Here is a 123,079-nt window from a genome sequence, read left to right on the forward strand (position 1 = left end):
ACTGATAGTATCAACATTAGATAATTAAGAGACAAATCCATGATGAGTTTTAAAGAAATGTGTGTGTGTTGTGAGGTTGTTTAGCTCATGAAATAGGTCACTGCTGTGCTTCCACAAGCACTTGTGGGACCACTCTCTGATGGTAGAACCCGGGGTGGGATGAGTCACGTCTGAGCCTGCGCGGCCAACACACAACAATGTCATTCTCCTGTGGATTCTCTGGAAATTTTAATTTGTTCTGGCAATGAAACTAATACAGCATAAGGACTTAAGCCCTCAGGTTAGGCAAGACATTACGGCCCCTGGAGGAAGCACCGAGGAAGCTGGCAGGAGGCAGTCACATGGACTCTTGGTGGGAAAGGAATGAGCAACACAGATGAATCAAGGGAAGGATTTAGGTGTCAGGGCCCAAGCGAAAGGGGGATAAGGAGGGACTTCCCCAGCCTTAACCTAGTGCTTAAAAAGAAAAAATACCCTTCTCTTCAGTTATTAGGGCGAGGTCTGAGGGGAAGGGGTCTTATTGCTTGCCCCTCCGTGAACCTATAGGATCCGAGAGCAGAGGAAAAGAATGGAATCAGGCTGGTAGGAGAGCCAGGGTGGGCAGAAGAAGTCACACAGTTCCCTGGGGCACTGAGTCAAACTCTGGGCTTGGACTTCAGCCCTCAGGGCCAGAACAGCATCTCTTCCTTCCGAAGAGGTCAGGGTGCCTGAGCTCACAGGACTGTGAATGTCAGCTTTCCAGCCCCTCCCAATCCCTGGTTGTTGGGATTCCCTTGTGTCTTAAAAGCCTCGGAGCAATAAAGGATAGCTTCTCTCGAGGAATTTCTTTCCCAGTCAGTAAGCAGCCAACTCTCCTGGCAGAAATGTCCTTTCTGCCCAACCTGCACCCAGGAGGGTAGGAATGTGGCCAGCCCTCAGGAAGGGTCCTTGCAGGCTCACACGTCCTGGGACAGAGAATGTGCGTTCTTCAGAGGCTCAGAACTCCCAGTCATCCACTTCCAGCTCTTCCAGGTTTGTTACCAGGCCAAAGATTCCACTTTGATCCTGAGACTGGCTGCCTTCAAAATTGGTGATGGGGGTGACAGGGCGAAGTAACTCAGGTAAAGCCTCTGAGGCACGTCGCTTGATCTGGGGGAGGAAAGAGAGTTGGGGGTGGATCCTGTTGCTTTGAGTCCCAGGACACCATGGGGTGAGGGACCATGGCCCAGTGACAGATGGACTGTTGGAGCCAAGAGTCTCTACGAGAGGGAGGAGCACTGCCATCAAAGGGCTTCAGAAACACAGTCATTTCTCTGCTTCAAAGGAAGAATATACCCAAAGACCTCAAAGCTGAGGGGACTGAAGGTAGCTGGAACCATAGGCCAGGAAAAAAAAACCCAGGGGGCCTTGGGAGAGTGCTACTGTACCTGCTTGAAGAAAGAATGGTTCAGGAGGGTGCTGGCACTTGGTCTGTAGAGAAAGGGGAGGAGAGACCAGCATCACCTCTGTGCCTGGTTTCCAGAATCCTGCTGCTCTGCCTTATCCTCAAGTGCCCCTCTAGCCTTCCCTCAGCTCAACAAGAAACAACAGCCATGCTGGCTTCTCAGCAAAGCCTCGTGCTGATCCCTCGTGCTGCGGGAGCTCCGGACTCCTCCGGGGAACCCAGACCCTCACAGGGCAGATGCGTCCCCTCAAACCCTGCCTTAAACTCCAGAGCTGCCTCGGCGCCCCCAGAAGCCCCTCCCAGCCCAGCAGGCGTACCTTACATCCGGGTTGCGCTGAAGGCACTGCTCCACAAAGTGGTGGAAGTGGGGAGAGAAGGTGCGGTGATAGGGGTGGGACGGCGAGTCGCCGTTGGAGGTCCTGGGGGTGCTGGTGGCCAGGCTTTCACTCAGGCCGGAGTTGGCCACTGAGCGCGAAGTGCTCATGGTCAGCTCCTCAGCGGGGATGGTGCTGGTGTCCAGCAGGCAGGGCACCGTGCCGTTCAGTTTCTCCAGCAGCATCTGGGGAGGACAGAGCCAGGGTTTCTTCACAAATACACTTTTCCCAATATACAAGTGATTCAGGGGGAGTGAAGGCAGCAGTGGACTAAGTCTGACTTTTCCAAAGGCGTGCTGGCCACAGGCTCGGCAGCCACACCCTAGCTAGCCCAAACTGAAGAGGAGGACTGCAAAGAAGTACCCGCCCTCACCATGGATGGAAGGAAGGGGTGCACAGTCTCTGCCCCTTTATAAGGTATTATATCTTTTTAACTAGAGCCCTCGCCTTAGGGTCAAGGCAGCAGCCAGGTCTTTTCTTTGAAGCCTGGCCCTAGTTTGCCACTCCCAGGTGGGTCCGATGGGGTCCATTCCGCAGCGCCCACAGCGCCGTATCCTGGGGTGTCGCTGCAGCTGCCGCAGGGGACCAGTGCACCCAGGGGCAGGCTAGGCCTGGGCAGCTGTTCCAAAGTCCTCAGACTCCTTCCATGTCCCAGCAGCCCACCGCAGGAACTGCTGTCCTCATGGATGTCCTCGTCACCTTCACGAGGGACCCAATACAGAAACCTGGAACTCCCTCTAGAGCTGTGCTGTCCAATATGGCAGCCACCAGTCACACAGAGAGCTGTTTATGTTTAGATTAACTTAAATTCAGTTCCTCAGTCTCACTGGCCACATTTTAAGTGCTCAGCAGGCACAGGCGGCTAGTGGCTACCGTGTTGGACAGTGCGGATACAGAACAGTTCCATCATCACCGGGAGTTCTACTGGAGACTCTGTTTCTGGAACTGTATCTATTGTTTATCTTAAACAGCCTTTTCACTCTTTCCTGAACATCTGTTACCATCTTACTTAGATTTTCTAGATCCTTACCTAGGATAGATTTCCATATCCTCCTAAACAGCCTCCCAGAGCGAATCCATCTGTGAGTCATGTTTCTAAAATGTGTATCTGATGCTATCACTCTTGTGCTTAAAAGCCTTTGGTGGGGGTGAGGGTGTAGCTCTAGTGGTAGAGCGCTTGCTTAGTAAGCACAAGGTCCTGGGTTCAATCCCCAGCACCCCCTCTAAAAATAAATAAATAAACCTAATTACCTTCCCTGTCAAAAAAAAAAAAAAAAAAAAAAAGGCCTTTGGCAATTCTCCGTGTGCTTTGGGATTGGAACCAAATGCCCTGGCATGGCCCACATGGTCCTCCATGATCTGCCCCCGCTTCCCTCTCCAGCCATGTCCCCCAGCAGACCCCCAGAAGCACCTGTACTGCAGCCATTTACAACTACTAGCTATTCCCAGATCCTATTCTTTCTTGCCTCTGGGTCTTTGCACATGCTTTTCCTGCTGCCTAAAAGAGTCTCCTTCCAGTTTCCATTCTTCACACCGTTAATTCCTGTTTGTCTTCAAGACTCAAGTGTCAGCTCTGCCCAGAAGCCTCCCTGGGTCCTCTCCTCTAGAGCAGCCCTTTGGCTGTTCTCTAGCTGCTCGCCTCCCACAGGACAAGCAGTCTGTGGGTTCAGAGAGAGGCTCACTCAGAGCCTACACCCCTGCCCCAACCCCCTCCCAGTTCTAGGTCATTCTCCAGGTACTTGGGACCCAGGTATCCTTGCCCAAATGACCCAGGTCCACTTCCTGGACTTGATTAAGACCTAGACAAGCCTCTTCCCTGGGTCTGTCTCCAATGCCACTGGCTGTGTGTATGCCTAGAGTGGCCAAAGGGCAGTCGTTAAAAGGGGCATGAACAGAAGGTGAACTTGCAGGCTGGAGGCTCCAGTGGTATTGGCTGCAACATGGTAGCGCAGAACCTGAGAAGTCTAAGAATCCTAAGTTAGAAACTGGCCTTCCAGGTATACTGATCAAGGTATGAAGATAGACATATTTTACAAATTTATAAAAATTTGTTAGCTTGATGTATATGTTTTAGATAGACACCTGGTATGTAGGCTCCAGGCCATGCGATTGTGAGCAGAGAGCCTGCTCCTGCCCTGCCCTAGCTGGGCTCCATTACCACCGCAGATATCACAGACAGAGGTCAACAGTCACACAGCTATCTCCCCTACTGGGAGGGCTCTTGAAGGAAGAGACTGGGTCTTTCATCTTAGTAGCCCTGGCGGTGTCCTGAGTGTGGCAGGTCCTCAACAAGTATTTGTAGAAGGCAGTGAGGCCAGAAGGAAACCTCTGGGCTGAAGGCTTACCTGGGTGGCAGGCATGTCCTTAAAGGGGACATGGCCATTGGCCAGTTCACAGGCTGTGATTCCCACACTGTAGATGTCAGACTTGGCATCATAACCCTGAAGATTCTAAATCAGGAGAAAAGAGCCACAGGTCACTCCACTGGAGCCTTGGTCACTGTTCGTAGAAAAAGAAGTGACTGGAGCAAAAACTGGGGAGAAGAAAAGAATGCTTGTACCCAAATTGGGACCCGTGGTTAAGACTTTCCTCGCCTGCACCACTGAAGAGTTGCTATTTTAGGAGGAATGAATGTCTTGGTGATGCTGTGGAACCGCAGGAGGAAGCGCTCCTGCTTAGTACAGGGGTGGAGAGAGAACCAAACATTTCCCAAATGCTTGCTCTTCCCCTCAGATGGGAGCCTCTCGGAAGGGAGCATGAGGTCCAGTTTGGGACCCCACAGAGGGGAACGACATCACTGCAATGGGCCCGGAACGCCTGGGCAGAGAGGCCTCCCAGGTCTACCTGCCAACAGGGAAGTCCTCCCTCCAAGAAGCCCTTGCTCCACTCAGAAGCAGAGGGCAACCCCATCGCCGGGAAAGTCCTGAAGGTCTCCTTGGGGAATCATGAGTTGGTGGGGCATGGGGGCTCCTAGGGACCCCGTGAACAGACCTGCTGGAGGACCTCCGGGCTGAGCCAAGGCAGGACCTTGATACTGTACTTGGGAAAGTCGTGCACCACACGCTGCCGCTGCCCGTGGCTGATCATGCTGAGGTTGCTGCGCAAACCCGACAGGTAGACCTTCCCGTCCGAGGAGATCAGCACGTGGCTGGCTTTGACACTCCTGGGGGCAGAGAGGGGGGTCACCGGGCAGCAGGAGTCCCTCACCAAGCTTTGTGAATCTCTGTCTTCAAACACCAGATCCAGTCAGTGCTCTACCCTGGTGTGTGTGTGAGTGTTATACGTGTATATGTATGTATTATATACACATAAACACGTATTCTTATGAAAAATCAAACATATACGAAAAAGAAGAAACAGAATGACCCTATTTACATATTACCAGCTTTTTTCTTCAAATCACCAGATTTTAAAACCTATTTATGTTTTGTTAAAGTTCTTGTTTATGCTCCCAGAACACTGCTTCCTCTACTGTCCACTGCCTTTAATCTGTGCGTGTTGCTTGCTAGCATTCTCATAAAGTGCATCACTGTTCTGCATGCCATTTTCAATTCACCTAGTGGTACCGTGTTATGCATCCCATTCTTCAGTACTCTATCTTCAAGCTCTCCAACCACCATCTGTATACATCTAATTGTTGCTTCTGATTGCCACCTGCTCTCTGGGGTGGGGTCTAACACTTACTAATCCATTCTTCCAGGAAGGGACACTCGTGCTGCCCCTAATCACCACAAATATGAACAAAGGCGGCCACATACACACCCCCGATGGGCCTGTGGGCAGGCTTCTTTGGGGGTGTGCACCCAGAGGCAGCACTGATGGTCCCAGTTCCAAGTGACCCTGATAGGCTGTACTGGGCCACCACCCACCATCCAGACAGGAGACCTACCTCCTCGCCACACCAGTCCTTACTCAGCCTCCGAATTACTGCCAGTCCTAGGTATATGAGGTGACATCCTCCTGCTTTAATTTGATTATCTGATTCTTGCTAGGTTTGAGTGTCTGTTCATATGACCTTTAGTCTTCTGGGCTTTCTTTCCTTTATTCATTGTTCTACTGCTTTGCTATCCATTTCTTATTGAGTCACAAGATTTCCTTGTTAGTAATCTCCTGTGTGTTTTAGACAAAACTAACATCTTCCACACTGTAACTCCTTTCTTAACTTTGTTCATGGTGTCCTTTATTGGAGGGAAAGCTTTAATCTTGATATAATCAAATCAATCAATTTCCTGCCTTATGTTTTGTGCTTGTAAAACATTTAGAAGTTATGGTATGCCTCAGGTCACAAAAATATTTCCTCACATTTCCTCTTATCTAAGTGTCTAGTTTCCATTTAGGCCTGTAATCCATCTGAAGTGCTCCTCTGTATGTGGACTTAGGTAGGGGTCCTAGTTTTATTATCTTTCCTACCAGGAGCCGCTTTTCCTGACACTGTCTTCCAAGCAATCTGTCTTCTCCTGAGCCTCTCGGCACAAGGCTGACTCTGGGGCACACTCACCAGTCTGGGTGCTCCAAGGAAGGAGGGGGCAGGCGTGCAGAGGCAACAACATGTCAGATGTCCCCCTCACACAGCACTCAGGACCAGGCTTCAGCACTGACGGGGAAATGCTCTGTCCCCCCAGCAGAAGCAAGGGCAAGAGTCCGAGCCTTTAAACACTGGCCTCACTCACTTCAGTCAACCTTCAACTGTTTACTGGAGGGCACATGCACCCAGACACCCCTCTTGTAAAGGGTGAGGAGGCCCAAGAAAGCACCTGTGCACATATCCCATGTGGTGGATGTAGTCCAGGGCCTTGAGCACCCCCTGCAGGATGTAAGCGATCGCCAGCTCATTCATGCCGTCCATGAAGTGTGTACAGATGAGGTCCTTTGCAGAACCTGAAGTAGGAATCATGGGGACAGAGGGAAGGGAAACAGAGAAGGAAAACACACACATCAGCAAGCTGACAGCAGAGTTCACAGAACCCCTCTCTGCCAGGACCCCTTTCCCACTCACCATACGCCATGAATGACGTGACAACCCACAGCTCATTGTCTGCAATAAAGGTGGCTCGGTACGGCAGGATATTGGGGTGGTTGAAGAGTTTAGAGACATGGAGCTCCCCCTGAAAGCAATGGTAAGCTGCAGTCAGAACCCAGGGGCACCGAGGAGTGACGCGCAACATGAAGGTGGCAGCATGACTTGTACGGGGACCTAGGCCTTTCTGGGTCCTCTTCTTAGAATCCTGGGGGCTGCCTAGGCAGATCCCGCCAGTATGAGAGAGACTAGGCTCTGCCGTCTCAGCGGGGAAGCCAGCCCGGCTCTGCCCGCGAGTTGTAGACAGCATCCAGAAATGACTCCCCGCCGACAGGGGGACAGCCAGCAACACAGCCGAGGGTCACCGTTCACCTCGGAGACGATAAAAACAAGCTGCTGACTGAAGACTGAGGAACTTACAAGCTTAGCTCGACTTCGAGGGCCAAGACACAGAACTCCTCTCCAAGATAAGAAAACAAAAAATGTTTTCCTGTTGTAAAGGAAAATGTCGTTATCAAGAGAAACAAGGAAAGAAAGCATTAAAGAACAAACAATAACTACTAAGTATGAGGAGAGATTTCTCCAGTGACCTCAGGCTCAGGGCACCTTCCTCAGGAGCAGCTATAGAAATTGTAAGATACACGAATTTTAAAATAAATTTGGACAGAGATGTAAAAAAAAAAAAAAATTGGACAAAAGAACAGCAGAAACTCCAGGGTCCTAGGCTCTGGGAAATGAGCCAAGACTAAATAGGCAGCACCTGCTATCTGTCCACGGGTCTCCAGAATAAAGAATCACAAAGCCCAGAATGCTCTAGAACAAACTCAGATATGTTTTTCCCCAAATAGCTGAGCTGGGACTGACTTTCTGCTCTATCCTCAGACCCACAAAACTACACTGAACCCAGGAGCTGGTATTAGAGCAGCATCAGATGAGCGTGAATTCAGAAAAACACTGTAGTTAAAGAAGGGGGAGAGGCTGCAACCAACTGTACTCAAATACACTGACCCAGGCCCTAACTTGGAAGAATTCTCAGCACGTGCCTTCATCTGTGAAGGAGAATCCAGTCTCCAGGCAGTTACTAGACCTGCAGCCTCTCCTAGTTTAATATGAGGGCAGCTACTTGCTTCTCCAATAGAAAGGCCCATCAGGCTAACAGGACAGTAAGAGCTGGAAGATGGTCCACTGTGGTGGGGCAGGCTGCCCTCTACCTGGAACGAGACTGTCAGGGTGTGCATCCTACCTCTGCCACTGACTAGTGTGTATGACCAGGCACAAGTTGCTTAGCCTCTCTGAATAATAAATAAATGAGCCCAAAGGAATCTTTGGAGAAGAGGGGAATATAAACTGGGCCGAGCAGTGTTACAGAATCCTTAATGCCAAATGCCCAAGATTTTTCACCGAGAGCTTCTGTAACTTCTTGGTTTGATCTCACTTCATTTCCTGGAAGCTACTTCAGAAGACAGACGTAAGGGATGCCTTGTAATTACTACTGGAACTAAGTGCCCACCCTCCAGTGTCACATTCACATTTTATTACCTGCAAGAATGTCACCATCTCATTGGAACAAGCTTCTAGGTTAATCCTTCGTACCGTCACATACTCGCCCGTTGGTTTGTACCTTGCTAGATTCACTGTCATCAGGTCCTCAAATCCTTTGCCTAAAAGGACAGAGGAATGCCATAAACAGGGACAATAACAAAGGTTTTCAGCTTCCTTACAGAGACTGATTTTAAAAGAAAACTCAAGGTAAAACTTTTCACTTCTGTTATTTCTTGATTTTCCTTCCATCAGTTCCTTCTCAGCCAACTGTTCTGACTATGGCCTGGGACTCCAGAAGTATACAGCCCGAAAGAGAAAATTGCCAAAAAGCTTCTCTCCTGGAAACGTGATCTCTTTTTCATACTTGGAAGAAGAAAACCAAAGAAGACCCACAAAAGCCAGTTTTGTCACCATGAATCCTGCTAACTGGCTGACAGCTTCTGGCACACATCCATCTAAGGATGCCGAGAAAGCTGCAGCGGCCCCTGGAGCATGAAAGCAATGACAGCCCTGGACATTACCTATAGTGGTGAGTAGCTCATAACACCCTCCCTCTGGCAGAAAGCTACTCATGATCTCCTGTTTGGAGAAGGATGCTATCGACTCTGAGCTCGCCTCATTGGTCTAAACAAAAAGAAAAATAGGTTAGTAAGGGAAACTTGGGAGTGAGGAGATGGTAACTCAGACCCACGAGGAGACTGGCTTCTAAACAAACACATAAACTCTGACTCTGGAGCAAGGAAGTAGTTCCAGCACTATCTGATGAGAAATAGAGTAAAATCTCAGCTGTTCAGTGCAGTAATCGGCACTAATACCAGAGTAAGTGTGAGTGCTATCTACAAATGGGGGACAAGGGCCAGTTCCAGTCAACAACTGATCTGCTTGTCCTTGTCCTCATTGGCTAAAAACCATGAAAGTCTTACTTGGGGAAGGATGTCTGGAGAAAGGCACATTTAGAAAAGAGAAGGCAGACGGGTAGGCAGGGGGAGGTTCTCTTGAACTTCCTGCTGCTTTAGGGTCCCATTTTTAAGGTCCTGACTACCGTATCCCAAATGTTGAATCTTGCTATAGGCAAAATGTGGCTATAAGAGGCCTCCTCTTTAGCAAACCAAGAGCCCAGACTATTTATAACCTGACATTTCCAAGTGAAGCAAGAAAACAGGTAACACACTGGGCCAGGTCTCAGCCATCATCCCAGACAGAAGTGACCTGCTCCCTCGGTCCTGCCCACTCAGGCTGCAAATGAAGGTGGACGCAAGCCATCTAGGATGCAGGCATCATATCTGAAGTCCTGATGGAAAGTGCCCAGCAGAATTCATAGCAGGCCAACAGCTCTTCCTTTAGCTTAACAGGCTGTTTCCTTCTTCCAGACCAAATTTATTTGTATGATTTAGGGACTATGAGTGTTTTTCTTTCTTTTGGATCCTTTTTCTTCAGGTACGTGTAAAACTGAAACAGAGAGCCTTAGGCCAGCTCATATTTCACATGCTGCATTTCATAAACCTGACCTCTGATCAGGAAAAGGTCTTTGAACGCATGAAATGCTTTTGGCTCAGCACGAGCCAGAAGTGTTTCAGTTGAGAATGTTCCCACGTGGCGGCATCACCTTCTGGGGGTTGGGGGGTGTCCTGACATTTCAAGCACATCTGGTTTCAAAACAGTTGACACAACCAATAGAAGGAAATCAAATGGGGTTCTGCCTCTGGTACCATTTACACTGACATTGAGAGGAACCCAGTCAAACAAAATTGACCCCTGCTGGCAAGCCACAGTTCTAATTTAATCAGCTTTATATTTCTAAGATTCACCCATATATTATTATATATATTACATATAGAAATATAAAGCCAAGTTGTACACCCATGTTGTGCAATATTCATTTTGTGAATGTACTTCACTTTATCCTTCCAATGCTGATGGGCTTCTGGGTTGTTTTTCAGTTCTGCTATTATGAACTGTACTACTAAAAACACTTTTGAACATCTCTCCTGATGCATATATGCTAAAGCTTATACCTAAGAGTAGAATTGGAGGTCAGAGTATATGAACACTCACCTTGAGGAGATAATGCCAAATTGTTTTCCAAAATGGTTATGTCAGTTTACACCCTCACCAGCAATTCAAGTATGTTCTCACTGATCCATCTTTTCCCTAACACTTGATATATTCAGATTTAATTTTTGCCAATATCACTGTGGGTTTGATTTGCATTTCTGATTGCTAATGAAGTTGAGCATCTTTTCATATATTTATTCGCCATGCGGGACTCCTCCAAAGTGAAAATGCCTCTTTCTGTCTCTTGTCCGTTTTTCTACCTAGTTGTTTTCTGTAGGATTTCCCCAAAGCAGACCCCATGGAACATTGATCCTGGCAGTTAACACATGAAAGAAGTTTACATGGCCAAGTAAGTTACAAAATGCAGCACTCTCTCTCATGGACTGTTACAACGGGTACTATGTATTGTGTTAAAGGCTTTGAGAAGTTCTGTAGTTTGACAAAGTTTAACTTTGTTTAACCTAACACTTCCCAGAGGTACCTGTACAGAGAAGTCTTTTGTGCCTAACATCTGCCCAATTTGGGAAAGGCTATTTTGAGTAAAACATATGGTGCGATGTGAAGACTCTAGGCTTAGGGTCCAGGGAGAGGCAGAACTTGAACTCAGTCTATCACCTACTCTGTGACCCTGGGCAAGCCCCTCTAACCCTTGGGATCTTCGGCATCTCATCACTAGAATAATTCCCACTTCACAGGTTTGTCGTGACAATGAAATGAGATAAAATATGTAAAGAACTTATGCTACTTGGTATCATGGGTGTTCAATAACTATAAATTCTATTCTTCTCCTCCTCCTTTTGCTGCCTACTTTTGGTCACTCTCGTGTTCAACAAAGAAGACAGAACAGAGAGAATGCAGAAAACAGAATCCTAAGTAGAGCCTGATAAGTTAAGGTTGGTTTGATTTTGGTTTTTACACATATCTGTGCTTTCAAATGCTCTGAAAACAAATTCTCAGATCATTTAATAGCCACTGTAGCTTCTTGAAACTATCTTGTTTTCAAAACAACCTTAAGGTTCTTGTTACTACAAGCCAGGGGCCTCACACAGGTGAGAGAGGTACAGACAACCCAGGGACAAAACGGAGTAGCGATGTGAACAAAAAGCTGAAGCCGCGAGCTTGGAAACGGCGACTCCCCGCTGCTGAGAATTTAAGCTGCATGCAAAGTTCGTCTGGAAGAGTCCATCTCCACCTTGTACCTCTAACCCGCTGCACACGTGCTGCTCTGCAGATGCTGTTTTCTCAGGTATCAATCTACTCCTCGATAAAATCAGGGTCACCTACCCCTCTACCCTGGCCTGTGAGTCTCCACATGACTCAGCTGCCACCTGCTCCCATGACTCCATCCCACACCACACTCCCTGGACCTGCTGCACCGGACCCCTCTGGACAAGCACAGCCTTAGCAAATTCGCACCTGCCATCCTTTTGCTTGGAGCACCCCTGCCCTACTCCTTCCCTGCCCCCACCACCTTTCTTGTTCTGTCACTGAGGTCTCAACTTAAATGTCATCTATTCACTGAAGACAGTTCAGCCAAAGTCAGGGAGGCTCCCAGTCACTTTATTGCATCATCTTGCTTTCTTTTCTTCACAGTGATCACTGCAGTTTAGTTTATCTATTGCCCGTCTCCTCCTCTAGATTGAGAGCTCCATGAGGTCAGGGCCTTGTCTTCTTCACTGATGTATTTCCCAACGCCTACAACAATGCTGGCACATCCTTACAAAAGAATCATTCAAGCAACATTTGAACTCAGGAGGTTTTCTGCCCATGACCTTGTCATTCCAATGGGCTGAAGAGGAGAGCAACCGAACCAGCCAGTTCCACTGGAGATGGTTCAACATGCTGACCTCGACTGGAAATGCCAGCCCTCCTATAACATATTCACTAGCTCCCCTGTTACTAGGGGAACTGTGTAGATCAGAACCTGACACCTGCACATGAGAAAGTACTGCATTTTTCAGCAGGTAACAATATGGCCCAATGAGAACAAATCTACAACTACTTTGTATTTGAAGGTCTCTCCTCTGATCTCCAGGCAAACTCCTTAATGCTTCTCTAACTTCAAAAAAAAAAAAAAAAAAGACTATAAAGGATAGCTGAGTCCTGAGATTAAAAAAAATAATAATACGCTTTAAATAACTCCCTTTGGAAGAACTACAGACAGGACGCTTTTTTTTTTTTTTTTTAAATTGCCTATCCCCCCTTTCCTTGCTAGGAGTGCATGTAAGTCATGCCACCTCCCAGGCTACACACTGAAGACACACTTTCGCTGAGCCTAGAAAGGGAATGATTCATAAATCTACTGATGTGATTATTTTGTAACCTGACAAATATTTCCCCCGTCTTTGCTGACTATAGAAAACTACTTAAAAATGTTAAGTTTTAGAAAATAAAATTCTTTAGGGAATTGGGACTGTGAGTTCATTGGGCAATCTGGAATGAACTAGTCTGGTGGTTGCTGTGGTTCCTCCACCATTCTGTCCCCAGCTCACTGGAAATGATCCTAAAATGGAGGCTTCCTACTCTGTGCATGTTCTAGTCTGAATGCAGAGAGAAGCCAACCTGTGTTTAGGAAAACAAACAAACAAAGGCAATATGTTGAGTGGAGGAGGTTTGGTCTGACTTTACCACAAGAAAGGCATGTTAGTCCATTATACTGTTTCAGATTTAGAAAAGGTCAAAATTCAGATGAAAAGGATGAGCTATTAAGTCCATTCTCTTTAAACACAGCATGGCATAGCTGTATTAGTGTAATGCACAACCTCCAATTGCCTAGAGCGAGAAACTAATTCCGTCAAAATCTTTTTTTAGTTTATCCCATCATGAAAAGCACTTTGTTCATTCTGGAGCATTTGAAAATACATAAGTTACTGATATTCAGAAATGACCATAAAATAACTTTGTTTAAAGAGTTTAAAACAAAGTACAAAAAAGCACATAAAGACAATATTTATGAAATGCCCAACGAATAAACACATTCAACCTCCCACAGGTTTCACACAGGATAGCTTTTGGTATAACATGGGCAGCTGTGAAAATATAAAAACTGTATATAATTGGTACTGTACTCTGGAAAAATACCTAACTGACCCTGTGGGGCATGTTTTTGGTCTCCTGACTGGAAAATATCTGAATCTGATAGAAAGGTGCTCTTTGCTAGTAAAGCCCAGCCAAGCTTTACTCAAAGAGAAACCCCTAGTCAGCAGCATTATCCTGCATTCACCTTGGGGCTGTCCTGCAAAAGGCACAAAGGTCTGTCATCTGAGAAGAGGAAGAAGTCTGTGGAGAAAAGGACTCTTATCCTTTTTTTGTGAGACAATGATTCACAGCATCAAAAACAGCTCGGTACGCTGCTTCATTTCCACTGGTAAAACAAACTAGAACAGTAAGAGGCAGGGCAGGAGTCTTGTAACTTCTGCCAATAAAATAATACATTTTTTTTGTTTTGTACTTTAAGATTTGGGGTTTTGTTTTAAAAGTTGGAGATTTGAGGTCCTGCCATATAATATAGACAGGAATCTATATTATCTCTGTGGACTGGAATCTATCATTAACAGACTAAGGTTGGAAAATTTAGTACCACTAAAAGATAACCACATGTTAGACTGTTGACATTTTCTCTTGTTTTTGGAGAGGGTGGTGGGTGATTGGTAGGGCTGGGAAGGACAGGAGACCTTAATCCCCAAGAGAGACAGAAAAGGCCTGAGACTTTTTCAGTTTTCACAGTACATATCATAATCTCTCCAGGGTGAAACCTGAGTCTTCACAAGTAGAAGAATTACACTACAAATAAAGCTCAATGACAGATGAGCAGAAACATAAAATGATAAGCCAATCACAAAAAACAAAAGAACTCACAGAATTCCACAACAAATCATCTCCATGCAACAGCCATGGTGCTAGAGCCTAGAAAGTCACTTACTTTTCTCCGAGTGTCACCCGGAGGCTGCTCTGGAGTAGAGAAATGGATTGTTGGCATTTTGTTTTTAGCAGAAGACACACCCACATTCAGAACAGCAACTATTGCACTTAGGACTACGTTTATTCATAGAAACTACTTAAGAGTCATTATAGCAAAAAGTGCCTGCAGTGCTACATGTAAACACACGCACACAGACACAGAGATCCACAGTAAAAATGCTGCAGCTAGATGGGGTTTTAAACATAAATCTATGGCTCTTCAAAACTGGACAAGGCTCCTGTTCTACAGAGAGCATTCTTTACTGAGTATAACCCAACTCCTGCAGTTCTTGTCATACAGTGACTTTCCATCAGCACACAATTCTACTTTCAATAGGCTGGTTTCAGAGTCTTATGCTGTGAACAAAAAATTCTGTATAAAGTTATAGACCTGGCTGTCTATTTCCCAGGAAGTGCAGGGACTAGAAAACAGGTTTACCAAAAAAAAAAAACAAAACCCAAAAAAGTTTTATACAGCAACATGTGGGATCATTTCGTGGGATCATTACCCAATATGATTCTCCAGCCAGATACAAGCTATTCTGAATGAAAATAAAGCAAGGGCTTTTTGACCCTCTGCTACTTCTGGTGAAAACAAATAAAGCAAAGGACAACTGAAACGACTTTCTGCTCCAAAATCAGACAAATTTCATATCTGTGCTTTTGATTTTCTCCATCCTGTAAAAGTGATAAAAATGATCAAATTTTTAACTGTGAAGTACTGGAATGATTACACATTACCAAATATTTTATGTTATGCTGTTAGAGATTGGCTGCAGAATAAATTAGCCTCAATTTATCAAAATAAGATTTTGTGTGTGTGTGTGCCTTGGACATCAGTTTCCCGGTACACAGATAGCAGAAGCAGTTGCTTAAGACAGTCTGTCAAAAGTAAGAAGCCAGATGAATAGATGAGAGGAAATCAAACTCAGTACTCCAGAGCAGAAGGCAAATTTCAAGCTGTACAAACTTGGTAATATACACTTCATCAAGATGTAAACAATATATAGAACAATCTCTTTATCCTCCTCAGACCAGAGACTAGGGAATTATCAAAAGATAGGGAGAGATCTTACACTCAAGACACTGAAGCTAAAATCCATTAATCCAATTCATATAACCAGAATATTTTTAACTAATTAATTGTAAACTGGCCTCCCAACTCAATTTCCATTAATGCTAATGTTTACTTTTAAACCTTTGTATTCTCATTAATGATGGGAAAAAATGAGAATAGGACCAGAATATAGTATTTGTGTTCCATTAGCCTTTCCTTCATTGTGCAGCTTATTTTTATTCTTTATAACTGAATCAAAAATAACTCATCATTCTTCTAAACTCTTATTTGTCTAAAACACAACCCTTTGACAAAGTTCATGAATAATACAATGCCAAAAGTTCTTTGAGTAGCATTCGGAAAATGAATTAATAGGTACCACCTAGTAACTAATAAGTTTGAGTTTTCAATTACTCAAGCCTCTAGAGGGTATTCTGGACCAGTCAATCAATGTGCACAATCTGATAACCCATTTCTTTAGCTATAGGAGTCAAAGAGAGTACCCTGGTGTTCAGACACAAAGAACGGGGCTTTACTACAATTCTTTTTATAGAAAAAGAACGTTCAAGTGGGAGGGTATAGCTTAGTGGTAGATCGCATGCTTAGCATGCACAAAGTCCTGGGTTCAATCCCCAGTACCTCCAATTAAATAGAAAACAAAAAAAGAAAAAGAATTTTCTTTGCTTTAAATTAAGATCACAGTTCCCCAAAAAGCTCAATTTGAAAACAGCTGAAGGGGAATGTCTGGGTCTGTTAAACCTCAAAATTGCAAATCTACCTTGCTTCTGAGTCAACATTTGGGTGTTACAATAGAAGTTAATATTTTTGCCTTACAGATTTTTTCCTTAGTTCTCTTAAGTCTCATAATTTCTACCATGAAAAGATCAGCCAACTAGATTGGTCTGTAAAACTATAACTTTTATATCACTGCTGCCTTTGTCCTGACTATAATTTTATTTTTTAAATCTTCAAGGATAGAGACTTTTAAATATCTAGCTTTTTCCTCTAAAAATGTGAATTTCAACTTGACAAATACTTAGAAGAAATGTGTGTTTTTAAGTAAATATTGGCGTTCTAACAATCAAGACAGGCAGGGGCCAACTGCCAGATTAGTCCTCAAATTTTAGGGAAACCATGGATTCAAAAAGGAGCCAAATATATAGTATGACTTGTCCTTCAAATCACTAACGTCTATAACAATGATGTAATCAATAAAGGGTAGTGGTATTTATCCTGAAGTGATAGCTAAATGCCATACTGTACTTACCTCCAAATAGTTCCAAATCTCTTAAGCCCTCAACAATGAACTTTTCCGAGACCCACCGCTAAAGAGGAAAACCCCAAAGAGAATTAGTATTTCTTCCAAGCCACAACAAATTAGCTATCAGCCATTAGATAGACAAACAAATTCATAACTACAAAAACAGAATCATGTAGTACAATTAAGATACAATTCTATGGAAAAGTTTTGAGAACAATCTTGGATTTAAACCAATTGAAAACAATAGATTAATTTTTTTCTCTATTCTTCTTTGCCTAATTTGATGAACAATTGTTAAATCTGACAGAAGAGGAACAAGTAGTACTGGTCCTAAAAATGAAGAATGTTTTCATCCTTCCTACATATAAAACTGCCTTTGCTTCCATCTTAGTCATTCCATGGCTGTCTGTTACAGATGCTTTGCATAATTAATGCCAATTTGAACAATACTGCTGGAAACAGAAAACAGGGCTGAAACAGTTTTTCACAAGTCTCTATTAATTTGTAAAAGGAAACAGCACAGTGCATATTCTTTCATCCACTAAGATTTCTGAAGATATTAACCAACATTTACATTTTCTGCCAGGTTTACAAGGACCAAACTAGCCTGACCAAACCGTGGTTCACTTTACTGGCCTATTTCAAGCGAGTATTAGATTTCCAGCATACTGGTCAGTGGTCTGGTTTCACCTGAATCAGGCTAGGTTGAAATAGAAAGGAAGCTCATATTTAAAAGCAATGGAATCAAGATTGCATTTCACTTAAGGACTGGTATTAAAGTTTGGCTCAGGGGCATCCTTTCCACTGGGTAGAGTTCAGGCTAAGGAGAGATTTGGGGTTTTTTTCTCTTAATTAACAGTGAAAGTTACTCTTTCCAATATAAACTGTTCTTATACACATAAACAGAAGAAAAAGGAAGCTTAAGTAACATTCAGAAATAATTCGCATAATATGGATTATGAAGTGAAACTATAACATCATTCTCTGCCATTCTCTATACCAATTTTTTTCCAAATTAAAAGAAGAATACCCTAAATTAAAAAAACTTGATATAAAAAGTTCATATGCACTGTACCACAAAATATAACTTGACCTTAATATTTACAGAAAGTGGTATATTCATAATGTCTCACAGCACATATGTACTGTTACAGAATTTTAAAATAATTTCTACTGCACTTAGAAATTAAGTACTTGATAATAAATAAAATAAGACAGTCTTTTACGAAATTATAGAAGCTTGTAAAGAAGCTAAACCCAGTATTTGTTCTTGAGATCATTTTAGCTGGTGAAATCCTCAGGTATAATACCTATGAATATACTTAGAAAAAAAGTGTTTCAATGATTACAATTTGATGCTGATCTTTTTTTGATGCTGATTTTTAAAACACACACACTCACTGAAAATACATAGGAAATGGAACGATCACTAGCCGGTACATATCTACACTGAAAAGGGCTAGCAACTAACTTAATGTGGCATGACTGATATTCGTAACATAGGCCACCTTGTTTCTTCTCTATCAGACAAGCTGATGGCCATATTGTGTCTCTGGTCAGTCTCTGCCTGCAAACTCTTTTCTCAGGAGTGGAGGCCTTAATACCTGCTTCATTATATATATCCCTCACTTGTGTATGATTCTGAGCACCATATAAAAAAACCACCTACAATGTCTGCCAAAACACATTGCTTTTCAGAAAATAAAAATAGTAAAGCAAGAAGAATAGAAACACTCACCCTAATTCGCTCTGGTTTACTTACAAGAAAAGACATGAGTTCCTAATGTGTAGACCTATTTCAATTTCAAAAATTTAAACCTAAAAGGAAGATAGACACAAATTGAGTTAGTCAAATCTCCTTTTATAAAAATACCTGTTGATGAATAAAAACTTACCATGAGTCTACATTCAAAGCACTGTACTAGACCTACAAATTGCTAGATTCTAAGGATTTGTTTAGAGAAACTTTCAATGACAATAAACCTGGGTGTACTTTGGCCAAGTACGTTCGGAAATACTGCAGTCTCTATAAGAAAAGAGAAGTTTGTTATATGGTTTTTTTTCTTTAAATTAATTTTTAAATTTCTCTTGACCCAGTCCTCCACTGACCGCTATGAAGAAGCAATTACCTTCAATTCTTGTGGCTGTTTATCCTGCTTCTTATCAGCATTCTTAAATACTGTTTATGTCCATGACTTACCCACTTTAAACATTTATCTACTAACTTCCTACCATGGAAGATGAAGACTCAGCTCTCCTATATCACCTTCCTGCACCCTACTTCCCTGCCTTCATTCTCCCAACATAGTTCTAACATAGTTTTTAATTAAAACAATAGTCCACATTTATGTTACTATGACTATGCAAACACGGTTCTTAGTTGAGGCAGTTAGAGATGATCACGTCTTCTTTTTTGTACACCCATTTTTTTCCTCTAGAGTTAATAACTGCCTCATTTTTTCGCTTGCTTATTTTTCCATGTAGCTATTAACTTTTCCCAAATACCCCAACGTCTCTGCTATTAGTCTTATCAATGTATTTTTCCATACACTCAAACTCATGCATTCCAAAGTTTCCCTGGAGATTGCCTTCCCGAGGCCCTCCATCTCCCTCTTGCAGTCTGGACTGGTTGCTTTCTAGGCCAGTTGCACTTAGTCAGTCTTTTTAGTGTGGAGATTTAGATCTTCCAATTCTGGGGAATATTAGTTCTTTGAAAAGAGATAGGAACAGAAGTTCTAACAGTTAAAGGTGTAATTCTAGAGTTATCCCCTAGCATTATACTTAGTTCACTCCTACTTTACAACTCTCCACTTTCTAGGAGATTTCTTCAAATTCTATTTTCCAGCCTTTCTACTAAGTTTTAAATTTGAGTTACCCATTTCCAAGAGCTTTTGCCATTTCTCAAATGTATCTTATCTTTTTTCAGATCACCCTGATCTTGTTTTATCTTTGATATTTATAGTTACGAACTTATAGAATGGCTAAAAGCATAACACATCATGACCAAATGGGGTTTACCATAGGAATAAAAGATTGATTTAACATTAAAAAAATGGATCAATATATACAAAACTGTCTTTCTTTGAAGTTGTTTGCAAATAAAGAACCAAGTTTAAGGGATTTTTAAAAATAATACAATTTTTATATTATGTATAAGTTTACCTTATTAGCTGAGTAAATAAGAAAAAATACAATCATTTCAATAGATGGAGAAAAAGCAAAATTCAACACCAATTCATGATTTAAAAAAAAACTCTCAGTAACTAGAAATAGTCAAATAGGAATAAAATAGAAATAGAATTTACTAAGTCAACTTGGTAAAAGATATGTATAAGAAATTTATAGCTAACAACTTACTTAGCAATAAAAAGAACGAATGAGTTTACTCTGAGAATAGAAGCAAAGCAAGAATGTTCTTATCACTTCTGTTCATCACTGTACTAGTGGTTTTGGCCAATGCCGAAAGGCAAGAAGAAATACAAGGTGTACAGATTGGAAAAGAAGGTGTAAAATTCTTTATTGATAGACAACATGATTGTACACATAGAAAATTCTAAGTATTCTATACTTAAGAAAAGGAATTTAGAAAGAAAGTCAATTATAAAACCCAGCTGAATTTCTATATCCTAGCAACGACCAATTAGAAAGTGAAATTGAAAAAACAATACCATTTACAATACCTATAAAAACATAAAATAATTAGGAATAATTTTAATAAATTATGGATAAGACCTGTACATTTACAATTATAAAACACTGCGGGATTAAAGATGATCTAAATAAGAGATATGCCATGTTCATAAAATGGGAGACTCAATAATGCTAAGATATCAATTCTTTCCAAACTGATCTACAGATTCAGCTCAATCCTAATTAAAATCCCAGCAGACTTTTTAAAAGACATTGATAAACTGACCCTGAAATTTACATGGAAATACAAGGGACCTAAAATAGCCAAAATAATTTTGAAAAAGAACAAAGTTAAAAGACTTACATTACCTGATTTCCAGATTTACTTTAATGTTACAGTAATCAAGAGAGTGTATTTTGGTCTAAGGATAGACAAATGGATCAATGGAATAGAACACAGAATCTAGAAATAGACTCATGCATATACAGTTAATTAATTTTCAAGAGAATGGCCAAAGTAATTTCATGGGGAAAAATAGTCCAGATACAACTTGGTATCTATTTAGAGAGAATGAACCTCAACCCTTACCTTATGGTGTACACAAAAATTAATCTGAAATGGATCATAGAACTAAAGGAAAAGTTTAAACTAGTAAAGAAAACAGAGGAGAAAATCATGATCTTGGGATAGGTAAAGATTCAAAAAAAAAAAACATCAAGAGCATGAAATATAAAAGAAAAACATGATAAACTGATCTTTATCAAAATTAAAAATTTCTGCCAAAATGAAAAGACTGGTTGCCTCTCTTGCCTTTTGAGATGGCCTACACTCTGTCTATGGAGTGTGTATCTTCTTCAATAAATCTACTTTCACTTAAAAAAAAAAGAAAATGAAAAGATTGTGAGAAAATATATTGTGTGTGTATGTCTACAAAGGACTTTAAACACAGAATATATAAAGAATTTCTATACTCCGTAAGACAACTTAGTTTAAATAATGGGCAAAATCTGAACAGAAGATACGCGAGTGGTCACTAAGCACACGATGATGTTCAACGTCACTTGTCATCAGGGAAATGTACACAAAGCCACAATGAGATATCACTAAACACCCACCAAAATAGCTAAAAGTAAATACCAAGTGTTAGAAAGTTTATCAACCAACTGGAACTTTCATACACTGCTGGCAGGAATGCAAACAAGTATGGCCTTTCTGGAAAATAGTTTAATAGCTTCTTATGACCCCAAAATTCTGCTCCTTAGGTAGCCTACTCAAGAGAAATGAAAACATATTCTCATAGAATTGTACATGAATGTACATAAAAGCATTATTCACAACAGCCCCAAACTGGAAATAATCCAAATGTCTACCAACTGAAAAGGATTTTTAAAATGTGGTATATACACCAATGTAATACTACTCAGCAATAAAAAGGAACAAACTACTGATATATGCAACAATATCATGTTCTTAAAAAATTTTTAACAATATCATGTTAAGTGAAAGAAGTCAGACAAATCTATGTATTGTTTCCATTTACATGAAATTCTAGAAAAAGTAAAAGTAAGACAAAAAGCAGATCTTGGTTGCCTGGGACCAATAGTGAGATGAGGGGCCAACTCCGAAGAGACATATGATAACTTTACAGGGTGATGGAAAAGTTCTACATCTTTACTGCGTGGTGGTGATGTGAGTGCATCTGTCAAAACTCAACAATCTGTACACTTAAATAAGGGTATTTTGTTATAGGTAAATTGTATCTCAATAAAGTTGATGTAAAAAGTGATGACTTAAGATAAATAATTAGAAATGCTTTTGAAGAATCTAGGAAAACACCTCCCACATTTTCCTTCTTTTTTGAGGTGGGCTGGGGTTGTGAGGGGTTGTGGTAGTGGTATAACAATGGAGGGTGGGAGGGACTTAGTCTGGTACATAGAATTCTAGAAATCCTTAGAACTGCTTCAAAGAAGGCAGAGCAATGTTTTTTTTAATCTAGGGGAATGAGGAGGCCTTTCAAAATCATCTATTGATTTTTATCAAATTGCATTTATTCTCACCTAACTTTTTCTTATAGAAGCCCCCCCACCATGTTTAGACTCATTTATCTTGCCATGAAATAGTAAAAATACAGATTGAATTTGAAAAACAAGATTATTCAAATGCACTTTGTCTAATAACATTAGACAAAAAGCATCATGTAAAAGAAATTTAATAGTAGTCTACAACAGAAAGAAAAAATATTAATGTAGATAAACATGGTTTTTATCCTCAAGAGTAATTATCTATGCTCTGGAAAAAATAATGGAAACAGAAAATAAAGTCAACTCCAAAACACTGTATCAGAGGGAGGGCATAGCTCAGTGGTAGAGTACACGCCTAGCATGCACAAGGTCCTGGGTTCAATCCCCAGTACCTCCATTAAAAATAAATAAATAAACCTAATTACCCCTCCCACAAAAAACAAACAAAAAATCAAAACACTGTATCAACAAATATAACCGCCCATTTGGAGAGACCCAAGAACTGGTTCTAGCTGCCATTTCAACAGCTTCGTTAATGATCTGAACCACTGGTCCCCAAACCAGGACATGTTTCAAATCAGTTTGTGTAGTTAGAAAAACCTATGGATGCCCGACCTTTCACCTCCAAAAATTTTAATTCAGCAGGTCTGGGGAATGCACAAGTAGAAATGGGCAACTACTTATGGAGTTCAGCAAAGGGAAAGATTACCATGTGTTGGGGTGGACCTGGATAGTTTCATTGAATGGGTAGGGTTTAAATGTCACATAGGACTTAAAGAAAATGGGAATTTCAAGCAGGAAATAGTATTAACTACTGATTATTTAGTGCTTACTTGTCCATAGGTGTATCTCTTGGTTTCTAGAATAGTGCCCAGCACACAGTAGGCACTCAGTAATACTGAATGAGTGACCAAATGTGCTGAGAGGTGTGTCAGCACTTTGCATATTCTCTCCAGGTAACGTGAGGGCAGTCACAGAGGCAGAACTCCACATGTATGAGAACAACGAAAAGGCCCGAAGTGCATGCTAGAGTATGGGTTTTATTCAGCAGGCAGTAGAAGCCACTGTAGGTTTTGAACAGAAAGCTGACAAACACAAAACAGTGGTCTAAGGTAGTGTCTCTCAAACTTTATTGTGCATGCAAATCACTTAAGGATCTTGTTAAAGTGCAGATTTTCATTAGGGAGTCATTCTAACAAGCTCCCATATGATGGTAATGCTGCCATATTGACTAACATTTGAGAAACCTCGTTCTACCGAACATTCTAAGGAATATTATTAACCTGCAAAGGGGTGGGAGAAGGGGAGTTGAAAATAACCCAGAGAAAAGAATGCCAGTTAGAATACAATTACAAAGGACCAATTTTGTGATGATAAGAGCCTGCAGCAGAGGGAATGCTGAGAAACAGATGGAGAGTGGAGAAGGAAAAATAAAGAAATTTAATTAGTAAAGACACCATAAGTCATCTAGCCCATCCTCCACTCTTTGGAGGAATAGCTTTCAAAAACTCCTGGATATAAGGTTATCTAGTCTCTGCTTCAAAACTTCCCGTGCCAGAGACTCACTACTCATAAGGGAATCCATTCTACCTATGAACAACTCTGACGACTCCGATTTTTTTGTGCTGAGTAACTGGGGAAGAGTAGTGTGTCAAAGACAAAATAGGAAAGCTCAGAGGTGGATGTGGTTTTGGTGTAAAGATGAGTTTGAGCTCTTAAGTCATACTGAGGTTGAGAAAACAGTTATATATCCTAAGGGGAAATATATAGCATTCAGTTAGAAAAGTTAAGACTGATGCTTAAAAGAGTCTGTGTGGTCTTGGGAGTTAGCTAAAGTTATACGAGTGACAGAAATTCACCAAAGAAGAAAATGGTGAGAGAAAAGCAGAAGGCTGGGAAGCAAGCCTTGGGATAGGTCCATATTTAGGACATGGAGCTTGAAAGGCAGGTAGGAAATGGAGACCAAAGGAAGAAACTTTAAAGATATTGCTTCCCTTTCTGGACCATTTTCACTCTCCCAATCTGGTTAACTTTTAAAATAAATTTACTTGATTTATTATTGCACTATTTATTTATTTTATTTTGGTGGGGGTGGGCGAATAATTAGGTTTGTTTATTTTTAGAGGAAGTGCTGGGGATTGAACCTAGGACCTCATGAATGCTAAGCATGTGCATTACCACTTGAGCTACACCCTCCCTGCAACCTGGTTAACTTTTACCTGTCCCTCACTACTCATCTCAGGTGTTCTCTGCTACAGGAAGGTCTCCCATATTGGAATATGGTTCTACTTCAACAGATACTACAATAAGAAAAGGACCAATTCAAAAGGCTTTTCCTCTTTTAGAAGAAGTCGAATTAGAATATGCCAGGATATCTTAGCAGAAGGCTGGGCAGAGAAGTTAGTTCCCTATTTCCTGAAACCGTGAACAGTTTTATTTAACCACTCGCCTTCCCTCGCACTTACTCCCCTACCCGCACCCCATCTCCACCCGAAATCTACTGTGGGCATTTAAACATTTTGGAAAACAAGATAATTAGAAGCTCTGTTTAGTTTGATTTTGGGAGTCACCTGGATCTCTGTCGTTAAGAGGGCTTGACTCACTGCCTATCCAGCCTGGGATGAGATGGGGATGCGGTGGGGGGTAGGGTGCGGGGAGAAGGCAGCAATAGGATATGGCTCCTCTTTGAAAGATCAGACAAACTACCATCTGGGCCCCAAGTTTCCCACCTGAAAATGAGAGAGGAAAGGGAGAGGGAAAGCAGGCGCTCGCCTATCCCGCGGGGTAACTCCGCTCCAGTGTCTCCGGGTCAGGCCCAAGCCTATTCTACTCTCGGGCTGCAGCCCCTCATCTTGGGAATCGAGAAGGATTCGGGTGAAAAGGGGCCCGTGGAAGGTGAGGGGGGTACCTAGGATGGCCGCTCTGCTGAAGCCGCCCCTGGGGAGATGGAATCGGCGTCGGGGCGAGGAAGGACTGATCCCTGGAGCGCACCAGGCGGCCCCTCCAGCCCGGTACCTGGTCCTGAAGTTAGCAGGCAGTTCCGACCCCGTCTCAGCTCCGCCTCCCTAGTTTAAGGCCGCGCCGCCGCCAGGCCGGTTGCTGGGAGAGAGGTACGCAACGTGCCATGCGCAGTAGAGGGATCTAGGGTGGGCGGGTAGAGGAGAGCTCCGCCCCGCCCTACCCCGGCTCCGCCCCGCGAGGATGAGGAAGCCCCGCCCCATCCCCGGCCCCACCCCGGGGCGAGTGGAGAAGCTCCTCCCCGCCCGCCCCACCTCGCAAGGGTGAGAAAGCTCCGCCCCACCCTAGAGCGGCTGGGGAAGCTTCACTCCGCCTCGCCCCGCCCCGCGCGGGTGAGGAAGCCCCGCCCAGCCCCTAGCGGGTGATGAAGCCCCGCCTCGGCCCGGTTCCCGCGTTGCTTTGGGTGCGACCCGCCTTCAGCAGCGACTTCAAGAAGGGAGCGGTTCTCCAGTTCTGAGTTATCTCCTTAAGCGCTGCGCGTACCTAAGGGCGTTACGTCTCCAACAGAAGGAACTCGTTTTCCCAAGCGTGGAAGCCAACGACCTAGTTGTCGGTGTGGCCTTCGGCGTCCGAAAAGGGTTCCCCGGAGCCTCCGCCCCCGCAGCAGGAAGGAAGTAGGAAGGTTTCAGCAATGAAGAGTCAAGGGGACTAGACTAAGGCAAAATCAACACTGGCTGCTGACTTGGCTACTTAGTATTTTTTTGTTCTTTTTCCTTTCGTGTGGCAGGACTTCAAAAGACCTGCCTCGCACTTTTCTTTGAAAGTATCTCAAATGCTTCTCACTTTGGCCTCTCGGGTACCAGACTGCCAAGCTTCAAAGCGTAAACCCACCCTTTCTCTGTGCCTCAAGTTCTTTATCTGTAAAAGGAGGAAAATAGCTCAACTAATGGGAACTATCTCCCCCTCCCCAGATCTTTTTGTTCTGGAATCTTACTTACCCACAACTCTGCGACATGTACTGTTTGCAGAAACCTGTCAGATTTGCCTTGATGGGGAAGCTAGTCTAAGCTGAGGCATGCAGGCTTGAGAAATGATGAAGCAATAAGTGGTGGAGCAAGAGACTCCCTTCGGTGAAACTGCGTTTTTCAGTGACTGACTCCGTCCACGGGGGTGGAGTGGATCGAAAGTTGAATAACACACCCACCATCAAGTAATGAACATTAGCCCTTCCCAGCTAATTCTTGACATAGATTTATACCGATCTAACTTCCAAGATGGGGGAGTTCAGCTACATTCAAACACGGACTGATGGAAATTTGACGCCGAAACTGAATGTGAGCTTTGCCAGTCCATCTCAGTATCTCGTTCAATTTTACATACATCACTTTGATCTTACAGAGTGCTTTAACATCCCTAAGCAATATCCTCACTGTTCTCTCATTATCAAGTAAGATACTTCTTCTCTCAGCAGCAAACTTGGTAAATCGACAAAGCAAGATAGTAACAAATTGAGACAAAATTCCTGCAGTGTTTTTCTGAAAAGACCATCTTCACATGTGGTCTTTGGAATCGAGGATACTAGAGAAGTCAGGCCTGAAAAGATGCCAAACTTGATGCAGCCATCACAATGGGGAATTTAAACACGGGAATACTTCTCATCTGTTCTAATACCTAGCCCAGTAGCTGTGTCATTTTCTAAATGCGGGGGGGGGGGGGGGGAGGAGTGGCTAAAAGATCTCACCATCTATATGACTGCCTACAAAAGCTGGATTAAGAACATTTTGGCCTATACTCTGTAGTAACTGTTTCAAGGAGCAAATTTCAATTAGCTTTAGTTTTCTTCGCAAAAGGGCCTCCTAAATTCAGATGTTAGAAAACTGATGTAATGGAAGATCAACTTTCAGAGTTTACAGTCTCCTCTTGCTTTGCTTTTGACTTATGAGTCCTGGAATACACAAGCTCCCTAATGCTTTCCACTTAGATATAATAAGGGCTGGAACTCTCCAAGATTTCTAAAGCATTCTGAAACTGGCTTGAAATCTAGAGGAATGGAGATGGACTGAAGATCCTGGCTCTTTTGTTTTTAATTCTGCGTATCATTTTAACTAAGCACACTGCCCTCTTCAAGATATCTCATAAATTAACTGTGAGAAAGGTAAAACTAATTGCTTAGAATACTCATGTAAGAGCTAGAAATGCTTATGATGTGTAATTAACAAGTTGAGCAAGGTTATTTAATTTATAGAGCATTTCATATGTCAAAGCATTTTATACATGTTATCTAGTATGATCCTCTGAATAGGCATTTTAGAAAGGGGAAAGTAGATAATGCCCACTTATAGATAAGGAAAGAGGCTTGTTAAAGCACTAGAATAGTACCTGGGTCTCTACCCACAAATCCAGAGCTCTTTCCTGAAGCAGGAAACTGTCTTCAATTCTAGCTTTGCTATAACCTTGCTAAGTGATAGTTACATGCAAGAAATAGAGGCAAAAGAAAGCTATTTAAGCATTTAAGTTGAAAACATGGTAAGAAAATAGTTAAAGAGTTCTCCCTCAAGCAAAGTTGATATAACAAATAACCTAGGCAGATGCAATATCTGATTTCCAGGTAACTCCCATAGAACTAAATACTTTAAAAAGCCTGGATATCTTTTACATAAGTAAAAGTTATATTTGGATAAAAGCAAATAGGTGAAATTAAGGACAGTTAATTTAAAAAATGAAAATAAAAAGATAATATCCATTAAAAGTGGCACAGTAGTAGATACAAGTTTCTCCCTTTTAGAAAAAAAGTTTTTCTGAAGTTGGTATTACTTCTCAGCTCAGAGAGCTAAGATGGCATTCAACTTGTACAAAGATAAAGACACTACACTTTTTTCCAAATGCAACTAAATCTTTTGCCCATTAGCAAACTCCAGAAACTGAAAAAATAATTTTCACCATTGTTTTAGCAGTCTGTAATAGAAGCCACTCCTATGCATATAACTGTGTCCTCCCTCTTAATCCTTTCAAATCATTTAAAATAAATGGAGGCAGGAACAGCGAGGAAAGAATCTGGGATGATAAAACACAGTATTTCACCCCTCGCACTAAAACCCATACATCTTGGATGGTGGAATGAGAATGCTAATTAATGTTTTTGTTTGGTCTAAGTCTCACCTAAAGAAAGAGTTTCACATCTGGTGCCTGACAAGGAAAGATTCTATTACTAAGGAAACAGAATTGTAAAGTACCTCCCCCTCCACATCCCCCAGTACACCTGTCAAGTTTTGCAGGTGAAGTTAGAGAACTCTGAAAGGGTCTACTTGGTTTCCACTGGGGTAAAGAAAAGCAAAACAGAATAAAGCAAAAATACACCACTTGGAAAATAGGCCTAGATGATACCTTACATTTTTAAAGTGCTATCATTGGGGGCGGGGCGGGTAATTAGGTTTATCTATTTTTAGAGGAGGTAGTGGGGATTGAACCCAAGACCTTGTGTGTCAAGCATGCGCTCTACCACTGAGCTATACCTTCCCCGGCTAAAGTGCTATCATTTACAGGAGAATTTTACATATATTACCTCTTGGTGTTTACCTCCATGTGAGGTAGGTAAAGAAAATAATTACTATCCTCACTTTGTAGAAGGGTTAGACAGAGACTCAAAAGGTTAGTGACTTGACCCAAATCAAAGGATTAGTAACGGGTTTTGCAGGAACTAAAAGCCAGGTCTTTATCCTCCAGTCCAGTGCTTGTTTTGGCATTGCTAAGTGCCCAGGCAATGTAGGCAAGATTGGTAGGCTTAGTGGCTTTCCAATGTGTGACAGTCAACAACATTCTCCTCTCTTTGTCCTCTTAGTCACAGGAGAGACAACGGTGTCTTAACTCTAGTTGGGGTCTTTGGGGAGGAGCCCCTTAAAAACATATGGGGCTCTAAAAATATAAAACATTCTAAAACTAACTGGTAACAACTAAAGGATTATTGTCAATGCCAACTCTTTTGAAGGAAAAGCATTTCAGTGCTGACTTTTATTGAACAAGAACCTTCCTATGGGCTTATACTCTTGTAGGGCAATCCCAGAAAAGTAAAGGCGGCACTCTGATATTTTTGTCAATTAGTTTAATATATGTCCGTAGGTAGTTCATATGAATGCTTAAATTACAAAATTAGCTGCCATGGTCCAAATGTGTGGGATTTTAAGAAAGCTTTTATTAGTCAAAAGATAGCTAAGCAAATCAACTTTGATTTCTAAAATGCATTTTAAAGGTTTGTAAAACAAGACTAATTCTAGAGTTATATAGCATTAAGGTAATTAAATTTTATGTTATTTTTCTTATTTTAATAACTTAATTTCATGAACTGTTAAAAAATATTACATTTGCATCTCAGTTTACACATTTCTGCATTAACTTTTGCAGGTTATTAATTAAGAGAAAAATTAAGAGAAAAACCCATGTGAAAAATTTCCATGCAGTTACAAAGGCAGCAGCACATGCTGTTTTCACAGCAACTTGTCATTGCCTCAGAACACACCTGCACATAAAGCATCAAAAACAAACAAACAAAAACCCACCCACCCCTCTCCCACCAAAAACCCAACCCTTTCCCATCCCCAGCAAAAATTACCGGGTACAAGCAGTGACTTAAAAAATGCTTTCTTAGTAGGAAGCATTTATAAAATGCAGATATCTGAACAAGCTAAAAGCTCGTGCAGATAGATGGGCCTCTCCCCCAAGAGTTCCCTCCTCCAGAGGCAGAGAGAACTCTCAATAGTTTAGGAAAGCTCATTTTTAAAAGTACATTTATGCATATTCATGGCTATTTCTTTATAAGAATATACCCAGCCTCAATTGTGGAAGAGATAAAAGCAGAAGGAGAAGCAAAGGGACGCAGCCATAACACAGAGAACAGAGCTTCTCCGTGAACATCCAATAGGTTGCAGCAACCAAGAAGGAAAACATTTGTGACTTCACATAGACCACTGAGCTCATCTAGATGAAGCAATTAACTTTTCATGCATGTGTTACTTAAAACATACAACCACTTAAAATACAGCATTCACATTGTCATTGGCTCGTGGTAGCAGGTAGGAGAAAACCGTGCTCCTGTACTACCTATCCCTAGAATTTTCCACGTATGCATAAGTATCCTAAAGCCTACAGGTAGCCTACAATACTGGCATCAGCACCTCCCACCTACAAAACATATACTGAACTAGACTGTTTTGAGTCCCTGAAATTTCAATACCACGTATGTATAGTGTTCTAAATTTTACTTTTTTACAAGTTTAATGTAGACACAGAAGAAAACACCAAGCAATGTTTATTGTGCAATTCCAATAGTTATTTGTGGAATCTCAGTTTAGAGTCAGTCTTCATAGCCATTTCAACTGCCTAGTTTGAACAAAAGCAACAATCTAACTATGTACCTATAAATTTCCATGGTATTTCTTCAAACATCAAAGCACTAAAAGCACTGATGACTCATGTTCTAATTTTTTAAATGTTTTAAAACTACAGATTTCATATAGCATTCCTTCTATAAAATAATCAAAACTGGATTACCTGGAAGAAAATTACTGAAACAGAGTCCTTCCAATGTATCTATAACCTTTGTAAAACTCCATACCCAAAACAGAACAGATGACGACATAAGGATTTCTCAGTCTCTGGGAAACTTTCAGATGAAAAATGAACTGGTGTTTTTTGTTTCCTGGGATTTCAAAATTTACAGGTGGCATCAGGACTCAGATCTCTGGGATGACTTTACATAGCTTTCACTTTGATTTGTTTCATTTTCATTTGCTTCTTCTCCAATTTCTTTTGCTCACGCCTCAAGGCAGCTTCCTAGAGTAAAAGAGGGAATCCAAAATTAGATCTGAGCACTTGTTTTAAAAAAAAAAAGAATCAAAATTAGAATACTGCCTATACTATTTATGCCTGCACCACAAATAACGTTCCAGAAGATAGTTATAAAAATTGCTAATTATGTATGTTGGTCACTGAAAAGTAACTTGAAACAAAGTAAAGGTAACTAAAACCTCAACTTAGGGAGAAACTAAACACTACATTTAAGCAGACTTTGTTATTCTGGTCTGATTTTTCCTATACACAGGAAACACTAGCCCAACTTTCATTGTTAACATATGTATCTGCCAAGGATTTGTATTTCAGTTCTAAAACCTTAAGATCTTGTTTGATCAGGTTATTAATTGTAAATCCCTTCTTATTAGCATAGATGTTACATTCAAGCACAACACTTTTCAATTTATAATGTTCAATTGGGAACTTTTATCATATTTTTATTTAGGAATTAGGAGGCTGTGCAGAAGGAGAAAGAAGCTTCAGACACATAATTCTGGTACCAAAAGTTACTGGTTATTATTATCTATACTGAGTGAAGTCACAGAGGCCAAAGTATGACTCCACAGTTAGTTATTAGTGGTCATATCTGATTAAAGCTTATTTCAGCTGCAATCTCAAACTTAATTTTTTTTTAGGGGTTTAAGATAGAAAAGTCCTGAACAAAATACACCTCCACTGGTACAAGATTGAGAAAATATAGGGGAGGAAAAATAAAAGAACATAGTATATATAAAGTTCTTGACAGTATAATAAATGTAGTTTCAAAGGATGATCTGTAAATTGTTGGTTTGGGAACTACTGATTGTGTCAGGTTCCCACACTAGATAACAGAAAACTATCCATCTATACAGCAGTATAAGCCTGAATGTTTATATATCCACAGCTGTGCTATTATGTAAGTATTTCGAAGAACTGAACTTCTTTGGAAAAATGCATTCTGAGTTTGGGTTCACAAAGGCAGGAACGAACCCACCTCCCTTGGCAGCTGCTGCCTCCTGTGAGGGCTCAGGAGCAAGCAAACAGCAATAGCGTATATGTCAAAAGCTATATACTCTTCTGGGACAGCTATATAGAATGGTCAAAATACTGTCGCAAAGTCCCTTTCCCACTGTCCCAAGCCCTACCTCCATCATACTCATTCTTTCCCCAACACTCTCCATCCTTACCATATTACATACTATATGCATGTGTAAAATTACCAATGCACAGAATACAGCATAGTGGTTAAGAGAAGAAATCTGTTTACCTTAACATATTTAAGAAACATATTTCTGTTAATGTCAATAAATTACATGAAAAATGTTCCTTTTCAATAATAATTCAAAAAATGCAAAACAAATGAGATACCACTTCTACACTATCAGAATCATACATTTAAAAGCTTGTTAAATAGTTTTCATAAAGATATGAGTAAAGAGGAACTCATACCATATCCTGGTAAAAGTATAAATTGGTACAACTTCTTACTGACAGCCAATCTCTCTCTTTCTCTCCTAGGATCATTTTCCTCAGGAAATAAAAAAAAAGCACAAATATGGAAAGATTCTTGATAGACTACTGTATTTTTAATATAAAAAGTTTATAAGATGATCTACATTAAGAAAAAGGATACGTACACTAAACATATATGTAGTTGATGAACTAAATAAACTATACAGGGTTAACAGTGGTTACTTTAAGGATAGCAGTTGTCTGAAGAATTATATTTTTATAGGATAGAATTAAGGTTAATTTTAACATCTGTGTATATGTTTCTTTATATTTTTCAAATTAAATATGTAACAAAACAAAACAAACAAAGCTATACCAGTAGTGGCAGGAAGGTCCAAATCGTTTGTATAAATGAGCCATTCAAGCCAGAAATTCACTAAAGTTTTTTTTTTTTTGGTTCCTTTCTCATTTAACTTACTGGATCTTTTCACAAGGTACCTAGGCCTAGATACTATACAGTGGTAGTTCTAAAAAACACATGGTTTATAGCCACAAGCAGTTTACAATCTGACTCAAGTTCTGGGCCCCCTTTTTCTTAAACCTATTGTAGTTTCAAACCCTAGAAATAACTAGAGAACTTCTTTTCTCATAGAAAAATGAAAGGGACTGTCTATTAATGAGTCCATGTAGATTCTTCCAGCATATCCATTAGAAAGCCATTTATGTTTATAAAGAACATTGCATAAACACAGAGCTCTATTTTCAGAGGGAAAATACCCGTCAACTAAACCAAACCAAACCAAACATGATGAGGAAGGATAGGATGAGAGGAGTCCTGCTGTATTCTGGGCACTTCACCCAACAGCATTAATAACTCTACCGGCAACTGAAGTGCCACACAGGGCTCACTTTTTCTTGGCAGCCTACTCCCTCCACTTGCAAGAATTTTCTTCAATCCCTGAGGTTATTCTCATTAAAATTCACATTTCTTAGCTTTGTTCCCTTCCTCTTTTTTTGACCAGCATTTACAAGGATTAAAATTTTCGAGCTGGACTACAGCATTTCACCTCACAAAATGTGAGAACATGCTGATGTTTGAAACACAGCACACTACAGCCCCCAAAGCTCCTAAGTTTGACATTCTAGTTATGTACAAAATATAAAACAAAATACAAACAAAAAATATTAGAATTCTCTAATTCTATGATCAAAATAAAAATTTCATAGAACAGGGTTATTTGGACCACAGGGCACATGTGCTGGCTTCTATTAAAATTCTTAATTTCTTTCCACTTCAGTAACTGCTTAGCTTGAAAGGTGACAGTGGAACTTTCAAAAAGGGATTGGGCTGGAGGAATGGAATAATTCACATCATTCTCTAGGATCACAGACTCTAACACAATTTAAACAGGAAGGATTCTTTATTCTTTTTTATAGGACCACCAACTAACTGTTCCAAGTGCTGAGACATGCTAAGCTTTTACTCTGTGCACATTCCCACACAGAATGACCTTAGGAGCCAATATGGCACAAATAGGCATCCTTAGAAGTCTTAGTTTTACCCCAGCAACAAGAAAGTTTGTCTCACCTCCAACCTGCGCTGTTTCTCAGGATCTTCCTCATTCATGATCCGCTCCTTCTCTGCTCTTTTCTTCTCCTCACGCCGAGACTGTGCGGCTTCCTGTCTCTGCACGTGCGTCAGCTTCAAGAAGTTCTCCTCCACGCGAGCTCTGTTCTTGTCTGCTTTCTGTTTGCCCTTTCCCCAAGAAACAAAGCGTTTCATAAGAAATTTAATTCAATCCGACAGAAGCAAAATCCCATTTAGTATTCCTTCATAAAATCAGTCTCATTTAGCACTTTCAAGTCAACTAGCAAAGACACAATTGCTGAAATCACTGATAGCAGACACCCCCTCGCCCCCCCACGGGGAAAACACAATAAAAGGCGCCAACGTATACAATAAAGGCTGCAGGTCTTACTTCTCTGTTGAGTCGGAACTTTTTGGCTTTATCAATAGAATAAATCACCATGTTCATTAGGGGTAGTAAAGCCTCCATATCCTTTGGGTAAGTGTTACCTGAGCCAGGCACTGGAAAACAAAGCCATTTTCCTATTGAGTTAATGGCAGCATTCATACTTCTGGTATTAATTAACTTTGTTTTCTTTCTATATTAACCTTTCTCCAAGTTTCTTAGGCAGCTAAAATGCAAAGAAAATAGAAATTAAAATATCTCTTATTGAAGAAACCCAAAAACCAATAAGCTGGCATGGGGTTAGTTTTAACGGAGTTTTTAATAGCTACCATTTAGGAAGAAACAATACTCTCCTTAAGATCATCTCACAGAAAACAAAGAATCCACAGGACACAGAACACTTACCATTAAATGTAAACAATAGTGTCCTCTTAGTTTCAGGCAGCTTTAAAGGCTGACCTTCCCTGTCATAAAAGAAAAGGCTATTTAGAAAGAACACGAGAGAGAGATTTTCCAAGTACATAAGTCACCCAATTCACTTAGATGAACAGATACCTGCAAATAATCAGCACAGTATTTGGCTTGGCGTCCCCAAGTCCAATACAATCTCAGAGCCCAGAGGAGCTTTACAAGTCATCTGGTCTACTCATTTATCTGACGGATGTATTTCCAAGTGATCTTTATCCTATCCTTGAACAACCCCAGTGATGTCCCCTCCAGGGAGGATATATTTCATCTCACCAGGGGAGCCAGAAATGAGCCTATATTTAAGTATGAGGCCCATATTTTAAATAACCTTTTTATTTTGATGGAGTTTTATGTTTTATTTCCAACTCTTAATCTATCTTCCTATAATATAGGATCTTATTTTGATTCAGCCTCAGAATAAACTTAGAAGTAACCTACTATAGCATATATACTTTAGTTCTGACTCACCAAAGATTCCTCTTGCAATCTTTGACTTTCAACCCCCCCTCACTTTCCCCAACACGCAAAATGCTACACGAATGCCACAACATGATACTTTGCCCACAGTGCTGTTACTGAGTTGAGCAAGGCAAGGATGATGCAACACTATCTAGAGGCACAAATAATTTTGATTACTCGAGTCATTCTGACACAGAACTAAAATCCAAACTGGCTTTTAACTGTACTCAACTCCGCAGCTTATGAAAGAGTAGCCCTTAGCCAAAAATTTAGGTCAGAACCAATTCTACACCAAGGATAAGCTTAAATATGCTCTGAGACAGGCTGTGAATTCAAACAACAAACTCAAGCCTTTAATATGTACATTTGAACATTATTACTATAAAGCCAGAAACTTTATGGGCATTAAGGGTGTCTGATAATATGCCAGAAAGAATATAATCACCCAACCATTTAAAGAAGGAAGCCAGAAAAGGCCATGAATTACAAAACTCACAGATTTGCAATCAAACGTTACAGATTCATATCATAAATTAAAAAAAAAACACTTAAGACTACAAAGGATAGAGATTACCAATGCACTTTCTTCTATTAGCCATTCTATAAGATTCTCAGCTGCCTCACTGAGTGGGTGGTGTTTACACACACGGTGACACATGCAAATGGGGGAGGCTTATTTGTCTCCCATGGGTTTCCAGTTACCTTCACAATGCATGTAGTCAAAGTAAAGGAAAACCTGGATGCCTGTCACCAACGTCCCTCACTTATTTGGGAAGAGAAATTGCAGGAGCACCTTTCAAGTATTTCAACACAGAGAGCTAGTGAAGATAATAATTTCAGTATTTTTATTCCATACATACTCTTGCATAATTTTTGGACCAGAGAACTGGTCTGAGAAATGAACAGATTCAATCTTGTCAGCATAGTGTGTAAGAAAATGCACCATCTGAAATAAAGAAAAGAAAATTATTTTTTTAAAGTAGGTTTGATGCATTTCCTTTTTTTCATAAAGATATTCACTATTTAATCCTTCTTACTTTTATACAATGTCGTTAAGGCTAAAGTTTAAAAAAATTAAATTTAAATAAGGACTCGCTCTACAAACAAACTAGTACCTTTCTTTAGTCATACCAACGATTAAAATTCTTCCTACTTAGCTGCTGAAAGTATCTTTCAAAATAATGTCCTAAATACGAATGAGAGCATGAACATAAAATCTAAAATAATTTCAGGGGATTCTTCACAACCACATCTCCCAGAACTTACATTTAGAACTGTCTTTGAGGTATCCTGTATTTTTATGATACTAAGATGTGTTGTTACGATACACAACTAGTAAGAAAAAGATAGCTCTCTATGCACCCATCTGCTATACTACCTGAAACCTTAAAAAAATGGCACTAAATGACATGGTGATAAGGATTAAAGTTGTAGTCCTTTTTCAAAAAACTTGAAAGCCGTTAGCAACCCTAGGGACAATTTCCTCTTGATTTAGAGAGAACGTCTTAACTAATCACACTGCCTCTTTGACAAGTTAATCTATTGTTTAAAGAAGGTGTTTTAATGGTTGTGTGGGAAAGAAACATAAAAAAGAACTTGTACAGTGCGGCTTTCAGGGAGACTGCCCTGTAAATGGCCAAGGTATGCAAACACATGTCAGTGTTACATTTACCTTTGTATCCATCATTCCGTCAGTGACTTCTCCCATCTCTGACAGGATGGCCAAGGAGTCTGGCAGTCCATACTTCGCTCCAGACTTAGGTTTGTCACTACAAAACTCACTCTAGAGGAAGAAGTAATTGAAAGTAAGACATGACATTTTATTATGCACGAGGACTTTTTTTTCTCAAGAGAATATGTACTGACCTATTTCAAACTGGTGTTTAACAATGTTCAAGTGATATAATTATCCTATGCTCTGAAGTGGAATGTTTATGTAATGAAAAGGCACAGTTTCTGCATATTATTTGAGTTGGAAGAACTTGACATACCAGATCCTGCATCTCTTTCTGTAGTCGCACCAAGGCTTTCCGAGTGCCAACAGCAAACACATAGGTATCCATGTCTTCATCATTCATGGTTACTTTTATTTGCTTAAAAAAGACAAAAACAAAAACAACAAAGCTAACCTGTTAGGTTCTAAAGTCCCTAATGAGCTGATTTGAGTTAATCAAAAGGTGCACTGTGATCAGTGGACTAACCTAATCAAGTGAGTCCTCAAAAGGGACTGGGTCGTTCCTGAAGAATGAGTCAAAATGTGAAAGAGCTGTGGGGGTTGGGGTGCACCACACAGCAAGGACCTGAGAATGGCCTCTAAGAGCTAAGAGTGGTTCCCAGTGACAACTAGCAAGAAAATGGGAACCTACAACTACGGGAAACTGAATTGTGCCAACAGCCCAAATGACCTCAAGAAGGCCCCAAGCTCCGGAGCTTCAAGTCACTGAACACATCAACTTACTGGCGGACGGGAGGGGGCAGTGTACCCAGAGAGGGGATGAAGTTCTGTGCATCACCTGCAACCCCATGCCTCACTTCTATTTGGCCTTTCCTGAACTGTATCCTTTACAATAAACTGGTAAATACAAGTAGTATTTTCCTGAGTTCTGTGAGTCATTCTAGCAAATTATTAAAGCTGAGGGGAGGGCTGTGGGAACTTCTGATTTAGAGCTGGGCAGTCAAAAGTATGGTGGCCTGGGAGTTGCAACTTGCATCTTAAGTGTCAACAATCTTGTGGGACTGAGACCTTTAACCTGTGGGATCTGGCACTAACTCCAGGTAGATAATATGAGAACCAAATTAAATTGAATAGTTGGATACCCAGCTGGTATCTGGTGAATGAGAAAACTGGTTGTTGGTGTTAGAAAACACCCCAGGGGTGGGGTTATAGCTCAAGTGGTAGAGCACATGCTTAGCATGCATGAGGTTCTGGGTTCAATCCCCAGTACCTCTTCCAAAAATAAATAAACAAACCTAATTACCTCCCCTCCCCACCCTAAAAAAGAAAAAAACAAAACAAAACAAAAAAAAACCCCGGGGCAGGTTAAACAGTTTTTAATACTCTAAATTGGGTGAGAGATACAGTTATAAGCCTGAAGAGTCTGGTATGATAAAACATGACTACTATTAGATAAAAAATGACCAGTGTATACATGTAAGAAGGACAATGCTAATGTAGGGAAATACAGAAGACATCTGGCAAGATGGTGGCTGCTTAAGGTTTCCTGCCCTTCCATCACTGAGGGAAAATTACACAAAGTAACACTTTAGACAGAACCCAGGAAAGAGGGCTAAAAAATATAAAGAACCATATTTTTTTTTGAGGCTGTCATTGCAGGGAGGGAAAAAAAAAAGGTAAAAGGATGGCTGGCTCAGAGGCATAAAGAAGATTAAGTCTATCTCAGGAAAGAACGGAAAATGATTAACAATACTCCGAAGAATAATTTCTACAAAAGGAAGGCAAAAAATGCAGCACAACTTCCTCCTTTGAATTTTAACTGACGAAGCTCTAAAAATTAGTAGATCAAATAATCAGTGGCCATGTTATAAAAATTGAAATAAATAAAAGATACAGGTTCGCAACTAAAAATGAGACCTTTAAAACAGCAACGAGTTTCAATCCAGTAAAAATTATATCAATGTAGCACTTATTAACCAAGTACACCTTTATATTTTGATATGTATGCATACACTTCTTGTTCTACTAGTTTATAAAAAAGAAAGCTGCCTTGTGTATTTTTGCTTCTTGTAACAGTGGGAGTCAGCACAACTATTTATTGGAAGAATAAAGGGAGCGGGAATGTGGCATTTCTGATGAAGGACACAATTTGCAGATTAACATGTTAATTCAATAAAGGGAAGAAGGTATACCAAACAATAAGGTCCCCAGATCATGTGATGAGCTCATTTGGCCCAAGATCCATTACCTGAAGCAAAAAATTTTTGAGAAAAAAACCCAGCTTACTGCCAAAGATAAAAGCAGACACAAGGAGAAGAATTAGCTATGAGGGTAAACTGTCTGCAACCATCGATTTTCCCTCCATCATCCAGGTTGATACAGCTGATCTACCTGGTGGTAGAGTATTACCTCCTTCCCTACAAAAAGCATGTGTGTCTCCCCAACCCCTATCCCCCGCCCCCGACACACACACAACTGCACACTGAATGGAAGATGATTTGTCTACATAGAAAAGGTTACATTTTTTGGCAAGGGACACACTGTCAGGAAAGTCCAAAGAGAATCCAGGCAAGAAATAGAATAAGCTCTAAGAAGTTACAAATTCACTCTGTACAGAGAAAACCAGCAGGAAGAATACATACCACTTGATCACTCACTGGCCTCATCATCCGGGCCAGGACATTCAGTAAGTCCTGTCTCTTGAGGAACTGAAAAACAAAACAAAAACAAAGATCAAGAGAACAGTTGCAACTCCTACTTACTATAAAGAAAAGACTTTGGAGGGGGAATCAAATGCTTTATCAAATATATTCTACATTTGCCAGTCAGCAAAAAGATGATTTTCAGATCTCATTTTAAGTCAAACATGAAAGAAATAAGACTCTGAACCTACATGATTTGGGATCACACTGGAGAAAACGAAACAAAGATATTCACTGTACCAGAAATTCCCTACTTACCCTCAGCTGGATAAGCATCCCCTCACAGCACACTCGACCCGAACACCACAGGTTGTAAATGTGCTCATTCTCCTGGTTCAGCTTTCCTGTGCTGGTGGCTTCTTTGTTAGTTCCATCATCCCCTAGAGGTAATACCACTTAATGTGATTCACTGGAAATGTTGGGGCCTTAACACCACACCCTCTTCTACTCAGACCCCAGAATGATGATAACTTCAGGTCAGCATACTTTGCTATCTTATAGAACTCTCCTTTGGAACAGATTACAATAGATGGGCATTATTATTCCTTTCACTTTTAAAATGCTTTACTGTCTCCATTAAAAAATCATGGACTCCAGCTTTACTTTCTGTGTCCTTGTTACTTAAAATGATGATCAGCATGGAGTACAAATTTCTCAAGAGCAGGTACAAAATGGAGCAAAGTCAGTTTAAATGTCTCTGCCAGAAATTTAAAAAACAAACAAACAAAAAATCTTCCTATATAGTGAATAAAAAATATCATTAATACAAACTGTTCAACACCCCCTTACTGTGTCACCTTCCAGTTAACTTTATCCAAGTTTGCTTTTCCTACAGCAAAATGATAATAGTGGTATTAAGAGTTGTATTTTAGATCTAGAAAAAGCTCAAATTTCAATCATTTCCTCTCTTCACTTTATTCATTAAGTGAACCAAAAAGTGCTCAGCCTTACAAGGTAAAGCAGACTGACCCACATGAAAACGCACGAACAGAAGTAGAGGGCATTAAAGGCTGCTTATTTTTTTCCTCTTTGGACTTTGGAAGCAGGTAGACTAGGTTCCAACATCATGGTTGCAATTTAATAGCTCAGACAACCTTTAACATTTCTGGACTTCAGCTCCTTCCTTAGGAAAATAGAAACTATACCCAACTGACAGTATTGTTACAAAGATTAAATAAGACTCAATGAATACAAAGTATGAATCAATGTATACAAAGTACGTAGCACAACATAATAAACAGTCCTGCTAAAGAGCAGAGGAAATGGATACTTGCTTGTTATTAGAAGGAAGCAGAGTGTTGAAAGCCAAACAGGTGAAGGTGGGTGAGTCCACCTTACCCCACATACTACACAATGACAGGGCTTCCTCTAAGACACTTTAGTGTACACCTCTGCAGTGGATCTCAGACCAACGTGCCTAAAACCTGAAGGACTTCTGAGGGATTTCTGATTTCTAAAAGATGAACTGAAAGCTTTTATCAATCTACCTAAAATGTCAGGATTCTTTGCTTTTGGCCAGACTTTTTATCAACTTTCGATAACACCAATCATCTCATAGTCTGAAGCTGTATAGCAAATGTTAATTAATAAAGATGAGAAAATTATGTCATAAATGCAATTTATTCAGTGTGTAATACCTAACAAAAATGGGATCTTTGAGGAAGGAAAAAAGCATCCTCTTCAGCAGTCCATGAAAGCAGTGAGACGCTTACACTGAGGGAAATAAGCAGTTCTTACCAGGTGGTTTTCAGCAGGCAGCTAGACTTGTTAGCCTAACTTACCTACTAAGGTAAAGTTGCTCTCCAAAAGCTCCCTATGAGTGTTAAACCAGGCCTGAGCAAGGCGACTGTTTTTATTCTTCCCAATGATATAATTCATGATGTAGGCGAGCAGACCAGTCACCATCAAAATTTCTAGGTAATAACTCTCCCAACTGTTCTGGAGATGTGCAGGGACCTAAAGAAGAACAATCATTCCATTAATTGTTGGCTGAGGCTGAAGTCTAACTCACAGGATGAAGGAGACTGAGAAAGTCCATGAACAGAAGTAGACACTTTACATAACTGTCACTGAGTACAGCTATACTTTGACAAATACGTCCATTTTGGTGTTCTAGGTCAGCTTTGTAAAAGAGTCTTTAAGGAACTATGAGGATAATCAAATGGGATGAAAAGCTGGAAAGCCCTCTATATTCATCTTGATTCTGAGTTTTGCCCCAAATAAATCCAGTGTCTATCCTCTTCATTCCTTGATAAATAAAACTAGGACGGCTGGAATAAAACACAGGGTTGTTTCACTGGGTGTAGAGCACTATTAGGAGAACTGATGCCAGACTCTTTCATGGCTCCCACTGTTACACCAACACCAGCTATGTGTCACTAATTATATTTCTGAGATGAATGACAGCAAGATATTGTTTGTTACTTTGAAGTTCAAAATCCTGTATACCTACATCAACAATTGTTATTGGGTCTCTATTTTTGCTAGAAGAAGTATCTGGTTTGTCTTCATAACCTTCAAATTCTTCATCATCATATGGCTCACTCTCGGTGTCTCCCTCCTACAGAAATGAGGCACAATCTGTTTTTCCCCACAAATGTCACCAGCAATTTTATCTCATTTTCATAGGCAACATTTGCAGAGGAAAACAGAACATGAAAGCAGCAAGCATAGAACACAGAGATATTACATGTTTTTAACAAATGATGACTCTCCATGCTTTTGAACTCTAATTCTAAATGACATAATTTCCACCCACCAACACCCACCCACCCAACTCCTTCCCCAGCCAGGCTTTCCACACAGGAGAAAAATAAAATTCACTGTTTGATGACTGTAAAAGGTGGGAACATACTGCAAACATTTAGAAGAGCTCCACCTACTGAATAAAAATGAACATACCAGAGAGTAAAGGTCTCCCTCGGACCTGGGCATTACTATTAATTAACATCTGGGGAAAGTGCTAGTTACGCATTTTCCCATCCTTCCAATTTCCCAAGAACTCAATAAAAAAGAGCCTTTACCTGCGTATCTGCATCTTCAAAATCCCCTTCTTGGTTTTCATCCTGTCCTTCCAACTCCACCGTAGTCTCATCTTCATCATCTTCAGTGGTTATCACCCGTTGAGGAGATTCAGTAACAGACTCTTCTGTGACATCCTCAAATTCAGCAAAGTCATTATCATCATACTCTACTATGTCTTCTTCATCCTCGAAATCATCAAACTTGGCTTCAGAGACACTCCCAAATACCAAAAGGACAACACAGAAAGCGTGGAAGGCTTTCATTGCACTTTAAAAATGAGCTTAAAAAACAAAAACAAAAAACCTAAAAGGACTGCCATTTTACATATAGCAATCAAATTTTGTAAATAGTTAAAAATATATCTAAGCCTCTTTCCTGCTTTTCTCTTATTTAATACTATTCATTTCCAACAGCATTATATAAACAACAGTTAAGGTGAGGATCAAGAGATCTGGGTTCTAGTCTGGACTCTCACTAGTTATCTGTAAAATCTCAGACAAGTCATTTAATTTCTTTAGGTTGGTTTCCATTTATACTATGTATTCAGTGAGCATTCTTGGAACGCCTATAAAAAGCTTTACATAGGAACTGGGAAGGGGAATAATGAAATAAGAATGAGATGCAATCACTTATCTCTTAGGGTAACAAAAACGATACATGAATAGAAAAGCCACTCATCCTTAGATCTTTATGTGCGGATATCATCATCATCATCATCATCATCATCAAAGCAAATGTTTAAGACTCTAAGTGCTAAGCACTGTCCTAAAGGCTTTACAAAAAGCTACTAATTTAATTCTCGTAACAACCCTTTGAGGAAAGTAGCTAATTAACATCCCCATCACAGATAAGGAAAAGTGAGGCACAGAGATGCTAAGTAGTACAACTACCAGGTGACACAGAGCTATGGTTTGATCCCAATTTTGCCTCCAGAATCCCTGATATGACCCACTTCTCAGGCTGCTTCTCAATAGTGTAAGACAGTGGCTGTGATTCTGTTATTTACTTAAAGTAGCAATTTTTTGCTAATGGAATTAAATACACTAATATTTCATAGCTTTCTGAAGAGAACACTAGGTATTCTACCATCTAAACAAGTTCTTGAACCAACAAATATAATGAAATCAGATCTGTGATAAAAATATAGCAAATGATACGAAAACACGAAAGACAATGAAATCATCTTACCAAACATTTAAGGCTTTACAAAAAAGGGGAGATCATGTGAGTTAAGAGTTTGAATGGTAGTTAGACTTCAACCATCAAATCTATCTAGGCTGTATTTCCAGTCCTCCCCTCTTATTTAAACACCAGCCCCGTATCACTGATTGTCTAACAGACATGTCCATTTTGATGCCATACAAGTTTTTTCTGCACAGGGTCAGAGAGTAAATATCTTAGGTTTTGTGGGTCACATACTGATCTCTTTGCATATTCTTCTTTTTTAAAAAACAAACCTTTAAAAATGTAAAAACAATTTTTAGTTCACAGGCTGTACAAAAACAGTCTGCCTCTGGGGTTGCATTCTGCTGACCCCTGCCCTCCAATTATCTCAAAATCAACAGGTACCTGAATTTTTCTATATTATCATCAATCCCATGTTTTCCAGTCTCATACTTGTCAAAAACAGCAAGATACCTAATTTCTCACTTTCTTTTCCCTTTGAAATCTAATCAGCCATCAAATTCTGGTGTTTTCTTCTCTGATTCCCAAAGCCACCCTGATAATCCAAGTTATCACCACCTCCTCAAGAAGCACAGTATTATCTTAAACGGCATCCCTTGTCTTAACTTCTTCCCTACACCCTACTTCTCCAACCTAAAAGCAACTATTATCCTTCTAAAACACAACTTTTGCTATGTCAGGATTCAGTAATCATTGAAGGCTAACCAATTTCTGCAGAATTATGTAAAAACTCTTCTGGCTTTCGCTGCTTTTCATAAAATGATCCTACCATAACGAATCAAATGTGCCTTCACTGAGCATATCCCCACATCAGACGCTATGCCAAGAAAATTTAGCTTCAAGGATATGTGTTACAGTATTACAATAGGGAAAATCTGAAACTGGTTAAACACGCATACATAACAAAAAACAAGTTTACTTCTTGTTCATTAAAAAATTGTCACAAATTAAGTTAGAACTCATGTTGTTTTAGAAGCAAATACACAAACAAAAAGATTTAGAAGAACATACACCTACATGTAAAGTTATTATATATAATAAGATTATAAGCATTTTGCCTTTATTTTTCTAATTTCCCTCTTATGTGTTTTTGCAATAAAAAGTTCTTTAAAAAATGAAAGCACAGCTTCTGCACTCAAGAAGAGGCACTGGACTGAGGAACAGCTATAGCATAAAGGACTAAAACAGCATATTTCAGGAGTTTGGTGTGTTGGAGCATTGGGTCTGCAGACCCAAATGGGGGAAATGAGGATAAAAAGGCCAGCAGGGGCCAGGTCATGATGATCCTTATTTAAATACCACCTGAAGCAGGAAAAATAGGAAGTGGCTGAGATGATTAGACAGGAGATAAAACAGACTGAACTGGAGAATGACAGGAAAACAGATTTTGACAGATACTTAAGAATTACATTTGTCAGCATAAAGTGACTGAATATACGGAATGTAGGAAAGAAAGATCTGGGGTGATTCCAACTTTTGCTTTGATTAACAGCTGGACAAACTCATCCTTGAGATAAAGAACAATAAAGGAGGAAAAAATTGGGGGAAATGCAGTAAATTAAATGTAGTACCTATTGAAAATTTTGGAGTGTTTTCAAGCAGAATGTTAGATGACTAACATTTATCTCTTAATTTTCACAATATCTCTAAGGTATTTTACAAAAGGAAAAAAGGAAGTAGTTTGAAATGTAAGTCTGGAGTTCAGGATACAAGCTGAAGCTGGAAATAGAGATGGTGTGGAAATTGATGAGATCCCAGGGAGCACTGAGTTGGTTAAAAAAAAAGGGGGCGGGGACACCAAAAAGTCTTGAAGCAAATCATAACAGCTAAGAGGTGGGCATAATAGGAAGAACTGTAATGGGAAACTAAGAAGGAATGGTTAGAGAAAAAGAGAATTTGGTCAAAACGGTATCAGAGAAGTCAAAGCAGAAGCATATACCTAAGAAGAAAACAAAGCTTGGTTTTAATTGCTGCAAAAAGTTCAAGTAAGATATGGACTAAAAATTTCCAAATGTTTCTAAAGAAATCATTATTGGCAACTGTGGAGGAGTGGTTAAGTATGGAAGCCAGGATGCAGGGAGCTAAGTACTAATGGAGTGAATGGGTGGCAAAAAGAAGTATGTACTAATTTCTTAAGGTGCTCTGGGATAACAAATATTCTGTATCTCGTATTTATAATGCCATAAATTCATAAAGGAAATCAGTTCACTATCAAAGGCTATTGCCCAATACCTTGCAACCACTGGCTGCTCAAGAAATAGTCTCAGAATTGGACAAATTTCTTAAATTTTGAAAGGCACAAATGATGAGAAATGTCACCACGGATAGGCCAATACTATATCCTTTCCAATACTCGATCTTTGAGGTTAGCACCAGGGGACATTTTATGGGAAAACATAGCTGCCCTCTCAACAACAACCTCAAAGAGGTTTGTGATGTGTCTCTAAGCATCCCCAGGTTCATAACCAAAAGTAGAAGAAATATGAAAAAGAGCACACATGTTGGTGGAGTTATATTTGTTTTAAAACATCAGCTCCACTATTTGCCAGCCATATGATCTTGGACTAATTACTTAAATCTGGGTTCCCCACCTACACAAAGGGATATTCAGTGGCTACTTGCCTCATAGGACTGTAGTGCATGTTACAGGAGGTATGTGCCGGGGACACAGCAGGCACTCATTAAATATTAGTTCCCATTATATCCTTCCACTGAGCCCTTTAAGATTTAAAAATACTTCATTGTTAGTGTTTCCCTTACAGATCTCAGTTTTAAACTTATTGAAGTAGAAGCAAATCAAGGTTAACACTGGCACAGTCAACCTGATTAACTGCCTGCCAAAAGGTCTGATCACTTCAAACTAAATTTCCACTTAGAATGTTCACACCAATAAAAGCACTTCTAAGATCTCTCAGCACTGTGTAACAGGGCTCCTTCAAGGTTATTTAGGTTAAAATTACCTAAGCCATTTGTGCCTTGGCCTTCCCTCTGCTGCACCTGTCACCTCATTTCTCAAACGCACAACTCCCTGCCTGAGACTCCTGGGGCAGGGAACATCAGCACTAACAAGTCCGGTGTGATTCCTTCTGCTGGCTCACCTGCCAGTCTCATAGACTGGGTCTGGACTTAAAAATGAAAGTGGAGTAAGTGCAGGAATCATTCCTTGCTGGCATGTTAGATTAGGCCTTCCTGACAATGGCCAGACTCTGAGGCTTCTGGATATCACAGAGACATTCCCCTGTCTCCTTACCCATGTTGGGTAAAAACATGCCTTATGTTAGAAACCTTCAGAGAGGACTGACCACAGAGGTTGCTGCTTCTCTTAAACCAGCCGGGTCGTTTTTTCCCAGCAAGGAGAATCAATTCTATGCTCCATTCTTTCTGCTGCACACTGTAGGCTTCCTCTAACTCTGCTCTGAGAGTTGGCATTTGCTTACAGTTCTGGAAGTTCCCCCAAACCGTTAAAGTCACGCTAACTCCGAACAGAACCCCCAACAGAAAATGGGCCTAGGGGTGGACAAAGTTTGGTTTGTTTTTAAGAAACCCGGGAGAGGCGAGAAGGCGCGGGGACGGTGCATGTCATCAAAGGCTGGACTTAGGGGCTTGGGTGGGAAATGGGACCTGGCTAGGCCAAGCAACTCAGCGTCACCGCTCGGCCTTGCCCGGCCCCACCGGCTAGCCCGTCACGGCCCGCTTCCTACCTGTACTGGGGGCTAGAACCTGGCCCAACGCTTCTCCGGCCGCCTCCTCTACCCCGCCAGCCTCTTGGCCAGGCCACCGTCTGCCGAGTCACTACGATTTCACTGCCCGCGACGCCTCTAGGACACAGTGGGACGAAGTAGCTCGGTCACGCCGCACCACTCTTCACGTAGCCTCCGCCATCCGTTACGTAGACTGCGTGCGGCCTGTCCACGCCTGCGCGCGGCGCGGGGGCGGGACGCGGCCTCGGGGACCGCGCCCTCCCCCGCCCAGCTGAGGCGAGGTGGGGCTGCTGGGAGAATTACATAACCCCCGCCCCTGGGCCGGAACTGCTCCAGCCGATCCCAGCGCTCTCCACTAGGGTGCAGTCAAGCTGTCGTCACGTTGAACCCGTGCTCCGGAAGCTAAAGGTCGCCATGCTTTACGGGACCACGTGGCCAGAGGCAGGCGGAGAAATGTTGCCCAGGTCTTCTTTGCAAAAGAGCGGAGTTCAGGGGATCGACAGTTTTATGTATATGTGGTTTCTGCCCAAGCCGTTTTCTTATGACTTTGGGGAGGCTCCCTGTCACTGCTATTTTCTTCACTCCCAGGCCCACTTCCTCAACAGGCCATGAACACTTCTCACCAGCATCACTGCCTGCCAGAGTCTGAGTCCGGGAGGCATTCTGGAGCTTTAAATTCCGGAACTCGCGGCGCCTTCCGGGAGCCGTAGACCCAGGCCCCGCCCTTCTGCCCGCGCTCTCTGCACTGCGCATGTCCGGTTTGTCTTCCCCTCCCCCAGTCAGCAACGGGCCGAGAGGCGGCGGCGGCGGCGGCGGCGGCGGCTGCGAAGGGGGCGGAGAGGGAGGAGCGCGGCGGGACCAGGCCTGTACCGCGCGTACTTCGGTCTGTGGGATTTTCTTCACGTCGGCGGTAGTTAACAGCTGCCGCTGCAGCCACAGCTGCAGGTTTGTGCGAGGTGGGTCTGAACTCGGGGCCGTAACCCATGGGACACCGGAGGCAACTGCGGGGCCTAATGAGGGCCAGGGAACCGCGGCCTCTCTTAACAAAGAGTCAGTGGAACCTCCGGGAATCTGAGGCCCAGGAGGCCGGGGAGGGGTGGGAGTGCGGGGCTGAAGCCTCGAGGGGTCCTTCGAGCCTCTTCGTCCTCCCACGACTCCCGCTTCTCCCGCAACTCTTACGGAGGCCCAGTTGGCGGCTTTCCGGAGGCAGCGCTCGCCCGCCCGTCCGCCCTGCTAGGGAAGGTATTTGCAGGGTACTGGGCTCCGGGAGAGGGATAGCTACGGGGAGGATTCTGACCCAGGTCGGCAGCAGCTGGCAGATGCTAGCCTCCAAATCAGGGGGACCCTATAGGCAAAAGTTGCCAAATCGGAAGACGGTAAAAGACGTGGTCGGTGATCTTTGTGTAGCTTTGAGTACGTAAGTGATTAGCATCACCATCGTCACACAAACTTTTTTGCGGCCTACTTAAGAGCTTATCTGACGTGACTAAATAATTTATGTGGAGTTGCAAGCATACGGGCTAATAATAATGTAAGGAAGAACTGTGGTACTATTCCAGAGTCTGGGGGAGTCATAGCCGCCTTATCACTTTCGTGAAGCATTGTCCCCTTATCCCCTCACTCCTTTAGGCGGTCATTCAGTTTCTCTGGCTTCCCATGTATATTGTTTTCTGTAAATGATGTTTTTATATCTATTCCCTCCTGTGCACACACCTCCGAGCTTCTTAAGGGCACAGATTCTGTCTTAATTCACTAACTTTCCAGAACCAAGCCCAGTTCTGGCACATAGAAGGTGAACAATAAGTCTTTCGTACCAGAATTGATTTTTGGGCTTTCAGCAGTGGGATAAAAATGTCTTCTATTTTCCTTTACCTAGAAGGGGCATTTTATGGCCTAATCTGCACTTCATTCATTCCAGAAATATTTTTGTCGGTACCTTCTGTGTGTCTGTTTCCTCCCACTGTTCTGGGTCTGTGATCCCTCCCCTCATGAAACTTAATTTCTAGCGGAGGGAAGAGAGACAAAACAATATGTAAATTATACTATATGTTAGAAGATGATTGATGCCTTAGGTTAAAAAAAAATTAGGCTGGAAAGAACAATGGGGAGGTGTTGCATTTTGAAATAGAGTGGTCAGGGAAGTATTTACAAACAAGATGATATTTAGACAGGCTCGAAGGAGGTGAGGGAGTGAGCCTAGCTAGTTTTTGTGGAAATAAGGCAGAGGGAACAGCAAGTGTAAAGACCTTGAAAAGGACAATGCTGGCCTGTTAGAGGAACAGTTAGAAGACCAGTATGCTTGGAGCACTGTGAGCAAAGGAGGGAGTAGTAGGAGATAAGGTCAGGGAAGAATGGGAGTGGGGGTGGGGGAGAGCACAGAACAATCAGGGCCTTTTAGATTGTTGTGAGGATTTCACTTTTCTTCTGCCTGAGATAGGACCTATCTGAAGGTTTGCAGTAGAGGAGTGGTAAGATTTGACTTACATTGTAATAATATGTGTAATTCATGAAAGAGTACAGTTCTTTATGTTTCAGTTTTATCAAATTGATAGTCATATAATCAGCTTTTAATTTCTTTAAGCCAACAGAGAAAAGAGATTCTTCTAAAATAAGTGTAACCCAGCATTTACTTATTTTTGCCTTTAGAATAATGTGTTGAAATTCTTGGGTCTTAACAGATTCTTGTTAAAGAACTAACAGGTTTATAATACGAGATAGTCTCAGGGCAAGTTATTAGATACAGTAGATGGTGATCAGCTAGAACTGTCCCCTCCAAAAACACAAGTGATAAAGTAATGTAATTTTATACTTACTGGTTCTTAGTTATTTTTAAAGTCATTTAGTTTATATCTTAGTTTCCACCATTGCCCAAAACATAAGCTCTAGCCAAATTATCTTTCTTATGCTCCACACTTATTCTAATTTCCTAGCCTTGCTATTTCTAGCTTTTGTGCCTAGAGTGTCTTCTTCCTTCACACTTCACTACTCAGCTTGCATCTTTCTGTGTCTAGCCTGAGTTCCTAGCTCTCTTTTGAAGCCTGTTCCCACTTGTCAGCTCATGGTGATCTCTGACATCTTAAGTGTCATGTGGCACTGATACATAGAATTCCTGATTTGAAAGAAACCTGAGAAGTCTAGCTTGATATTCTCCTTTTACCAATGGAGAAATTGATTTCTGGAGAAAAACTATTAGTGATACACATGACAACTAATATATATTGTGCACTTACAACATGCCAAGCTTTGTTCTAAGTATATTTCTGGGTATGAATTCAATTTTTCACATCAACCCTGTGAAGTAGGTGATAGTCTCACCATCTTACAGATGAGGAAACTGAGGCCAAAGAAGCTAAATAACTTCCACGAGTTTCCCATCAAGTTAATGGCAAAGCCAGAGTTTAAACGCAGTCAGGCTGGCTCCAGAATCTGCTGTTATGATTTTCTGCTAAACCACAGCATTTTAGTGCCTAAAACAGTATCAAGCAGGACTTTATGTTATCTTTAATTTTTCTCCTCAGCCAAATTGTAAATATCCTTGGGTCTCCTGTGTATCAAATAAACATGAACAATGAGTGTATTCTCTAGAAAACAGAAAAGGAAAAAATAAATAAGCCTGCTTCTTCACTCATAAAACTTGTAACATGGAGCTGGAGAGAGAAATCCAGAACACAGATAGTTACGAGTAAATCTTGGGTTTTTGAAGACTAGAAGGGGAGTTTGAGGAAGGAGATACCACTTCTCTGGGGAGGATCATATTTGTGCCTTAGTTCTAGGAGTTGATATTTGAGATAGGCTTTGAGGAATAGGACTTAGGTAGGTAGGTATAGAGAGAGATGTGGTGGGGAGGGAATGCAGGTGGAGGGAAGAGCCTTCACCAAAGTGCTTGTAAAGTAGTTTGTTGTCTCATTCCAGCCTAAGTAACTGTGGAAAGCTATTTAATCGAAGGGAATGACAGGATCAGAAATGTAAGGCAAGAAAGTTTGGGCCCAGTGTCTGGAGGAACCTGGAAGGAGGTTTTGCTGAGAATCTGAACGTTCACCTCCCTTGAGTGTGACTTTCTCTAGTTTCACAATATTAACAAACACCTGCCAAAGGAGATGGAAATTTATTTTCTCTTTTCTCTATTTCTGACCCTCTATTACTTCACCACTTAATACTTTACCATGTAGTGTCGCTTCTCGTGGATTATGGAGTATTTGCTGGTTGTAGATGCAGGCTCTAGATGTATATCACCACCACTTTTCTGATAAAAGACATTCTTAGAACAGTTAAGTTGTGAGGTTGGGGGTTACTTGTCAAATGTCAAGAATCTGTCCCCTCAAAAGAGGCCTTACCTGGTTCTATTTGTAATAGCTTCCCTTTTGCCTTGGTTGTCTGGTTGTTTGTTTTAGGAAATTATTGCAATAGTGGAAGTGGGAAAGGAGAGGTGTGCCTCAATACTGGGCACATAACAGAAAGTGGTTATCAGTGTTTATAGAATAAAGCAAAGTTATTTCTCAGACTAAACTTAGGTGGTTCTCTTTAAAGCAAATCTCATAAATTGTGTTTATAATTCTATTATACAGATAATTCTTTTCAAATTAGATGTTTTATTTTAAAAAGCACTATTTTTTTAAAAAGAAAAAAGCTAAAATTTCACAAATATGTTTGCCTTTCAGAGTAGAAATTGAGGTCTAGACAGTGTTAATCTCTGTCATAAACTGAATAAAATAATCTGAAAATATATGTGCAAGTGGAATTCTAATTCTTTAGTTTTCATAGTTTTTTTTTTATCTGTGGTAAAATACACATTAAAAAATCTTAACCATTTTTAAGTGTACAGTTCAGGGACATTAAGTACATCCACACTGTTTTGCTACCATCACCACTATAGTGTCCACAGAACTCTTCATCATGTAAAACTGAAACTCTCCCCATTAAGCAGTAACTCCCCACCCTCCACCCACCTAATCCCTGGCAAGTACCATTCTACTTTCTGTCTATGAGTTTGACTATTCTAGGGACCACATATAAGTGGAATCATACAGCATTTGTCCTTCTGTGACTGGCTTGTTTCCTTAACATGATGTCCTCAAGATTCATCCATGTTACAGTATGCGTCAGAATTTATTCATCCATTGATGGACACTTGGGTTACTTACACACCTAAGTGGAATCATACAGCATTTGTCCTTCTGTGACTGGCTTATTTCCTTAACATGATGTCCTCAAGATTCATCCATGTTACAGCATGCGTCAGAATTTATTCATCCATTGATGGACACTTGGGTTACTTACACACCTTTTGACTATGGTGAGTAATGCTACTATAAACATGAGTGTAAAGATGTCTGTCCCTGCTTTCAGTTCTTCTGGATATATAGCCGGAAGAGGAAATGCTGTATCATATGGTAGTTCTATGATTAATTTTTTTGAGGAATCACCAAACTGTTTTCCATAGTAGCCGAATCATTTTCATTCCTACCAGCAATATGCAAGTGTTCTGGTTTCTCCACATCCTTGCCAACACTTATTTTCTGTTGTGTTGGGTTTTTGTGGGAGTTTTTGTTGTTGTTTGTTTTTAATAGTAGCTGTCCTAATGAGTGTGAGGTGATAATGGTTTTGATTTGCATTTCCCAAATGATTAATGATGTTGAGCATCTTTTCGTACGCTTACTGGTCATTTGTATATCTTTGGAGAAATGTCTATTCAAGTCCTTTGCCCATTTTTAAAGTTGGATTGTTTTTGTTGCTGGTTGTTGTTTTTAATGAAACGTGTGAACTTTAGCTGGGTATTGGGAGCCATGCGATTTCTGTATCCTCTGAAGCTGTTGCGTGTTTTCATCTTTCCTGTCATCAATTTTAGAAGTGTTTATGGAAGCAGAGGTGAAATTTCAGAACTGTTTGATAGGAGTTTGCCAGCTTGTGGGAAGGATTTTCCAGGCGTATTATTATAACTAGAGAGGAGGTTTAGAAGTTCATGTGTGTGTGTCCTGTATGACCAAATAAAAGGAACTTTGAGGAGACCCACAAATAGCAGGACTACAGTTAATTTTTTAATATTCTCACTGTTTTGACTTTCTTATCAACTACTTAGTAGATGTCTCTTCTCCAAACAGTGTTTACTTAGAGGATGCAGATTAATTTTAATAGCCTTAAAAGTTTAAGCGAAAGAGGGTTCCTTTTTTCTTTTCTTTTTTTCCCTTTTTTTTTTAAACATCATAAAACCAAATAGAGATTAGATCTTCTGTCTTTGGTTCTTATATCAGCTACAGTCCCTCAAACCTCTGTGATTGTCAAGGATCTGTAGCCATATATATGGATTAATGTAGGAAAAACTTTTCTCAAGAGAGTGTGGAATTAATGGTACATTGCGGATGATCTGGCTTAGATTTAATCAGGAGATCTAGATAGCTAGATAGCAAGGTTTGATAATGGGGGATGATGGTTTTCCAAAAATGAATGTTGAAAAGCCTGAATGCATGATATTTATTCATTAAACAGAAAATTTTTGAATACTATACACACACTAGGCACTAAGGATACAGTGCTGGACAAAACAGGCGAAGTCCCTGCCCTTGTGGAGCTAACATTCTAGTCAGTGGGATAAATAGAAAGCACAATTGTTTGGCCTTACTAGAGGCAATTAATTAGGGAAAATGAACAGTGTGTCCTAGATCACACTAGTGAAAGGTTTGAGGACAGTTAAGTGTTCTCAGCCTTTGAGTTGACCCAAATCTCCAAGAGTTAAAGAAGAAAGTATTGCATATTGTGCATCTTATGTCTGTAAGCCATTAAACAACTCTCACCTGCCCAAAGTCACACAGCCTGCCTGTTTGTGGCAAAAGTCGTATTTTTAAAACCAAGTGTTGAATTTGTTTCTTTTGTAATTTGAGCCCTTTGATTATTTAGTAGGATTAATTTATGTCATGCCCATCCGTTTCTCCTATCCTCAGTCTTGGGGGGTGAGGGAAGAGTTTTTTACTCCTTGTTAAGGATTTTGGTCTTGTCAGGTCTCCACAGCACCTGGTTTCTATGATTTCTCCTTTCATTCTACATCTTTGATTTTTCTGTTTGTTGGCTTTTCCTCTTTGGCATAAAAACGTGCTTACCTTTTTCCTTAAACAAAATTCTTCTGGTTAACACCTCACACTCTCCTTCCTGTCATTGTTAAACAGCCTGGAAAGTAATCTGTATTCCTCTTGGCCTAGTCTTCATCCTCTACCACTTACTTACCAATCATTCCTTAACCCTGCCCCTATTGCTCCAACAGAGGCATTTTCTTTTCTCACCTGTCTTCTCTTTAGTTTTTACCACTGGGCATTACTTTCTTTCTGTAAAACTTCCCAACCACCTGTGTCACTGTTCTCCGCTATTCTCCTGTCTGTTCCTTCTCAAGTTTCCGTATGAGCTTCTCTTCCCAGCCCGTTCCTAGATATTGACGTGCACTACGATTGCTTTGCCCCTCTTGTCATTCTCTCTGTGCCCTGTCTCTGCTTGCTTATCTGCATAGGTAGCCTCAAATGCAAGTGTCTCATATCAAATCTATCGCTCCATCACACATCTCTCTCTGTAGTTACAGACCTTGTTACTTCTCCTTAGCTTTCCTGTAGATACTGAACTGATCTCATCTTCTGCCTGCTTCTCCATGCCTGGCTTTATAGGTTTTCATCTCTGTTAATGGCACCACCATTCACCCAATCTGTAAAAGCCAGAAACCTCCAAAGTTATTCTAGACTCTTCCTTCCTCCTTAGCTTCTACATCCAGTTATTGGTCACTCACCACAGTTGATTCCTCCTCACAGATCTCTAAGTAAATAACTCAGATCCACCATCTCCGCCTTTTCTCCTTCCTCATAACCACTTCCTTCATTGTTCAGGTACCTTGTCACTTTACATCTGTATTTTTATAACAACTTCCTAATCACCTTCCTTTTGTCCAACTTGTCCTACTATCACTCATTTAATCTTTCTAAAACACTCATCAGAAACATGTCCCCTTTTTGCTTAAAATTAATGGTTCCTGATAGCTGGCAGAATACAGTATATTCTTAGCATAGCATAGAAAACTGTTCATCTGAGCCCTCCTTGTCTTTCTGAACATGTGCCCTGTAACTTTCCTAAGTGTCCTACTGAACTGCACCTGCACTGAACTATTTCCAGTTTTCTGTGGTAGTATTTACGGTGCCTTCAATCTGAAATGCCCTCTTCTGACACTTCTTCCTGGATCTAATGCCTCTTCAGATTTCAAAACTTAACACTGGTGTCATCTCCAGAAAAACTGCCTTCTACCCCATTCATCATAGATTGGGTACCCTTCTGCTGGGCCATCAATGAGTGCACTTTGTGCAGTATCTCTGTAAGAACATGTCATTTTTTTTTAAAGCTGGCTAAAGTATACTGTGAACTCCTTGAGAGTAGGACTGTTATTTTTCATCTGTAAATGCCCAGCACCCAGTATGCCGCCTGACCTTCCTCAGCAAGCTTTTAGTAAGCCATTGAAAGTTTTCCTGCTAGGAGATTTGTTCTTGTAATTCTTAAAATCTACCCAAACGTAAAGGTTTTTTTTCCCCTCCATCCTTCCTTTGCCTACTTTCTGATTTCTGTGGCTTATTTATTAGCAGCTTCTTACATTATATGCACTAGGAAAAATGAGGTTTAAATTCAGAATCTATCGTTTTTGTTGCTTAGGAACAACTCTTGTAAAGCCAGGCTTACAGATTGGTTAAACAGTACTATCAGATGGTAAAGTTTTCTGGCTTGTAAATATTCTTAATAAATCTCATCTCACTAGAATTATGCTGATCCCCCTAAAGGGATTCCTGAAGAAAGCAGGAAATGCTCTTAAGGTCAACTAAACTGTTACTTATTAAGTGCTTATTATAGCCATAAATAACTTCTATGGAAGGTCTAAAATGAATAAGGACAGTCCCTACCTGGAACTAAGGGTGGAGATTGACATAGCATAAATCAAATTTAATACTTAGCAGACTGAACTGCTATATAATAGTAGTTGAAACAAAACCTACCAGGTGTACGTGGGGGAGGGGCATGGAACCAGGAAAGTAGAGCGTGGTCTACTTCAGCAATGCCATTGTAAAAAGCAGTTCTTGGAACTCTTTTCCACATTGGATTCAGAGTCTATTATAAACATTTAAACTCTTCTTATTAATGGTAAACTTTAATACAAAGAAGAAAGTAAAAATAAAATAACTGCTATTAATGTTTTGATAAACAGCCCTCCAGCAATCTCTGTATAGGTAATACATGCTTTTACATTGAGTTACATTGTGAATCATACCACCCACCTTGTTCATGCCCTTCTCATGTTACTCAGTGTATAATGGACACTTTTCCATAAATGTTAAGTAGTAATTAAAATTTTTAAATCATGGAATGCACATTCCCTTTGGCTCAGCAATTGCATTTTAAAAATTGATCCCAAGGAAGTAATCAAGAGTATGCACAAAGATACAGCTATATATGTTGCACAACATTGTAAAACTAGTGGAGAAATAGATTTATTAACATTTAAAGATGTTCATGTTATTAGGTGAAGAAATCAGTAGCTAAATATGTACACTATGGTTTCAGTTTTTTTAAATTTGTGTGTGTGTACATATATGCATGGAAAAAATTGTAAAAGATATCAACAAAATTGCATATCAGAGAGGAAATTTCAGGTAATTTTAAATTTTGTTCCTTTTTGCTTTCTGAGTTTTCTGCTTTTCTACAAAACTTAGGTTGTGTCATTAAAAAAGATTTTTTGGAACCAAGACTAACAAAATATAAGGTGTTACTTAAACTGATTTAATCAGTGTTCAGGAAATTTCTTTGTAATCCTTAATAATAGGCTAACTGAATACTTCAGGCAACATATCAGTGAATCATGGCTTCTTCCTGGGTGGTATTCTAGTGGGCAGTTGCTCAATAAATGCATGGGTTACAGGTGCCGTTTAGAGACAATCACATAGGTACTACAAATAACTCATCTGTCATCTAAGTTTTGATTCTTTGATTCTTCATTTAGAAGTCATTACCAGACATCTGGCTAAAACTTTTTAGCTAGCTAAAACTACAGTGTGAACTTTAATTTGGGAACGGTTTTCTGATAGTACCTCAATCCCTGTTACTGCAAACATTACATTATATTATAATAATTGTAGGTTGTTTTTGTCTTTTTTTTTTTTTTTTTTTTGGTAGAGTGTAAATTCCTTGAGAATAAAGATTAAGAGATTAAGTCTTTTTATCTTGGTATCTTCAGTTGTCTGACACAAGCCTAGTGCATGTCAGATTCCCTCAAATATTTGTTATGTTGTGAATGTTTTTGGCAGCTTAATAAGATGTTAAACCAACAATCAAATCCTTTTGAAATGTATGATATTAAATGATGCATTCCTGTTTGGAGTGAGATCTCAATAAAATAATAATTTCTTCAGTGTTTCAGAAAATGTGACCATTTCATTAGGGTAGAATATTGCATATCTGAAGTACAAACCTAAAGTTTTAATTGAGAGGCAAAAGTTTAAAATAAAATTGTAGGTAGATGTTGGAAGAGATGTAAAAATCAGTGGGCTGTTTACTTTATAAAATAAAATTTGTATTATGTCTCTTGTTCCTAACAGATCAATCATTGACACCATGAACTGGAATAAAGGTGGCCCTGGTACTAAGAGAGGATTTGGCTTTGGAGGTTTTGCTATTAGTGCTGGAAAGAAGGAGGAACCAAAACTCCCACAACAGTCCCACAGTGCCTTTGGGGCAACCAGCTCTTCTTCTGGATTTGGAAAGTCAGCTCCACCACAGCTCCCTTCTTTCTACAAAATTGGTTCTAAACGGGCCAACTTTGATGAAGAAAATGCGTAAGTGGTAATTCCTGGTAATTTAGCAAAGGTTGTGCTTTGAGACATTCATTATATCAACAGAAATTGAAGCAAAGAAACCATTTATTTTTCCAGTATTAATACGACTTCTTAAATTGATTATCTCACTGAATTGCATCATTCCTAATAAGTTAACTTGTCAAGTTTACTCATTCTTAAGGAATACAGTACTTGTGTGCCTCTTTACTTTTACTTGTTCCAAAAAGGATTTGAAGCCATTGAAACCTGAATATGGTTAAAGAGTTTTAAGTAATTCATGTGGTTTTTGATGGTCTTTACTGAAGTTTTTTATTTACACCATATAAATGGTCTTGGAAACACAGGAAGTTGTCTGCCTGTAGAGATATAGTTTGAACTCAAAACCCAAGTCTTTAAAACTCTTACTTTGTAACATCTTAATAGTGGTAGGAAAATCTCATATTTTTGCCCGCAGTTCTCAGGAAACATATTTATTTACCAGTTATCTTTTTTAACTTGATTATCTAGCAAGGTGATAGCTTTAAAAAGCTGGGGTTTGAAAGTTTGAGCTCTGATTCCTGTAGATTATATGTAACTTCCCTCTTTGCCGAGTATGAAGAAATCTTGTATTGCTGTTATTTCCAGCCTGGTTGTGACACTGCTTGAGATTTTTTTCTTTTAATTAAAAAAACCCCTCAAGAACAGAGTTTTAAAAGTACACAGCAGCATTTAAAAAAAACTAGTATGTTATTTAGCAGTTAAATGCAGAAGTAGGTATTTAAGTTTCAGCAAAGTCAAGGATCATTATTCTAGAGAGCAGTTTACCAATTCAGGGATACTTTAAATGAAACTACTATATAAATGAACATGCGTGTGTGTGTGTGTGTGTGTAGCACATAACAGTGGTTAGAGCTTTTGAAATAATTCCTATGAAGACTTGAAATGCTTCAAAATTTTAAGCTGCAGTTGTGATTTCCTTAAACTAATACTTGGTTGTATTACTATTGCATTTAATTCTGAGGTAAAGTCTAAAGAATATTTTTGTTTTATTAGTTTTTAAAGAGCTATATAGATACTCTTTTCTGGGCTGTTTGTTAGAGGGAAAGTAGTGCTTTCTCCAGACTTTGAAGATTTTTTTCTCAGTACTTAACTAATATGGTGAGGATTTTGGATTGAGTTTTTTGTTCTGTTTTTTTTTTTTTTTTTTTTTTTCACTTTTTTTTTTTTTTGAGGTATAGTTGATAGGCCATATTATATAAGTTTCAGGTGTGCAACATAGTGATTCACAATTTTTAAAGGTTATACTTCATTTATAGTTATTATAAAATATTGGCTATATTCCTAAACATTTATTTTTAATTCTAGAAGTTTTCTGTTGGTCCTCAGAAAATAGCCCAGCACCTCTGAAGAAAGTCTCTAGTCTAATGAATATGTCTCTAAAAATTTTTGAAGGATTGTAAAGAATAAACACACAAAAGTAATTTTTTCCATAACATATGCTAATATTTGCTATATCTATTTAACAGTGATGTACTAAATTTGTACTGAAAACTAATTCCTTTTGACAGAACTGGAAATGTGATTTTAACAGACACTATTGGAATGGAGAATCTGCTGTGACTTTTTTTTGCAATTAGGATTTTGCATGCATTTTGATACTTAATAGTTAGATCCTAAGCCAAAGGCTGAAGGTCTCCAATTTGACCTTTATATTTTAAATCTCTTAATAGTAACATATACCATAATAAAAATTTTTGTTAAATGCAAGATTCACCTGACCCCAAATTAAACACTTTATCAATTATACATCTTAATTTTCAGATATTTTGAAGATGAGGAAGAAGATTCTAGCAATGTTGATTTACCTTACATTCCTGCTGAAAACTCACCTACTCGCCAGCAGTTTCATTCCAAGCCAGTAGATTCTGACAGCGATGATGATCCCTTAGAGGCATTCATGGCTGAAGTGGAGGCAAGTATCATCTCTGTTACGTTAAAATTTTCAGCAATTAGAAGTAGATCAAATTAACCTCGTGCTTTAGTCCTCATTCAGTATTTGGTTTTTGGCCCTTCTGGGGCAGAGTTGCTCTTGTATTTTGTAGTTTTTTAAATAGACTTCTACTTGCCTTCTAGCGTTTTCAGAGATGATTAGTGTCTAGGAATTTGAACGGTAGCCCTTGAACATATTAGCTCAAGATTTGCATGTGTGTGTTTTGTTTTAATAATTCTTGGTATATTCTAAAATGGAATGAATGTTATCTTATTCAATCTAGGATTTATTAAATACATATTTATGTAAAGTAATTAACCTTTAGGAACTTGCTAAAATTACAAATTCTTTCTTCTGCACTGCTAATGTTTATGTCTTACCATCAACATTCACGACCTCACTGTAGAAATTGAAACTTGTGACCACTTCCTTCTTAAAACTCTTCTCCATAGGCTCTTGTGATTTTGCATTTTGTCCTTTTCTCCCATCTCTCTGACTTCTCTATTTATTTACTTATTTACTTTTTATTAATGAAAGATTTCAAACACATTCAAGAGTAGAATAATAAGATGAGCCCCACGTACCGTTCACCCTCCTTTATCAGTTAACAACTTTTGGCCAGTCTTGTGTTATCTAATACCTCCCACTCCTCTTTTAGATTAAAGTAAGTCTCTGACAAATCATTTCATCCATTAGTATCTCTGTATCTCTATAACTCTTAAAAAAACAGTAACTACCATATCAGTAGACCCAAATAAATCCTAATGTAGCCATCTGACTGTTTTCTGTCATTCTTGTGATCCTCTTCCAGTTTCTCAAATATGATTCTCCTACAGTTCTCTGTTCTGACTTGCTATCTTCATTCTTTATACCTTACTTAGTGACCTCATCCACTTCTAAAATGTAACTTGTATGTGAATAATTAATATCTTTTGTCCCATAATCTCTCTTTGGTTTCATCTGCTTTTCTAGGCGCATATTGGCCATTTTTACGTGGATGTGTGCCCTGGCACCTTAAACCTAATTTATCATCTTTTCCTCCTCAACCGGGTCTTTTTTTTTTTTTTTTTTTTTGGCCTCAATTCTCTTAATGGCAGCAATATTCACACTGTTACCTTGGCTTAACTTTTCCCTTTAATTTTCCATTCTTTTCTTCTTAGCAGATAATCTAGCATGTTTGTGACTTATTTAATCCTAAGAATAACAAAGAGAAATAGGCAGAGGAAAAAAAATATATATATAACTTTAACTAATAAGAAAACTGAACCCTAAGGTAATTCAAATCCTTTCCCCAAATCACATTGTACTGTGTGGCAGAGCTGGGACTCAAATCTAATTTTTCATGCTTAGTAGTCCCAAGGACTAGCTCTTTGCAGTACATCATGCTGTCTTTCCTCTCGTTGTTTGCCAAGTTCTGTCAGTCTTTACAATATCCTTTTGCATCTATTTCTTCTTGTTTTCACAGTAGTCATCCTACCATATACCCTTATTAATTCTTGCCTGGTCTAAATTCTCTCCCTGCTTTGGTTTCTCCTCTCTCCCATTTATGTGGTGTACAGCTACAGAGTACTTAAACGAAAGTGTGTTTCTTATCATGCTATAACTCTTGCTCAGAACCTGTCACTTGATTGCTTATGAAATAAAATCCTTCTAGATTCCTCAGTTACTTGTTTCCTGAAGTCTTCAGCCAGAATTCATCTCTCCTCTCAGGAAGTAAGGGAATAAAGAATCCAATATAAATGTGTTTTTGTTTTGGCCTAAACATTGCTTTTTAAAAATGTGAGCCAGTGTTTTTAAGATTGAGAGATTTTGTCTAAAAGTCCAGACTCTTGAAAAGTGGAAAATCTGGCAAGGCTAGGCCTGCATACTTTTGTGGCAAAAATAGGCTGTTGCTGAGCAAATGGCTGCCTGCTATAGACACGGCAGGCTTTTTCCAGTTCATGGGAGTCCCATCAGTCCCTATTGTTTACTTGACACTGAGGCCGTCATTTAGAACCATTTATCATCACACTTGTGTTGTAATTTTCTTACAGTGGAGAAATATTTTTCTTGAGCTCAGGTCTCATCAAATATCAGAAAATTAAAGACTCAGGACTATGTGATACAAGAAAAATTAGAGCATGCTTTAGAATATTCTTCCTTGCTAAAGTACAAGTAAATCATGTCTGTCAAAAGAGTACAACTTTTCTTACCCTGGCCTGACTTTGTTTATTGTCAAATTGGTACCCATTAAGTATTTTGAGTTTCTTGCCTTTGTTTTAGAACAACTCAAATTACTTGCCAAAGAATATACACCTAATAGGTAGCTGAGCCAGGATTCAACTCTAAAGCCCGTATTCTTTCTGCTTTATCATTCCGTATCTGAGTTCTTGTAGCATTGTGTATTTCTACCATAATGCTTACAAAACTACTAAGAACATACATGTGCTTTGCAGCATGGTAGCAATTTAGTAAATGTGTTGAATGATTCTCTCAAAAGTAAAAGGCAATAAGTTAATGGTTTGTTGTGTTTGAGATATCTTACGCATATCCTTTTCTTTTCCCGTCTTCTTGAGCTATGGACATTTCCCAAAGGTTTCTCATTATTTCTTGAGATCCCTAGAGATGAGTTAGGATAAAAATCAGCTCTTAATTTTCTAGGTTTAAATTTAAACTTAATTTTTGTTAAGTTCAAGCTGGCATAGCCCTTTTTGAGTAGGAATATCCAATAATTGCCCAGATTCTCTTGCTTGGAATTTTAAATAGTTGAAGCTTTTGGGGGGTTAAATTTTTCTGATATAGAATCATTCTTCTGGGTGTTTTTTGGTACAGTATCCAAAGGGGTTTTACTGGTTTTAGGACAGAGATTGGATATTGTCTGATCTTGGGGAGAGTGTTATTCCAAAATACTGTATTAATCCCTGATCAAGTGTAAACTTTTCTAGAAATTGTAAACTTTTCTAGTGTTTGAACTGGATGAAGATTGATTTTTTAGCTAGTGTTTCAACAAAGATTTATGTAGGCTTAAAAAATATGTTCTATAAATTTTGGGCCCTTTTCTTATGTTGCACTACTTTTGTCATCTTCACTTTAGCCCTGGCCTGAAGTGTATCTTATATGTGGCCCAGTCCCTTGAAAAATAAGTTGTTTATGTGTAACTTCTGTTTTTAAAATATTTCTTAATAAGGAATGTTTGAATAGATAGAAAATCTGACCATGTCAGGTAATATATTGTGGTATTTCTTTAATCAAAGAAGTCGGAAAAACTCATGTTGTTTTGTAATAAACAGTTATGCAGAATGTGTTTTAACCTTGGGGTAAATTACTTAATTCTTATGACCTTGATTTTCACATGTATAGAACAGAGAATTAATTTAGATCAGTAATTATCAATTTGTTGTGCATAAGAATTGCCAATGGAAAGTGGGAAAATTACATGCACTTAACTCTACCAGCAAGGATTCTGATTTAGTAGATTTGGAGTAGGGTTTTTCAACCTCAGGACCATTGACAAGTGGGGCTGGATAATTCTTTGCTTTGTAGGCTGTCCTGTGCATTGTGGGGTGTTTGGCAGCATCTTCGGCCTTTATTCACTAGATGCTAGTAACGGTCCCTCACCCCAAGTTGTGACAACCAGGTGTCTCCTGACATTGCCAAATGTCCACTGGGGACAAAATTGTCCCACCTTTCCAGAGCCAGATCCAGAAATACGCATTTTTTTTTTTTTTTACTAGCCCCATTGGTAATCTGATGTAAGTCGTCTTTAAAAAATAGACTAATCAAGCAATTTTGCTAATTTTTCCATACATGATATATTTGCAGATAAAAATCATGCAGTCCATGGTGAGTCAAGTTTTTAGAACATTTGGGTGTTTCTTTTTTTTTCAATTTTTAATTTTCTTTATTTATTTACTTATTTTTATGGGAGGGGTACTTTGATTGATTGATTGATTGATTGATGTTTAGAGGAGACACTGGGGATTGAACCCAGGACCTTGTGCGTGCTAAGCATGCACTCTGCCACTGAGCTATACCCTCCCACCTTTGGGTGTTTCTCTTTGAAAAATAATCGTTGATTGCAGCAAAGGCATATAGCTAGAACTGTGGTGGTTCTTACTCAAATCTAAAAATTCTTCACGAAATTTCCCTTTCAGTGTTTTTAGTTGATTCCATATGACCTCTTTTCCCCCTTTTTTCTTTTTTTTTTTTCATTAGGATCAAGCGGCGAGAGACATGAAGAGACTTGAAGAAAAGGACAAGGAAAGGAAAAACGTAAAGTAAGTTGTTTTCTTCTCCTTCAGAAAAGTTACATGAAAATTGCTGCATTATTGCAAAACCTGTACCCCCAAAGTTTATAGAGAAAATTAAAGTACACAGATGTCTTGACTTGAAGTTATTCCTGTTATCTTGAATGTTTTTATAGTTAATAGAGATGACTTTGCATTTGCAGTAATTAAAAAAACATTCTTTTTGGTAGAATACTTGGTATTCAATTATAAATAATTTTTAGTAAACAGAATGAATTACAATGGGAGTCAAGAGAGCATCATTACTAAAGTTCGGGTTCATTGCTTTGAGTTTTGTCCCGTAACTAATATAAAAGAAGTTAATGCATTATTTTTGAGAAGTAATGGTGATTATATCATAACATACTATGTATATTATGAATAAGTAATCTAATTCATTTAAGGGTGACATCATGCTTTAGCAACTAGTCAGAACTTGAAATACTTTATTTTCTGGGAAAGAGAATTCTTCTCTTTCCCTTGCTGAAGACACTCCTCTTAAGTCTTTTGCTTCTAAGCACAAGAAGGCGTGGTTGGACTTTTCCCTCTGCTTTGCAGTCAGTGCTCACCCCCCCCCCCCCCTGCAAAGTTCCTGTGCCATAAGGAGGTTCAGCCCTCTTTTCAGTGCTTACTCTGTATTGCGTTCTCTTCCAGCTGCCCTGTACTGGTGGTGTTGCTTGCCTTAGGAATTACAAGTCCCCTAGGTTAGGCAGAAAGTCTGATTAAAAAGGGATGATTGTGGGAACTAAGCAGCTGTACGTTTTGTAGCTCCTGAGAGATGCAAGTGGAGGTGAAAGTTTTCTTTGAATTGTTTGGGAGTTTTAGTGCCAAACTTAAAGAGGTGATGTAGTTTTTCTCTCTATCCCCAAGGATTTTGGCTGAATGCAATTACTCTAGAGCTAGAAACTCTGAGGTACATTAAGAAGGTTATAACATTCTTTTTAGTGTATGCCCAATGCAGGTTTGTTTTTTTAAAAATATACTTTAAAAAATGCTTTTCACAACTGCATTGTTTCTTGTATGGGGTTGACCAGACTAGACTAGGATCCTTGGGTATCTAACTTTAAAAGTTTTACTCCCTATATCCTTTAGAATTTGATGTTTCTAGGAGTATCATATCATCATGTTCAAAAGAAATGCAAACTGCAGCTTATAGAATGAAACCAGGCATATATGATGGATGGATAGTTTACACTGTGCTCATTGCTGCTTTGTTATTGTTAGTGTTGAGAGTTCCTGGCTGTATGGAATTCAACACTAATGTGCTATAAGTGTGGAGCTGGGTATGTGGAACATTTGCAGGGAAGTTTGTTTCTCCGCTTGTTTTTCCAGGGGTATTCGAGATGACATTGAAGAGGAAGATGACCAAGTGAGTTCCTATGCAGTATTTCTATCTTTTACATTTACCCCACAAAGTCTATACTGGGGACAAGCTAGAGCTTGCCTTCACTGAAATGGCCATTCCTGACGTTCAGCAGGGAATGTCATTTGACTTGCTCCTTTTCTACATGTGTGACCAACTGGTAATATAAAGATTCATGTGGCTTTCCCCCATGTTGAAGATGGAACTTTTGATCACCTATGGCATCAAAAACAAATATGAGCTTTATTCAGCTTGTTTTTTTTTTTAATTAAAATTAACGTGTAGTCTGATAAATCAAGAAATACAGTAGTGTGGGATCTACAGATAGCCTCTAGCAATATCTAACCTCTACCTGTTCCTAAGGGCTCCGTTTGTGATTCTTGTGTCTCGAGATGGAACACTAATTAACTGACTGTCCTTCAGTATTTTTTCCCCATTCAGTTGTGGGATGGTGAGATGGGAACCAGAGTGATCAATAGCCCTTTCCATGTTTGTGACCCTTCTAATCAGTGTCAGCTTCCAAACTTGGATTGGTAAAGTCACAGCATGTGTTCCACAGCTCTGGGCAGGGTAGCTAGACACCACACCCCAGGAAGGCTGTGGAACAGACAGATTTATAAGTCTTCTGTTAAGCAGGCTAAATCAGGAAGGCTGTGGAACAGATAGATTTATAAGTCTTCTGTTAAGCAAGCTAAATCATTTTTATGGTACTAACTTTCATTTGTTTCCTCTGATTGTCCCTCTGAATACTGCTATTGTTTAAAGGAATCTTTGCTAGTAAGAGTCTTGCCTTACTTGGTAGATATTTAAACTGCAGTCATCTGGTACACTGTGTACACTAATTACAGGAGCAGAAATGTTCTCAATTGTACTTGGGTATGATTATGTCCTTGTGCTTTCCTGCAGGAAGCTTATTTTCGGTACATGGCAGAGAACCCAACTGCTGGTGTGGTTCAAGAGGAGGAGGAAGATAATTTGGAATATGATAGTGATGGAAATCCAATTGCACCTTCCAAAAAAATCATTGATCCTCTTCCTCCTATTGATCATTCAGAGGTATGGTGTTTTGCTGAGTTTAACTCTTCTTTCAAGCTGGTACAGTTTTCTTCAGCTTTAATATTTAGGTTTTCCCAGTATCTGAGTACTCCTGATTTGTACTCCTTAGATCACAAGACCATCTGTCCTCTGGGATCTTGAGGTCTTTGCCCAGGGATTGAGTCAGAAAGTGACTGAGTGGTTGAGGCTTTATAGCCTATATTTTTGTTCAAGGTATAGCTGAATTATTTGCTCACATTCGATTTTTGGCTAAGAATTTTTTTCAAGCAATTGTACTTGTTTTCCACACCATCGCTTGCCACCTTTCTTTCACAGTGAGTCCCTGGGCCTGCATTTGCTTTTTAATTGCTGTAAATCTTTACTATTTCTCCCAGATCTGGGGCAGATGAGAGGCTATTCCTTCAAAATGGAACCAAGAATTACAGGTTCCTTAAATCAGGAAAAGGAAACAAGGGTATCAGTATATCCACTTGGAGAAAAAAAGAAAAAATCAGTATTTCATGCAGGTTAAGTATCAGACTAGATAGATCTTGTATACCCTAGTGATTCTAGATCTAAAGCAGTGGTTCTCAAAGTATGGCCCTAGGATTCAGAAGGATCTTTTCAGGGAGTCTACAAAGTCAGAAGAATTTATAGTAATGCTAAGATGATTTGCCTTCTTCACTGTGTCAGCATTTGCACCAGTGGATAAAAGCAGTGCAGACACCTTAGCATGAATCAAGACAGTGGTACCAGCTGTTCTTGTCACTGTGTTCTTCCCTGCCAGACCATCATGGTTACCCCCCCCCCCAAAGCCAGCTTCACTTAAGAATATCCTTGATGAAACAGTAAAAATTCTTATTTACTAAATCTTGATCCTTATGTTACATGTCTTTTCATTGTGTGTGACAAAATGGGAAGAATGAATAAAGCATTTCTATCACATGGCAAAATAAGACAGCTGTTTCAAGGGGACAGGCACTTAGGTGTTTGAGTTGTGAGCTGAACTAGCTGCTTTTCTTCATGGAACACCATTTTCACTTGAGAAAATGAATGACACTTTAAGGAAAACAGTTGAAAGTTTTTATTGCCCATGATAGTGTGAACAAAAATACTGCAATGTGAATGAAAATACTGCAGCCATGTCAGTAAACAAAGAATGCTGAAACCAAGTCATCAGCGTCTGCCGCCACCCCCCAGTGAGGACAGGCCTGCAGCCCAGCCTCTGCAGCCACTCACAGTGGTGCCCTCTGAGCGGACTCAGAATAAGAAAGGACAGGATACTGGCCCTAGATAGCTAGGTGCTTGTCGAAAGGAATGAATTCAGTGAGCCCAAATGTTTTCTTCCTCCCATATGTAGAAAAGCACTAAATGCTTTAACTTAAGATGCCTGGTTTTCTTTAGATAACAAGCAATCTATTGTTGTTCCAACTACCTGGTCTTTGTTGTAAAGCTCCTATATATCCTAGCTCCTCCCCTACCTCTTGGGAGCAGTCCCTCAGAGTGATCTGAGAGGCTGTCAGCCCAGCTCGAGTCCTCCCGCCAAATAAACCATAACTCTTAACTTTTAGGCTGCGCATTTATTTCAGTCGACAGTAGAAATTCAAGCTTTCAAACAAAAATTAGAATTTGGGAAACTTAAATTCACCACAGTGAGCTTGACAGCTTTCCAATATTTAAAGTCTGTTGTAATGAAATTGATGGTGATAAATGTTATATGTGTGTGTGTGTGTGTGTGTGTGTGTGTGTGTGTGTGTATCTATATATAATTATATAATGAAATGTTTTGGATGATCATCATACCATCTCAGTGAACCAGTATTTTCAATTGGCCAGTGTATGTTACAAAATCATGCATGAATAAAAGCTCCACTCAAACTACATGATAGACCCATGAATTATAATATAACAAAATGAAAGTTTATTGATACGGTTTCAGATTTCACAATGACAGTAACCTTTAAGAATGACCGCTTGTCAGGTTTCAGTATAGTATCAGAGGAGTAAAGATTTGCAAAAATGTAGAACAGTATTATAAAGTAGTTATTTTTATTAAAGCACTTATGTTAAAATGTATTGGGTTTGTTATTTTTAGGTGAATTATAAATTAAAATTTTTCCCCTCTGCTTTAATTTTACTACAGTAAATATCAATAGATTTAGTCTCTATAAACAAAAACTTGTGTAAAAAGTGTAAAGGGCACCTGAGACTAACAAGTTTGAGAACTACTGGCCTAGGTTGGAGTGTGGGTTATATTCAGTTTCCTTTTGCATAGCTGTTACCACATAAGAAGTTGGTGGCAAATGAAACTAAATATGTGAAACTGATCTAGGAGGATATATCCATGATAAAGGGTGAAAAATCCAGTAAGGGAAAACATACAAGTATTTGAAATAATTGTCTAATAAAATGTTTGAGATACTTGACAAAGTGCTTGAACTTCATTATTATGCCTGGGGTATCCCACAGTTGTCCTAATACGAATGGGCGGTCTACTAGGAGAGACCAGAAATGTGGACGGGATACCCCTTTCTTTCTGTTCTTCTTTTTTTCTTTTGGATACAAAAAAAAGTGTGTGTAAAAAATTTACATATTTGTGAGTTTTTGTGAACGAAGCAAAAATTCTTGCCCTAATGGAGCTTCCATTTTGATAAGTGAAGAGAACTAAATAAAATCCTGTTAACAGCATAGTGTGCAGCATTGTAGGGAGCATAACAAAGGTCCTATTAATAATGCTAAAGGAAAACTTTATACTTCTTTATTTTTTGTTGATAGAAAGATGATTAATTTTAGGCTGTATCCAAGATTATGAAGTTTTTGACCATCTATGAAAGTCTTAAGTTCCTCTTAAAAAATAAGTTTATTGTAGACATATCATGTCAAAAAAGAGAATCATTTAGCCAAATTCATATGTAATAATATGCTAATGTTTTGTATTATTAGTACAGTAGGCTATGAAAAGAGTAGCAAATGTGACTTCTTCCCTCTTTGGAGTTGGAAATGCTTGAGCATATAATTTAAAAGTTATGTAAACAGTTCCATGTTATCAAAAAGAATAGAACTCCCACTAAAGGCAGAGCTCTCCCCAAAGGAAATATTAGAAGTGTTTTTAAATGCCTAGATCTAGGTGATTTTAAATGCCTAGATACTAGAAGTGTTTTTAAATGCCTAGATCTGTTACATGTGGAATATCTGAGTCCTTTGGCATTAGAGATTCCTTAGTCTGTGTCAAAGTTGTCCAAATCTGAGGTGTTCTTAAGAGTCTCTTTAGGAAGTAGATTTGTGTTTATATTGAAAAAGGGAATAAGAGAACGTACTGGCTGTACTTTTGGGATTTTTGTCATGGATAAATGAATTCCTTTGTTCTCTCTAGCTGGTTATGGCTTTACTTGTATAATATTTGTAAGAGGTTATTTTGCATTAAAATCAAACTTACAGGATTGACTCTTGAATTCTAGACTAACTTTGAATAATTGGACCTGCAGATTGACTATCCACCATTTGAAAAAAATTTTTACAATGAGCATGAAGAGATAACCAACCTCACCCCACAGCAGCTAATAGATCTCCGGCATAAGCTCAATCTTCGGGTAAGTCAGTTGTTAAGGCAATGTGCATATTAATATTAATAAGTCCGGAGTTAGTATTGTTGTTTATCCAAATTAAAATAACCTTTAGTTTCTTTTTTAATGGTCCCTGAACTCTCTTTGATAGAGTAATAATTAGATCCTTGAGCTCTTGTGTCTTGATTTTATTGTTTTAGTCTTCCAGATATTTTAAGATATGATTATTTTTTTCTTTCATGTGACACACATGAATGCTGTATGAGTATGTTTGGTCAACTTTGTATGTTGTGTTGGAACAGTAGGTCATGTGACCTTAAAACTAAAACCAGTAAGTATTTCTGCAGTGAGAACAATGTGCTAAGAACTGTATTGGGTGGGCTAGAGATGAAGCAAGGGGTTCCCATCTTCAGGAAGAGGAGACAAGATTAATGGAGGTGACTAACATGGGAAATGTTAGAATATTTCAAAATTAAGATACACTTGCTTTTCAAACTATATGCAGCACACTTTTTTTAATTAGAAGAAAAAACTAACAACTCTAAAAAATATGCATGCACTAATATCAGAATAATAGTTTAAATTGTTCACTAAAAAGCTTTGGGCTGCACATTGGCCACACTATTTAGGGTGATGCTAGATGTTACGTGAAACATACAGATAATATGGTGGTGTCTGCTTTGGTGTGGACAACTTTCTGGCTTTACCAGTTGGTACATGATGTTTGAACTTGTGTTTTCTAAGGGGTGGGTGAGTGGTTGTCGGGGGTGCTCTGTGTGTGTGTGCGTGCGTGCGCGTGCATGCATATGCGCGCGCATGTACTTGCCTATTTTCCAAGAAGTGCCCCTTCAAAAAAAACTTTGAAGTGAAATGCTGATTAGAAATATCAGCATCACCGGAGAAACATTGAAAGGTCACCACTGTTGGAGTCAGCATGGAGGTGGAGCCCCATTCTTCACCTGGGTACAGTTGAAACGTTTTGGCATTGTCTGCACTGTCACTAAGTGGGACATTAATTCTTCAGGAATAACAAATTGGAGACAGTAGATTATATCTTTATAACCAGTGGGTATAGACATGTCTTATTTGGAACTCATTTGCACTCCTCATTTTATTTCAAGAGTAAATTTTTTTTTCCTGCTACCTACCTAATAGTTATACAAATGAAAAAAAAGTTAATGACTTCTAATTCATTGAACATTACTTCTTTTTATCTCTTAAGAGAAAATTAATTTTAAGATATTTCTAGGCCCTTAATCTTTTAAAATCACGTGACTGCTTTCTCAGGAGTTTTATCTTGGAGTTTTTTACATGAAGTTTTAGATCTGTTATTATTTTGAGTTTTACCTTTTCAGACAGTGTAGGCTATTGGTTGCAGACTTGTATTTTCACTTCTTCATACTGAACCTAACTGCTAGATAGATAAAGGCGGATATTGTTGAACTTTCGGTGCTGGTTATTTTGAAGTACAAGTCATTCCTGCAAGTTGTCTTTGTCTCTAGGTTTCTGGTGCTGCACCTCCTAGACCAGGAAGTAGTTTTGCTCATTTTGGGTTTGATGAACAACTTATGCACCAGATTCGGAAATCTGAGTACACACAGCCCACGCCAATACAGTGCCAGGTAAGTAAAACATATTGAAAGGAAAATGAAGTAGAATGACATTCAGTGACTATATTTATTTTACAAACAAGTCAAAGCAGTAAAACAGTGTTTAGTACAGAACTGTATTGACATGGATAGTATTTTTGAAAACTTTAAAAATTAAAAAGCAAAAGTGAATTTTTACCACTGTTAAGTGGTAAGGGTCTGGGAAATATTCTTTTGTGTCTGATAAATGTCTTGAAAATAGGATATGATATATTTCAAAATACGTCTTGAAGAATATAGTTCATTAGGCCTAAACCAAACAAAAAAACATTTGTGTGTGGACAAATTTAGCACAGCCAGTGACAAGGATTCCTCTGTCCTTGACTTGAAAATTCTCATTTATAACTGAAAGTAATAGCTTCTGTTTTCCATTTATATATGAATTTTATTGAAAATTTTCGGTATATAGATGAGATAGGTAGTCTGTACTTTCTCAAGGGGGTAAATTTTTTAAAATTTTAGCAATGATATTATTATTTCTTAAAAATTGTTTATGGGAATGCCAGGTATTTCTCATTATTCCATAGCCAGTATGCATAGCCCAGGATATTTTTGTTCCATTGGAAATAAATGTCATTAATAGTGATTTACCCTTCCCTGGGATTTCCTTCAGTACACATTTAAGACTGCAAGTTTAGAGTGGATACTTTTTTTTCCTCTAGGGTGTACCTGTGGCGTTAAGTGGTAGAGACATGATTGGTATTGCCAAAACAGGCAGTGGAAAGACTGCAGCCTTTATCTGGCCCATGTTGATTCACATAATGGACCAGAAGGAATTGGAACCAGGTGATGGACCAATTGCAGTGATTGTGTGTCCTACTAGGGAGCTGTGCCAGCAGGTATGTGCTTTATGTAGAATGCCCCCTTCCATGTGTGAACTGAAAAGGGACTAGCCAGTCAAGCGGGTAGAATTACCAGGAAGCTTTTTTAATTGTAGTGAAATACATAAAATTTACTTATTTTAACCATTTTTAAACTTACAGTTCAGGAGCATTAAGTACATTCACATTGTAGTGCTACCATGAAATTTCTGGAAAATATTATGTGTTATATTTTTTCTGTATCACCAAATACATACGTTTCCCTAAAAAAAACTACTATTTTAGGAGAAAAAATATAATATGGGAATTGTTTGTGTTGTAAGCTCCCAGTGTTTCCCTCCTGCATTGTTAATTCATTGTGCTTGGTGGAAAGGCAATGAGACAGGGTCAGGAAGAGAAGTGAAAATTAATCACAAGATTTTAGATAGCTTATGGAGATGTGATAATGGTACTCTTCATTTGCATTATAAATAAAATTTTGATTTTAAAGCATTTTCTAGCTTTTGGTTTTCTATTATCACATTCTGTGTTTTTCAGAACTCCCTTCTGGGTTATGACAGAGGTTATCTGTTAGTGTCACAGTTTGTTAATACATCATTCTGTCGCCTTTGTAGATCCATGCAGAATGTAAGCGGTTTGGAAAAGCATACAATCTTCGATCAGTGGCCGTGTATGGAGGCGGGAGCATGTGGGAGCAGGCCAAAGCCCTGCAGGAAGGGGCAGAGATTGTTGTTTGTACACCAGTAAGTATGTCTTGGGTCTGAGTAGCTTCTCAGCCTCTTTTGGTGTGGGGACATCGGTCAGTTGTTGGAGGGCATTTCCTCGAAAATGTAGTTAGTAAGGCAGGGCTGAGGATACTCTTGAGTGACAGCGGCTGGATTTAGCTGAATTTCGATTGGTTGACTAAAATAGCAGTCCAGTAAGATTCTTTATGCTACCAGTTTCCCTCTACATCAGAGTTTTTCTTATGCTCTTCTAAAAAATGGAGCCATGCTTAACTGAGAGCATCAAAAATCAGAAACATATTTAGAGTAGTCAGAACTGCCCAGAAGACTGTAGTCTAAGTATTAAAAATCAGCAATGAGGCTTTAAATTAGGTCATTTCAGAATGCCTCACAAAAATAGTTCTGGCCACCTTCTCACAATTTAAATTATAATTAATGTAAAGGAAGAATCCAATTGAGTTTACAAAATTTCTGTTCTTTTGGTCTCTGTAGCGCGTAGTCTAAGGCTGTCAGACTAGTGTCTGTTACAGTCCAAGACAGTATTAGCACTTTTGTTAGCAGAATTCTAGAAAGTTCTTGTAAATGCCTTTAATTATACAGTCGACCCTCCACATCGACAAGTTTCCCCCAGCTGTGAGTTCCACCAACTAAGAATTGAAAGTATTGGTGGGGGGGAATTTTCCAAAAAGCAAAACTTGACTTTGCCTTGTGCCAGCAACTACTTATGTATCCTTTACGTTGTAGTGGGTATTATAAGTGATGTAGAGATGGGATAAAGTATACAAGAGGATGTACACAGGATGCAAATACTGCTCCATGTTATACAAGGGACTTGAGAGTCCTCCTGGCGGGGTTGGGGTGGGGAATTCTGGAACCAATGCCCCACAGATACTGAGGGATGACTGTACTTTTCATTTTCTGGATCTCATAGGGTCGACTGATAGATCACGTGAAGAAGAAAGCTACCAATCTTCAGAGAGTCTCTTACCTCGTATTTGATGAAGCAGATCGAATGTTTGACATGGGATTTGGTATGCCTTGAATACTAGTTTCTTCTGTCCCATCCTCATGATGTTATTTTTCCCATGTCTTTCTAGACATACCAGTGTTTTATCTGCATGAGAGAAGCTAAAGATACTTCTGGACAGGGATAGACCATAGGGATATAGCTAAGACATGAACTATTTTTAGAAGTTCTCTCAGAAGTATGTTAGGCTTGACTAGGTTGAAGATACTTGAAAGTGTCTGTGTGTATAGGGTGAGTATTGTCGCTAGGCTTTGTTTTTATTCCTGTGCCTTTGATTGTGGAGATCTAGGTCTCTTTTCTTAAGTAGGTGGATATCATATTCAGGGCCTTCTGCTTTCCTGTCCTCCTTGACTTACCCAGCTGTGTGAAAATTCTAAATAACTGTCTTACTGATTGGACCACCACTGGGCCTGGCCCAGCTAGATGGAGGGCAGGTGTTTCTGAGTTTCATACTGAGTGATAAGTCTAGAAGTTTCAGAATTTCCTTAATGTTTATAATGTTTTATATGAAGATTTTAAATAAAATGACTTTTTCTAGGCATCCCAAACTATCATACAGAGTTATAATATTAATTTTACTGTTCTACTTCTTCCAGAGTACCAAGTGCGATCCATAGCAAGTCATGTCCGTCCTGACAGACAGAGTATGTATGAAGCAGTTTAACTAAGCTATATTTGTACTCAGAATAAACACCTTGTTACTTTATAAGCATTCACAGTCATGGCAGCAAAAATGACCATGTGTGTACTAGTGAGATCCATAAAGGGAGAGATAATGACAATTTATCTGAGCTGGATAGGACCTTAGAGATCATTGGATAGAACTTAAGTCATTTTTACAGATGATAAAACCAAGGGTGAGAGTTAAATTCTTGCCCCAGTCCATACAGAGGCAGTACACAGTGCAGATCTGCTGATTTGAAGTCAAGAGCCTTTTTCTGAACCATGCTGACAACCCTTGTCTTAACTGAAAATGTATAATAATAGAATAAGGGCAGATCTTTTTTCCTTAATGAATCAATTTTTAAACTAGGTTTAAAATTTCATATAGGTTTTTTTTTTTTTAACTGAACAATGAATGTCAACAGGAGGCTTACTGAGTATTCAAAAGGAAAAGTCATACTGTTTCTTTAACAGAATTTACTTTACCTTTTAGCTCTCTTATTCAGTGCAACTTTTCGGAAAAAGATTGAAAAACTGGCCAGAGACATCCTGATTGACCCTATTCGTGTGGTGCAGGGAGATATTGGAGAGGTAACCCTGAGCAGGGTTGGATGGGATCCCAGTGGATTATTTCTCATATTATGGAGACATGGAATTAATTTCTCACTATTAAGAGAAAAAAAATAATTATGCATTTACAGATGAGGCAACATGTTTCAAATTTGCTTTAAAAAACCCAAGGGAGGATAGATGAAGCAAGATTGGCAAAATGTTGGTAATTGTTGAAATTTGGTGATGGGTACATGGGAGTTGATTTTTGTTCATTTTACTCTTTCTGAATGTTTAAAAGTTTTCCAAGTATTTTTGGGGGAAAAGCAAGTTTTGCCTGGAAGACTACTGGTCAGTTAGGATGAAGCTGACATTTTGTCTTATTTTATTTTAATTAAATAAGTAAGTAATTACTTTTTTGGAATTGACATTTTAATGATTGTGGGAGGAGGAGTGGGGTGGTTTGAAAGTGAGTTAAGATTTGTTTGTTTTTTTTTTCTCTTAACTATACATATGCCCTATGTGGAAAATTTCTTGGAATTGTGATTTGGAATTCAGTAAAGCCTTAAGAATTCCTTAAGCTGCTTGCTTGGTTTATTATTAAAGTTCTGTGCAGTTAGTATTTTAACATTGTCTGGTTTTCATTTCTGAGTGCCTTGTATGTGCACGTATGAATTGTGCTGGGAGCAAGTGGGAGGGACAGAGAAGGAGCTTACTCTCTTAGGAGTAATCTGAATAGGTACATAGGAAAGTACTGGCAGAGTATCGGGGCTTACAAAGTAGTTAGCTACATGTACATACACGTTAGAGGAGATGGAGATCACTGTGATTTGAGAACACATGTTAAGGTTTGGGCTGCATTTGACTTGCTGAAGGAAGGCCCAAGGAGAAGGATTGTTCAGGGTTCTTCTAGATGCAGGTAGAAAATGTGATGTCTGGTCCTTGCTCATGTGTCCTGAGGCACAAATGTCAGTCATCTATTTCATTTATTTCTTTCCAGGCAAATGAAGATGTGACTCAGATTGTGGAGATTCTCCATTCTGGGCCTAGTAAATGGAACTGGCTTACCCGGCGTCTGGTAGAGTTTACCTCTTCCGGGAGTGTTCTCCTGTTTGTTACTAAAAAAGCCAATGCTGAAGAGCTGGCCAATAACCTTAAGCAGGAGGGTCATAATCTTGGCCTGCTTCATGGTGACATGGATCAGAGTGAAAGAAACAAGGTCATTTCAGACTTCAAGAAAAAGGACATCCCAGTCCTTGTGGCCACAGATGTTGCAGGTAGAATATGAATTTCCCCAGTAACCTTAGATGCCTGTGCTATAAGGGTGCTCTGTCTTGCTGTATAACACGTACAATACCTGAGGGGGCTGACTGAAGGCACTCTGCTGGCTTGGCTGGCCACGCCCCATGGAGCAGCAGTTCAGAGCACACTGATCACAACCTGGAGCTCCAGGTACCACTTTTCACTTAATGTTTCGCTCTGAAGAAAAGAATCCCTGAAAACAGTTGGAAAAAATTGTTTTCGCAGTTACATCATACGTTATGCCCTTGTTGCGTGTCTGAATATAGTAGATATCTTACATTGATTTATTAGGTCGGGCATACTTTACTCAAGATCAGAAGAAAAATTTTGAAGTATGGTTTTTGAGTTTGTTCCGAGTTTTAATAGGCACTCTTAAAAACTGGTATTTTCTCCCAGAAAGATCACTTCTCAGCTTCAAGGCACATTTGATATTGGTTTTAATTTTTTTTTAAACATGTTTCTGGTGCGAGAGAGGCACCATGGCAGGTTTTTGATAGCAAAAGATAGATTTCCTTTACACTAAGTTGGCCCAGCATCACAGAATCTGTGATAGTAGCATTTGTTCTAGAAGGGCAACTTACATGCCTGTATCTCAGCACAACAGACCATGCACTTTGCCTAGACAAGAGGAATGTGGGTTCTTAGAAGGTTAGCATTTTGGGTTACTTTGTTGTTTTGACTCCTGAATAAAAGAATTTGGGGTTTTAAAATTATTATTATTTTATTTCAGCCCGTGGTCTGGACATTCCGTCAATTAAGACTGTCATTAACTATGATGTGGCGCGAGACATTGATACCCATACTCATAGGATTGGCCGCACAGGACGAGCGGGTGAGAAGGGCGTGGCCTATACCTTGCTGACCCCCAAGGACAGCAATTTTGCTGGTGACCTTGTCCGGAACTTGGAAGGAGCCAATCAACATGTTTCTAAGGAACTCCTAGATCTGGCAATGCAGGTGAGGAGCTGGGCACACTTCAGATTGCTCCAGGTTGTAAAACTACGTGAAAAACTTCAGTAAGTCAGGCAGCTAACAGCAGATAACAGAAACATGACAAGGAAGTTGGGCGGGCCGGGGCAGCACTTATGAGGTATAGATTGGTATTGTAGGACATTAAAATTTATCTGTTCTGTTTTCTCACCCTCTCCTTTCAGCAGCATTTGTGTTGAAAAGCTTTTCCTTTCTTTGGCTAAAATCTGTCCCTCTGAAATTTCCACCTGCTTGCCCCATATCACACTTGTAAATTTAATCTCAAGGCAACTTTTCTCCTCACTGCCCTTTCCCCCAGTTTTTTCTTTTGAGGGCTAAAAATGTGTGATATTTTTTTAAAAAGTACGGTGTATTTCACTGTTCCTCAGATCTACATCTCAGACCTTTGACTCCACTGGTTACCAATTCAAAACTGAGTGAGGCATCTAATGAATTAAATCTTGAGTCTTAGTACACACAGCCCCCATATTACAAATGGGTTTGGGATACAATTCATAGGCCAGCCCACAGAACTGTTAACCCTTACTGCAGTTGTGGTGTTGTACTACCCGTGCTTCAGGTCCTGGGTGAAGGATTGCATTTCAGGAGAGAGTAGAATGTTTCCTTCCCTTTCCCGGGTATAGAGAGCCAATCTGAAACTAAAATTTTGAAGATGTATTTTGTCTTTGGCATTTTCCTGCATCTCACTGTGATTCAGGGTTCCTGTGCTCTCAAATTAATCAGCTTCCCTGATCAGTACCTTGCCCAAGGCTGCCCTACCTTTCAAGTACTTTTTGATTGTAACGTGTGATTGTCAGATAAAGCTGTAACCTCCCCCAGAGATGTTAAAAAAGGTTGCTTGAGAAATAGAAAATAAATTCATTTTCTTGAAGGAAGTTAGAAATGGCCAAATAACTGCTCTGCATTTGAGGTGTATCTTAATCACTTCCCTTCCTGAAGGCCCTGAAGGAAGGAAGCAGCAGTAAAAGGAAGACTTAGATAAGAATCAAAGCTTCCTGACAAATTTCGTGGATTAAATTACCAAAAAGAAGCTAATTTGTGGTTCCTGTGAACGGTTTCCCCCTTGCTATAGATACATTGGCTGAAGATGAAGCAAAAAGTTCTTCCCTTCCATTTAGTTTCCTCTTTGAACTTGTCCTCGTCCTCTCCTGGCTTAACCTTGAATTGTGTTCAATGCAGAATGCCTGGTTTCGGAAATCCCGCTTCAAAGGAGGGAAAGGGAAAAAGCTGAACATTGGTGGAGGAGGCCTAGGCTACAGGGAGCGGCCTGGCCTCGGCGCTGAGAACACGGTGAGTGTGGGCTACAGTAGTGTCCTTAGGGCTGGTCTTGAGTCCTGTTCTCGTCTACCCGAGAGCCTCAGCGAGTTCAGAACTGTGTCTAGAAGGGAGCTGTGTTTAGTCTGCTGACTGGAGTCAATACAGTGCTGGTTCTTAGTGTGACTTTCTACTGAAGAAGTACCTGTGTGTTCCTGGCTGGCTAGGCATGCTTAGGAAATCAGTCTAGTTTAGAAGTAGTTCTTAAATTGTGGTCCCTGGACCAGTGGCAAATGCAGGCTACTGCGTGCGTGGGCCCCCTCCCCTGCCAGTCCTGTTGAATCAAACTCTGGAGGTGGGGCCCAGCAGTCTTTTACAAGCCCTCCAACACTGGTCTAGAGCCATCGGGGTCACTCTGTAAACTCTGGCTATGCTTTGTGACTAAACTCAGGAATGATTCCTGCACTCTCTGGGAAATCACATCAGGGATATGAGAACTAGTTTTTCTCACAAACTAGGTAATAAAAGTTCCCTCTGACTGGCTTTCTTAACTTCGTTTCCTGTCACTTTGATTCTTAAGGAAGAAAGCTGCCAGTCTATTTCTGGAGCCTTATAATTAACTTGGTGTCTTTGTTAAATCCATGTTCACACATTAGTGATGATGGTGATGATGTGGATCACGCAGATAATCACAATAACTAATAGCACTTAGTGTATGCCATGGCCAGCCCAGGCAACCACATAGGTTAACTCAGTTAATCTTAATAACCACTCAGTGAGAGTAGGCAGAGAGAATAAAACGGAGGCACTCAGGCTTACGCTGGTGAAGTGTTAAAGCTGAGATTCAGACTCTGAATCCCTGAGCAGTCATGTATGCGCTATACTGCCTTGTGTCCTTTTCAGCTTTTACATAATTTTTACAGAAATACATGTTTATTTTTTGTGTATAAATTATGCCACATGATCAGCTTTGGGCATAATGTGACCTCATTTCTGATTATTAGGGTTAATTCCCAGAAATAGAATTATTGGGTTGAAAGGCATAAGCATGTTAAAAATGATTCATTACTGTGCCTTTTCTCACAAAACATAAGTACTTTCTAAAAACATCCCATTCCCTTTTTAGCTCCCACTTCAGTTTTCAGCATATTGAGCCCCAGTCTGTGGCAGTGGACTTTCCTACTTAATCTTCCATCCTCGTGGGTGTGTTTATTTTTTAGGACCGAGGAAATAATAACAATGTAATGAGCAATTACGAAGCCTACAAGCCGTCCACAGGAGCCATGGGAGATCGGCTGACAGCAATGAAAGCAGCTTTCCAGGTCTGAAACTAAGCATTTAGCTTTTAGCTAAAAGAGCTTTCAGTAGTACCTCTTGGGCAGTGATGAGGGGGCCATCGTCCTGTGATGGTAGCTGGCCTCGCAGACTCAGTGCTTGCTGGATTTCGGTAGGGCCTTCCCCCCGCTTTCAGTTTGAATATCAACTTAACTGTAGTTTACAGAGATGCAGCTGTAGAGGCTAGGGAAGCCCCTCTTACTGGTCATCCGCAGTCACGCTCAGGGCTCTTGTCCTACAGCAGGACTGGTGTTCCCTCCCTGCCTTGACAGCCTACAGTGTTGCCCACCTCCATGGCTTTCGTAATCTGGTTGAGAGTAATTGCCATTTTTTAGCTAAGACATGTTTGACTCTTGTGTCTCTTGTGAACTCGGAACCCATTTTTCTTCCATACATACTCCTCCAGTTAGCTAGCTGGCGTCCAATTAACTATCTAGGCTTTAGATTACGTATTTTATCTCTCTGGACTTATGTTTCAGTTAGAGCCCAAGATTTACCCTTTTCATTAATAGAGGGGTACAGAAACCACAGCACTGTGGGGCTGTCAAGTTTCTTGAACTTACTGTCTTACCTAATGCTGTTGTCTCTTTCTTTTAGTCACAGTACAAGAGTCACTTTGTTGCTGCCAGCTTAAGCAACCAGAAGGCTGGGAGCTCTGCTGCTGGGGCGAGTGGTTGGACTAGTGCGGGGAGCTTGAATTCAGTTCCGACTAATTCAGCCCAGCAGGGCCATAACAGTCCTGACAGCCCCATTCCCAGTGCCACCAAGGGCATCCCAGGCTTTGGCAATACTGGGAACCTCAGCAGTGCCCCAGTGACCTATCCTCCTCCTGGAGCCCAGGGAGTCAACAACACAGCTTCAGGGAATAACAGCCGAGAAGGGATTGGGGGTGGCAATGGGAAAAGAGAGAGATACACTGAGAACCGGGGTGGCAGCCGTCATAGTCATGGAGAGAGTGGCAATCGGCATGGTGATAGCCCACGTCATGGAGATGGTGGTCGTCATGGAGACGGATACCGCTACCCAGAAAGCAGCAGCCGTCACGCTGAAGGCCGCCGTCATACTGATGGCCATCCTCATGGAGAGAACAGGCATGGAGGAGGTGGAGGCCGACATGGGGAGAGCCGAGGTGCAAATGATGGTCGGAATGGTGAAAGCAGAAAAGAGAGTTGTAATCGTGAGAGCAAGATGGACCCCAAGGTGGATAGCACCAAGATGGACAAGACGGACAGCAAGACAGATAAGACAGCTGATGGTTTCGCTGTCCCCGAGCCACCTAAGCGCAAGAAAAGTCGATGGGACAGTTAGAGGGTATGTGCTGAAGCGTGAAATCACTTGTCTTTAATTTTATTTTTAGAAAGATTTTTGGTAACTAGGTGTCTCAGGGCTGGGTTGGGGCCCAAGGTGTAAGGACCCCCTGCCCTTAGTGGATAGCTGGAGCTTGGAGACATTACTCCTTCATCTGGATAATTTCTCAGATGTTTTCTTGGTAAGCTGCTTTGGTCCTTAGAAGCAGTTAAGACTTGGGAAGCTTCTTTTGGCTCTGGGTGAGATGTCACGAGGGTCAGCTGAGGATACCTTGGAAGAAAGGGCCTTATAGGGCACAAAACTCACTCTAGGTTTATATTATATGTAGTGTGTATTTTTTACTAAAATGTCACCTTAAGAACATCTGCAAATAAAGTTCTTTTTCTGTGGCCAGTCAGTCCCCTTTTTAGGAGTTGGCTTCTGCAGACCCAATCCATGGAGGTGTTAGGGATGTTTGGGAAGCACTGTGGTGCTTCTGAATGTTTGCAGGGAAGGGAGGTGTCTGATTCGAAGTGAGGGTTGATGCTCAGGTTCCCCAGACAGGTTTGTATCCAGCCCCGAGACAGGAAGCAGCAGCCTGCTCGACCCAGAGCCACACGCTGGGACGGGGAAGATGGCCCTGGCCGAGGATTGCTCCTGGTCTAAAGTGTTGCTAAATTTAAAATTAAAAAACAAAAATAAATACAAGAGCTTTTAAAGTGTCTTCTCCTATTTCATTGTATTTTTTTTAACTTGCCACAATGGTAGAAAAATCTTTTGCTGAAATGATTTTGATGATTTTTGTTCTATCTTGTTTATAAACGGAAATATACATCGAATTTTGTGACTTTGTGAAGATTTCTTTAAGATGTGCATTCCTTTCTGCTTGCTCTAGTAAATGTTTTACTACTGGGACCTGTGGATTGTCTGTCTTTTCTGCTTCACAGTAAGTCCATATATAAATAGATTGCGAACAGTGCAGTACATGGTCTGGACACTCACATGTTTTGTTTCAGGAACGGTCAGAAAAGACATCTATCGTCCATCCTGATTTTATTCCGTTAACAAAGGGGGAAGACTTGAGAGGCCCACTTGCCCAGGAATAGAGTACAGTACTGACCTCCTCATGATTTAAAAATGCTGTGACTTCTCATCCAGCACCTCACATTCTTCACAGAAGGGCTGTAGGGTCTGGGACAGCACCAACACATTTCAATGGTGCTTCAATGAAGCACCATTCTTCTGGCCAGGAGGAGAGTTCTAGGTACCCTGCACCTCTCTTTCTGATGACTCCATGTAGACAAGGGTGGGGCTGTACCAAGGAGGCTGGAGTGTAAGCAGCACCAAGTCACTCCTCCTCATACTGTCCTCCCAGAGGTCCTGGTGGCTCTGCTCACTTCCGCCTGTGCTTCTTCTTTTGCTCCTTCCGTTGCTGTGCTCTTTGGTCCTTCTTCATCCTCGAGTCCACCACCTTGAAGTGACCTCTGACCCCAGCTGGCCGGCGCACTTTGCGGCCCACACCTTTTTTGGCTACAACATAGGTGACTTGGCGTTTCTCCTTTCCGAGCCCAGCCTTCTTGTAGAGACTGTAAATGGAAGACACAGGTTAGAGGCTTTCTGCCCCTCAACCCCATGCACCTTTGTGGTGACCTCTCCCCACAGCACCCCCCAGCCCCTCACCTTCGGAGCTGTGCCACTTTCTCCCGTTCTGAGATGTCCACTGTGTTGACCACAGCTTCTGCCTTCCTCTTGGTTTGCTCCAGCTTCTTCAGCATCTGTGTGGGGACCTCCGTCAGGGTTGACCTCTTCCCTGTCCTGCCCTACCCACCCAGAATCTCCGATAGCCCCGCTGTTTACCCTCCGTTTCTTTCTGGCCTTAGCTTCAGCCACTTTTTTGATGGGACGTGCATTTATTTCCCGCCACCGTTTCCGGTAATACTCCACTTCCTTCTTATCAATTGGCAATTGACGTATGCGGTGCTGCTTTTCCTCCTGCACAAACCACTCTGGAAGCTCCCCTTCATCCTCGTTAAATGTGTACCTTGGTGGAGAGGACACAGCCCTCATGACCAGGCTTTCAAAGAAGCAATCATCCACCTACCCCTCCCCCGCCACTTATCACGACTTTTTGGTCCTTTACCGGCTGAAGGAGTTATCTATAAGGTCCCTCTTGGCTTTTTTGGAAGAAGCAATAATAGCACCTAGAGCAAGGCCTTCAGGGTCCAGTATCCGATGTTTCACTAGAGAGGGAAGGAGAAAGTCAAATGCCTTGGCGAACGCTCAGCTCCCAACACTGAGCCTTCATGCCGCCTCCCATTCCACTGGGTGCAGAGCTCTCACCCGGGTCCTCGATAGGCACAACCTCAAACCCATCATCGTCATCTGACTTGGGCCCGCGGCTTCGCTTCTTCCTGCGGTGTGGTTTCCAGCTGTGGAAGTGAGGACCGTGCACGAATGTCCCATCATCACCCAGACCACTCAGATCCCCTCCTGCGTCACCTCAACCCTGGCTCCTATTTAAAACTGAGGAATTTGCAGAAAGCTTGCCACACAGGCTATACTGCAGACCACTTAAATCAGAATCGTCAGTGTTTTTAAAGTTCTCCGTCTACAGCCAAGTTTGAAAACCCCCAACTTAGCGGGTAACGGTTAGAACCACTGCTCCCTCTCATCCCTTCTCCCGGTAGGTGCAACCACTCACCTATCTTCGTCCTCACTGCTACTGCTGTCACTGTCAGAGCTGCCATCTCTCTCTTCCCCTCCAGGGCCAGTGGCAGCCTCTGTTTCTGAAGGAGCCTCTGCCTCCTTAAGGGTCTCCTGGCACGGAGGAGGTTTCCTCTCAGTCTGCACACTGGAAGGTGGTGGTGGTGGCTGCTGCCCCTTCCGACGGCTCTCATACAACAGCTGGGCCTGACTGATCTCCAGGGCCTCATCGGCATCATCCTCCATCCCACTGAAGCCGTCCTGTGACAGGGAACTCGTCAGGCACCCTTCTCCCAGGGAACGCCAGTCCCTGTCTGTCCCAGCCCCCAGCCTCTGCTTACCTTTGAGAACCACAGGCTGGCTTGTTCTTCCTGCAGTACTGCCTTTTCCTCCAATGGAACCAGCAGTGGATTCTCTTCTTCCTCTTCCTGTTTATCATCTTCTGCTTCAGCAAATCGTACACTGCAGATGCAAGGAAAGTGGGTGGAGGGTCAGTGCCCTGGAGGACTTGCTCCCCCTGCTCCTGCTGGCAATACCTGCCACCAGTTCTGCTTCAGGACTCAAGCTGAGGGTGTCAGGACTTCCTCCTGCACACCACCCCCAAACCCCCTCTTACCACTTTTGCTCCTTTAGACTCTGAGGTTCTCTGACTCCTGCCAGCTCCTCTGGATCCAGGTCACTATCCAGAGATGCATCTTCCTCCTCAGCATCGGATATGTAGATGTCATCTCTTGGCAGATCAGACAGAAACGTGTCTGCAGCACTCATGTCCCCTTGTGTTACCTCCTCTAACAACTGAGGTTTGACAGAAACAGCGGTCAAGGGCACTAACAAGGAACATACTGCTCTCTTCCCCCCATGTTCATTATCTTAGTTTACTCTTAGCAACTTAGCAAAACATACTGTGGCAAGTACATTATCTACTTTTTACAAACATGGAAGTGATGGGGTTAACTTTAAAACATCCCATTCTAGTTCACTCAGTTGTCTCATCTTCAATGACAGCAGAAACAGGTTTACCGAAAAGAACCCCGTGGTCTATATAGTGTCAAACTTTAAAATGTTCTACAACACTGGTTTTTAAAAAATTACTCTCAGACCTTATCACCTGAGAAATATACAATCTACAACTCTTGTTTCTACTAAATAAAGGAACCCAAGCAACATACATCTAAAAGGAAGAATTGTTTCACTTCGATTTTGGAGGTGACATCTGGTTAAATCTTTTCCTCATTGCAAAGGTAACTACTATTTCTTGAATCACATACCATCATTTTTTATTCCTTCCAAAAGCTCTAGTAGGTAGGTTTTGTTACTTCTTTTACAGATGAGGAAACTGAGGCAGAGAGTGCATAAGTGGTCATCTGCTACTGCCTCTCCTGATGACCTGGTTATTACATTCCCACACAACAGCCACGAAACCTCACTTTGTGCACTGCTTTTATCAAGAAAAGGAGACTGTCCAGTAATCAGCAGATAGCCCCACGGGCAGCCTAGTGCAGCAGGGTGCTAAATGGTCTCCGTGAACTGACGAACGCCGTTCCCATGAACCGTCCATCGCACGTGCTGGTAACCCAGGGCCCGGGTTCATCTATAACGCAAGCTTCTTACAACAAGGGCTTCTTGGTTCTAATATCCTAGTTCTATGAGGTTAAATCTACATCACAGTCACAAATCTCCCTACTTTCATCATTTCAGGTGTATGTTCCTTCCTGGCCTTTGAAAAAAGAGGCTCTTATTTTTCCTCTTGTCTCCCCTCACCAAGTCATCTTTTATGGGTAAAACAGCAACCAAGAGTCATGGCCATTCAGCACCTACCAAAAAGACATCTGGTGCCCCCACCTCCAAATGCCCAAACACATCCTCCTGTCTCCTATCTGCCCCAACCCTGCCTCACCTGGTGACCCCGGATGGTGCGCAGGGAGAACATGCCTGTGTCCCCCTCATCTGCGATGGAAACCCCAGGAAGGTCCATCTTCAGCTCCACACGCTCCCGCTGTTTTCTCTGCTCACGGAGCAGCTTCTTTTTCTTCCTGAGGGAATGGGACGGTTTGAGGAATCAGAGCTGCTCAGCTCTGAAGACTCCCTGTCCAGGCCTTTATCCTCTCCCATCTTCACCTGCTGAGGGACTCTCTCCAGCTCCCCTCACCTCTTCAGTTCTGCCACCTCCTGGGCCTTCATCTCTGCCAGGGTCCGGTTCAGTTGTTCCTCCTCCTCCTCCTCCTTAGAGGGCTGATGCCCAGTCCCAGCTGTTGACTCCTCTTCATCACCTTCTTCCTCTTCCTCCCCAGAGCTGAGGCTGACAAAACAGCCCCAGGAGCTGGTTATTTTCCCAGACGCTTCCCCCCAGCACCCAGTCAACACCTGCACTGGTTTATCCCCCTCCTCACCTGATGTCCATTGCCTTTGCTTGTTCTTTCAGCTTCTTGGCCACATGTCGCCGAAGCTTCGTTCTCCAGTTCAGGAGGCACCTGCCCCAGAAACACCATTCCTGACCTTTCTGTCTCCCTCTTTGTCCCCACCTCCTCCTCTGTTTTAGGTGCACACCCCAAATTCCACATTTGAGCCACATAACTCCTAGGGCTCAGGCCCCCATCCCAACCTCTAGCACAGCAGCATCCTGATCCCAGAGATCCAACATTTCACTCAAAGGCCTTCCTCTGCCTTCGGGGCTCCCCCCTCCAGTGCACACCTAAGCTCCTTGCGCCCCAGCACTTTGATATCCTGACAGCACACCCGTATGTCCTCAGTGGTAGCTGGATGCCGTGCCAACTCGTCATCATCAAGCGAGATCTGTTTTCGAGAAGGGGAAGGAGTCAGGGGAGATATTCAGGCCATGTTTCTGGGGCCCCTTCCACCCCTCAGGTCTGGGGACTCACTTCGCTGGCTTTGGAGAGGAAGTCAACAGGGTTGGCAGCTCGGAGGAAGTCAGTGACTGTGGTTCGGTGGTAGAGAGTAAGGTCGCCCTCAGCATAGCCTTCAGCCTTAGGGAGGGAAATAAAGTTGAGCAGTCCCTCCTGGGGTGTTAGGAGGACACATCAGGCCAACCGCCCCAGAGTTCCACCTGAGGGTGGCCCCACTCCCCAAGCACACCTTTGGCTTCTTCTTAGTCACCAATTCAGTAACAGTCTTGGCCTGGACTTCAACCTCCTTGAAGGCAAATTTGGGATCAAAGAATTTACTGTCAACCTTGTCAGGAGCCAGGAATCCTGAGATAATAAAATATTATTAATAATATTAAGTGTGCTTTGGTAGATGGGAGACTGAGTCGAGAGAACAAAGAAACTTATGCCCACCCTGGCAGACCACGAAGATCTCTGCAGATTCATGGCGAGAGGCTTGTGGCTTGGTGGCTTGGACATGGCGGAACAGCTGCTGGAAGATCCACAATAAGGGCTGATAGTCACGGGAACGGAAGACCTTTGTGATGAAGCAGCCACCACGGCCCAGAAAATCACAAGCCAAACGCAGAGCCATCAATGTCAAATGGGCTGTGGGAGAGAGACAGCTGAGGACCTCCACAGCTTGGGAGGGCGTGCCCACCTCCACCCTCATCTCCATGCACTCCCTCTCCATCCCCCAATCTCAGCACCTTGTGAATAAGCATCGTGGACCCAGCTAGCTCCCACGTTGGGGGCCCCGTCGTTGAGCACAACATCAACTTTCCAGGTCTTCAGCTCCTTCCTCAGGGCCTACAAAGAAGGAAAGAGATAATGACAACAGAAATGCAGAGATGGCTATGAATGGATTCCCAGGTTCAGACATTCATCCACCCAGTCATTTGTTGAGTGCCCACCATGGGCCGAATCCTGTGCCAGGCCCACAGGATACAACAATAAGTAAAAATTACACATTTGTCTCCATGGAGCTTACAGTCTACTAGTGAATCCACTGGAAAGGATTTCACAGAAATCTCTGCACTTCCTCCAATTCTAAACACCTATTTCGTCTCTCTCTTTTTTAAATGTCTTTATTTCACCTTTTCTTTCTTTTTCTTTCTTTCTTCTTATCTTTGTCAGGGGCAGGGGCAGATAATTAGGTTTATTTACTTATTTATTTTTAGAGGAGGTACTGGGGCTTGAACCCAGGACCTTGTGCATGCTAAGCAAGCAGATCTACCACTTGAGCTATACCCTTCCCCAAACACCTCTTTCCTGAGCAAATAAAGTCGGGGTAGACACGACATATTATGGGATCTGTAATATAGACAGTATGCAGGCACTTCTTAAGGTATGGTAAACAGGAAAAATGTACCTTCAGGGGACCAGGGTGGGAAGAGGAACGGTTGTGGGTGTCTGCATATAATGGGGACAGGAAAAGAGGCTGCCATCACCTGTCTACAGCGTTCTGTTGTAATGTCCTCCTGGAGTGTTATCACATTGGGAATAGGCTTGATTGGAACCAGATCCACTCCTGGAAGAAATCAGGGCAGGCTACTGAAAAACGGTGCCTCAAGCAGGAAAGAAATGGAGATTACAGTTAGTGTCTCACACTTCCACCCTCTGAAATACCCAGGTGAGCTACCTGTCACTCACCCACAATAAGGCTGGATACAGGCATAAACTTGGCAGCTACCTGCAGCCTATAAAAGAGAAATAAAGATTAAAATACCCAGAACTAACCCTCCCCCTCTTTTGGCAATGTGATCTCTCACACCGGTGTGAGGAACACCTGCCAAGTGCAGTAGCCAGACATGTCATGTGTACACGTTCCAAACCTTTTTCTCTGCAGTTTATGTTCTGAAGAGTAACGAAATTTGAGTTTGGTATTACTGTATCCCTCCCTCCCTCAGTGCAACTCTGTCATCCAAGGCCGGAACCCAGAAAGCTTCCTTAAGGAGCTACAAGTGCCGGGTGTTACGCACCATCCACCTGGTGCAGCGCACAGGTCCAGCAAGGCTCGAGCTTTCTGCAGAAACTGAAAGCGGCGATTCAGCTGGATCAACTTGAAAGCAGAGCGGGAACGGTAACCTGGGGACAGCGATAAAATAATAAAGTCCGCGAAGCGTTTTCCCAGCAGGATTTCTGCGGCCTCACAATCCACCACCCCTTCAGCGAAAGAGAAACTCAATATTCGGAAAGAGGGGCGAACTGCCCAAGGTCTGTGGCTCGCTCCCCCGCAAACGGCGCGAACCCTGACTCACCAGTCTCCTTCGCCAAGTGATAGAACTTGTCCCGCCGGCTCTTCCCGACTTTGCCCTTCTTGCCCATGGAGGAATGGGGGAGTGTCACTCAATCTGGAGAGAAAGCAGAAATAGGGACGTCTCTTCCCGGAGCAGTAGACGAAACTTTCCGTTCTCCACTCGCCGCCGCAAACACCGTTCCTTCCTCCACCACCCAGCGCCGTTTTCACCACCCCTGGAGCGGCACATGTAGGCAGCAAACGCATTTCCGCTTCCGCTTGCGTCTCTTGCGTCCAGGACGCCAAGTTTTCCGCCATCTTGAGCGTGGCCACAAATTTTTCTCTACACTTTGTCCCCAGGTTCTGTAAGTTGGAAGCTGGCACCAGGAAAGAAGGTTACTTTAACCAAAACCGAGTTTCTAGACAGTAACATTTAGGAGTTTCGTGCCCTCTTCATCCCCTTCCAAATCTCCTGACCTCCCCTAGCCCTCCTCTTCTCATGGTCCCTGTTATTTGTTATCGTCTGTCTTCTCCCCGCACATTGACCCGGAACTGTTCTCTGTCCTTGTCTTCGGGCCCCAAGCCCCTGATTCTGCGCCTGCGCGCCAAGGAGACTTTGATGCCGGCGGTCATATCGGAAGAGGGAAGATGGCGCTTGACGGACCAGAGCAGGTATGGCGGTGGCGGCGGCCGGGATGGGAACCGGGACTTGATGCGGAACAAGTGTGATCCAAAGTGGGCAGTCGGCCGGCGCAACAGAGTCTGGGGAGTTGGGGGTGGGTGGACCAATGCAGACTGGGCCCTGCCTGGGACCGGATCTGCTTTGTCAGCGCCGCCCCCGGCGGGTCAGGGCAGAGCCAGGAGTGAAGGACCCGGTGGAAGCGGAGTGAGAGGAGCCGGGGGAGCGGGAACCGGCCCTTTCGCGAGTCGCTGGAGTCAGGGCACCCGTCCTTCTTGCTGGCTCCTCCTGTAGTAATAACGCCTCGGGTTTGTATAGCGTTCCCGTGTGTGTCGTCTCTTGATCTCCTGATAGTCTTAAGATGTAGGAGGCATTCTCATTCTGCTTTTAGTTTAGTCATGGGGAAATGGAGGGTTCTGAAGAGATGGAGTGAGGGGTTAGAACTCAAGTTTTATTAAGTCTTCATAGTCCAAGCTGGAAGTAGCTTTTTACCTTCGATGTTTAGCCTGTTGTGTAATAGTTACACTGTGTCTTCAGATGGAGCTGGAAGAGGGGAAGGCAGGCAGTGGACTCCGCCAATACTATCTGTCCAAGATTGAAGAACTCCAGGTGAGAATGGACTCCAAAGGTCCAGAGGGAGCTAGAAGGGGATGTAGGATTGACGAAGCAGATTTCTCAAATCCATATAGTTCCACTGGTGGCTCAGTGAAAGAAGAAACAGGCCAACAATGTAAAGTACATGAAGTTATCAGTCTCTTGTTCCCCTTAAGTCCCGTCCATTTGAAGGTAACCAATACTCAGTTTGTTAAACATCTTCAAGAGTCAGATTTAACAAGAAAGGTACCCCAGCCCAAGGCCATACCTTTTGGAAGAAGCCTGAATGAAGGGCTTTCTTACAAAAGGGAACACAGGCTCAGGAGATGAAATTTATCAGAGACAGGTTGAGGCATAGTGAGGAAAGACAGAACTGAGGAGTCTGGACAATGCTGATTCCATGGGACTGAATGAAGAACTGGACAACCCAGTGCTCTAGCCTAAAGAGGGAGCAGGGACCACAGAAATGAGAATAATAATATAAATTGAATGGCAGAGAGCCACAACGAAAAATTCTGAACTCCAGTCACATTTGCAGATATTGTATTTGGTCTGTCATTTTTGAAATGTTTTACGTGTGCTTTCATTTGTTCTTCACGTTAGTCCTGAGAAGAGACAGGGTAGGAGATGCTGGACCCACTGGCAGTTTGGTAATAGATGTAGACCTTTTAAATGGCTTTCATTAGCCTTACCCAGCTGTTAATTGCCAGCAGTGGGGCTAGAACTTAGGCTTCTAACTCAGAGATCTTCCCACTCTACCATGTTACCACTTTGTGAGACTGACTGTATGAGCCAGCTATTAACTCTTCTTAGTTAGAGTTTGTTATTCCTGGACCAGTATTAGACAAGCAGCTGTTTTTTGATGGTTGTCCTACGCTCCAGAGAGACTCTTGGAGGACAGTACAGGGTCATTAGGATCAATATTGGAGAATCTGAAACATGCAGGTGCCCTGTACTCTTTCCTCACTCAACTCATACCAGCCTATGAGGGTCTTGGCCAACATTTTAACCTCCTACTGTTTTCACCCCTTTGCTTCTTGTCCTCTGCAGCTGATTGTGAATGATAAGAGCCAAAATCTCCGGAGGCTGCAGGCACAGAGGAATGAGCTTAATGCAAAAGGTGAGGGGGGAGAGATGGGATGGCTCCGTGTGGGCACTTTGTCTGAGGTCTGGCTGTTCAGTCTTCCTGAAGTGAGTCTTCACATTTGGTGCTTACTATTTTCTCCCAGTAGAAGGGGATGCTTTGCACTCGTCACATAGTTGTTCACATGCACATCTCTCTCCCAAGCCCCATCGTAATCTCTTTTAAAACATGAATTTTTTACTTTTTTGAGGCTTTCCCTTCAGAACTTTAAAACGGCGCTTTGTTCACACATGTTGAATTTAGTCATGGGCGAGGGGACACCAAAGTGTCTGGGTGACCACTATGTCTGTTTCCCATCCAGTTCGCCTGCTGCGGGAAGAGCTCCAGCTGCTGCAGGAACAGGGCTCCTATGTGGGGGAAGTGGTCCGGGCCATGGATAAGAAGAAAGTGTTGGTTAAGGTAAAGACAGTATGACCCTAGGGGCCAGCCCACTGCCCACTGCATTGCCATACTATGTGCAGTGAGGACACTGTTCTGTCATTTTATTGTAATAAGACTCATGGGTCTTCCTGGGTGAGGTTGGTGATTCAGTGGCTGTCAGGGAAGGTCATGAGCCCTTGTTTCTCTAGGTACATCCCGAGGGCAAGTTTGTCGTAGATGTGGACAAGAACATCGACATCAATGACGTGAGTGCTGCAGGTGAGGTGGGAGGTGGGGGTCAGCTCTCACCACACCACTTCCTCAAACTCTCTCCCCTCACCCAGGTGACACCCAATTGCCGGGTAGCCCTCAGAAATGACAGCTACACTCTGCACAAGATCCTGCCTAACAAGGTAGACCCACTAGTGTCACTGATGATGGTGGAGAAGGTGCCAGATTCAACTTATGAGATGATTGGTGGGCTCGACAAGCAGATCAAGGAGATCAAAGAAGTGATCGAGCTGCCCGTTAAGCATCCTGAGCTCTTTGAAGCGCTAGGCATCGCACAGCCCAAGGTGAGCAGGGCTTCTGTGGAGGAGGCTATGCTGTTGCCATATGTCTCCTGGCTGGGGCAGAACTGAATGTGGGGGGCAAGGTCGGGGAGATGTTGGGATTGACAGGAGCCTACTTAAGCTGGCCCTTCCCATGCAGATGGTGCCAGAGCACTGAAGTGGTTTGGGTATATGCTCCAGAAGGGACCTTGATGCTCACTTTTTGTGTCTCTAGTGTCTAGCACAGGATCTATCTAGCACAGTGCAAACCCAGTAAACGTTCAGTGAGTGAGACATGGGGCTGGCTTTCTGCCCTGAGTCGTGCTGTTGCTCTCTAGGGAGTGCTTCTGTACGGACCCCCAGGCACTGGGAAGACGCTGTTAGCCCGGGCTGTGGCTCATCATACAGACTGTACCTTTATTCGTGTCTCTGGCTCTGAATTGGTACAGAAATTCATCGGGGAAGGTAACTGTGGCCAGAAACACCACAACTAAAGCTGGAATAGAGGGGTGGAGGCGAGGGTAGGGAGCTCATCAGCTCTTTGATGCCAGCTTGGCCTCTGCACAGGGGCAAGGATGGTGAGGGAGCTGTTTGTCATGGCCCGCGAACACGCTCCGTCCATCATCTTCATGGATGAAATCGACTCCATCGGCTCCTCACGGTTGGAGGGGGGCTCCGGAGGAGACAGTGAGGTCCAGCGCACGATGCTGGAGCTGCTCAACCAGCTGGATGGCTTTGAGGCCACCAAGAATATCAAGGTGAGGTGGGGTTGGCCGTGGGGTGAGCCAAAGGAAAGCCCTGGGTGAGGTGCAGCCTCAGGAAGGGCTTAGCTGATGCCACCCGTTCTGTCTACTCAGGTCATCATGGCCACTAATAGGATTGATATCCTGGACTCAGCACTGCTTCGCCCAGGGCGCATCGACAGAAAAATTGAATTCCCTCCCCCTAACGAAGAGGTTTGTGATGGGTAGTGCTGGGGAGTGGCTCTGGCTCTGGGGGTAGGCTGTGGGCTCAGGCTGTTCTCTCCCGTATCTAGGCCCGGCTGGACATCTTGAAGATCCACTCTCGGAAAATGAACCTGACCCGGGGGATCAACCTGAGAAAAATTGCAGAGCTCATGCCGGGAGCGTCAGGGGCTGAAGTGAAGGTAATTGGAGTGCCCAGGGAGAGAGGGGCAGAGGCAGGAAGCTCTGGGTTCAAGGGCACTGCAGCAGCACCTGTCTTCCTTTCCCCGCGCAGGGCGTGTGCACCGAAGCCGGTATGTACGCTCTGCGAGAACGGCGAGTCCATGTCACCCAGGAGGACTTTGAGATGGCAGTAGCCAAGGTACAGGCCTCCATCTTTCTGCCTTTGCTGATGATAGCTCTGGAGCAGTGGGGATAGGGTACGTGTTCACCCAGTTTCTAACTCAAATGTTGTCTCTCTCCAGGTCATGCAGAAGGACAGTGAGAAAAACATGTCTATCAAGAAGCTGTGGAAGTGAGGCGGGTGTCCCTAGTGTGGATCCCTCAAATAAAGCTCTGCAGGACAAGCCCTTGAGGACTTGAGTCTGTTAATGAGTGGCCGCACTGTTCAGTGACCAGGTCTGGGTACCACCAATAAACAAAGGTTTATTTGGAAATTTCCAAACCTGCCAGAAGTGGCACTTGCCAAGCCTTAGGCCCACCCTCCTTTCCGAGCTCCAAAGGGCAACAACAGTCCTCCCCACCTTCCTGCTTCGCCTCCCCCTGCTCTCCACCAAGCGCGCACACCCACACCTCAGGCCCTGCTGGAGGACTAGTGTGTACACTCCCTCGAGGAGGCGTTACCCCTGGGCCCAAGTGCTGGGGTGGCAGCCCTCTGGCATCCCAGGAGATGATGGCGGCCAGAGCCGCTTGCATAGATTGAGGAAAGAAAAGAAAGGAGGAGGCACCGATTAGGGCTCCCTAAAAAACCCCAACTTACCCCCCCGTACAAAAAAAGTGGCTCCCGCATAGAAAAACCTGCTCCACAAATAGTGCAAATACCCAAAGGAAAGGAAAAAACCAGCAGCTAGGCTGGGCTGGTAGGAATGGCAAAGAACTTTGGTTTAGAAGGGCTGGGAAAAGAGGGAGCTGTGCCCCTCTTCCTCGCCCAGCTCCCCAGAGCCAGTGCTGACACTCGCCCCAAGGGGGTCTGTAAACAAGCAAAGCCAGCGGCCTTTGGTTCTGAAAGGTCTCGGTTACTATGTCAGAGCACAGCCTCCAGGCCCTACTTGGGCCTGCCTGCCCGGGGCGAGGAGGCCTCTGATGTGAACCCAACTAAAGCCAACGTGTGAAGTGGGTCAGTAAGTAAGGCTCTGGGGACAAGCAACAAGGAATCCTATCACTACATTTATGAAGCTAAAGCCGGGGAGCAGCGGGTGACAGGAGACATCCTCAGCCCGCTCCTTATCCTACGCGTCTGCACCCTAGAGGGTGGTCCCCTTCCGGGCGGAGGAGGGGGTGGCTCCAGGGCCTGGAGAGAGGAAAGGATCCCTGAGCAGTTAGGTCAGGCGGATTCCCAGCACCTGTTCCAGTTCCTGCCTTCGCTGCTGCACCTGGAGGAGGAGAGACCAGCGGCTCAGGCCTGTCTCCTGCCCGCTGTGGCCAGCAGCTCACCCTGCCCCTCCCGTGTGTAGCAGCTCACAACCACAGGCCAGCAGGCAGGGCAGAGCTGCCTCACCTTGGCAAAGATGTGTCTCCCCACTGCTTCCTGGGCCCACGGCTGGTGGTAGAAAGCAGCTCGTCTCTCCTCCTCGGGATTCCCAATCACATCAGTGATGATCTGCAGAGAGCCAGGAGGAAAGCTTTAGCATGATACCCACCTGAGCTGATCTGCCCCTGGAACCAGAAGCATAGTGATGGGGGTAAAACCATCCAGAGCTTAACATGGGCTCAACCTCCAGAAAGAGGACCACACCTTGAGGTCTCGGCGCTGGGAACGGAGCCATTCCTGGATGAAGTCCTGAGGGTCAGTGCTGAAACTGAGCATGAAATCCCTCTGAGTCTTCAGCTGGTTGATGGACTCAATGGTCTCATGGATCTGGGGAAAGGGTGCATGTGTCAGACTGGTCCCCACCCCTAGGGAGTCTGTTTCTAGGCCTAACCCCAAAGAACTCAGATGAAGATCACTTTCCAAGGTGCTACAAGAATGCAAATAACCGACAGAGCCTGCCCATCCCCATCTTGGGCCCCAGAGGAGGCTGGGAGGTAGAGGACCCACCTTGACATCAAGGGAGGCAATCTCCTGCTGATTGGTGGTAGAGGCCAGGAAATTGCTCATCTGGGCCTTGAGCGGGTCATCCACCTCCACATCAATGTCATAACAGGCTGTCTTCTTCTGGTCATTGGGGTCCACACTACAGATACAAGGCAGGACAGGGTGAGAAAGGTGAGCACACAGCCGTCTCCGTCCCGCCCACCAGGGCCAAATGCACACACTCTGGGAGCAAGCAACCAAACCTGCTGCTTCTCTCTGGCTTTACATCAGCCAAAGGTAAACTGCTCTTAGATGAGCCCTCCCATCCCCCACTTCCCACTTACCTAATGACATGGTTGATGACAATGGGGTCTGGATGCTGCAGCAACCCAGCCAGCTTCATAGGAATCTCAGAGAAACGGAGTCGGCCACAACTGAAGATCTGGAGAGGGCACCAGAGGGTTGGTGATGCCTCTGAGGGCATAAAGGGAAGTGGACCCAGAGTCCCAGGGTCCATGAGGAGAAGGTGGCCAAGGACTGGCCAGTGGGGCTCTGGAGCAGCAGGCAAGGCAGGGGCTGCGAGACTAGAGTGGGGTGGCATCCCAGCTAACCTGGCGGAAGTAACGGTTGCAATTGATGTACTCGCGCTCGTGGCCATCCTGCAGCTGGTTGTGTTTGATGTAAAGCCACAGGGCCTGCATGATGGCAGCCCTCGTCTGCGTGTGCACCCCCAGCAGCCTTGCCAGTCGGGGGTCCAACTTGTACTGGGGAGGCTGGGAATGGACAGAGGGGATCAGAGGAGGGGTTCTTGTGAAAAATCAAAGTGGGAGAATAGGGCAGGGATGGGAAGGGTTTACAATAGGAACCTGCTCCTGTCCCCTAGAAGGGCATCCCTATGACCCCAGACATAGCCCCAGGGCATGTCACCTGATGATCCAGCATGAGCAGGAGAGTGCATTTGACGTTGAGGTCTCCGGGCCGTTTTACCTGGAAGCCATCTGTCTCCTGGGTGGTGGGCATCCGGTGCCACTGGCAGGGAGGAGGGGAGAAGAGCATGCACATGTGGCCCTGCAAGGGGACCAAGGCCATTTCTCTGCCCACCTAGCAGGTCAGCCTGTGCACCAGAACCTCAGACCCACTCTCACCTCCACCAGGTGGTTGTCAGGCCCGTACAGTTCCTTGTCCAGCTCAATGACGAGGCTCTTAAAGAACGAAGAAAACTTCCTCTTCTGTTTGCTGGGCTGCGGATACAAAGGGTGTGAGATGGGGGTGCTGCTGAGCTCTCAAGCTTAAGCTATATTAAACCCAAAACAGAGGAATATTGTTTCAGCCCTTAAGCTCAGGGCACTGAGGATTCCTGGGCCCTGAAGGAAGCAGGGAAAAGTGAGAGACTGGAGGCAGGGAAAGGGCTCTATGCAGCCCACTGCCAGCCAATAGAGGACCCTGAATGAGAAAGGGGTACCCCTTCCTCGGGACACTTTACTGCCATCTGCAGGAAAACTGTTGTAATAACCATACAAATCTCCAACCTCTTACTAGCCTGGAGCCGTGCTGAGCAAGAACTCTGGCAGAGTCGTCCCCCTCAGGCAGGACTTCCCCGGAAGTGCCCAGGTGTCTGGCCCAAGTCTGAAACCCACAAAGGCCACCTCCCCTTCAGACACCTCCTTCCCCAACTCACGTCATCAAGCAGTTTTCCCTCTACTCGGAGTTCCCAAGAAGCCACCTTGTCCCCTGCTGGGGTTCCCCCAGGGGTCCCTGCGGTTCCTGCACCATCACCTTCTGCCTTGCTGGGACTGAATGTATTGGAAATATAGATCCGCAGCTTTCGTTTTTGCTAAAGGGAAAGACAACTGATTAGCTGGAGGCGGACCAACGTGTTGGAAAACAATGCCACCCAATCTTCCCAACCAAAGTCATTCGGCAATCAACACAGTGACTGTGGGCCAGGCCCCTTGTTAGGCGCTGGAATCAGGAGTAGGAAATCCCAGTCCTGGTCTTCAATGAACTCACAATTTTATAGGGGAGACAGACAGATGTACTACCAACAGTTCCAACAACAGGGGATCAGTGGTGTGACAGAGGTACAAACAGGGTGCTATCAGGCAAATCAGAAGCTTCTGGCTCATATTTTAAATGAAACTGAAACACCCACCATGGCCCCAAAATATCATCTCCTGGAAAGCCTTCACCATTCAAGGGACTGTTCTACATTACTATTTTTTAAAAAGAAAGAGGAAAAAAAAGAAAGGAAAACTTCTCTAGGGATGGGGAAGAAGATACGAACTATCCTTATCTACGCTCTAGTTTTGCCTTTCAAACTTCTGACCATGATCTATAATATTTACATTTTAAATCATGATCCAGGATCCACACACACACACATATTTATATCTGAAACAAAAATGTCATAAAATAATTTCTTTGCCACTATGGTAAGTACTATTGTGAGGAATTATTATAATCTCTACTATTTTATATTTCATTAAAACACGCTGGCCCTACCACTTTACACTGAGTTCGTGCTCGATGGGCAGTATCCTGCAGTGTGATTAATCCTGCTCTAGCCCATCACAGATCCTCACTCAGCCCCTGAAAACCAGGCCAGGGAGAGGCAGAGAAGCTTGGGAAGGCCCAGTAGCGGCCAGGTCTGCACACACCGTCAGAGGCTTTTTGATGGCCTCCTGGATCTCCATCCGCTTTCGAGCAATGGTCTGGTCCAGCTTCCGCTCAAAAGCCAAGAGATCCATGTACGCCTGAGACTCTGGGACAAGCTCCCGAATCTGGAGGAAGGGAGAAGGAATTTATTCATCAGCTTGTTTCAGCTGTAACTCTGGCTCCTTCCTCCCTTCCTTCCACCCCAAGCTGACCAGCCACTGGGTGGGCCTCCTGGGCCCCCTCCCAACATACTCACTCGCTGAGGTAGAACTTTATCTGCCATCTTCCTCCTCTTTAACCTGGGAGGACAGAAACCCCTTAAGAGGTCAATGGTCCAAAGGACCTCCCCCCAGCCCCATCTACCTCTCCAGTCCCCAGGACCTTCCCCCAAGAGAACCAGGAGACTTCCTCAGTCATCACAGCTCTTAGGACAGAAGGAAACCCTCTGTTCCACTAGAGCTGTGCTAAGTAGGGTAGAAGAAACAGGATGGTCTTACCCCCGGCGCTGGGCAGGCATCGGGGGCTGGGCCTGGGGCACAAGCAGGCGTTTTCGGAATGGGTCCATCATGGTGGGTGGCATGCCAGGTCGAAGTGGAGCAGCTGTGCCAAATGGGGAGCCGGCAGGGGGTCCCACCTGCAAGCCAGCCATGGGCATCCGGCTCCCTGGTGACATGCCAGGCCGCTGAGGGAAGTGAGCCAATGGGGGTACATAGGTCAGCGGCAGGGCCCTACGGGGCCCATAACTCATTCCCTCCATCCCTCTCCTCGGCCGGGTCCAGCCCTGAGCGGCACGCCAGAGCCCAGGCAGGAGTGCCAGGAACAAAGGGGAGCAGGCACTCGAGAGCAGAAGTGTAAACCACACCTGCCCCGCCCCCTTCAACCGCCCTGGCAGCTGTGCCAGCGAATGAGGCCTGCAGAGCCCAGGGGGTGGGAGGAGAATCCTGCCCGCAGAGAGAAGGGCCCATGGGAGTTTCTCAGGGCCCATCGCCACCTTCCAACCACCTTCCAACCACCTTCCAACCCTAGCAGACTGTGCCCCTGCTCCTGGGGAACAGCCGGCTTCTAGGCACTCTGGAGGCTCTCAGATGTTTCCACCAAGCACTCCCATCCCTCTCTTTCTCCCAACTGGAGGGAGAAGCGCAGCATACGAGGCCTGGGGAAAGTGTCACAGCCAGGCGGTGGGGTGCAGTGTGATATGAGCAGGCTGACGGGCACAGCCCCAATGTCCATCCCCTGTCGCCAGCCTGGTGGTGTGACTGAGGGGAGAAAGGCAGTCCAATGGGCTGGCAAGCCCACCAGGCAGTGGCACCCCAGGTGAGCAAGCTGCAACAGGAGGCCTTGGAGCACGTCCCAACTGGTGGGGGGGGCCTCAGGCAGAGTACAGAGACCATCTGGTCACCATATGGCCCATGCTCACAACCCGGAAGTGGACCCTTTTCTCACCTCCCTGCTGCCTGGCCCCCAATCCCTACGCCGGAAGATCCCAAAGGGGAAGCTGTGGCTCCTGAGTGGTTGGAGGGAGAGAGAGCAGCTGGCACCTGGACTCTGCCCGTGGTCCACACACCACCTGGCAGCTGGGGCTGGTCTGGGCTCAGCGTAGCCCTGGCAATGCCAGACTGGAGAACGGAGATTAGATTATCCTGGGATGCAAGGACCAAAGCCTTAGGGTCAGCAGAGGAATCTGGGTGAGAGGCGGCTTCTTTAGAAGCCTGCAGGATTTCCCATTGAGGTCCAGCCCCCAACATTTCTGTGGAGCCCATCTGGGAGTAACCCCCACCCCCCTTCCCCATGGCTGCTGCCTGTAAGGCCTGTTTGGCAGCTCTGCCTTGCACACACTGTCCCTGGCAGCTTCACAGGGCTGGCCCCAGGGCCCAGATTATGCAACCAGCACAATCAGCCAACCAAGCCAGGCTGGGTGGGGACTCACACCAAATCAAAGGACCCCCGCCCCCAGTCCAGCCTCACAGAGATGAGATTCCCACTCCACCTCTTCATCTAGCCCTAAACCCATGTTCTCACCAAGGAGGGTCAGATTCTTGACCAGATGCAGAGATGGAGAGAAACAAGCCCCAAAGATGTGGGGAAGGGGAAAGGAGTAGGGTGGGAAGGAGGCGTTTGAGAGGATGGGGTTAAACATGGGGGGCTCTGAGACTTTTGGAGTCCTGCCACAAGTCTCTCCTCATCAGGAAGAGATTCAGCTGAGCTGCTGAGAGGCGAAAGACAGTCTGTTTCTCTGCCTTAATGAGCCACAGCCAGAGATGATAAAAAAAACACTCAGGGTGGCCACAGATGTAAGCCCAGCGCCAAGCACCCTGGGCTTTAGTTTCTGCCGACAGCTCCTGAGCTGAAGGGAAGGAAAAACTGAAGCGGGGACCTGCAGAGTGGGAGCAAGGGCCTCCTTGCTAGGCGGCTCACAAAACCTCGGCAACACTGACTCCGCCTAGGCAGGTGCTCCCGGAACAGGAAGTCCCCAAACCAGGCGGCAGGCCGGGAAGAGGCCCCTCCAGACATCTGCTCCAGACTTCCCAAGCGCGGAGCGCCAGCTCGCCCAGGGCCCCAGGCTTCTCCCGAGGGGGAAGGGGCCCAGGGAAAGGCTGCTTACAGTTCATGAAGTCCCAGCTCGGCCCTGCCAAGCTCCACACCTGGGCTCTGAAGCACCAGTAACTCCTCCTCTTCTAAAAAACAACCCAAGAGTTAAAAAAAAAAAAAAAAAAGAAAAAAAAAAAACAAAAATATCCCCAAACTCTTGGGCTCCCTAACCCCCGACCTGCAGCAGGGCTGGGCAGGCCTAGCTCTGTGCCCTGAGCCTCAGAAGCAAGCAGCAACCTCCTCTCCCTCAGCCCAGCAGCAGCCCACATCCCCAGCTGGATTCTCTCTCCACCACCAGGGACAGCAGGGGCGGGAGGCTGCCGCCTCCAGAGAGCACACTCTGCCCTGGCCCAGAGCCTGTGGCCCTGGTGCTCCTGGTGGCTGGACCTAAGGACTTAGGAGGAGAGAAGAAAGCCCTGCATATGCAGAAAATATTTTCAACTTTCTGGAGTGAACCCAGCAATCTGTGTTTTTTGGGGGGTTGTTATTTTTTGTTTTCTTTAAGCTCCTTAGTAGACTGTGATCCACAGCAAGGAGATGGGGTCCCTGCTTCCCTCCTATTAACAGGCTCCCCTATTTGCCCAACTTGGGCCCTGAGAGCCTTGCTCTCCCAGTTCACCTCATGCATCCCAACAGAGAGGCGCCCCCTCACTCCTCAAATCTCAAATCCCTTCTCCTGGAAGTCACATAACTGAACTTGGAAAGAGGCCAAGCAGGATCCTTCTTGAACTCAGCCAAAGTGAACTGGGGCCTCCCCCCACCACCCATCGACCTCTACAGCCATGAGAAGCTGGGGACCAGAGGAGGAGGGTGCGGAGGGAGATGAGAAGCCCCTGGGAGCAGATACTCAGTGCCTTCCTTGCGTCCCTGCTCCTAGAAGCCTGGGGCTACCCAGCCAGCCAGCTCAGCCTTGCCATGGCCCAAGGACACTCCCTGAAAATCGCTGTGGAATCATCCTTTCAGGGGCTCTCTCCAGGCCACATTTCCCACAGGTTGCAAGCTGAGGAAACTGCAGAGGTTCCTATATGTTCCTTAGATCTGTCCCAGGCCAAAGACCCAGTGAACTGGCCCAAGGGTGGGAATGACAGATGCAGAGACATCTTGGGCCCATGAATCCCCATGAGAGAGAGCAAGATGGGAATGATGGATCCCAGTTGGAGTCGTTGGGACCAGGTCCGTCTCTGTCAATACCCAGACCTTTTGTTACTTTAGAGGTAGGAGGGAGAAAGGGGAGTAAGAGGGAAAAATTACTGTTAAGCATCTCTACAAAGTGAGGGCGGAGGGGTCAGGGGAGATATGTGTACCCTACTCTATACGAATCCATTTCTGGGGCCTCTACCTGGAGCTCTGAGGTAGAGGAGAGTCCCAGCTTCCCTAAGACTAGAAAGAAGCCAGTGTCAAGAGCTAAGACACAGGACTGAGACGCGGCATTGTTAAAACCTAAAAGCTAATTAAAAGTGGAGACAGGTGGGAAAAGGATGGACACAACTGCCAAGCATTCAGGGGCAACCAGAAACAATGCACTGGAGGACTGATAAGCCCCTCCAGCAGGGTTAGACGGAGTTCCTCACACACTGACCCCAAGGACAGAGTCTCGGACTCTCAGTGGCCTTTGAAGCTGCAACCTGAGAAGCCCTCTGCAAAGCCAAACCCCATAGGGGTCAGGACAGAACCCTCTGAAGCAGCTCTCTACAGGCTGGTCCAGCCCCAGACCAGCAGAGCTCGGTGGAGCCTCTCTGCTCCTCCAGACTAATCAACTCCTGGACACTATGACACCAGGCAGAACGCCAAAAACAGTCTGTCCACAATGGGCTGGGCTTTTCTCCTTCCTCAGGCCTGTCCACCACCCTCTCTGGTCTAACCCAGAGTTATCCCTGCGTGAAGGCCCCTGGGCCTGATGCAGGAGTAGACTCCCCCTTGCACAGGCTGGAATTCCCTGGCCCTATCTTCTGCCTCCTGCGCTGTGGGAAGCCAGGCCCTTCTTCCTCCTCCTCAGCAGCTGGGAGCCATCTCAGACACGCTAAAACTCTGCCAGTTCCCAACTAGAAAAAACACAGAGCAAACTTGGAGAAGGACCAAGACCAATGCAGGGTAACCCTGGTGTCTCAGTGAGGGCCCTTTTGCAAAACTTTCTCATCACCTCCCAGGACCCCTTACCTGAAAAGCTACAGTAGACTTCTCAACCCACCGTTCACAACTCACTAGCTCCAACAACTCCATCTCTCACTCAGAATTCCTGTTCCAAGCAAGACCCCAGACCCTCCCAACTGCCTCAAACTCTCTATCCCAGAGTCACTCTTACCTTCTCCCTTAACTCTTCCACCACCACCTCGCAGAGCCCGAGGGTCCCTGGCCTTGCCCTCCGCGGTGCCCCGTGAACTCCGCATGCAGAGCCCCCGTGCCTTCTTTCCAGGAGGCAGCCCCAGGGCCCTCACTCGAGGCCCCCTTCGCCCCCTACCCCAGGCGTGCTCGCGGCGGCGCCCGCCTATCTGCCCTCCTCACCTGGTACTGTGCCGCGGGGCCCATGGGGCGGAAGGCTGCAGCCCCGGGGCCCACCACGCCTCCAGTCGGCCCTGGCCCCCTAAGCGCCGGTCCAGGCAGCATGCCGGGTCCCGCTGGCGGAGGCGGCGCTCCCAGGGCTGCAGCAACGGCGCCGCCGCCAGGGCTCAGCGGGGGCAGCGGGAACCCGCCCGCGCCTCGGCCCGACATCGCTCCGTCCCGTCCGGCGGTGTCGCGATCCGGATTCCGGGCTCCGTGCTGAGTTCGCTCCGCGCTCCGCGCTCCGGGACTTTCCGATCTAAATTCCGGGTTCTGGGGTTTGTTGATCCGGGTTCCGGGATTTCCTAATCCAAGTTCGCGAGTTCCTCACAAACCCAGTTTGAGGCAGAGCCGATCCTGATTCCGGTCCTGCCCGGGAAATTCCGGATCCGGGATCTGCTACGGGCCCGCCAGCCGCCCCGGGCCTCCGGAGGTTTGGCCACCCGGGTCCAGTTACCCAGAGGCGGCAACTAACTCCGCCTAACCCAGCCCAGCGTTAGGCCCCACCTATACTCAGCCGCCCAATGTGAGGATGCCTCCTCAAATCCCGCCCCTCGCGAGACCCGCCCCCAACAGACACCGCCCCTAACTGCCGAACCCAGAGTCCCGCCCACAAGCCTTGGGCTGGCCCTCCACCGATGGGGCGGGGGCGGAAGTATGGGGCGGGGTCAGGGGTAGAAGGTCACGTAGGGCTTCAGCAGTGAACCGTAGTTGCAGCACTTCTTCCTGTTCCTCCGGCTCGCCGAGGTTCCGGTCCATGCTCCCTAAAAATAGTTTTGTCAAATCTCCCTTCTACGTTTTCAGCATTAAAGACAATTTAGAGCTGTTTTCTGGAATAGAACAGCTGCCAACTTGACTTTCTTTAAAAGCCTATCCTGGTGGCTCAGAGCTGCCAAAGGACAAGGGCTGCTCCAGACCCGATCCAGCTGTGTGAAGAGTCGGCTTGGCCAAGCGCCGAGTTCTTATCGCATATTTTGAACATGCCTCTGCCTCTCTTTAAGGAAGCCTAGTACTTTACTTCACAGGAAGTGTTTCGAAGCGAAGGAATTCTGCATTAGGAGAAACCTCCCGGAGTTAAATAAGGTCTTTCTCTAGGATTTATAGCACTTTTCAAAAATTCAATACCTTGTCAGAAATCACTGTCCTGTGTCAGAAGGTATTCAAAATACAGCGCTTCAGCTGTGCCAGGAAGCCTACCCTCTGGTATTCTAGAATTTTATCCAGGTGATACCGGTGCTTCTTAAACTCTAAAGAGCATAAGAAACATCTAGGCTTTCGTTAAAAATGCAGATTATGATTCAGTAGGCCTAGGTTCTGGGTTAGGGCTCAGGATTCTGGATTTCTAACAAGCTACTCAGACTACACTTTTGAGTATCGGAGATAGATTTTTTCACCATACAAATCCTCTGCTTTGTTTTCATCCCCAACCAAGTCTTGCACCATAGCACCCCAGATCCTGTTTATAGTGCAACGGTTTTTAGAAATTTACTTCTGTTCATCTGTACTTCCTGATATCTTTCCTCCAGTGATAAACCCTGCTGTTGTTGCTGCTGCTTCTGCTTTCCTGCCTCTTGTTCTTCTCAGAGATCCCCCTCCTCTTTCTCCCTAAAAGTGGGTTATCTGCCAGTCTGAGAATAGGTCACTAGAATTGTTTTGTCATTGAACCAGGCCCCTTACCCACCCCTGTAAAGTGGGTAATGAATTCATGATAATGCAGTCAATGTCCGTTTCAACCCTTTCAAGCTGCTAGAGCAACAGTTGTTCCAGAGGAAGTGGTAGGGGTAAACCCCGTGCAGAGCTATTCCAGAATATCCCTGCCAAGCCACCTGGCTACATATACATACATACACACACACACACCCCCAGCAACAGCTCCCAGTTGTATTTTTAAAAAGGCCTCACAGGTAATTCTGATACAAACCCCCTCTGAGAGAACCTGTACTCTAGAAAAGATTTTAAACATTTAAATGTGCTTAAAAACAGATAAAACTGTTAACCGTTATTCAGGTCCTGTTAATCCCTTGCTTCAAACCCTCCCCAGCTCCCCATTGCTCTTAGATTGAACATCAAAGTCCCTCTCGTGACTCAAGGTTTTGCACGGCCTGGCTCCTGCTTACCTCTCGGGCTCATTTTAAATTGCTGCCTTTGCCTAAGAATTAGTCTAGAGTTTCTCCTGGCAATTTCTCAAACTGCTAAGCCTCTTCCGGCCTCAGAGCCTCTGCCCTCAGCTCTTGCTTAACTTTTCCACTCTCAACCCTTATTTTACTTCCTACCAAGTGATTATCACAATATGTAATTACTTGTTTATGTGTGCACTTGTTTACTGTTTGATCTGGCTCCATTACTAAAATATAAACTCTATGAAGGCAAGAACTTCCTCTTTTTAAATTTTTTTTATTGAAGTGAGATTCACATAACATGAAATTAACCATTTTAAAGTGCACAATTCAGTTCACTTAAACCCATTAAACAGTTGCTTTCCATTCCCTGTTCCTCTTACTCCCTGGTACCCACCAACTTTGGTTGTGTCTCTGTGGGTTTACCTATTCTAATTATTTCATATAAATGGGATCATATAACATGTGGCTTTTGTGCCTGGCTTTTTTTGCTTAGCATGATGTTTTCAAGGTTCATTTATGTTGCAGCATGTATTAATACTTCATTCCTTTTTATGGCTGAATAGTATTCACTGTGTGTACCGACAATGATTTGCTTATCTATTTATCCATTGATGGACATTTGGGCTGTTTCCACCTCTTGGTTATTATCAGTGGCTTTGCTATGAACGTGCATTTACATGTATTTATTTAAGTACCTGTTTTCAATTATTTTGGGTCCATATTTTGTCTCTTAATCATTGTTACAGTCTACTCAACAAATATGTAAACAAGTGAATGATCTTCAGGCATAGTGAGATAAAATGATAAAAAATGTAAACAATGAGTTAATTGCTACAATAAAATATCCTCAAGGTATTAGGGGGGATAAATAGATATATCTAAGACGTGGTGGAGATTAAGGAAGATTTCCTAGACAGTAGGCAGAGAATAGCTAACACACATTAAGCATTTACTACACATATTATCTCATTTAATCCTCACAACAAATATAAGATAAATACTACTTTTACCTCTATTTTAAAAATCAAGGCAAAGAGATTTAGTAACTTGCCTGCTCTTACTGCGATGGTGCTGGGATTCAAACCTGGTTCTGATCTGGCTTCAGAATACACAATCCAGGCACTTACCCCCTATATATGATTTCTCATTAGTAGCTGTTATTTCTCTGTTACCTGTGGTCCATTATTACTTGCAGAGAAACAGTGCTCAAACTGAAAAGCAAGTGCCATGGGGACTCAGAGGAAAGGAGGTTGATTGGTAGGGCCTGATTAATCAGAAGAGGTTTCCTGGAGTACTTTGGTTGGAAGGAGATACTACTGGTGGTCACTCAATAGGATGTGGATCTGAGTGGATCTGATCTCACTTAGAGACAATTCAGGACCTTGTGAAAAGAGAGCACTAAATTAATGCTGAAGAAACCACAGAGATGCTGGGAGGGGAAGCCATGCCCACTGGCGTCCTCATAGGACCTAATGGGGCAGCCAACTACAGGACCTGCAGTCACGGAGGCAGCATTCCCATGCCTTTGTTCCCTCAACTTGGAATGTCTTTTTCTCTTCCTCCCTTCTCCCCTTGATACTTATTCTGCTCTGTGACCACTTTTCAGAATTTCATTCTGAGAATTTCTGTGGTCTCAAAAGAGGGACTTTCCTATAACCTCAGGACCCTGTTGCATCTACAGAGGCTCAAAGAGACCAAATGGAACGAAAGAACTTAATAAAGTGTTTAATAATAAAGTATTTAATACAACCAAAGGCAAAGGGACAATTCCCAGCATGGGCTCTTTGGCTCCTCACCTGGTTGTTTGGTGGAGAAAATAGCCCCTAAAGTGTTCACAAGAGGGAGGCCCTTGGAACAAGATGGCCCTAGAGCAAGCGAGCAAAGGATCATTCCTCAGTGTGGACGGCCCTCAGGAGGTTGGAATTTCAAGAGAAACAATGTGGATAGTCAGGTCATGGTGGGAAACATCTACCACGATAGCAGAATTCTGGGATTATACCAGGAGAACCTGTCCCAAATGGAGCATCCAGGCAGCTGATGCATTTACCTCCCACATGGATGTGGTGGTGGGGCGGGGGTGGGGTGGGGTGGGGTGAGGTGGGCAGGCCTACGGCACTGCCTAGTCAGAGCAGCAGAAGGGCTGGAGAGTAAAGCAGCAGACACTGTATTTGCCATTTGAGAAGCATTTACTGAACATCTTCCATGCTCCAGTCCCTAACATATTCTAGTAAAGAAGAAAATGCATAAATAGATCATTTCTTCATATGACAACTGCTAAGATAAATATATTCACAAGGTACTTTGGGGAACCAGAGGAGGCTGTTAGTGGGAGAAAGGGATTAGCGAAGACTTTGTGGAGGAGGTTATGCAAAAGAAGTTATGATGAGCTAGGCAAAGAAAACAGTTTTACTGGATTATCAGTGTAAGACAAGAAGCTCCTCTCCCATGTGCACATTGAGGTCACAGTATTCAACGTACATATTTTCATAGCCAACACAGTCTAGCAGGTAGAACTCTTGGAGCAGAGACTTCCAATATTGGGAGCAGATATCAGGGTTCAAGAAGTGGGCTTTAGCACAGCTAAGGATACCATCAATAAAATGAAAAGACAACCTACAGAAAGGGAGAAAATATTTGCAAATGATGCAACCAACAAGGGATTAATTTCCAAAATATACAAACAGCTCATACACCTTAATATCAAACAACAACAACAACAAAACAAGCAATCCAACCAAAAAAATGGGCACAAGACCTAAAGAGACATTTCTCCAAAGAAGACAGACAGATGGCCAACAAGCACATGAAAAGATGCTCAACATCACTGAGAAATGCAAATCAAAATTACAATGAGATATTGCCTCACACCAGCCAGAATGGCCATCATTAAAAAGTTTACAAATGATAAATGCTGGAGAGGGTGTGAAGAAAAAGGAACCCTCCTACACCGTTGGTGGGAATGTAAATTGGTGTAGCCACTGTGGAAGACAGTGTGGAGATTCCTTAAAAAACTAGGAATAGGCTTAACATGTGATCTAGCAGTCCCACTCCTGGGCATATACCTGGAGAAAAATATAATTCAACGGGGTACATGCACCCCAATGTTCACAGCAGCACTATTTGTGATGGCCAGGACATGGAGTTGGCCCAAGTGTCCATCAGCAGATGACTGCATGAAGATGTGGTATATGTATGCTGTGGAATGCTACTCAGCCATAGAAAAGAATAAAATAATGCCATTGGCAGCAACATGGATGGACCTGGAGATCATCATTCTAGGTGAAATAAGAGAAACAAAAATGCCATATGATATCACTTATATGTGGAATCTAAAAAAAAGGACACAAATGAACTACTTATTATTTATAACTTAGATGATTGAATCCTTGAATATGTGTAAGCACATCTGACTGTCCTTTATGATTGGATTACAGTATTCTGTTGATTCTTATTTTGTAGTTGGCTTTATTCCTTTGATAACTACGTAAGTTTAAAAAGCTAAAGCTCTAAACTGTTCTTAGGAACAATGAACAGTACATATATGTAAATTTTTTTAAATGTGCAGTATATTGTATATAAGCATTTACATGCAATATATTGTAAATATGCAGTCAAATTGTATCAATTTTACCTAATAAAACTGAAAACTGGGAGAAAAAAATAGAAGTGGGCTTCAGGTCCACAGCCCAGGTGACACTCCTGGCCTCTCGGGAGCCGAGGTCTGGGACATAATCCTACCATTTGTTCTCTCCCCGTGCAAGGTGGAGGGTTACTGCACATGCAGAGACCTGGGTGGCTTTGTGGTCTCAGAGTCCTTTTGCTAGTCACTTTTCAGATCCTCCCAGAGGTGACCTCCTAGCTCTTGAATTTGGACCCAGAGCTACTGGTAGAACTGAAAAACAGACCACTGAGACAGAGGAAAGAGAAGGGTCCCCCACGGGAATCTCTGACTTATCCTTACTCTCCTCGCGGGCACTAAATGTGCTTGTTTTCTGACACTCTATCTTCATCTCTTTTCTCTATGCCTGACCTACCCAGTTAGACTCATCTACTCCCATCCCTTCAATTACTGTCTACTTTCTGATGATCCTGAATCTTTATTTCCAACCTCCACCTCTCTCCTGAGCTTCAGACCTATTTCCAACTCCCTTCTACATGCTCTGTAGGTTATTTAAACCCATCTGTCCGAAATCAGAATCTTAATGTTCTCCTTCCGAGTCTCCTCCCCTGTATCTACCTTGATTAAGGGCATGAAGACATGGCAAAGGGCCAGCCCTGCCTTGCTGAGACATTCAAACTGGTCTTGCAGGTAACTGAGAGCCAAAGAAGTTGGAGTGACCCAAATAGATGCCCAGGGTACCTGCAACCCAAGCAAAGAGAACAGAGAAAGCCTTAAGTACCTTTTTTCTTGGAATCATCTTTCACTCTTCCCTGTCTTACTCCCCTTGGTCTTAGTCACCAAGTTCTACTGGTTTTACCTCCTAAATCTCTCTTGGATCCACCCTACCCATCTTAGATCAGGTTCTCAGCATCTGTTCCATAAACCTACCCAACTTATTTCCCTGATGGGGGCCATTCTACCCCATCTCCTCTGCCAATTTTATCCCCAGATAGCAAATCTGATCACGTCTCTCCATTTTCTGATGTCTGTGTGCCCTCCATCATCTTCAGCAGTGGGCTTTAAACCCACTATAGTCCTCTGGCTTTCTCAGAGCTGTTGAGGAGAGTTGACAGTGAGGTAAGAGGGCAGAGCTAGGAGTTCCTTCCTTGCTCCCCCTCCCTGTGCTGCTGCCCACCCCCACCCCCATCCCTGTTTCAACCAAGGAGCTCTACTTTTATTGCTTTTTTTATGTTACATGATCTTGCAAGATTTCTTTGGCAGAAAGGGTTCATAAACTGTTTCTAAAATGCTTAAAGCCAATAGCTTACAGAAGAGTCTGTATCTAAACATGGCCTAATTGGCTCTGTATTCTCTGTCCTCCTCCTTACCTCTCTAATTTTATTTTCTACCAACATCCCATGTATTCTTCCATCAAGCCACACTGAACTTGCCCTTCCCTGAACATGCCTTTCATGTTGAGGTTCTTCTGCCTGATGTCACTAGAATGTAAGCCCCTCTAAGGCTGGGACTTTGTCTTGTTTGCTGCTGTATCCCCACTATCTGGAACTACTCCTGGCACAAAGTAAAGTACTAGATACATATTTATTAAACGAACAAGTGCTCTTCCCCAGTTCTCTGCTATGCAAGAGTCTGTTTATCCTTCAAGGCCAACTCAAATGTCACTGCCTCCGGAATCTTCCGTGACTTCCTATCCCCACCCTACAACTACCATTGTCAATTTATTGCTCTCTTTTCTGTTTTCCATAGCACTCGCACTAAATTTCTGTAAGAGTCCTCAATATATTGTGCTGTGGCTTTTGTTTGGGGCTGTCTTTATCCACATACCCCCTCCAGTGTGAATTCCAGGACAGTGCAGACACAATGCCTGCTCAGGAAATAACTCTGAAAAATTACCTCTGCTTTCCTACTCCAGAACTCTGTCCCAAGTTGGTCCCAATCAGGAGTTAACTCATCAGGGCAGAAGGTTAAAACCAGCTTAACCATAGAGTTAACTTTGAGTTCCGTGTCTTTCTTGAGCCTTTCTTGGACTTACTGATTTGTAACCTTCCACCTGGATTCCTGGATATTTTTTGTTTACTCCCTAGCTCAGATCTTATTCTCACCTTGACTCTAATGGGCCGCCAAGGTTGATTCACTTAGTACTAACTCCTGATGTCTAACCCTTAATCTATGTGCTCTTCGAATTCTGGTTAAGATTGTACTGATCCTAACTAGCCATTTAGCCTTTATAAACAAGTTGCCCTGAGTCAGGCATTGACAACCCCAGGGATAAAGAGCAGGTAAGGGAGAGAATGAGTCGTGAGGGAACAGGGACATGGCAGATTTGGAGAGTCCAGAAACCAAGTTTAAAAAGCAGTCAAACGAGAGATGCAGGTTCAGAAGAAGACGGCTGCCTACCTGGGGCTTCTCCTCCTTTTGTCAGGTTCAAACCTGCTGTTTCTATAACCCAGTCCCACAACCATGAACTACCTGGGCCAAAGCAATCATCCATTAGAAGGAATGCCTTCTCCACTTCCCTAGGAAAGCACCTTTCACATAAAGAAGTAGGTTAGGTGGAGCAAGCTCATTTGCCAAAATTCAAGTCACTAAGTGATCAAAAAATAGTTTAAAAAACAGCTTTTATACTATATAGCTATTTTTGTTAGATGTTAACACCCTTAAAGATGTTGAAGTTTAAAATGTGAGTTGAAGAAATGAAAGTTAAGACTGATATGCCATTAAGGAATTGGAAAAAGGATAATACAAATGTAAGCATATGACAAAATAGAAAATGACATGCAAAACTACCTGAAAAAACTAAGCAGTGGGAAAAATTCTGCCAAATGTAAGTGCAGAAATTGTGGTTTCTAACAAAGAGTGACTAGGATGTTGATTTGGTAGCACTTTGCAGAAAGATTTACCAAAAATGAGCAAGACCATTCAAAGCTACAAAAGAGAAATGAGGGTGGCCAGAGGGCTTACTATGATAGATCTTACTAACGAGTCTCAGATGTGCTATGCATTAACCAGAAAAATAAATTTGTAAAGGACCAAAAAGAAAACAAACAAATAAAAAATAGTGAACATGCTAAAAATCAGGTAAAATAAGAAATTTACTTGAAAGCAACAGAAGCAACCACATCACAAATGTATTTTGCTAGAAATAACATACTAAAGTGATATGCAAATTGAGAAATTGGCCAAAAAAAAATTCCTGAAAATGCTAACATTCTTGCATGAAACTGAAGTTTTGGTTACTGATACTAAAAAAGAAAAAAAAAGTTACAAATATTAAATGTTTCTATAAAGACTTTTAAAAAACAACTTTATTGAAATGACTGACAATCAACTGCCTATATTTAAATTGTAAAATTTGATAAATTTGGACATATATGCATTTTTAATAAAGATTTTAAATTACTCTATGACTTTAGACAAATTAAATATTACTTAAAATATTACCATGAAAAATCTATCTATTAAAACTTCCTAGAAAGCTCCAAAAGCTTTTAAAACTAGCCCATACCCTAGTGATTGCTGGGAACTTTATGAAGAGGTAAAAGAAACATCTTTTTTGAGAAATGGTGTTAGGACTCCTCCCTACTTTGCCCTTTTGAGCTATTTGGGGATGGAACAAGTTGAGGGCATGTCTCTGACAAGCTTAGTTCCTCCACTCCCTCCTACTGATAGAGGATGCCAGGGGTGGGGATGATAAGCCAACCTTGTAGCCTGGAAGAAGGGGCTGGTGATGTCTTCTCTGAACAGATCCAAAATCTCATCCTCACCACTACCTTTGGGGCCTAGGGAAGGAAAAGCAGAAGGAAAATGGAAAGCAGTCAAAGGAGGCCAGTGTCACAAAACTACCAATCCTCTGAAGGGAGCTGTGTGATGCTTCCCCACAAAGAAAGTTAAGGTGTGAAATCACTACTCTGCACAGACTCTCAGCTCACTCAATTACTAAATATTTATTATAGAGTGCATACTATGTGCAGTTATTTTTCTGTGGGCTAAGGAGACAGCAATATATGACAGATGAAAATCATGCTCTCATGACCCATAAGATTCTAGAGAGAGAACAATAAACAGACATATACAGCGGTATGCTAGTAAATAGTTACCAACCAGTTCTCAGAAAAACAAAATCAAACCCTAATCTGTAACCTTGGACAATTTCAATGATGTAAATATTTCCATCATGCCTGTTTTCAGATTCTCAACCTGACATCACCATATGCGGAGCTGAGAAGGGAAGGGCTAGCCCATACCAGCTGGTCTAGAGCACCACTAGATATTTAGCTTCAAGTCAGGTACTGATAAATGCTATAAAGAAAAATAAAGGTAGGCAGTTTTAGCGGGAGTAGTCAGGAAAGGCCTTTCTGAGATTGTAAAAGGAAAAGACAGACGACCGTTTATCGAACACCTATTTTTAGTGTCAAAAACAATGGTAGGGGGCACTTTTGCATAAATAAACTAAATACCACTCTTTTTGACAGATGAGGGAACTAGAAGTTACGTAAATTTCCCGTAGTCCTCAAGTTAGTAAGACACTGAAGAGGGTTTCTTACACAAGCTTGTTTAGTCCCAAAGCTTCTAGTCTATCCAATATTCTCCCTCAAACTATCAGTATGTAAGAAGATGAGGCAGTGGTACTAGGGTACAAGAAAGGCAGCTGCCCTAGGCTGCCAAAAAGAAACAGTTCTTACTTATAATGGACACCAAAGTTGCCAACTACATTAATAATTTCTCTGCCTGCCACCATATAAAGAGTACCAAGGCCTCTCCAAGTCGTTTCCTCACCCGTAAAATGGGGTTAAAAGTAGTGCCTCTTCTTCGCTCGGAGGTAGTTCTATAAAACCAAATAGTGGATGCACATAATAGTCGCCGTCCTGAAAAAACATTCCCAAATCCTCAAACTTCACTGCACCAAGAAACTCAGCCCATGGATCATGATCCGACCAAGGACTCAGGAGGAGCCAAAGCCACACTAGGATGCTAATGAGTACGGCCCAACCTGTGCTCAGGGAAAGGGTTTAGAGACGACTCTTGGGAGACGTTTAAAGTGGAAGATGAAGAAAGGGGTCCTGGGGTGAAAAGAAGCAACGGAGGAGGATTTACACGCTCATTCTCATTTTTATCTCATTGAGACCCCTGGGAGGGTGGAGCAAGAGCGCAGGCACCTTTGGTAGGAAGTGAGGCCGGAAACTCTAGTTCGCTCAGGTGTGTTACCTGTACGTGGAGAGTGGGGTATAGAAACACTGGGGGCGCGGCGCCGAAAAGACTTTTCAGACATTGACAGGGCGTCTCCTCCAACCCCTTGCCCAGCCCACCCAAAAGAGCCAGGAGGAGTCGGGGCAGGACTTAGAGCGAGCGACGAACAGAAGCCTACCGCCAAGACAAGGCGGGAACGAGGCTGCGCGCTCAGCCCACTTCCGCGCGGGAGTCTCACGTGTTCAGGCCGCACCACTAGACGAAGAGGCACAGGGGTGCCCACAAACTTTTGTTTTCCTTATAGAGCCATTATTTGCTACAAGAACCCTTTCTCTTTTGTTTTCACGTTGCTTTATTAATAGCCATTACCTTGAATTAAATATGCCTTTTCAGCCAAGCAGGCTACCGGCGTCCCTACTCTCATCTTCCCCGTAAGCCCCTCCTGTCGTTCTAGCTTCCTGCCCTGTCTCAGCCAACCCTCGCTAAGCTTCTTTGTAGACGTCATGAGTTTCTAGGCAGATCAGGCAAATCCTCTGGCCAGGAGCGTCTTCGCGCGCCCCCGCCCGGCGGTGCCTATCAAACGGTCTGAGCGCGTGGCGGGCGCCTGAGAACCCGGCGGACGAGGCCTCCGAGCGACTGGAGGAGCGGCTGGAGGAGCGGCTGGAGCAGCGAGGAGCCACCCTCAGTGAGAATCTAGGTCTTGTTTTCTTTGCTTAGGTTCATGCCGGGGTCTTCTCCCGGTTTTCCTATTAAATCTGTGGCGATCTCCCAGCGGGCCCCGCCTCCTCACACTTTAGTGGGCTGGAAGCCGTGAGGAGCATTCACTGAAGTATTTTCCCCGTGTAATCAAAAATTAAAAAAAAAAAATCTGCCATTAAAAGCCTTCATGGCCTGTTAGGCTGAGAGCCACGTAGTGTACACGCTTCACAGGAAACTCCTTCCGAGCAGCAAGTGGCCTCAGTTTGAGTATTTGCAGAGGTCACAGACCCTCACTCAATATTGGTAAATATTTTATCTAGTTCATTCATTCATTTATAGTCTGCTGAAACGCCTGCCTTGGTTCTGGGTGCTTGGGATCCATCCGTGAAAAGACCCTGCCCTCATGGGCTTCCCATCGGGGCCAGAAGTGGACAATTCTCCCAGGCCGAAGGGGTAAAGGGCAGGGAGGTAGGAGGTGGCACCGCTGGGGGAGGAGAAGGCAGTCCAGTCGATGGACGGTGTGCTGAGGTGCGGCTGGGCACCCAGGCTTTAAAAGAGGGCGGTCATTGTAGGCCTCGTTGCAAAGGTACATTAAACTGGGTGAAGGAGTGTTCAGGGAGGAGGAAGCGAATTCCAGCAGAGGGGAGAGACAGTGCAAAGGGCGGGATGCGACTCAGGTCTGTACAAGAAACTGCACGAAACTCTGGGATGTAAATGGATGGTGAGAATTCCAACCTTGGACAGGAGTCCAGTTCAGGCTACACCACCAAAGCCATCCAGCCGCACGTAGGCGTTTGCCGCCCTCGGCTCACTGCCCACTGCTCTCCCTGTAACCCTTTAGTGGCTGGAGTATGGGCCTCGAATTTCAGACCGTCTAAACCCTTAATGTAGGGTATAATCTACAGAGTAAGCAAAAGGAATTTCAAGATTTAAAAAGACCGTTTCCTGTTCGGGATACTGCTTTCTTTCTCCTTAAGAGAATGAATATAAAATTTCATGTTTCAGTACCTGATCATATCATGCCAAGGGAAAACAAGGATGAACTAGTCTAATTTTCTCAAGTAAGCCTGGCTTGACCTCTTCTCCGTATCACCTCATGCCTTAATAAACTTCTCAGCACAGTGTATCATTATTTGTATTTACATTTGTCTTTCTGACTAACTCCCAGGAATTCCTACGTCACGGGATAAACCTTGGTAACTTCAACACCTTACGACAAGCCTGGCTCAACAACTGTTAGCTGAAAGAATGTATGAATCTAAGCAGTCCCGCTTGGGGCTTTTCTACTTTTTTCAACCAAGCTATTATTACTCAGAACTCTTGTTTTGAATTTTCCTTCAGAGTCTGAGGTTACTTTATTTAGAATCTCTTCAGTGATAGGAGATCTTCCTTTGAAAGAGATTAAGTCACTCAGAGCTAGGTTTGGGGACTAAGGTGACTGAGTAATATCATTTTAATGATATTAAGTAATAAGTAATATCAATAATAGAATAGCTTAATAAAGAGGCTGGTTTTTTTTTTAATGCAGCTTAAAAGCCAGTTCTAAAATCACTTCCCAAAAATGTTTTGAATAATGGTGTCATCACTGAAATAAGATTATAGCCTCCCAAAGTGGTTGTTTTGAATGGTAACATTTACTTGCAGGTGTAAATTTTGATATGCCTATTGTTTTATGCATGTATAAGAAAGACCAAAAACACCCTCTTTCAGACCAACATACAAGTAAAGGTAGACCTGTACAAAACCTAGTGTATGAAAATTCAAATGTAGAATTAGAGGGTCATTCATTTATGGAATACCCATAATATGCTAGGCACTGTGCTAGGTGCTGCAGATCCAAGGTGATAAAATTATTCTCTTGTTCTTAAGGAATTCCTAGTATAGGAATGATTACATCATGAGAACAATTCACTGAGGTGAATTACATTTTAACATACATAGATTCAGAAAGCATGTTTGGCATAAAGTGAGGTACAGATAATGTGTAATTAAGTGAGGAATTATGAAATGGGATAGGATTAGTCAAGAAACCTTTCTTAGAAGAAATTTGCTTGAATGAGGTTTTGAAAGAAAAACTTGGTATCGATTGGCAGAGAAAAGAAGTGGACACTTAAGCCAAATTGGTAATCCAATTGTTGCTCGGTGAACCTGGAGGCAGATCGGAAAGAGATGGGTTATCTTGAGGGCTATTCCACAGAGGTCATGAAAAGAGAGGCCTGATGAAGCATTTCTCCCTTAAGAGAACATGTTTTCTAGATTCAGGGTCATTTTCCACCAGACAGTGCCAGATAACCACAGCCAAATTTCATTTCTTTGAACCTCATTTTTCACATTTCCATGCTAACAGCCTTTTTCTATTTACTCCCTTAGAGGCAAACATGTAAACAGTTAAGTGCAATACAAGCTTATACAGGGACCTCACTTAATCTAATATCCCCTTCATTCTTTCTCATATTTTCCTATGTCTTTGCTAAGCATATAAACCAAACTGAAATAGATGCAAGAATTTCTTTTAGTATGATAACACCACTGATACTCTTGCTGCAATTTCTCCAGACCACATAAGGTTTCAGGAAAGAAGCTAACTTTTAACAGTACCAAAGAATTCCCTGTACCCCTTTTCTCTATTTTTGTCACTTTCTCCAGTATTGCTTTCTTCTTTCTTCCTCTCCAGCTTTTTGCCCTTCTTATAAGGATGGAAATGTTGCTGTTTGGTGTCCAGGCCCTGCTGGCCTTGATCCCTTGCCCAGGTGAGGCTATTGGGAAAGTTTCTTTAGCTAGTATGTGCCAGAGAACAGGTCAATGAAGAAGAGGATAGGAAATCCTGAGTGGGGCGACACTTTAGTATTTACTCATCCGGACCCTTGGGAGAGATTCCTATTTCTTGGAGCACTAGGACAGAGAGTCCTTAGGTGTTTCTGGCTTGTAATTGGGATAACTCAAATTAAGGGATGGGATAATAGACCATAAGAAAGTGCCGTCTCTAAGAAATATACCTTCTCCTTGGCTCCCTGTTGCCCCAGGACTGTCCTATTCTGCTCTCAAGAATATTTTAACTTCTTTGTTGCCATCGTTTGTGTCATGATGAGCTACAGTAGGATCTTGATAGGACAGAGCCCATAGCTCATTGTGAAGAGTGAGTTCTCCAGATGGCAAGAAAGAAACTGGAGCCTCAGTAGGTCACATTGCTGCGAGAGTTGTGAATTCCCAGAGGGGACTGGTATTTGGGAGATGAAGTGGATGGTGGACATGGAATAGCTAAAGGGGACTTGTAAGGAAAGCTTTCAGGAGACTGTGCCCCTCACCTATATCAGACATCTAAAACTTACCCGATGTCTCTCTCACTGTACCTGAGAAGATTTCCCTAACAGACTAAACTCCTAAGCATCAAAAAATCTGTTGCCCTAGCACCAAAGCAAAATGGAATTGTCTCACTTTGAGAAGAAGAGGTGAAAAGTCCTATGGAAATGAGTGACCCTGGAAGTCCACCTTTAGACCAGTGGTTCTCATAATTTGGTGGGCACAGAAGTCATCAGGAGTGCTTGTTTTGTTCGCTTCAGTATTTCCAGGTCCCACCTTCACAAATTCTTAATCATTCAGTCTGAGGTGGAGCCAGAATCCGCAGTTGCAAGCATCCCAGCATAATTCTGGTGAAGGCAATTCTTAGACCCCAATTTGAGAAACACTGCTTTGAGGTATAAGTAACAAAGCTCTTTTTCTCAGGGGTCTACTTACCCCATGAGGGCCCTCAGCAGCCAGTCCCGGGAGCTTCCAGATTTCTGGAAGTTTAGGAAGAGAATGGTTTCCTGGGCACGATTTTTAGCAATGCCACAGGTTCCGTGGTGACACTAATGGAGAAACTGAGATCCAGGAATGATGATGAGAGGAGGGAACGGTGGTAGAATCAGGTTTCTAACTTGTTCATTACAGGTCTTTTTCTTATCTAGGCCCCTGTACCTGTTCATGCAGGGTAGGTATCCTATTCTCTAACCTGTAACTAGACAGAATAGGTTGTGTATTTTCTCTAGGTCTTGTGGTTCTCACCAGAGCCTTTGGCATATGTGGTTGATCATTTTCAGGAGCTGCAGAAGAGCTCTTTGAGGTTTCTGTTTGGCCAGATCAGGCTGTGGTAAAGTATGGACAGTCCCTAGTGGTCAACTGCAGCACCACCTGTCCAGACCCAGGGCCCAGTGGAATTGAGACCTTATTAAAGAAAACCCAGGTGGGCAAAGGGCCTCAATGGAAAGAGTTTCTCCTGGAGGATGTCACCCAGAATTCCGTCCTGCAGTGCTTCTTCTCTTGCGCTGGGGTCCAAAAGGACATAAGCCTCGGCGTCACCGTGTATCGTGAGTGGGCCCGGGGGCTGGGGATGGTGGGGAGAGTGGGAGAATGTGACTGTGCCTTATTTAGGAAATAATTAGAAAGAGATTTCTTTTAGGGGAGAGAATTAGGGCCCTTAATAAGGATTTCTGTCATACTGTAGGAATTCTAGAGCCAATCATTTCTGTTTCCTTTTGGTGTAGGTTTTTAAATTAGGAACAGACTGTAGAGAGCACCCAGACATGTGTGCTTGAGAATATGTTCAAATACAGGAGGTATATGCTAATAATGCTAATTTATAAATTATCAAAAAGTATAAAATTAGTGCTGAATTATTTGTCACAAATTCTTAGAATTCTTGTTTGTCACAAATTCTTAGAATAAATAGGGACTAGAGATAGGAGGGTCTTTGTGGACTGGGATAGTTGGAGGAGTCTCCATGGAAAAGGAGGCTCTTGAGCTTCACTCTTACAAATGGTTAGGATTTAAAGTGATGGGGACGGGTGAGAAGCGTCTTTCAGATGGGCAAATAGCATTGGTAAAGATACAGCCGTAAGAGTCAGTGTGGTCTCTGTGGGGTAGGAACTTGGCTAGCTAGGGTGTAGTTTTCATGTGATGCTAAGGAGCTCCTCAGAAGCTCTCATGCCTCTGAACCTCCTCTGGTCAGAGAGAAGAGCTCTCCAGAATGGCAGCAGCAATCAAAGCAAGGGACCTCCCCTCAACAGTCACATTTCTTGGCTAAGCCTTTAGCCACCTTCCATGGGTGGAAGAAGAGCTGGAAGGCGAACTCATCCCATCTAGGGCAGGGGCAGCAGAAAACTGACACCGTTCACCAGATGGTTGAAGGGTAGTGGTCACCTTTCATCACAGGTTTCCTGCCCTAATCCATTTATTTCTGGAGAGGTGAGTAGTCTTCTCTCATCAAACCCACCTTTTTGTCTTAAAGAGCCACCAGAGCAGGTGATCATGGAACTGCAGCCTGCATGGGTGGCTGTGGGTGAAGCCTTTACAGTGACGTGCCATGTGCCCAGTGTCACACCTCTGGAGAACCTCACCCTTATCCTTCTCAAGGATAACCAAGAACTGCATAGAAAGGACTTTAGGAACTTGGCTGTGGCCTCCCAAAGAGCTGAGGTCACCATCAGTGCCAAAGCCCAAAGGGAGGATGACCGGTGCAATTTCTCCTGCCACGCAGAGTTGGACTTGAGTTCACATGGTGGAGGGCTCTTTCACAACAGCTCGGCCATCAGGGTACTTCGGATCTTTGGTGAGTCAGAGCCCAGGTGTGGAAGGAATCCTGAGGCTCATTTTCCTCATCTTACCTGGGCCTTTGGGACTTACTGCCTTTGGGACTCTGTTTCCATAGAGTTTAGGATGAGGTGTAAGGGTAATTGAGTACCACCTCTACTTAGAGTTTTAAGCTCATTGTGGGGGACAGAGAACTTTTAGCCCCCCTCCCTACATTGTGGGGTCCTATATGACGCATGATTTATCTTGGCTTTTTTCCTTTCTTTCCTTTTCCTCATTTTTTGACAGAATTGTCTCAGAGTCCCCAAATCTGGGTCTCCTCACTTCTGGAGATTGGGATGGCAGAGACTGTGAGCTGTGAGGTGGCTAGGGTGTTCCCAGCCAAAGAAGTAATGATCCACATGTTCCTGGGAGACCAGGAGCTGAGCCCCTGCCTCTCCTGGGAGGGAGACACAGTTTGGGCCAATGCCACCGTTCGGGCCATGGAGACTGGTGATCAAGAGCTGTCTTGCCTTGTATCGCTGGGTCCAGTGGAACAGAAAACAAAAGAGCCAGTGCATGTCTATAGTAAGTGACCTGCCTCCTCCCTCATGAGGATTCTCTGCCATTAAAACTTCTGTAGTAAAGGTTTGGTAATTCAACTGCAAATATCCCTACTGATCTTCATTAGGTACTCTCCCAAGTGAACATTAGTCTTCATCTTTCTCTGTTAAGTGCAGGCCTGAGGCAGTAGTTCTATCCAGGCTTCACCCTGTTTCCTTGGGCCATCCCACCTACAGAGTGGTTGCGGATGCTTGAACTTATTCCTAGGAACAATGATTTGAGGTGAGGAGGAAACCTGTGAGATGAAAAGACATCTTGCTATCCTTGCCACAGAGGCATAGCCGAATGTTCACAAATGTGGCATTTATTATAGGAGAAGCTCTCAAATTCCCAAACCATCTCGTCGCTCCTGCCAGTGAGCACAGAAGCAGCAGTGGCATCCAAAGCCTTTCCCCTGTCGTCTGTCTACCCAAGAGGTACCACCAGCAGCAAGAGTACAAGATGGCTGCCAGTTTCGAGAAGTATGTTCGATTCTTTTTCCTTCCTTTATAGGCTTCCCTCCACCGATCCTGGAGATCCAAGAATTATACCCATTGGCAGGGATGGACATTAATGTGACCTGCTCAGGGCATGTGTTAACATCACCCAGCCCTACTCTTCGGCTTCAGGGAGCCCCAGATCTCCCTGCCCCTGGGGAGCCTGCCTGGCTTTTACTTACCACCAGTGAGGAAGATGATGGCCGAAATCTCTCCTGTGAAGCCTCTTTGGAGGTTCAGGGTCAGCAGCTGAGCAAAACCACTGTGATCCAG

At 42.8% G+C, this 123,079-nt stretch overlaps 7 protein-coding genes across 21 annotated transcripts in view; 3 read left to right on the top strand and 4 right to left on the bottom strand.

Moving 5' to 3' along the window:
• Positions 1-211: 211 nt before the first annotated feature.
• On the bottom strand, positions 212-25,488 carry STRADA (STE20 related adaptor alpha). 10 transcript variants are annotated; one of them, XM_045517395.2, is made up of 13 exons: positions 25,357-25,488; positions 18,452-18,507; positions 16,696-16,753; positions 14,334-14,362; positions 8,878-8,980; positions 8,354-8,475; positions 6,794-6,902; positions 6,552-6,675; positions 4,789-4,960; positions 4,143-4,247; positions 1,741-1,982; positions 1,407-1,449; positions 212-1,128 (listed from the first exon to the last, which is right to left on the bottom strand). In XM_045517395.2, exons 2-13 carry the CDS (start codon positions 18,461-18,463, stop codon positions 976-978), a joined length of 1,272 nt encoding a protein of 423 aa, XP_045373351.1. In that variant the 5' UTR covers positions 18,464-18,507; positions 25,357-25,488; the 3' UTR covers positions 212-975. The 10 variants fall into 10 exon arrangements, with proteins under 10 accessions (XP_045373351.1, XP_010954294.1, XP_045373350.1 ...); XM_010955992.3 differs by having other exon boundaries at positions 18,428-18,507; XM_045517394.2 differs by having other exon boundaries at positions 25,250-25,478.
• A 3,980-nt stretch (positions 25,489-29,468) lies between these two features.
• Positions 29,469-47,987, bottom strand: CCDC47 (coiled-coil domain containing 47). Of its 2 annotated transcripts, none has more exons than XM_045517389.2 (13): positions 47,762-47,987; positions 42,875-43,178; positions 42,304-42,411; positions 41,633-41,807; positions 40,110-40,231; positions 39,792-39,857; positions 37,466-37,567; positions 37,147-37,257; positions 36,335-36,420; positions 34,953-35,011; positions 34,554-34,663; positions 34,163-34,330; positions 29,469-31,125 (listed from the first exon to the last, which is right to left on the bottom strand). In XM_045517389.2, the coding sequence occupies exons 2-13, from the start codon at positions 43,136-43,138 to the stop codon at positions 31,045-31,047; spliced, it is 1,452 nt and encodes a 483-aa protein (XP_045373345.1). In that variant the 5' UTR covers positions 43,139-43,178; positions 47,762-47,987; the 3' UTR covers positions 29,469-31,044. The 2 variants fall into 2 exon arrangements, with proteins under 2 accessions (XP_045373345.1, XP_010954293.1); XM_010955991.3 differs by having other exon boundaries at positions 42,875-43,155; positions 47,762-47,984.
• A 251-nt stretch (positions 47,988-48,238) lies between these two features.
• Positions 48,239-83,314, top strand: DDX42 (DEAD-box helicase 42). Of its 2 annotated transcripts, none has more exons than XM_010955990.3 (18): positions 48,239-48,706; positions 58,366-58,602; positions 60,403-60,553; positions 64,766-64,827; positions 66,169-66,205; positions 67,106-67,255; positions 70,720-70,824; positions 72,300-72,419; positions 73,109-73,285; positions 73,882-74,010; positions 74,924-75,023; positions 75,616-75,663; positions 76,176-76,273; positions 77,232-77,508; positions 78,264-78,490; positions 79,703-79,813; positions 80,998-81,099; positions 81,710-83,314. In XM_010955990.3, exons 1-18 carry the CDS (start codon positions 48,513-48,515, stop codon positions 82,418-82,420), a joined length of 3,036 nt encoding a protein of 1,011 aa, XP_010954292.2. In that variant the 5' UTR covers positions 48,239-48,512; the 3' UTR covers positions 82,421-83,314. The 2 variants fall into 2 exon arrangements, with proteins under 2 accessions (XP_010954292.2, XP_010954290.2); XM_010955988.3 differs by having other exon boundaries at positions 48,566-48,717.
• A 121-nt stretch (positions 83,315-83,435) lies between these two features.
• FTSJ3 (FtsJ RNA 2'-O-methyltransferase 3) lies at positions 83,436-90,462 on the bottom strand. 2 transcript variants are annotated; one of them, XM_010955986.3, is made up of 20 exons: positions 90,246-90,462; positions 89,967-90,072; positions 89,638-89,684; positions 89,436-89,515; positions 88,695-88,794; positions 88,399-88,593; positions 88,196-88,311; positions 87,982-88,086; positions 87,795-87,895; positions 87,493-87,573; positions 87,252-87,401; positions 87,000-87,135; positions 85,719-85,897; positions 85,444-85,564; positions 85,101-85,363; positions 84,740-84,828; positions 84,540-84,639; positions 84,257-84,440; positions 84,080-84,174; positions 83,436-83,985 (listed from the first exon to the last, which is right to left on the bottom strand). In XM_010955986.3, the coding sequence occupies exons 1-20, from the start codon at positions 90,310-90,312 to the stop codon at positions 83,793-83,795; spliced, it is 2,508 nt and encodes an 835-aa protein (XP_010954288.1). In that variant the 5' UTR covers positions 90,313-90,462; the 3' UTR covers positions 83,436-83,792. The 2 variants fall into 2 exon arrangements, with proteins under 2 accessions (XP_010954288.1, XP_074199561.1); XM_074343460.1 differs by lacking the exon at positions 90,246-90,462 and having other exon boundaries at positions 88,399-88,794; positions 89,627-89,684; positions 89,967-90,026.
• Positions 90,463-90,624: 162 nt separating this feature from the next.
• Positions 90,625-95,090, top strand: PSMC5 (proteasome 26S subunit, ATPase 5). Of its 2 annotated transcripts, none has more exons than XM_074343470.1 (12): positions 90,625-90,895; positions 91,440-91,511; positions 92,547-92,616; positions 92,942-93,039; positions 93,210-93,266; positions 93,345-93,575; positions 93,890-94,016; positions 94,119-94,309; positions 94,409-94,507; positions 94,588-94,698; positions 94,791-94,877; positions 94,981-95,090. In XM_074343470.1, the coding sequence occupies exons 1-12, from the start codon at positions 90,872-90,874 to the stop codon at positions 95,032-95,034; spliced, it is 1,221 nt and encodes a 406-aa protein (XP_074199571.1). In that variant the 5' UTR covers positions 90,625-90,871; the 3' UTR covers positions 95,035-95,090. The 2 variants fall into 2 exon arrangements, with proteins under 2 accessions (XP_074199571.1, XP_010954286.1); XM_010955984.3 differs by lacking the exon at positions 90,625-90,895 and adding an exon at positions 91,026-91,210.
• A 51-nt stretch (positions 95,091-95,141) lies between these two features.
• On the bottom strand, positions 95,142-105,036 carry SMARCD2 (SWI/SNF related BAF chromatin remodeling complex subunit D2). 2 transcript variants are annotated; one of them, XM_074343465.1, is made up of 13 exons: positions 104,496-105,036; positions 99,902-100,086; positions 99,661-99,703; positions 99,407-99,529; positions 98,428-98,583; positions 97,895-97,990; positions 97,677-97,778; positions 97,361-97,522; positions 97,094-97,191; positions 96,774-96,909; positions 96,471-96,593; positions 96,234-96,335; positions 95,142-96,108 (listed from the first exon to the last, which is right to left on the bottom strand). In XM_074343465.1, the coding sequence occupies exons 1-13, from the start codon at positions 104,700-104,702 to the stop codon at positions 96,055-96,057; spliced, it is 1,587 nt and encodes a 528-aa protein (XP_074199566.1). In that variant the 5' UTR covers positions 104,703-105,036; the 3' UTR covers positions 95,142-96,054. The 2 variants fall into 2 exon arrangements, with proteins under 2 accessions (XP_074199566.1, XP_074199567.1); XM_074343466.1 differs by lacking the exon at positions 104,496-105,036 and adding an exon at positions 100,848-100,872.
• Positions 105,037-116,005: 10,969 nt separating this feature from the next.
• LOC105069780 (intercellular adhesion molecule 1) overlaps positions 116,006-123,079 on the top strand; it is a 9,495-nt gene continuing 2,421 nt past the window's right edge. Inside the window, exons 1-6 of the mRNA XM_010955982.3 lie at positions 116,006-116,145; positions 118,834-118,909; positions 120,239-120,505; positions 121,426-121,746; positions 122,016-122,294; positions 122,823-123,079. The exon at positions 122,823-123,079 is cut by the window's right edge and continues 13 nt beyond it. Coding sequence (XP_010954284.1) covers positions 118,855-118,909; positions 120,239-120,505; positions 121,426-121,746; positions 122,016-122,294; positions 122,823-123,079 — 1,179 coding nt within the window. The 5' untranslated portion in view covers positions 116,006-116,145; positions 118,834-118,854. The remainder of the gene's footprint in view (positions 116,146-118,833; positions 118,910-120,238; positions 120,506-121,425; positions 121,747-122,015; positions 122,295-122,822) is intronic.

The sequence above is a fragment of the Camelus bactrianus genome, chromosome 16 (assembly GCF_048773025.1).
Source record: "Camelus bactrianus isolate YW-2024 breed Bactrian camel chromosome 16, ASM4877302v1, whole genome shotgun sequence".
NCBI classification, from domain to species: domain Eukaryota; kingdom Metazoa; phylum Chordata; class Mammalia; order Artiodactyla; family Camelidae; genus Camelus; species Camelus bactrianus.

Bases quoted from the DNA above. Each gene is read 5' to 3' on its own strand.
- STRADA (XM_010955992.3), bottom strand. From the start codon at position 18,463: ATGTCTTTTCTTGTAAGTAAACCAGAGCGAATTAGG. The intron at 8,476-8,877 runs GTAATGTCCAGG...CTGTCCTTTTAG, and splicing joins TGAGCTACTCACCACTATAG to GCAAAGGATTTGAGGACCTG. The intron at 1,450-1,740 runs GTACGCCTGCTG...CTTTCTCTACAG, and splicing joins CAGCGCAACCCGGATGTAAG to ACCAAGTGCCAGCACCCTCC.
- CCDC47 (XM_045517389.2), bottom strand. From the start codon at position 43,138: ATGAAAGCCTTCCACGCTTTCTGTGTTGTCCTTTTGGTATTTGGGAGT. The intron at 37,258-37,465 runs GTATGTCAAGTT...TTCTTCCTCTAG, and splicing joins AGAAAGAGATGCAGGATCTG to AGTGAGTTTTGTAGTGACAA. The intron at 34,331-34,553 runs GTAAGACCTGCA...TCTTGGGGAAAG, and splicing joins AGTTCCGACTCAACAGAGAA to GGCAAACAGAAAGCAGACAA.
- DDX42 (XM_010955990.3), top strand. From the start codon at position 48,513: ATGTCCGGTTTGTCTTCCCCTCCCCCAGTCAGCAACGGGCCGAGAGGC. The intron at 48,707-58,365 runs GTTTGTGCGAGG...TGTTCCTAACAG, and splicing joins CGCTGCAGCCACAGCTGCAG to ATCAATCATTGACACCATGA. The intron at 75,024-75,615 runs GTATGCCTTGAA...TACTTCTTCCAG, and splicing joins AATGTTTGACATGGGATTTG to AGTACCAAGTGCGATCCATA.
- FTSJ3 (XM_010955986.3), bottom strand. From the start codon at position 90,312: ATGGGCAAGAAGGGCAAAGTCGGGAAGAGCCGGCGGGACAAGTTCTAT. The intron at 88,087-88,195 runs GTGTGCTTGGGG...TCCCTCCCTAAG, and splicing joins TGACTAAGAAGAAGCCAAAG to GCTGAAGGCTATGCTGAGGG. The intron at 85,898-86,999 runs GTGAGGCAGGGT...GTCAAACCTCAG, and splicing joins GCACCATCCGGGGTCACCAG to TTGTTAGAGGAGGTAACACA.
- PSMC5 (XM_074343470.1), top strand. From the start codon at position 90,872: ATGGCGCTTGACGGACCAGAGCAG. The intron at 93,267-93,344 runs GTGAGTGCTGCA...CCCCTCACCCAG, and splicing joins AGAACATCGACATCAATGAC to GTGACACCCAATTGCCGGGT. The intron at 94,878-94,980 runs GTACAGGCCTCC...GTCTCTCTCCAG, and splicing joins TTGAGATGGCAGTAGCCAAG to GTCATGCAGAAGGACAGTGA.
- SMARCD2 (XM_074343465.1), bottom strand. From the start codon at position 104,702: ATGTCGGGCCGAGGCGCGGGCGGGTTCCCGCTGCCCCCGCTGAGCCCT. The intron at 96,910-97,093 runs GTAAGTGGGAAG...TTGTATCTGTAG, and splicing joins GTCATCAACCATGTCATTAG to TGTGGACCCCAATGACCAGA. The intron at 96,336-96,470 runs GTGTGGTCCTCT...GGCTCTCTGCAG, and splicing joins CCCAGCGCCGAGACCTCAAG to ATCATCACTGATGTGATTGG.